A 142,055-nucleotide genomic window follows, 5' to 3' on the forward strand; every position below is an offset into this window, starting at 1 on the left:
CAGCTTTAAAAATTTCATATTACTTAGGCTTGTATCATTTTATCTATTGCTGTCATTTTCTGTCCTTGTTCTTTTGTGCAGCACTCTGGGCTGCATGCTTGAATGTATGAAAAGTGTTATATAATAAAAATACAAACCCCAGGACTTCAACACTGGAGACTGTGCACCACATCCTGAGTCCTGTTTGTGTTTTCTTTAAGGCAGCAAGTGCAGTTTAGTTAAAGTTACACAGCAGTCTCAGGTGAATGTTAATACAGGAAACACAATTTGCCTCAAGCTTTTGCTTTTTAATATTTAACCAAGACAACTGTTGTAAATTAGCAGTTTATTAACCAAACTTGTAGAAAACAAGGATTCATGTGGGGATTGACTATGTTTACATTACAAGCTAACCACAGCCGTCACAGTCTCAGTTGAGAAACCCAGCAGTATATATACTACACCACCACTCCAGAAACCTTAGCAAGCCCTCAAAACATCAACAACAACAACAACAACAAATAAACAACAGAGGTAACCTAGATACAAACCATGAACACAAAGATAGAACAAACAATCATTTTGATCAGATGAACCAAAGTGGGAGTGTCACTTTTACTAATGAGAAACGAGTGCCAAAATAAAGCTCAGCAGTTGTTAAATGATAATTTATGTTGACGTTAATGATGTCATTAATTTAATGGTTAAGCCGCTCCATTCTTGAAAGTGTAGCTCGAGGATGAGTGCATGTGATAGCTTGTCGAAGAAGTCAAACTTGGACAAAGCACTGACACTCTCACACTAATTAAAAAAAGGCACTTGAGGCTCATTCTTCTCTCAGTTTATGGATTTGTAAGAAAAGCGGAGGAGGCCGACGCTCACCGACCAGTCGACTCATCCTCAGGACAATCTGAGGAAGTGGACATGATGGTGTTGGACCGAAAACAAAAAAACAACACACATCTCCTTTTAAGGAGTCTTACCTCTTACTGCTGACTGAAACTCCCCTGGATCTCTCCTCCTTCTCTGTGTGTGTGTGTGTGTGTGTCAACAATCTGTGATGTCACACATGAAGAATTCCCCGCCGGCGAGACTGCCGGGAGGTTTTAGTTAATAAGTGACAATATGTGACAAGACTTACTGGCCTCTGCATACACACGCACACACACACCTATACACACACACACACACACACACACACACACACACACTGTCTCATTTCTGTTTTTCTGTCTCACACTGATGGAAACAGAGAATCATTTTACTGATGTAATGACTGATAGTGTATGTCATGCCCCGTTTGTCTCATAGACTGATACATGGTTATACAGTGTGTAGTATAAAACACACACACACACACACACACACACACACACACACACACACACACACACACACACACACACACAGAAGCTAAATTTGTAATTGGCAGCCCAAATAGTCACCTGACGCAAACAAGGTTTGAACACAACATGTAAGAGGTCCTGTATGGTGAATGGGTAGTTCTGCAAATTAGAGTCCCGACTAGGTGAGCAAGACCCCATCATTTTGCAGTGACACCCATTATCCCGCTTATTACCTGGCTACCAACTAAAGACATAAACCAGTTCACAAAAAATATATTCAAAGATGCTTTCATTGATTTAAAAGTGATTTGTTTATACAGCTAAAAAAATGATGATGCTTAGAGGTGCTCTCTGTAGCTCTGCTGTTACCTGGATTGCAGGACAGGATGTTGCTCCTCCTCTCCCTCTTAGAGATGGTTTGAACAAGCTGTGAAAACTCAAAATGTCAAAGCAACTAGATTTTTTAGTTTGGAGGCTAACTAGAAATTTCACATTTGAGCCAACTGATTAGTCTTTGTTGAGATAACTTATCATTCATATGTAGTCTAATTTGAAGTTTTGAGCTCTACATACTAAGAAGTGAAAGTTGTGCCAACTTATTGTTTGTTCAGAAAATGTCCCTTTGTTACTACACCTTACTGCACCATTTTCACACTTGCAAGGTAGCTAGCTAATGTTCGAGGCGGCTAACTATTGGTAATGACCATGCCTTATTAAACTAACTAACTAAACAAATTAAAGTTACATTAACCGGTAATCAACTCACCATCAATTGACCAACTGTTAAGCTAAAGTTTCAATACAATACTCAAACTAAATACTCACCTTTAGGGAGATAAAATCCACACAGGACAGGAGAGATGACGCCACATGTGTGAAATTGATAGTGTGGAAGTCCCCTGTAGATTTGAGTTGGAGACCCCGTTCTTTGCCTGAAGCATACTCAAATAATGTAGCCTAGTCTCAAACCCATTATTTCAAGTTTTGCCAACCTAGCTTATGAAATGAGACCAACTCTAGACAACAAACGTAATACAGGTAGTTGAGATAACCACTTTGATGTAGTAGTAGTAGTAGTAGTAGAACATTTTTTGTTTACTTAACCGAAAACTCATTTTCAGGCCAACAATTTTAAGATTTCATTTTTACAGTGCAGAGATAGAAAAGAAGGTTTTTGCCACGGTGTGAACAGGCAGAAGTGAAATGTGCTGGTCTCCTTTACACAGATGTAATCAATAGGACATGCATGATCAGGTTGTTTTTGCTATTGTGAATTAATTACTGTTTTTATGGGGTTTGACCAATCAGAATCAAGTACTTGTCACAGCCAGGTAATAATGGAAAAAATATGGCAAGGACTTCCACAAGCAGTTTCCCATCCACACATCCAACAGACAGGTGAACAAATGAAACTCCAGGTGAAGAATTGCATTGCTGGAGTTTTATTCGGTCACCTGATTGATTTAAAGCAACTCTGGAGATCAGCAGGGTTTTTTTTCATGCTTTCATGCTTGCTTTGTTTGAATTTCAGTTTTCTTTAAACTGCACCAATATAAGAACATTTGTGCATGTGATGACATCCGTAGAAGTGCACACTCAAGGAAAGCGTATCCTCACAGACTTGACGATGTGACAGTGGAGCAGCCCCAAACACCTGTGTGTGAGTCCATAAATCCGGAGTCTGGGATTGGGCATCAGTTGGAATTTCGACATGCCACAGGTGTACGTGTGTTACCGCCATACCCCTCCTCCTCTTAACCCTAACTCTCTCAGACATCTGACTCATCTGGATGACATCACCACAGTGAAGTCATAGTCCTGTACGGCTGGCAGTGGATTAAAACTGCAGTACGCCGCTGTCACACTGGTCTCAGAGAAGCTTAAGCCTGACCACACGGGGCAATGCTGTGTGTGTCAGGAGATTAAAAAGTGTGCCATGCTGCTGCTGCTGACGATGATGTCATGGTGTTTAGCCCTGCTTCTGACCCATATTGCATTGCATCCCTGCTTCTCTGCACTTCACACAGACCATGGGGTCTTCTTTTCTCTTAGATGGTACTAATATGTTTTTAAAAAACTATATTGATGAAAAAATATAGTTATATTAGGAGTTATACATCTTCAGAATGAACTGAGACTAATGGAAATTTCATGCTTTTACGCTTCTATAGCATTTAAAAGTGAGAGCAGCAACATCCTTTTGCAGAAACATTTATTCCATTTCACAATAATAACAATAAATAAATAATAATAAAGACTCCTTCTTCAGTTCTTGAATACATCTTCTGATGCACCTGAACACATCATCAGTGATGTAACCCGAGGTCATTGGTTTTTTTTCGGGTCTCTCAACATCAGACACCCTCGCCCATGCGACACAGCCTGTGTTCAGATGGCATTCACCTCTCCCCATGGTTCTGTTCTCTGGATCCAGAGCCATCTCGAGGCTTTCTCAGCTGCTTCAGTGGTGTTCTTGATGGCTCTGCTCCTTGATGTTCCTGTAATGCCCAGTGCACTTAGGACTTCCATCTTGCCTTCCAGCCCTGCGACCGACAGTCGATGACCAGGTGTCCATATTTGGTCCTCTTCCTTTTGTAGGCCTCCCCTAAGCGGTCCGCCCATTGCACTGTCAGCTCCATGATCATAGTGCTCTTGGTGCACTCTGAGACCAGGAGGATATCTGGTCCCAGGGTGGTGCTGAAGATGTGTTGGGGGAATCTCAACCGTTTCTCCAGGTCTACAGAGAGCTGCCTATCCTGTGCAGCTGCTGGCTTCTTGCGAGCTGCCCTGGGCTGCTCCCCTGCCTTAACAAAACTAAAACCTTCAAAAAGATATAGTTCAGAGGAAAGTCAACACCTAGTGAGAGAGAGTGAGACAAATATTTATTTTTCAGTCATTCATGGGACCTGTTCCTTTAAGAACTCAGTGTTACTGGAAATGCTCATTAGCTGCTATGGGAGGAAAATCCATCCTGTTTATGCACATTCCAAATAATACAGAGGTCATTCTGTGTCATCTTCCTGCAGGAAGCCAGATCTCAGGGTGGAAATGCCCCTCAGTTTTCTCATGAAAGACTGGACACGATGATGTTTTTTGGGAAATAAAAAAGGCAGCTGCAGACATGGTAACCTCATCAAATATTTATCGTTAGTTTCTCTTTTCTTCCATTAGGGAAACCCCACTGACGCTACATGGGCGTCATCATGGTGATGAGGGGTAACAACATAAAAGCACAACACAACATGGTTGATTGGACACACAAAAAGTACAGCCTTTCTGTGTTTTCATAATCACGTCTGCTTCTGTTTTTCTAGAGTCGCATGTCTTGTAAACACAACTTTGCCTCCTTCTGATGGTGAATTCAGTGAAACATCAAAGGGAAAGTAATGTTGTGGCTTATTGGGGCTTTTCTTTGAAGATACAGCCTGTGGTTGTCATCGTCATCATTATCATCACTTATTCAAATCCTCAGAAAGATGATAAAGGGAGAATCCTCATTTTCAACAGTACAAAGGACAAAACAGCAGACAGAGATATAATCCTTTAAAGGGAGGGGTGGTAATGGAGAAGGAAAACATGCATGAAATAAGGAGGATGCATTTTGGGGTGCAATCTCTAGCAATGCAATTATAGAGAGCAAATCTTTCTCTCTTTGTGTAGATTTACAAACCATGATACAACACCTGCTTATACTAAAAGAAAATCAGTCATGGTGATGCATCAGTCTTATTTCAAAAGGTCAAGAAGTGCCAGAAAAACTCTCAATAAAATTGTGAACCTCTTCTTTAAATCCATTTAATCTCTAATGCTGTATTTACACATAATAGTACTTAGTACTTAGTATTTATGTAGCACTTTTCAACACAGGCAACAAAGTGCTTCACAGTGGGCAATAAAAACAAGAAGAAGTGCAAAGCAAAATGGAGCTATAAAAGATAAAATTAAATAAAAACTAAAAAGCATGCAAGCTTATAAAACAGACCCTTAAAAACAGAGTTAAAATTAAATAAAATCACACAATAAAAGCTCTTCTGTAAAAAAAAATGTGTCTTGAGTAACGACATAAAACACGGGACTGATTCTGCAAGTCTGATCTGATCTGGCAGGTTGTTCCAGAGTGTAGGTGCCCTGACTGAAAACGCCCTGTCCCCTTTAGTTTTCAGTTGGGTCCTTGGAACAGATAACAGAGCACTGCAAGAGGATCTCAGACTGCGTTCAGGTTTGTAGGGGGATAAAAGCTCGGAGATATAGAGAGGGGCAAGTCCATGTAGTGCTTTAAAAGTAAGTAAAAGAATCTTAAAATCAATCCTAAAATCAACAGGCAGCCAGTGTAGATGAGCTGAAATGGGGGGTGATGTGGGCACATTTTTTAGTTCCTGTTAAAAGACGAGCTGCTGCATTTTGAACTAATTGGAGACGGTGGATTGATTTCTGACTGAGGCATGAGTACAAGGAATTACAGTAATCGAGACGGGAGGATATAAAAGGATGAATGAGTTTCATGTACTAGTCCTATTCATGGTGAAAACGCAAACCAACAAATTTGTAACCCTGACTTTCTCAGGACTTTTTCCTGCCAGTCAGGGTAAGCAGATGTGAAAATGCAGCAGGTCATTTTCAGGAAAGTTTACTGCAAGCAACTGGGCAGGGGAGATATTATTAGGGCCCGAGCACCGACAAGGTCGGCGAAGGCCCGCTTGTTCATAATATATATTGACTGATGTGCAATCTTCTGGCTCTTACATCCATCCATTCCAAGGTGTGATATTTACGCCCCTGATATGTCTTGTCTGCAATGTGGAGGTGTAATAGTCCGACAGCGTTGTTCTGCCTCTGCTCCTCCCTCAGAGGTAGTAACAGAGTCGATATGAGAGGAATATGTTGGTATGTGTGTATGTGCATGTCTTGTTTTTGTATGTGGTGTTTACAAGCAGTGCCTCTTGTACTGCCACAACGCTGCATTGTGATGTGAAATCACACTCTGGGACACCAATATTACACCGTTACAGGGTGTAATGTTTGAGTACAAAGGCGTAGTGAAAATGGAAGTGAGAGGCTTCTGTGCATGTAAAGAACCTGCTTCATACTGTTTCCTGCTCTCCTGCTTGTTCACTTACACAGTCTTTGTTGTGAATGCCTCCAATTACATGTAGCATTGATATATTGGCAAAAAAACACCAACTAATAAGATAGATAGTCTAACAGTGTCAGACTTTGCCTAGCCCACCATCTAGGACATGTTGTACCCATTACACTTACACTGCTGCAGTCTTGAGAACCCGCTGCCTTGCCTTGTCCAACAGGAGAAACTCTACAGTATGAGATTCATGTTTGAACACACAACTTTATAATATTAGGGTAGGACTACTGACATATTTAAGATCCTGTATGTCCAGGAGAGCTCATGTGTGAGGTGGTTTTACTCTCTCATTCAGGTGAGTTCATTCTTCAGTGTTTGTATTTGCTCACTTCAGCACGGCTCATGATGGAAATCAGGGTGTTTTTCCTGCTGGTTACAGAGGTCACATTTCTTACATCACTTAGTAACCATAGACGTCTGGACTCCATCCAAGATTTAACCATCTAAATTTAAGCTTCTCACCAGACCTGCACCATCAAATATTTAGTGAATGTGACCCAGAATAAATGAAGCGAAGCCTTTGAGCCAGATCAGGCCGACAGGGAGCTTGAGTAGGACGCTCATAAAACATGCTCTGCTCCTTACAACATACTGTACCTCTAATGTACCCTCTGCTTTTTAATTTACCCACTTTGTGCAACACTGCAGGAACTGTTTATCCGTCCTCTACAGCTACAGGAAGTCTACATCAAAACCCACCTGTAGGTGAAGAGTAGAAACATGTTGTCCTACATGGACTTTTCCACATATGACAGCCTAGCAAACTAGAATACAAATGGACTTTCTGAGGGCTTCTAAAAGCAAATATCTGTTGGATGCAGAAGTTTTAATCTTTGCAAGATTTTGAAAGAGAGATCAAAGCTTTTCATATTTCCATATCTTAGTCCAGTCTTGCTTTGTTCTTGCACAACTTAAACCAAGTGTAGTGAGAGGGCTCAGTAAGTACAGTGGCTGACAAGTGCAATTACACAGCACAAATTATTTTAGCACATTTCATCTTAATGTGTCTGGTCCAGATTTTATGGCATCTTTTTTTTGCAAGGCATTCCTATTGTTCTTCTTGTTTTGGAAAATAGCGTGTATATTTTTGATATGTGTTGTTTGAAAAGTTGTAACTTCTTTCTGTTTATGGAAATAGTTTGGGCTGTTGTAGCAGGAATGCACTTATTAGGAACTGCATATATATAATGTAAAAAGTCATGCACACTAAGTTAAAGCTCCACCTTGCATTTTTCTTCCAGTTATATTAGCTTTTCCTTGACCATTTTTTTTTTGTTTGGTTTAAAGCTCCTGTGAGGAACTTTGGGTTTGTGATGTTTTTGGCACCCCCTGAAGACAAACACCTTATCTCTCGGCTGATCTTACCCTGTAAGTGTGTAAGTATGTTTTTCTAATGAAAAAAACAAACATTCACATTCAAATGTACCACATATTGTGAATATTTCCTCCGGAAGATGTAGCATTGAGAAAAGCTGTTTCTGTGGCCTGCAGAAAAAAAAATGTCTCACACCAATCCAGTGGTGTTAGGTGCTCCAACTGCTACAGACATGCCATTGGCTACAACTACTACTATCCATCTCACCACTATCACCTCTCTCTCTTGTCATCTCCTCTATCCATCTTTCCAATCCCAACACGGTCTCAGCAGATGTGTGTCTAACATGAGTCTGGTCCTGCTGGAGGTTTCTGCCTGTTAAAGGAAGTTTGTCCTTGCCGCTGTAACTTTCTAAATGCTGCAAAGTGCTCTACTCATAGTGGATTAAGATGAGATCAGACTGAGTCCTGTCTGTAAGATGGGACTGGATCTTATCCTGTCTTGATGTTGGGTCTTTGTTAATAATATAACATAGAGTACGACCTAGATCTGCTTTTATAAAGAGTCTTGAGGTAACGTTTGTTGTGATTTGGTGCTATATAGATAAAGATTGATTGATTGGTGTGCTGTAAATTAACATCACAGAAGTAACCAATTCTGTCACTGATGGTCTTGTTTCCTTTAGTAGGTCATGTAGAGGCATCAGTGTTAGTTTCAGTCTGTTTCATAAACAGTTAATAAGTCCCACCTTTTATAACTTATACTACAACAACAACAACTTGTGAGAACTTCCATGTGTAAACAAAAAATGTGTGTGAGTGTAAATACAAGTTTTCCAAATGTAAATACTCAGCATTACATAATGTTTACCTTATGCAGTGCACACACACCTACAGTACAGTGTGTGTCTGCCGACTTACTATGTGCTGCCTTGATAAGAGATCCCTGATGACTCAGTGTGTGTATGTCTGAGAGTGTGGGCCGTGTGTGTCACCGTCTAAAGGTGTGCCCCCATGACTGATTTTACTCTCGCTCTTCGCTCTTACCCTCTTCTTTCCCTCCATGACCCCCCCCCCCCCCCCCCCCCATCTTCACTCCCTCTCCATGTCCCTTTCACCTCTCCACCCCTCCCTCCCTCCCTGTCACCGTCCTGGGCTCGAAAACAGTCGCCCCGTACGCACACACATTTCACTCTCACTCTATTTTTGATCACATTCCAACTCAGTGACTTCAGGCCAGAAAGGGGAAAGCTTGTGTGAGGGCATGTGTGTGTGCCCATGACGTCAGCTGTTTGTTTGTGCTCTGTGGTTGTGTCTGGGGCAGCAGCCTGGTAGATAAGCAGGGTGGGAGTGTGCGTCGTGTGTTAAAAGTAAAGACGAGGGAAATGCCAGACATGAGAGAGGGCATAAAATGGTCTGTTAAGTCGTTGGATTTTGGCCTGAGGAGGGATGAGCTTGTCAACTTTACAGAGTCTTCATTGTTGAGCGTCTGATGATTGAGTGTATCCCTGCTTCTGTGTGTCTCTCTCTCACTCTCCCTCGCCCCAGCCGGAGGAAACTGCTGCATAATGATAACAGACTGGAAGACAATGGGTTCAACTGGCGTAAATGCACACGCACAAACACACACAATACACACACACGCACTGTGTTGGTGAAGCTTTGGGGTCAGGGGTTCTGCCTGTGCTGCTGATAGTCTCCAGACTGCTGAAATTATTTATCAAATATGGAACAATCCGGACATACCAGACGCATTTTTGTGCTTTTCCCTTTTTTTTCTTTCCCAAAATGACCTGATGGAATAAGGAGGGATCCGTCTCCCTCCCCCTGCCTGGACCTTGTCTGCCTAGTGATAAGGTCAGATTAGGTTTATTTTGGGCAGCTTGCAATATTGCAAATAGTAGCACTAAAACCCTGAGGGTTTTCCTTAAAAGCATTTTGTTGTGTTTTTTTTGAGGGGATTTGGCCCCCAACAGACTGAGGGAACAATTATGAAACCTGGTCTTCTATTTCTGAGAGGTCTGACCTGAACTGGGTGCATAATGTACCGGTGATGTTGCTTTATATTGTCAATCAATCAATGAATATATAAAAAGTCTTTGGTAATCAATTGATGAGTAATAGTCTCTTCTGTATACCATAAATAAAGGAACATGAATACAGTCCCTCAATAAAATTAGAGGCGAACTTGCATGATCTATTAGATTACAGCTCCACCTGCAGCCAGATACTTATATTTCTTTGGCTCTAATACCAGACTTGTTGGGAAATAAGCGTTCCAAGGTTGACATGGACCAAGACAATGAAAACCCAAAGGAGGGCTTCATTTCAAAATTGCCTAAAAGTTCAAATTCACCTCATGCTTATTAGACAACAAACAATGTTTTGACGCTTAAGTTTAATGTCAGTGTTATTCTAGTGACTCCTTTTACATGCTGCACTATCAGTGGTGGACAGTAACAAAGTAAATTTACTTGAGTACAGCACTTAAGTACATTTTTTGAGTATCTGTACTTTACTTGAGTATTATTTCGGGGGAAACGTATTACTATTACTCCACTACATTCAGAAGACAATTATTGTACTTTGACTCCACTACATTTATATCAATGCTCTAGTGACTCACTACTTTTGCTTTAAAATCAGCTCATGAATTTCCTTCTCTTTTCTGAAATCTGATCCATGTGACAGTAACATGTGTTTGTGTAGTTCTGTTTGTCTCAGTGGTTTAGTCGTACCTGTATATTGTGTGTCTCCATGGTTGAACGTGGAGCAAACACAGAGCAAATTTCACTCAGATCAGGCAGTTCATTTAGAGGTGGTAATGATAGCTATAATTTTCCACCTGAGCTCCCATGGCCATATCTTCAGCGTGTGTTAGAGGTTTTTAAAATGAAGAATGATATGTATCGTTTGAAATGTTCTCCTTGTTTCCCACTCTGCCCAAACAAACAAACATTCACTGTCCAACCTGAGAAAACGTGTTGAGCTATAACATTTGTTTTATTCCAGATGAACATTTCAAACTAAGTTGTCTGTGCTTGGAGTAACTTAGTGTCTGTTTTTATTCCATCATGGTATAGTTTTAGCGATTTTAAGTAATGGTTTCTAGATAAACATAATGTAACAGAATGTACTCCTATGTATTCTTAACTGCATTAATGTATTGTGAAAATACAACGTTTTGAGATTTTTTAAGAAGTACTTTGAATACTTAAGTATTTTTAAAAGCAAGTACTCCAGTACTTTAACTCAAGTAATAATCTGACAGAGCAACTTTCACTTGTATTGGAGTAATATTTGACATGGAGTATCTATACTTTGACTTAAATAATGAAGACATGTACTTTTTCCACCACTGTGTACTAGATATCATGCACAAACAATGTTCGAAATCCATGACACTTCTCCTAGACATCTCACTGTTTGTTTTATTCAAGTTAATTTCTTTGAGCTGGTAGAAGCTTAAAGTCTCGCCTCTTTGTCTCTGTGTCTTCATGTGTTAAATGGACTTAATCTCTCACATGAGGCGAGTCTGATGTCTTAAAAAGTATTGTCCTTCAAATGGGCTATTTTAAAACACCACAGCAGTTTTTAGAAACACTTCTTTATATAACAAGCTATTTGCTGACCCGCTTTGGAGTTTGGGTTAAGAGTGTGGTCCATTTATTAAGGCTAGCTCTCATTCTTAATTTTCAGTAAGAGTCAAAAAGGAAATTAAGACACAACAAAATTTCCTGTGATCTTTAATTATTTTATTTTGACTTCATTTAACACATTAAATCCCAATTCAATAAAGCATAGAAACCTTTGCTAGTCTTACAGACCTGTTACTCTGACCAGGACATAATGATACACAGCCTGGTGGCTCCTCTCTGTGTCCACAGACCCGAACTACAGCTGAATAGAAGGAAGTTTCATGAAGGGGACTCATATCACCGCTAGAGGGCCCCCTGTGTTTTGTTATTGCCAGATGCTCCATGCCATGAGTTGGTAGGACGAGACCGGAAACAGTTTCAAAGTGGACAACATCATCACTACGGTCGTGTACATTCAATATATAAAAAAATAAAAGGGGAACCTCCGGGTATGACCCTTTTGAATACGTTTAGAGTCTTAAAGAGAAAAACAATATTTATTTCAGGGGCATAAGAACTTGTATATTATTTTATGTCCTCATACAATAATAGGTCCAAACGATGCTGCAGGGTTTTTATAGCCTTAAATAAAGGGAAAAGAAAAAAAAAACAATCACCAACATCCGACATCCTGCAGGGATATTAAAACTATGAATAATTGTATGGAAATCAGTAGTAGTGTTAATACTTGTAACAGTGGTAGTGATAAAATAGATGATAAAAAGAAAGAGCCAGAGGAGCAAGATGCAGATCAAAAATGATAAATAAATTTAAAGTGTAGGATGAATATTTGTAAATACATTTCACATGGACATACCAAAACTCATGTTTATGTCGCTATATGCAATAAATCAGATAAATACGATTATTACAAAAGTAGTAGTGTTATAGTGTTATTTAACTTATGTCCGTAGCAGTAGGTTTATATCCGGAAAAAAAGAATGAAGAATAATATTAAATAAATAGTAACTATATATATATATAAATATATTTATTTTTATTTTATTTTATTTTTTTATTTATTTATTTATTTAAGTGTTTCTTAATGATACAGGACGGCTGAGAGACATACCATACACAATATACAAAACAAAGTGAAAGACAGGGCAACAAGTGAACATTTCAGAGAGTGATGAAGGATATATAACTCGTACTTCCATTAATGATAATAATAAAGACAACAATCATCAGGAATTATTAATACAATCACATACAAAATTAAATAAATAAATAAATAAATAAGAAAGATAAAAGAATAAAAAAGGGGGGGAAACTAGTTCAGTGGGCAAGTAAGAAATTTAGTTAATATAAAGAGATATAATACTACAACTACTACTAATAGTAATAAGAGTAATATTAATAGTAATAAGAGTAATAATAATAATAATAATAATAATAATAATAGTAATTAGTTCGATTTAATAAAAAATAAAATAAATAAATAAACAAATAAATACAAATATTATAACTAAATACTAAATAATTATAGTAATGATAATAATAACGATACTAATCATCCAATAAATAGTAATTAAAGAAAAATAAGATTTTTGTGTTCTGAAAGGAGAACTTTATTTTGTAAAGCTCAACCGGAAGTCTCCGTCTTTGTTGTTGTTAGCTTGCTAGCGCTGCTGTCAAACCTCCGTACAGTCACAGCAGCCAGCGTCCGTCTGTCTCTCCAACTAATGCCACCAAGCGCCACACTTTACTTCTGTACGTCCATTAATAATTCAGCCTGTGTTTCTGTGGACTTTTATCAGAGTTAAAGGGAGTGTGAATGTGTCTGTAAAAGGAGCTCGTTGGTCGTGAGGAGCTGAAGAAGAGGATTTTCATTTCCTGACGGAGACTTTGACAGTTAACTGCCGGGCTGGTGGGTCGGAGCCTCTCAACATCACAAGGTAAATAAGTTCAGGATAACTAATTACAGTATTTCTCATTTTGTATATTTACATTTAAAAGGTTTTAATTAAAATAACAAGCTTTTGTGATTTTTAATGTGTGTATATCTTGCTTTAAGATGTTATTGTCAGTTGGTAACCCGCTGCGTTGATGGACTTCGTAAATGTAACGTAAACAGTCGAGTGATTACGATGACAGCCGAAGATAGCCGAGGAGTTCCGAACATGCCTGATAACATGAGCTGAACATTTTAATTAATATAGCTATAAGTTACCACAGGAAACAACTAAAGTGTGTCCCTTATGTGGTCTTTTATTCTGTTTCCTATGCTAGGTTAGTCTGTTGTGAAGTTTACTCGGATGAGTAAGTTAGTCAGGGGCGTTGCCAATTGTTTTTGACTGGGGTGGCCCAACCCGGGCACTGGCTTGTGTAAGGGTTTATGAAGTGTGAATAAATCTTCTATATTTACTCATTTTCTCCTTTAACTTCAACATAATACTTATATTAAAGTTCAACAAGATAAACCAGTTTACCAACATAAGTAAGAGCCCTGGAAACAAGCTAATTTACATATTACATATTAACCATAATAGTCCTAGTATGAGCCGTGATATGTTGTGTTCAAATGCTGTATTTAAAACAATAAATTTGTCAGCTTATAATGCAGTATTTTTCCTCCATACACCTTGTTGTGCATAGTTTGACTGTTGTTGAGAATTGTAAGTATAGTTAAGTGTAGTTAAATAAACAGAGTTTTAGTTTCTCTCTCATATACCTTAGTGCAGTGTTTTTCAACCTTTATTGAGCCAAGGCACATTTCATACATTTAAAAAAATCCTGAGTCACACCACCAACCAAAAGTTTTACAAAATGACACTTTTAGTCTCTCAATATATGAATCTATTTATCTGAGAGAGGGACTTCGGCTACTTCTTTAACTGTGTCAGGGCGAAGCATCTTATTTACAATAGCTTTTGCAGGTAGTATTAATGTCTCTGCCACAATGTGTCGCTTTTTTGATTTGGCTACGAGTTCAGCTACTAAGTAGCTAGCTGTGAGAGCTAGTAGTTTTTCTCATATAAGTTGCCTTTTCAACCACCCATATTACGCTTTTCATCTTGGTTAGAATTTTGTCCAGGGCCCAGTTTGGAGTTTTCATTTTTCCTTTTTGAATATTTATCCATCGCTGTTGTACGCCTACTTCTTGTCACATACACCTCTCGAGCGCATCATTAATTCTATTGTCTTAAATTAACAAGGTCATTAGTGTGCTTTATTGCCACCCAGTGGGTGGGTAGCGCACGTCAGTACATGGACAAGTATTTAATTAACTACACTACACTGCAGTCACAGACGCACTCCATGGCAAATTATTTGCAGTATATGAATAATACTTTTTTGAAATAATTAAGTGAAATTTGATAATGTCTCACGGCTAACCTGACGATCTGTCACGGCACACTAGTGTGCCACGGCACAGTGGTTGGAAATCACTGCCTTAGTGTATCCAGCAGTGACAGCCATGGGTCTTTCAGTGGCCTTGACATGTAAGGTTTAAAGCTAGGGTTGGTAGTCACGGAAGACTAGCATGAATTTGAATGTAGCATTTCCCCAGGACTCTGTCTGACTCTGTCAATATTTGAATACAAGACTCTGTTGTCTCATCAAAGATTATTATGAATCATACAGAAATAGTAGAAATATATTAAATAACAAGTTTTGGTTCGGTCTGTAATTTAGTTAATCTCCCTTTTCATTTTCTGGATTAAGTGATAGTCATAATGTCCAACCCAGAATCTCAAAGTCCAAGGCAGTGTTATGTTTCTGTCCGTCTATCTGTCTAATCTGTTTATTTATTTTTATTTATGTATGGATGGATGTTTTTACTTACTTACTTACTTACTAACTTATCAAGATCAGTCTTGTACAGCCAGGTGGAGTATTTCCTCTCTGACAGCCAAGCTGGGTCAAAACCTGAAATACGATGGTGACTGGACTTTTGCTGCTGGTCAGGGGCAGAGAGCAGGAGATCTACTCCAGCTGCTATTTGCAGGAGAGCGAGTGTTGCCATCCTCACAGAGATGGCCCTGAGAGTGTGCACGCACGTGTTTGTGTGTATGCGAGCGCACGTGTTTGTGTGTCTGTGTGCGCATCAGAGCAGAACTTTGCCATGTGCAATACAGAGAGCAGATGAGCATTGTAGACGCGCAACCATGTAGAGACAGAAATTACATCCTGTCATGTAAATAAGATAATTAACATTCGGATAGTCAGTCTGTTTAATAAAAGAACAAGGTATAGACCTGATCTATGAGAGAGGTAACTTTGAATTACTTCTGCTGTGATCTGGCGCTATATAGAAAATAAAATTCACTGAACTTCCAATGAGGGGCGGTTGCTGCTGTTGGGGAAACACTGAATAATATCATAGTCCCATTTTTTTCTTTGTAATTGATCCATTTTACCCAATAACACCAAGCTATGATATGGAAACACTTACATTAATTATTGTAAACAAATTCAATTAAATCAAAAGAAGGAGAGGAACAAACTAGAACACTGAAGAGAAAGTTATATTTAATATTTTAAGGGAATAATGGAGCAGAATTTAACAGCCTGAGATTCTCAGGCAGCTGAGCATCCTTTGACTTCAGCTTGATCATGTTCAATACGACAGCCCGACTGTAACTCACCTTATAAGGAACAGTGTAGAGAAAGAAATAAACAGACTGAGAGAATGAAGTGGCAGCATCTGGTTCACATTGATATAAACAGACCTTTTTTAGTAGCCGCTCAGTGAAGTGCCTGTAGTTTGTGTTTTCTCCCTCAACTTCACAAAGAGCTAGGAGTAATTGATGTAATGCCACACAGATGACTCATCTACTCTGTGTGTTTGAATCATGTTACACGGGCACGGCCCTAAAGTTAGCCACAGCGCTCACCCGTTTGCCAGTCTGAGTCCAGTCTGAGTCCAGGATGGATTTTCTACATTCCTGTCTTTGCATCATTCAACGTATTCCCTCTTTCTGCTTTCTCTCTCTCCATTTTTATTTTCCACTCATTACGAAGACTCTAACTGGAACCGTGGCCTGCCCATTGTGGTTTACACATTTTTCCTACTGTGGATTTACTACTATTTCTCACACATACCTCTCTCTCTCTTTCTCTCTTTGTGTTATTTCATCTCTTTGTCCACCCGTTATTCTTTCATCCTTGTTGTGCTGCTCTGTTTTATGTCTTTCTCTACCTCTCTAACTCCCCCGAGTGCCTCTTGTTCTGTTATTCACTCCCTGCTCTTGTCATTTCTCTCTCTTTGTCTGTGCTCCAGCAGTGTCAGTGGCCTGAACACTGGAGTGGTTACAGAGCCCCACCCTGCCCAGCCCTGAGCGCACACCAGCCCTTCATCACTCTCTGAATCCTTAGACTTTAAATCCAGAGCTCACAGATGATACATGTGTGTTTCTGTGTGTTTACATTCACCAGAGTGAGTCCAACTTGTTCCATGCAGAGCTGGCACACCCCAAAAACCTCCACTCTCATTTTTTGACACTCACTTATCTCCCCTGAATCCAGTGAGGAGATGTGAGGCACCAAATGGAGGACAGGCAGCTCACGGGTGATCAGGAGACAGCTTCACTCTCGTGTTTTGCCTCTAACTCACTTCCTGTGAGCAGCAGAGACGATACCTGGCACACTCAGTTTCATTTGGACTATACATCTTAGGCCGGATGAGTAACCAGCACAGGCATGAGGAAGTGAACCTGCAAGGAGGACTGAAGGCTGGTGATAGCTTTTCTTTAGACTAGTCAGTGGGTCAGAATTTGAATTTATGTTTAAATAACTTGGAAATGAGTGACTTCAGAACATCCCTAGTCCTGACTCTATTAGAGAGTTTCAGAGAGAAACTGGGAATACAGCACTAAATATGTGACTGGCTCCTGTAGCAAATGAGTCTGATTCTGACACTGAAAGAGTCTTGGCTTTGGCTTTTTTTACGTCACATCTTGCCTCAGAAGTAGGCATGGGAAGATCATGTTACTAAAGTTACTAACCATAGACCTTTCTGGAGTCCCTGTGCTCCCTTGTCTCGTAGGTTCCTGTGGATGTGCCAGACTCCAGCTGCTAAGACTTCCTCCATCCGTCTCACCACTATCATTTCTCTCAGTCTTCATCTCCCTCTATCCCTCTCTCCAACACGGTCTCAGCAGATGTGTGTCTAACATGAGTCTGGTCCTGCTGGAGGTTTCTGCCTGTTAAAGGAAGTTTGTCCTTGCTGCTGTAACTTGCTAAATGCTGCAAAGTGCTCTGCTCATGGTGGATTAAGATGAGATCAGACTGAGTCCTGTCTGTAAGATGGGACTGGATCTTATCCTGTCTTGATGTTGGGTCTTTGTTACTAATATAACATAGAGTACGGTCTAGACCTGCTCTGTTTGGAAAGAGTCTTGAGGTAACGTTTGTTGTGATTTGGCGCTATACAAATAGATAGCAATACAAGATAGATAAGTCCTCTGGTCTCTTTTAGCCTCTATTATCACTTAAGTAATCCTGGAACTGGCACATTATCAAAATACATGTGCTAAATCTTAATGTTGATCAATGTAGGCGCATTAATATGATATTTTTAGGCCCTTAATCTCTCCTCAAGAATCACAGCAAGTGTATGAGTGTGATTATATTTTTGGCAATTTGTGATTTCTTCATGGATAACAGCGCCTTCTGTGTCCAGGGACATTCTCCTATTTATTTGTCAGACCGCTCATGAGCACAGAAAGGAATCACATCTCATTTCTCAACATGCTTTCTCTTTACACTGTCATGAAAGACCTCTTAAAATCTGTAAAGGTCTATAAATATTCCAGGACAAAAAAGGGCTTTCTGAATGAGGAATATGAATGAGCAGTTAAAAACTGAGATCAAGAGGACAGAAGGAGGGAGGAGGGAGAAGGAAGGATGAGATCAAACCTTTGTGTAGTGTTTAAGATGGGAAAAAGGTTGAGGATGAGAGGGTGAAGTAAAGGACAGAAGAAGGGAAAAGGAGGATCAATAGCTTTAACCTCTGCTTCAATAAGGAGGGGGGTTGGTGTGTTCACGAGGGTAGAAGTGCTGAGCTAGTCTGAGCTGCGATGCCGCTCAAAGTGGAAGGGAGGATTTGAGGGATTTATCCGACAAACTGCTTCTTTCCCAACGCTCTTAGTTAAAGCCTGCTATGAAGACAGGAATGCTAATTGTGTGAAAAAAACTGGGCTTTTGTTGCTCAACAGAGATCCAGGCTGCTGTTGCTGTGGAGTCCAAATATTTATGACGCGTGTGTGGCTGGTTGTTTGTAGTTAAATGACAGGATCGGGGTGAAAACATGTGGTTTTTAAAAAGGACTAATTACAGTAATACTAGATTCTTGTATATTAGCTGAAGGTGATTCTTGTGAAAGGAGATCATGATACTTTTAGAATTGACGGTATTGAAAAGGCTCAAATGCAACCGTAAATACAAGAACTCATTAACATTAAACCTCTGGTGCTTGCAGACCATAGACTGTTTAAAATATGGACGTGGTATTCGTGATGTCAACAATTTGTTTCTGAAGCGCAGTTTTGAGGCCAGTCGGTGGCGGCGGCCATATTGCTGCTGTCAAACGAGTGTGACGTAAAGAGGCGGGTTTTGAGCCTCCTAGCCCACAGCTACAAAACTGGAAGACTCGTAATCTCAGTATCTTCAAAATTGCAGTGTTAGAAAAAAAGCAGCATGAAAACTAGGGCTGTCAAAATTGCTCCAAAATGACATTTGAATATTCGCTCTAAAAAAAAAACATAGGTTTGAACCATTCGAATATCTATATTTGCGCATTATGTCAATAACAGGTGGACAAACTAATACAAGGAGACATAACTACTTGTATATGTATTTTTATTTAAGATATAACATGCCTAAAACATACCTACACATTACAAAACAAGTAAATGACCTAATGGTCTATACCGTAACACTTTTAAGACCGTAGACCTCTCACTCGCTCGCCCCCCTCCCCTCTCTGTGCGTAATGCGCTGAGTGAGTGCTGGACAGTCTATGGTGCAGAACAAGACTTGTGCGAGCAATTACAGGTCCCCACTCTTGTCCCTAATATAGGCAGGCTTCATTCAGTGATTGAAGCAAATATTATTAACATTAATTGAAGTTAAAAACGAAAAAGTAGTCCACCTACATTCTTGGCGCTTGTATAAAAAAAAAGAGAGGAAAAACTGCATTTTATCCCAGTGTCACTGATTGTTGGGCTCTTTTAGTCCACTGTCAATGTAGGGTATTAGGCCTGACAGGTTATTTGCCAAAAATACAAGACAGTCCACATGTGAAGAGGACAGATCTCTTTTTATTCACTATATTCCCAACGGAGGAAAAGACACGGTCAGAGCGCACTGAGGATCCGGGGACGGAAAGATTTCTCTCTGCCGTCTGCTTCACGCTGTGCATGTGTGACTCCTGTGACCTGTCCCTGACCTGTCATGCAGTGCGCCCACTCGCAAAGCAGCCGCTGATGTGTTTTTTTCCACAGTCGAATATTAATTTTCACAATCGAATCTCTGTTTCTTTTAAATATTCGAATATATATTCGAATTTAGAATATTCGTTGACAGTCCTAATGTAAACACAGCTGAAAGGAGCGATACTGAAGCAAACGCAAAACCTAGCAGCTCAAAGCAGAGTGAAAACATGCTCGACCAGAAAGGCCACTAAGCTTTATTAGTTAAGATATTTTGGCAATTTACTAGACTACTGAATAACAGATATAAGCTAACAAACCGTCTAGTTCCTTCAACTTTCACTCAGGAGAAAAAATTCTGCCTTTAAAATGATGTTAAAGAATGATTTGATATTTATTGTGGAAATTATTGATATTGACTGATCAATCGTCATAACATGTTTTTCAATATCGCCCAGCTCTATTTCCAGGACAGTAAATTGGAAATGTTGTTGAATTACTTAAGTGAATTGTTAAAGCCTGCAGCTATTAACCCTGCTGTGTAGTCTCTGGGACGTAATAAGTCAGATCAAATGACATCCATTGAAGGTTCTTGTTTTTGACAGGCTCGGATTTTTATTTCAAACAACTTCAAAGAAAGAATCCCAAAAGACAAAGACCTTATTGTCAGAGAGTTCTCCTTTATTGAAATCAGGCGCAGTCATTACCTTGATCTCTGTGAAGCCAAAAGGGAGGAGTAACTAGCTTTGACAACATGGTCTGGTAGCATTGACGACAGGACAGCGATTTAAACACTGTTTTTGGTTCAGAGAAGAATCTTACCTTATCTTAATGGGTGTTTCTGTGGGAACATTTTCAAAATTGTTGTCTGAAAAACAAGCACTTAGGTTATCATAACTTTGCAGGACTCTGTTGCAGCCATTCAAGCCTGTTTCGCAGCAACTAGCCTGAACAATTTACTACAGGTTTCTAAAACTATCTGAACTTAATGATGACTATTAAACAAGAATTGAAGTCTTATATAATACACACTTTGTTTGAGGGTTTCACAGAAGGAAAGATGTTTAACTAAGCCGCAACCTCTGGTCTTAAAATATGAAGCTAATGTGGAAGTGTTATAGACTGCAGTTCAGTCCACTTGAGGCTGGCTGCAGAAACACCGGAAACCACACACACACCAATTCAAAAAAGACGATATTTGCAGCATTAATAAACATGTTTACAGCCTGGTTCAAAAAACAGTTTAGGTCTAAGTAGCTAATCTCTACTCTATCGGCACACACTGTGCAGGGCTAGGGATTGGCATTTCAAGTCGAAATACTATTCGATAATCATTCAAATAACCCCCCCCCGCACACACACATACAGACTAGTCCTATTAAGCAGCAGGATGAGGTGCTGCTAGTAGCGGGCGCTGTCAACATCTGTCTTGATCTTTATGTTGGTGTTTCTGTGATGTGGCGTGGCGTATGTGTTTGCTTTTTGCAGCCATGCTCAGTGTCTAGAAATACGTGTGTAGTATTGTGAATTTGGCAGCAGAAGAGTCCAGACACTGGTGGCGGTGGTTGATGAATTCTAGGAATTGAAGACTTTGCAGAGACCAGGTGGAGATGGGGAGGTGGAGGGGTGCGCACCATCAATGCAAGAAGGAACTAGCTTGAGAGAGAGACACATTTAAAAAGACAGCAGAAAGTTGATAGGCTGACGATAAGGGCGTGCCGCTGAGCTATTGGATGACAGCAGCCACTGATTAACCAATGACAGCTCCGGAGCATGCAGCTGGAAGCGGGTGAGCTACTGAACGAGGGAGAGGAGAGTTAAACAACTGCTGTGATTGCTTTTATAGTCTTCCTGTCTGAACTTTCACTAGAGCTACTTTAGTGTTGTATGTATGGATCCACAGCCTGCAACCATTTTGCCAAGACTTGCACCACCCAACTTCTCTGGTCACTTGAGTTGTGGAGTCTTTCAGCATTCAACAAGATGTATTCACTAAACAAAACACCAGTTTTCTTTAAATGCATGATAACACCCTGATGAGGGAGAGAAGCTGTTTATAGTGGCGCTGCTAGACCGGCTGGCCTCACGATGTATCCAGCGGAGCGGGTGCTTGCTTCTTAGAGTGCTGTCACCGAGGTGAAATACTGTAACACAACAAAATACACTCTCTGCATTTTACACTGATTGCACCAGCGCAACACACAGCCTACTTCTTCGATGACGAATACGCAGCTACATGCAAGACCTTCACACGAAACTGAGACAGTAAGAGCTCACTTGTGAAACGCTTGCAGCAGCAGCAAGGGAAAAAAGTGTTTCAGTGTTATTGTGTTGTCCTTGTCAACAGTAAACAGAGAGGGTCTGTGTGCAGGGAAGCAGACTGCTGTTGGCAAAGTCATGTGTAAAGTTTCTATATGATGACCTCTACTCTTCGTCTGGTGCTTTAATTGTTCGTGTGAAACATTCAACCACAGTCAGGAACATCACTCAACATACACGCACAGAACAAAAAGAGGATAGTTAAACTAAGGATCTTGTGGTCCTCCTCGCGATATTCAAATTCAGCTAAAATAAGCCTCCGCACACTTCATGGGGGTGGAGAGGTTTGTGTGTGCGTGCGCTGACTTCCTGTCTCTATCTGTTGGCCACAGCTTCCCTTTCTGCCGCTCTCTGCAGCTCTCTCAGTCACATTCGTTGCTCTGCGTCGCTGTCATCCTTTCCTCGGCTGCTGAAGGCTGATACAAAATGTTTCAAGGTTAGTTCTTCTTCGTCCTGATTTCTGTCTTCTGACGGAGGGGAGGTGGAGGAAACTGTAATATCACCAGACCAGATTACAAAGCAGAGTCTAAAGGTTTGTTTTGTATAATTAGAGACTTAGAGCTGGTGGTGTGTGTAAGCTAACATTGTTAACTTCTGTATCTGATGTTTTTGTGACCACTTAATGGTCGTGCTGTAACTTGAGCTGTAGAGCTCATTTGTGATTGTTTTTAAGCTCTTGCATGCTGTTGTCTTCCTCCTCTTCTGTTTTCGTGGATGTTTTATTCTTACAGAACAAATAACAAGCTGTTCTTTCATGCAGCTACAGGCTGTGGTTGGTGAATTGTTGGGATAATGATGAATAAACTCAATGGTGAATTGAAAAGATGAATATCTTGCTGACCTTCACTCTTATAGTGGTCAGTTTTTTTAAGACTGATTAATATGTTTACACTAGAGAGGATGTTCCAAATGATGTGACCTCTCTATAATGTAAAATGAATGAATGAAAGAATGAATGAATTAAGGGATGCACCACAATGGGTTTTTGCTGATGTCCGTATCTGGAAAAATACTCCAACACATTTAAATAATAATAATAATAATAATAATAATAATAATAATAATAATAATAATAATAATAATAATAATAAAATATACATTTTTTTTTTTATAATGGCACTTTTCAAAACCAGGTTTTAAAGTGCTTTACATGGGCAGCAAAATAAAACAAGCGTGTGATAAAATCACATAAGGCAAGATAAGATAAGATATTCCTTTCAGCACTGGGACCTCCTCTGGAGTGGGGAAAATTACATCCTACAGCAGCAAATAGATAGAATAGAATAGTGCAAACAATAAAGAGCATATCTAATAGTGCAGTGGTGGAAAATAAGTTTTTGGACACCCCATGTATTTGTGAAATATTGCATTGAGAATCACTCTTAGGTCTTCGAGTGCAATTTCCTTTAGTACAGTCACAGCCAGGTTTAATTATTTTTTGTTCAGTTTTGAACACATTATCTGTTATTTTTTTACTTTGATACCAACAATGTTGAGAACTGACCTATTATAAATGTCAAGAATTTGGTTTTGTTCTTTTTTCTTGTAAACAATAAACAAAAAAAATATTATTTGTATTTGTTTATGTCTGTCTGATGCTTGAAACACAAAACACTTTTTTCTACAAATATTTCATATAATATTTTATAACATTTTAAGGGTGTCCAAAAACTTTTTCCCACCACTGTAATTAAAAAATTATTAGCAATTAAAAAAGTAATTAGCATGTTCTAAGAACGCTGGCATATGCTGGCTAAATCGTCAAGGTGTGACAGGGCCATTAGATTAATAACAAAGCAGGTCACTTTAAGTAATTTTACAATATATTTACAAAACCAGTGATACAGTAAGAAATGTGCTCAGACTAGTAACATAGGTGATTTAAAATACGTACAGAACAAGGCAAGATTAAGAAATGAAACGTATTTTTAAAAGACATAAAATTCCCTTAAAACAACTAAAGGAATAATATCAGTTCAAATTATTATTATTATTAGTTTAAATTTAAACTCAAATAGAAAAAATAAAATAAGATAAAGTTCATGTAAAATCAGGAAAGTATGTTTGCAATAAAAGTATGTTTTAATAATGGCTTTAAAAGAGATCATGACTCAGCAGACCTGATCTCCTCAGACCCCCGATGCAAATCCTCTACCTGGGTTTGTTATAATTTGATTAGAACCCACAGTAAACCTCCGCCCGAAGATCTCAACGTACGCGTCGGCTCGTACTGTATTAACATGTCCGCTATGCAGCCCGAAGAAAATCCATAGAGAGCTTTGAAAGTAACCAGTAAAATCTTAAAATCAATTCTAAAACATACAGGGAGCATACAGTAAATATGCTTTTACCCTGTCACCAATACAGGTTGTTTTACAGCAACAATCCCACAGTCGTAATCATGTGTGAAAGCATTGTGGAAAAGCCGAGGGTGTAACATCTTTGACTTCACTGATTCTTCATCTTGCTCTAAGGGGTAAGGGGATTTTATTTCGCTCGTTGCCACGGGGAGCTGGCACAGCAAACAGCAAAGCTTGTGAGCTGTGGTTTAGGCGTTTAGACTAATCAGCTGCTCAGCAAGCACCCTGACCAATCAGGACTGCTCATCTCAAGATGCCAGTTACATAATGACTGTGATGGCTGCTCCTCTGCAAGTCAACCTGGCGGGTACTTTGATCAAACACGACCACAACACAGTGCAGCTCTACATGTATACCCTCTTAAGTATGCTGGATCAGCTCAGGTATGCTGCGTTTGCACTGTTCTGTCTGTCTGCAGGACTGTTGTGTGCTGCCTGTACTCTGAATGGGTCTGCATTGTGGTGTTCTAACAGGGCTCGTCTTTGTTCTTCAAGCTTGTGTGTTTAAATGCATCACTGTGTGTGTGTGTGTGTGTGTGTGTGTGTGTGTGTGTGTGTGTGTGTGTGTGTGTGTGTGTGTGTGTGTGTGTGTGTGTGAGTGTTTTGGTGTTTTGTTCCTGCTCTGTAACTCTGTGTGAGTGTTTGAGGAGCAGGATGGTTTCTGCAGATTAGTTGGATTACAGACTGTTGAGATTATCCGAGAGAGCATCTGTCAGCTGCTTTATTACTTCTAACTGCTCTCTGATCGCTACTTTTACTCCTGCTAATACATCTCTCACTGTTCTGATAACAACCTCTAACTACAGCTAGAACTACTCCGAAGTGTGTGTATGTTATTGCTACTGAACCTTATATGACTAATACAACAGCCTTTATGACTCCTGTTTTATGTTACCACTGATTGAGCCACCACAACTCTGAAAAGTACAGGAACCAGACTGTTGCTATTGTTCCTCCAATCGCTGTTGTAGAAGGGACTCAGCCCGCGGTCGAAACACAGACAACAATGGTGGCACAGGAACCTTTTAGTTCACGGTTAATTAGTTCTGGAACTCTTGGTCGAAATGCACCTTGAAGACTGATAATCGCGGTTACATCAATCTGACATTTTCACTTCTGGTATGGATACCAGAGATGAAGTCATAAGCTGTATGCCTTACTTTGTGGTAGACAATAAGTCAACATTAAGCTGAATTGAACATTACATACCCCTCCTTTAAATCTAAATGAATATAGAAAACATTGGTAGTTAATTAAAGAATGTATTGTATTATGTATGTTGTAACGGACCGTTGTGGTGAAGAGTGAGCTGAGCCGGAAGGCAAAGCTTCCAATTTACCAGTCCTTCTATGTTCAACCCCTCATGAGCTGTGGGTCTTGACTGAAAGAATAAGACCCTCTCTCTTCGGCTGTCCTATCAATAAGGGCGAAAATGCCCCCAGAAATATAATTTTAAAAAATAATTGAAAGTGTTTTTGTGCACATAAGAACAAATATGATTCACTTACTTACTTATGATCCTTAATCTGATTGTTTTACAGAAGTTGTGCTTGTCAAAAGTACAACATGTAGTTGCAGCCAGATGTTGAGCAGACTTATCTCTCATGGAATAATGGATTCTTCCTGATACATTAATGTAGCCTGTCATACACAGAAGAGGATGGTTTGCTCCATACCTTTCCAAAGTCATATACACAAACTCAGAGCTCCTTTCTGTAGACTCCACTCCATGAAACTGAAGCTGCAGTGTGTATTTGTGTCAATTCTCTCCATGTCTTATTGTTTTCACTCTGTGTCTTTCAGCCATGTCTCGTAGGAGTTCTCGCCTGGTGTCTGGCGGCTATTACAACTCAGATGAAGAATCTGACTCAAGTAGCGTGACAAACATTTCCTACCGGGAAAACCCTGTCAAGTACGTAACTCTAACTGAGTCTGTGTTTTCTTGTGACTGTATCTGATGTTATACTCAACTTTACTGATTTTCAAACAGTATTGTAAAGCAATCTTTGTCCTTTGTCCCATGTGTCTGCGTGTGTGGGTGTGCCGTCTGGTTTGTTATCTTCAGGGTTTTTAAGAAGAAGGTGGGGAACCGTAAGAGTGGTTCTCGTACCCCCACCAAATCCAAGAGCAATGCCAGAACTTCCACCCCTGAGCCGCTGGACACTGCAGGCCAGTATGACGGTAAAACACAATGAAATTCAATGATTCCCAGAAACACAGCAACATAACATCCTGCAGATACAAAGGTTAGATTAACAACAAGGCAGGTCACTTTAATCTCTACTTTAGTGAAGCAATTTTGTGCTTTAATGAAGAATTATGGTTTATGATAATGTTTCAGAAGTATCATAGAGTCCTCTTCACAGACTGGGGGGTCCCGAGACACAAATGGGGGGTCGTTAGACGTTTTTCTAAGTTATCTAAAAATAGTACATTTCCCCCATTCATGTAAAAAAAGTTTAGGGTTGGTGAACAGTTAATTATCAAAAGCATCAGTAGCAGTAGGTGAATTCATAAAGGCACAGGAAACACTGCCACATGCTCATATAGGTAGGCTGATTTTCTGCAGACCAGCTAAATGAAGCCACATTAAATCACTTTGAGGGACAGTGGGGGTCGCATTTCTTTGGCATTTGTATTTTGGGGGTCACAGGCTGAAAAGTTTGGGAAACTCTGGTCTAGTGGCTCCTCAGACGTATAGAGGTGGTTCAGTTTTGTACTGTAGAACCTTAAAGAAACCCCGACTGCTGTACAGGTCAAAACGGAAGCTCAGAGGGGATAGAGCTTTTTCTGTTGCTGCTCCTAAATTATGAAATGAGCTTCCCCTCCACATTAGACAAGCCTCCTCACTGTCCATTTTTAAAACTCGTCTTAAAACCCATTTTTATTCCTTGGCTTTCAATCCCACATGAGACTCTACTCCTGTTGTAGTATTTTATGGTTTGTTTTTATTTATTGTTTCTATTGTTTTTATTGCTTTTATTGTCTTATTATCCTGTTTGAATTATTTTATGCCTGCGTTGTTTGCCTATTTATGTACAGCACTCTGTTTCAGCTGTGGTCGTTTTTAGAGTGCTTTATAAATAAAGTTAAGTTGAGTTGAGAGTTGAGTAAAATGCATCTTATGTCTCTGACAACTAAAACAGCACCAGTGCTTGAAACCGGCATCACAGACAGTCATGCAGCCAAGTCAGAGAAGTGTATGGCCTTCTGACTTCCAACAAAACAACTTAAACATCAACAAATCAAATCAATGTGGTGTAAAAAAGACGGCTTTTTATATTTAGACCCAATCACCTAGTCTCCCTTGAATCTCCTGATCAGTGGTTAGATCATTTGACCTGTTTAATAACACAGGAACTTTTTTAATTCAATTTAGAGGGCTACGTAGGGAAATCAAGTCATGAATTTTCCAAAAGTAGTAGTAGTTATTTAAGTCATTGGTTAACTAGCCTAATAGATATTATATGAGTCTTTCATAAATCACACCATAAAAATGAAAAGGGAACAAAGTAGCCATCTTGAATAAGAAAATGAGTCATGCATGTTTTAAAAAAATGTTTTAGCTAATTGTTGTTCTCTATCTGCCCCTCCTCTCCTCCCCTCTCCCTCTCAGGCCTGACTCCTTCTCCCCTGAGCATCCAGACCCAGACAACCATGAGGACGGTCCCCTACATTCCCGCCGTGGCGACCCCTCGGCCTGCCCTGACCCCATCATCGTCTCGGAGTCAAACGCCAACACGTTCCCCGTCAGTACCTCCAGAGACCAGCTCCTACTCTGGGCTGTACAGCTCCAGCAGCAGAGCGGGATTACACCTCAGACCAAACCTCAAGGAGCTGAGTCAGAGCAGCGTGGACAGCTCAGGGTACTCGTCCTCTGAGGGGACGCACAGGAAGTCCTCAGCCACCACCACCACCACCACCACCACCACCAGCAGCAGGCTCCACAGTACCAGTGGAGCTCTCAGTGGAGCTCCCAGTGCTGGATACAGAAGCAGAATCAGCAGTGCCTTCTTAAGCCTGATGGGTGAGCACTTGAGTGTGTATGTGTGTGTTTGCATGTTTGTGTTCCTGCATGCTCATGTACTAATCTTGTGTTTCCTTTGTTTTGTGTAGACTCGTTCTCATTGACAGCCGCTGCAGTTCACTCTAAATTAACCCATCTTCAGACATCTTTAGGTACGGTGTGTCTTTTAAGTCTATATTTGAAAGTATGTGAACATTTCAGCTGGCTCATGCTTGTTTTTCTCACATTGTTGAGTGGATTTGCAGTCTGTGTTCACATGTCAACATACAGTTTATGCTCACATGCCTGTAGGTTTAAGTTTCACAGCTGATGCATGTGATCGAGCTCCAGCTTTTTAAAAATCCCTGCATATCCACTTCTCTTCTCATCCCTGCAGCTAATACGTCACTCAGCAGTAAGATGAAGAAGGCGTGTGGTCTACTTCTCCTCCTCCTCATCTTACTTTTATGTAAGTGACATAAACATTCAGCAGACTCAGTTCAGTGTGTGTTTGACTGAAGCAGATGGTGATCCACTTCAGAATTGGTTGACAATGTGTAATTTTGAAGGTTCTTTCATAAAGTGATTTGCTTGAGCGAAGCCTGGGCACTTTGGCGTATTCATAGCAGTGCATCATCGGTGCATACTGTTTGTAATTTGGTTGTTTTTGCTCCACTAAAATGTGGTATCTTAATTGGTATGAAACATCAAACATTAGTCAGGCCTGGGGCTGGGCGATAATTCGATAACGATAATATCCTGATATCATTTTTCTAACATAAATCAGGGTTAGTACAGGTGCTTTAAATCCTTGAAAATGCTTGCATTTTAATGTTGTGTTTTCAAGGTTTGAAAAATGCTTGCACTTTGGGTCTATGTGCTTTTAAATGCTTGAAAATGTAATCATATATATTTCACAATTAACATCAATCTGACTCAACAAATCGATTGAATGGAAAGAAATAAAAAAGTCATATTTAAAAAATAGTTGGCTGGAAGACGATAAATATAAACTATGGATAAGACGTGGAGTAAACCAACGCGTCATATGAACCACGTTAGTCCTACACGTTAATTAGCCTATTATTTGTTGATGCTAACCGCCTGTTTATGCTACATGCTAGGCATGTGTGATGTAGAAGCACTGTGCCATATAACGTGAAGGTGGTGTGATGATTCCCAGCAGCCGTACCGCTGTCACCCGCGGGGTGTTTGTAGCTCGGGTGGGTTATCGCATGACCGCGGTCTCATCTGAAAATACCGTGTCGTGCCTGAGCCGGCGTCCGCTGAGTGGGAGGCTCTCCCGCTGTATACGAAGACACGACACAGTGTTTCAGACTGAAGACACTGGACACTGAATTGTCACTGTTAGCATTGTCAAAAAATGATGGCTTCAAGAAATTTATCAGAGAATGAAACTTTCACTCAGGGGCAAAAATATGCCTTTAAATTTAAATGAAATAATGATTTCATATCTTCATTCATTCATTATCCAAATCGACTGATGTGAAAAATTGTATCGTGATATCATCTTTTTCAATATCGCCCAGCTCTAGTCCGGCCCTTTGAAATTTTGGTGCAAAGTTAGCCGTTATTGGTGCTTTCTTTAGGCATTAGCATCCATTCATCAAACCATGTGCTTTGTTTGAGTGTTTATAATGTGTTGTTAGATGCACGGAAACGCTGCAAATAAAAACATAAGTACAAGAAGCACTTTGCCATTTATCTGGCATGCCGAGGCATCAGTGTTGATGTGTAGGTTACCATGTCTCTAACCATAAAGAGCCCATTTCAGTGACATATGTAACCATAGTTTTGCAAAGCTATAAACAAAGCTGCTGTAAGAAAACCAAAGACTGCACCTACTCTGTGGAGGTATTCAGGGTTTTCCCCAGGAAGCTGGTGAGCAGAGGTGTGGAAGTCTGCCCCAAAATGTCTGTCTGACTCACGCAATGCTTTATCAACTCAGACTGAAACCCCCGTCTTGTGTGACAGAATGACTCACACTGAATGTCATTCATAAGACAGCTTTGCACGTCAGGGTCCTTGTTCATAGAAGTTTATGAAGGCAGGCGATGTTTACTTTGTGTTTCTCAGAGCTCTTCTGAAGGCATCATTCCTCCTGTTCTCTCCAGGTATTTGGCTCCTCCTCCCTCTGTTGACCTCTTTCATCTCCCGTATGACTGTCACAAAGACCCCATCACAAACCAAACCTCAGATTCAACCTGTTGTTCGTGCACCTCCTCCTCCTCTTCCTCAACCCAACATCATGCCTCCTGCACCAGTGGTGGTAGGGCAGGTCATCTTCATCCCCGTGGTTTGAGTGGGTGGGGGGGTTTAGGTAGAGATGTTTGGCACTGGAGGAGTGGGTTGTTAGAGTTCTGTGGGTTAATGCAGATGTTTCCTGTCATCACCAAATACTTAAACGTAACTACTGAAGACATCAGATTCTCCAAGTTGTGTAACATACAGAATTTATTTTGACATTCTGAAAAGTTGGACACGGACAATGTCATATTTTTTATCGTGTACACACTTTGACATGAATAGAAGGACATTATTAATAATCCTGACTTTATAAGAATAAGGCAGCAAGTACAAGTAATATGAAATAGGAGACAAGGAAATGTTCATCACAGTCAGCCATGTTAACAGGATGTCAAAAGATCACAAACAAGAAGAATGCATATATAAAATTATTCTTAAAGGGCCAAGTTGCATATATACTGTTAGCGAAATAATGATATTTGAAGGTGGTTAAAATAAAGTATAAAATGTTGCTTTATGTTTGTAACCCTGAGTTACTAAGAGTATTTTCTTCTATAGGATCCAGCCATTGTGTCTGCAGCTGTAGAAGTGAAGATGCAGCGTCTTATGGTGAGTCACAGATCAACTTCAACTTACAAGATCTTTTGACTTCTACAAGCTTCCCCTTCTTGAAATCTATGTTTAACAAAAATATAAAAGCAATAGAAAAGAGTCTACAAAACAGCTTTAGTGACTTCCATAAGTTCATGTGTCTGAATTGTCGCCTGTGTCTGTGTTTGCTGCAGCAAGAGCTTCAGGTGAAGCATCAGGATCTGCAGCTGAAACAGGAGCACCTTCTCTCCCAGGTACAGGACTTATTTCTGTTTCTTCTTTTTGTTTTTCCTCCTTCCTTTTTTTGTAAACACACTCGCTCTTTGAGTTGTTAAAAGTCCAGCCTCCTGAAGCCTGGATGTTCGCCAGACTAGGATCAACAACTGGGACAAAACTCCTCTTTGGTAGAGTGACATCTGGTGGTGACACGTGGACCTACAGGGAACAGAGGCAGGCAGTTTTTGTTACTGATCAGTACTCAAGAAGTGCTTGAATGGTGTGTTTTGAAAAATGAAATAGACATGAAAGTAACAATAATTTTATTAGCATAGCACTTCTCAATAGTAACAAAGTGCTTCACAAAAACAGTAAAAATAGACAATAAGGGACTGATTCTTTGGATTTGGATTTGGAAAATATTTATTGTCCCCAAGGGGCAATTTTGCTTTCAACAGTAGTCCCCACACTCATCATATACACACAAGCAATACATATAATAAACGAACACAAGTTCACACATTTAATTTAATTACATAACTTCGTAACTCCTGTGGATGACATCCTCTTTTCTGCATATGAGACCAAAGGTACCACAGTCCTATGTGGACCCTACAGCTTGTTTAAAAACCCAACAGCTGAGGGCACAGCTGATCTAAGATATCTGTTAGATCTCGCCCTCCTAGTATAAGTGAACCTCCTCCCTGTTGGCAAAAGTCTTAGCTGTGAGTAAAGGGGGTGGTGAGGGTCTTCAAGGATGGCCTTTGCCTTCTGAGTGACTCTCACTTGGTAAAGATGGCCAAGATCATTATGATTCTGTGAGTCTTATCTCCTCTGGCAGGCTGTTCCATAGTCGTGTGGCTCTGACAGTGAAGGCCCTGTCACCTTTAGTTTTCAGTCTAGACTTTGGAACAGCCAGCAGAACACTGCCAGAGGATCTCAGACTGCGTCCTGGTTCATGGGGGATAAAAGCGCAGATATATATGACGGGGCCAGCCCATGTTGTGCCTTAAACACGATTAAAAGTATCTTAAAATCAACCCTTAGAACAACAGGAAGCCAATGTACGTTAATACTTCTCAATAAAAGCTGCCACAAGCTTCCTGTCATCCATGCAGAGGTAACTTTAACTTTATTTAGGAAGAGCATCTGCGCTTTGAACGAGTGAATGAGTGACATCTGGGTTACTTCAGTATTTCGTATTAGTTATGTGGATTTCATCTTAACATCCTCAGCAATAACTTTCTGCAGAGCCTCCTTTGATCGACACTCACCTTGACTGCCCAGCATTTCTTGTCCAGTCTCTAGTGATGACCGACTCTTTAATGTCTCTCTCTCTCTCGCTCAGATGAAGGAGAGACTACAGCTGGACATGCAGGACTTGAAAGCCAAACTTGAGGTTGTGGACTCAAACAGTCGTCTGCATCTGGAGCAGGAGCTGGCCGGGTTGGGCAGGAAGATGGAGGGTTACCAGACAGACAGCAGCAACTCTGCTGCCGGTCTTAGCCTTAGGATCCACGCTTTAGAGGCCCAGAATGCCAAGGTAACATCAACAACACACACAGAACTGCTACTTAAGATGTGTTTTCTCCTACCAGACCTGTTTCCTTTGCAATGAGTGGCTAAAATGTGACCTCTCGTTTCTTGCAGCTGTCCCAGGAGTTGTCCTCCATCCAGCTGATGCCTCCTCCAGCCCCCTGCCCCGATGCAAGCTCCACTCCCGTCCAAAACCAGCTCACCCCAGAGCTCCAACTGGCCCTGGAGGCATGGTTCACAAACCGCATCAAGGTGGGTGGAGGGGTAGATAACTTTACAAACCAACAGCTGTAAAAATCTAATACTACTATCAACGTGTCTCAGTGTGTTTGTCTTTTTCCATATGTTGATTTGTGTGATTTGGAATGTGCTCACTCACATCATTGTCTGTGTGTAAATGTGAATCAGGAGCATGATGCGATCCGTCTCGGGGACAAAGCAGCTGCAGGCGCCTCAGAGTGTGGACGTCCCATGGCAGATAAAATGGCAGACTTTGCTCTGGAGACTCAAGGTTGGTAACGTGTTACTACAACTAGAATATCTTTACACTTTTATATCTGCACACGTAATCATTAGAGATTCATGAGTTTATTTAAACCCTTGCTTTACACTGTGTGGTTTTGTGCATCTGTGTGTGGGTGTGTGTGTGTCTGTGTGTGTGTGGGTGTGTGTGTGTTCAGGTGCCAGTGTGATCAGCACCAGGTGTTCAGAGACGTACCGTATCCGTTCAGCTTGTGTGACCCTGTTTGGTTTTCCTCTGTGGTACCCGTCTGAAAGCCCGCGCACCGTGATTCAGGTAAAAAACAATCATCTGTTTTGTTTTATTCCTGACTTTTCTTATTTATTTATTTAATTAATTAAAGGGACAGTGCATATTAATGAACATATCAGCTATGCATCCATGTAAATATGCCAGAGTTAGCCATAAGGCTAATTTTCATCCCTAGTCCCTGCAGCTCAAAACAGAGTTCATAACAAACACTAAAGATAACTAACAGATGGAAACAGCACATGATAGCATGACAATGAAAACAACAATAAATCACAAGAGCATATATAGGATATACAAAAGTGCGAGTTAGCACATTTAAGTGCCGTTTTTCTTCTTATCTTAATATTTTTAAAAGCAAACTCAAGACCGACCTTTTTGGAATCACTTTTAACTGAGTTTTATTTCACCTTACTTTATTTATTTATTTATTTTCTAGTTCAAGTTTTTGTCACTTTTTATTTATTTTATTTTATTTATTGATTGATTTTAAGTATAACTTCTTGTTTTCTTTTAATGGTTTAATATTTTAGTGTTTTATTATCTTAGAAATGTATTTTATTTTGGTGAGTTTCATTTCCTGTGTTGAGTTTTAACATCTTATTTTAACCTCCAGTGTTTCCTCATTAAGATATCATGAGAGCGCTTCCTCAGGTCGTTCAGAAACTTCCTTTTTATTTTTCATTTATTTATTTATTATACAGTTCAAATATTAGTCACTTTTTATTTTTATTTTTCATTTATTTATTTGATTTTCATTTTTATTATTAGTGTTGCATATATTGTGTTCTTAACCTTAGGATTGTGGGGTGGGTTTGGAGACGGGGCTGCAGTTGGGGTTGGGATTAGGATTGGGGGTGTTTTTTGTTTTCATTTTTATATACAGTATATCTTTTTTTTTAATGTATTTTATTTTAAGTTGTTTTTATGTACAGCACTTTGTGCTACAATGTCATAGTATGAAAAGCGCTTTATAAGTAAAGACTGATTGATCTCTGCTCTTTTCTCCTCTCTCTTCTGAAGACATCTGACCTCTTTTCTGCCTCTCTTCTGCCTCTCCTCTGCCTCTCCTCTGCCTCTCTTCTGCCTCTCCTCTGCCTCTCCTCTGCCTCTCTTCTGCCTCTCCTCTGCCTCTCTTCTGCCTCTCTTCTGCCTCTCCTCTGCCTCTCTTCTGCCTCTCCTCTGCTTCTCTTCTGCCTCTCTTCTGCCTCTCTTCTGCCTCTCCTCTGCCTCTCTTCTGCCTCTCCTCTGCCTCTCTTCTGCCTCTCCTCTGCCTCTCTTCTGCCTCTCTTCTGCCTCTCCTCTGCCTCTCCTCTGCCTCTCTTCTGCCTCTCCTCTGCCTCTTCTCTGCCTCTCTTCTGCCTCTCCTCTCCTCTGCCTCTCCTCTGCCTCTCCTCTGCCTCTCCTCTGCCTCTCCTCCTCTTCCTCTCCTCTGCCTCTCCTCTGCCTCTCCTCCTCTTCCTCTCCTCTGCCTCTCCTCCTCTTCCTCTCCTCTGCCTCTCCTCTGCCTCTCCTCTGCCTCTCCTCTGCCTCTCCTCTGCCTCTCCTCTGCCTCTCCTCTGCCTCTCCTCTGCCTTTCCTCTGCCTCTCCTCTGCCTCTCCTCTGCTCCTTCGTCTTTGTTCCTCTGTCTATGTTCAACACTCACAGCCGTGTTCCCTCCCTCTCTCACAGGGCTTCCCGGTGCTGCTCCCTGGGAAATGCTGGGCGTTTCACGGTGTCCAGGGGACTCTTGTGATCTCTCTGTCGCACCCCATCAAGATAACTCATGTGACTCTGGATCACCTGCCGCGCTACAACTCCCCTACCGGCCGCATCGACTCCGCCCCCAAAGACTTTGAAGTCTATGTGAGTGATCCAGAAACCCTGCACAGACCTTTAGCTGCTCTGCTCGAGACGTTTTCTGACACGTGATTCTTACTTTTACAGGGAATGAAAAATGACACAGAAGAAGGAACTCTGCTCGGGACTTTCACTTATGAGGAAGACGGTGAATCAACGCAGACGTTCAAGCTGCCCGTGAGTTCAAAATAACAAATATGAGAGCAACACTCCCCCTCTGATCTGTGTGATAGAAGGAAGGAATCTGAAATGTTGTTTGCTACTTTGTCTCTCCTGAACTCTTTTCCTTAACTCTTACATCCTCTCATCCCTTCATGCAGAACCCTGATGACGTTGTGTATCGCTGCATGGAGCTGCGTGTCCTCACTAACTGGGGTCATGTCGAATACACGTGTCTTTACCGCTTCCGTGTCCACGGACAGATCGCCTCCACATGAGACTCCAGATCCTCTGCAGTGAATTCAAACATATCTTGAAGCACATTTTCAACATGCTTCCCTTTCTAAGAAAACAAAATGAAGTTGTGGAATCAGGGTCAAATGCTACTGAAGAAAGTGTTCAGTGTGAGTACTGCCACTCCCTTTGCTTCAATGTAAGTGACAGTCAAAGAGTTTCTTGTTGCACTATAACGTCGGTGCACGCTTTGATGACTTTGTACAGAAAAGAATGTAAATGACGTTTTATTCAAACCAAATATCTACCTAGTCAAACCACCTTTGAGCGTAAGGTTCTGGAAACTTTATGTTCTGCATCATTTGAGAGTGCCATAGAGTAAGTGTTGTTGTTGCTGTTACTGAATGATATTGCTGTTTATCAGGGGTTTGTTTTCGTTGACGTAGAGCTCTGGGGTTTTATTTTGAGATTTAAAAAACAGCACTTCCAGGGTTGAAGTGAAATAAGAAGATATATAGAGTACAAGTCAAAAGTTTGGACACACCTTCTCATTCAATGTTTTTTTATTTATTTTAATTATTTTCAACATTGTAGATTAATAGCACCCTCTCCTTCACCTCCCATATCAACCACGTCACCCGGTCCGCCTACTTTCACCTCCGCAATATTAACCGTCTCTGTCCTTCACTCACTCCCCACTCCACTGCCATTCTTGTTCACAGCCTTGTCACCTCCAGTTTGGACTATTGCAACTCCCTTCTGTTTGGTCTTCCCCACAAAACCCTCCATAAACTTCAACTGGTTCAAAACTCAGTCGCCCGTATCATCACACGCGCCGCCTCCTTCCACCACATCACACCCATCCTGCAACAGCTCCACTGGCTCCCCATCACAGACCGGATCAACTACAAAATACCTCTCCTCACCTTCAAATCCATACACAACCTCGCCCCCTCCATATCTCTCTGACCTCCTCCATACTGCCACACTCGTCCGCACCCTCAGATCTTCCTCCTCCATCCACCTCACTGTCCCCCCTGCTCGCCTTGTTACCATGGGGAGCAGAGCCTTCAGCCGCTCTGCTCCCCAGCTCTGGAACTCTCTCCCACCTGACCTCCGCAACACTGACTCACTCCCACATTTTAAATCCAAACTCAAAACTCATCTGTTTAAACTGGCTTACTCCATCTGACCACAACTCCTCTGTCCATTCACTTAAAACTTTTTAAACTGTGTTTTATTTACTGTTAGTTATTTAAACTCTGTTTGTTTTTAATGTTGTAAGGTGACTTTGAGTGCCAAGAAAGGCGCCTATAAATAAAAAGCATTATTATTATTATTATTATTATTATTATTATTAATACTGAAGACATCAAAACTATGAAATAATCTGGTTTTGCCATAATCTGGATTACAACAGTAGTCAAATAGGGCGATCCATTGTGTACTAACCCTGCCTCTGAACAACACAACTGATGGTCTCAAACACATTAAGAAGGCAAGTCATTCTACAAATGAACTCTTGACAAGGCTCATGTTAAGACCTGAAACGCCTGCTAAAAACACCTTTAAAAACCTAAGCATAAATTGTACACAACCTCTGACAACCTGAAGATTTTCTGGGAAAAAATCTTGAGTTGTCAAATTTCACTAAAACCTTTCTATCTCAGCCTCTGGAGCAGATAGAAACATGAAATGAAAACCATTTGATAGTTTAGATTTTGGAACATCAATACTTTGCTCTTAGGTGCATTAACATTTTTTTAAAAAATCATCAAACAACAAAAATATAAAAAATATAAATTAAAATGATTACAAAATATTTTTTCCTGCAAGTGGCAGTGTAACAAAGTGACAAGTGGAACAATGCAACAGATAAATCAACAAAAATGAAACAACAAATGTTATGAACAGTTAATGTGGGCCATGTCAACACACTAAGTCAGCTGATGTCGCCGGACATGCTTGCCAAAGCACTCAATGTGGAGAGCCTCTTTGCGCTGCCTGCAGCCTAAGACGGTGGCAGTGGCACGAGCATCAGTGCCACTTCTTGAAATGACCTACACGTTGCATCCGGTCTTAAAGGGAAATACGCGTATACGTTGCATTCGGTCTAAATGGTTTAGAAACCATTCCAGGAGTCCACTTCATGAAGCAGACTGAGAGAATACCAAGAGTGTGCAAAGTTGTCATGAGGGAAAAGGGGGCTACTTTACAGAATCTAAAATATAAAACATATTCTGCATTGTTTAACACTTTTTTGTTAATTGAATAATTCCATATATATTGTTTCATAGTTTTGATGTCTTCAGTATTAATCTACAGTGTTTACAATAATTAAAATAAATACAAACCCTTGAATGAGAAGGTGTTTCCAAACTTTTGACTGGTAGTGCATATGATTCATATTATTTTATGATTCATTAAAATATAAGAATAAAGAACAAAATTACAATAATTTGAGATTAAGAAGACAATAATTTCTGGAATAATTTAAACTAAATTGACAAAAAAAAAAAAAGACACCCATTCCTCTATTATAGTTGTTTGTGACTTCCGTCCCCCGTGCTGATGGTGTGACTGACAGGATGTAACATCCTTTAAACAGTATGAAGAAATGATGAAGAGGGCAGAGTTAAAGTATTTTTTTAATCAGTGTTATTTCTTATTATTGAATTGCATTTAACATCATATTTATATGAAAGGTGAGAATCTTTGTAGGTGAGCTTGAACTTCTTCTCTTTGGAACTTGAATACTTGAAACCTTCTTTTTCTAATCTCCCTTAAAGACGTCATGTTGACTTCATGACGGCTGTGTTTCTACTTCTTTGTACATAGCAGCTTCATTTTGTACGAGCTACACAGCCAGGAAAAATAAATGTTATTTATTTGTACAACCTGCATTTGCATTTATAACTCGTTCATCAAGAGCTTGACAGATTTCTTTCAGTAAGCCTGTAAAAGCATGTAAAACCCCTCCAGTTTACCATGTAGCGTCTGTGGAGTTCAGATGACCTGACTGTTCATTCAAATGTTGTTTGGACTGCACACGACTGAACTGTGTACAATGTTTTCACTGTTTGTTTGTTGAACAGTCCATTGAGACAGGAGATGGTGGGGAGAGGATCAGATGCTTGTTTATGTTACAAAGTGCACCTGTGGTAAACCCAAGTCCAATCCATCAGGTCATGTTTATTTTCTCTATAACATATACAGAAGCAGTGGAGGTAGAGAAATGATGAGCTTGAAAGGTGTGGGGTTCAACATGTGTTAATAAAATAAGTGCAGGTTACATGAGTCTATAATCCCACATTGTATCTTTCATTGAAGCAGACTGTTTTTGTACTTGGGTACAGTCTTTACATTTTTACCTCTTATCATTTTGGTACCTCAGTCATCCATCATCATGATTAAATATTTACAGTGTTAAAAAATTCTCACGATTCATTCTGTAATAAGTTCAATTTAAACCTGATTGTCTTTTGAGACCCAGATGATGTCATATTGTTATAGTATTTATGAACTGTACACGGGGTGAATCATGTGAGAGCTGTTGAGCAGCCTGAACTTCAAGAACTTCTATCTGTCTGTGTTTTTGCTCGTTCCTCAAAACAGAAAGCAGACGGAGTCCTGCTGTTAGATTCTTACTGGGTTTAGGTCATACATGCAAAGCAGAGCTGATACATACATTATCTTAAAACAAATGTCATGATGTATCTTTTCATTTAACACAACGTTTTTTTTAAAAATGCAAGTTTTACTGCCATGGCTTACTGTTGTTTTATCAATCAGCAGGATGTTTCCTCACATTCTGCCTCATGTTTGTCTGATTTATCCAATAAAACATCCAACAAACATCTTTGTCTTTGCATTTGATGTTTTATAGAGTCTTATATTTTAAAATTGTCCTTGTTGGATTAGGATTTGGCCTAATGAATTAACTGTGCGCCCATGAAGTGGTTGGCCCGGGTTCAACTCCAGCCTGTGGGCTCCTTTCTCACATGTCATCTCCCCACTCTCTCCATGTTTCCAGCTCTATCCACTGTTCTCCCCTCTCTAATAAAAGGTGCAAACGCCCAAATATATATACACAGTTGTGCTCATAAGTCTACATACCCTGGCAGAATTTATGGTTTCTTGGGTAGTTTCTGTTGTCTTTATGATATAAAAAGAGTAAACACAGTTGTTTGATAAAAATTTAGCTTCACTCAACCACTAACCATGAGTGAAAAAAAGGTTTTCTGTTATCATTCATATTCTCTGGAAAATGGCCAAAAAAATCACAAATTTTGCCAGGGTATGTAAACTTATGAGCACAACTGTATATATAAAGTCCATGTTAAAATATTATTCTTAAAAAACATACTATTAGATATTGTGGGAAAAATACTATAAACCTGCAACATCTCTAAACTACATCAACCTAAAGGAAGGGAAAAAGGCTTATGGTAACCCGTCACAAGACCCTGAGAAACAGTTGAAAATCCTAAGAAACTTTTGGAAGATCATAAGACAGTATTGCAAGATCCTGAGAAGCTTTTGCAAGATGCAAATAGGTTTTTGCAAAATCCTTAGAAATTGTGATATTCTGAGAAACATTTGCTAGTTACAACATACTCTACCAGTCAAAAGTTTGGAAACACCTTCTAATTCAAGGGTTTGCATTTATTTTAATTATTTGAAACACTGTAGATTAATACTGAAGACATCAAAACTATGAAAGAACATATATGGAATTATTTAATTCACAAAAAAGTGTTAAACAAAGCAGAATATGTTTTATATTTTAGATTCTGTAAAGTAGCCCCCTTTTTCCTTCATGACAGCTTTGCACACTCTTGGTATTCTGTCAGTCTGCTTCATGAAGTGGTCTCCTGGAATGGTTTCTAATTAACATGAGCCTTGTCAAGAGTTCATTTGTAGAATGACTTGCCTTCTTAATGTGTTTGAGACCATCAGTTGTGTTGTTCAGAGGTAGGGTTAGTACACAATGGATCGCCCTATTTGACTACTTTTGTAATCCAGATTATGGCAAAACCAGATTATTTCATAGTTTTGATGTCTGCAGTATTAATCTCCAATGTTGAGAATAATTGAAATAAATAAAACCATTGAATGAGAAGGTGTGTACAAACTTTTGCAAGATTTTCCAAAAAATTGAGACCCTGAGAATCTTGCTATCAGTGTCCAGCTGATGAGTTTGTCACCAACTTCACCAACGCTTACCACTTTCAATGTTTCTCAGTGCCTCTGACCTCATGAAGTAATTCACCTGAGTGGTCTGTGAGATGTTTTTGAGGATCTTGCAAAAATTTCTTGGGATCAACCTACATTTTTCCCTTCTGTGTCCCTTCGACGCTGCGTAATTATTCAAGTCCAGCTGCCTTTAATTGGGTTGAGTTGCTTTCTATTATAGTTAGCTCACTAAGGATGATGACCACATTTGTTCTCTAGAATATTCAAGAAAGGAAAGTCAGATCAAAAGAGAAATGTCAAAGAATTTCAGGTTTAAATACAATGAAAACAGACCTTCACTAGAGGTCATTCCATCGTTTCCCCAAAGATATAAACCATTAAAATAACATAAGAACTAATACATTGCAATCCCTCCACTCAGCATAGTCCAGCTCCTTCCTTACATTCAGCTCTACACCTTATGATCGTTGCACTGCTGGGTTTATTGCCCCAGATGTTGCCTCAGCAGCTGAGCAGCAGTGACAGCTCATTGTTGGCAGTTGTTTGGTGCGGATGAGATAACTCAGTGGCTGAAGGAAAGAGCTCATGGACAGAGCTATGTAGGACACACACGTGAGGGCTGAATAGGGCTTGAAAGACTCTGGGCCAAACTCCCTGAGCAGGTACTCGATGACCGGGGGGATGTAGTGGATGTTGATCAGCACAAACGCAGTCAGCACTATCTTGAACGCCCTCTTCTTCACAGGATGGACCTCCTTCTTGCTGGGACCGGCTTGGTGGAGGGACTTGAGAATCAGGAAGCTGCAGGTTGATATGATCACAATGACACAGCTCAGGAGCACTAAGATGACTTTCCACTTGAAGGGAGACTTGAGTTTCACCAAAATACAAGATCCAACCGTTATTAGACTCTGCGTGATACACAAGGACAGTCGCAGTTTTGGATCCTTGAGCCGGAGGAAGACCAGCGGATGGCAGACCGCCATGTAGCAGTCCAGACTCAGCATGCAGAGCAACATCGGCCCTCCTGCTTGATTCAAACCCCAAGCCAGGAAGTTGCCAGCCTCCTGCGTGTTGACCCACAGTAAACGGATGTACTCGACGATGACCATGATGCAGAACAGAGTGTCAAAAACTGCCAGGTTGAGTGTGAAGATCTCTGAGGTGGAGCAGATACCAGGTTTCCTCAGTAGAAGGCGTATGACCAGGGCGTTTGCTGGTAGCCCCAGTGCTGGCACTGTGACTACTGTGGGCAGGAGGTACCAGATAAGTGGCCCTGCTGAGTGGCCTGAGAAAGGCTCATTAATGGTTGTTGTGTTATTTAAGTTTACCATCACTTTGGATCTCTGAGTTCAGTATCTGTGAAGAGAAAGTATACTTTCATTATGTACAACTTATGCAAAAGAAACAGTGGTCTTGTGTTACTCTTGCACTTTACCATGAGACTGCCCTGATTATCTGGGCCTCTGCCTCTTGTACTTGGGGCTGGCCAAGTCCCTGATAAATGTCCTGTTAACTGGCTAGTAATTCACATGGAAGCTGCAATCTGACTTAAGGTGGGATGAACACAAATTAAACACCTCATTGAGTAAATTTCAATATAACTTAAACATGACCACACCCAGTTGATTTTATGGACCCTGGGCTATGTAGCAGCCTTCCAAAGTGCTGCTTCAAAGCTTACTTTTATCAGTCAACATTTGAGTCCCCTAGTTTCAAATCAGCAACTTCTTTAATTATGTTTTCTGTGTTTTTTCACGTGTCTCAATTTTTTCTACATTCTTGCTTTGGTTTTTACATTGTGTTATGTATGGATTGTACAGCACTGTTTTCAGCCTCTGCTGTTTTTAAATGTGCTTTTTAAATAAATTTGACTTGACTAATAAACAAGTGACAATGATTCCAAATTACTGCAAAAATTCAGATTTGTAAAATCTTCAAGTGTCTATAATTTTTAGTTATCTAATCTAAACAACTCGAATTCAATTTATTTTTTTATTTTCTATTTAATTCAACTACAATTTTTCTATAATTTTCTCTTTTTTGCTCAACGGGCGTCTTGCAATTTAAATTTGCATAGAGATATGGATGATGCAATTTCAGGACGTGCACAATCAAATTGTCCTATTGACCTTGTAGATAGACTTGTTGCATCAAATGTTCAATTCCCTTAAGGTCTAAATATTCTTCAATGCTCCAGTACAAAAAAAATATTGTAAAAAAAAAAAAAAAAACAGCATAATTTTTTGGGCCACTTGGTGGCACTGCAACAAGCTTAATAATAATAATAAGACATTTTATTTAAAAGCGCCTTTCTTAACACTCAAGGTCACTTAACAGAGGGATGAAAAACAAACAAAATAAATAAAATAACACAATAAAAAAATAAAAAACAACAAGCAAAAGTAACACCAAGTTAAAATGCAGCAGTGAAATTATACGGAGAATGCAGATTGGAACAGATGGGTTTTGAGTCTTGATTTGAAGAGGGGTAGTGAGTCTATGTTTCGGATGTCTGGTGGGAGTGAGTTCCAGAGTTGGGGAGCAGAGCGACTGAAAGCTCTTCTCTCATTGGTTTGGCATTACATCTTTTCAAAGGTTATGAGTCAAATGTTGCCAGTTATCTCTGTGTTACTTTACACTGAGTCCAAAATAACCACACTATATCACATATTAATTGTACGTACATTGACTTAGTTATCCCAGGAGTCAGGGAACAAAATACCAAGGGTCCGGTCAACTTGTCCAAACAATGACCTCCTGTGTTTTTTGTCCTGAACCCTGATGGAGAACGTCACAGGGTCGAGGAAGGATGTAAAGAAGGAGTAAAAAAACATTTTTCTATTGATATAAAACAAACATTATGTAAAAGGTTAAAATTGTGATATAGATTCACTTACACAGAGCAGATTATTCTGGCTGGGTAAGGATTCAGGCGTTACGAATGTCAGCCTCGCTCCTCAAACTGTCCTTCTTCCTGTCTCAGTAATCTTTGACATCCCTCGGTCTCATTCTGGTGTTTTATATCAGCTTCATAAATGTTGACCAGTCTCCACAGACTTCCCTTTGCATACAGCATTAATCATACGCCAGGTGTTCTTTTGCACACTCAGTCCAGATTTGAAACATGATGCAAATATGCTCAAATGACGCGCATTCACCAAGTTTTTGTTATTGTTAGCGAAGTTCTGTTTTCATAGGTATGGGATAGTGTCTGTTGTTGAGCGTGTGGTTCTGCCCCAGAGTGTTTCTATAGTCAGAGCGTTCATGATGTCCAGACTTGAATCTTCTTCTGTTAAACACAATCAGAGCCTCTCCATAAAACTAGCCATTGAGTTTGTGAGTGTTTCAGTTCAGACAGCTTAAGGTCAGGTAAGGTGTCACAAAGTCACAAAGAATTCAACCCCACAGATCTATCATCATGAATTCTTAACATGTTATTTTCTGAACACCAAACTGTATCAGCGAAATAACCAAAATCATGATGATTGTTTTTTCAGGTCATTTCATACAGCCTGTGACGCAAAACTTATGCACCTCTGTAAGACTTGAGCTCATGCAAAAGAAGCCCTGAACTACAAGAGCAACCTTTTGAATTTCCCATGCATGCATGATTGGTGTAATGTATGGAGCAGGGTACTTTAATGGTGCAAGACTACTTTGAATTTGGCTGAGACGTTAAGTGATCCAGAAAATTATAAGCTGTTGCTTCTGACTGAGATGTGGATTATGAAGCATAAGAAGCCAAGTTTTCCCAGATAAAGGTTAGAACTTATGACTACTTACTGAGCTGTCAGGACGAAGGGGAGTGGGACACAAATGTGGACCATGGGGGTTCTGAAAGTTATTCCAAAGGAACTGACCAATGAAATCACAAGCAATCGAATGGATAGATAAGGAGGAAACTAAACCACTGCTGCCGAGCCACTGACTGGAAACCAAAGTATCTGGAAGACTCAGGAAAACTCTTCAACACAAACTCAGAGGCTACTAGGGACACCTCAAACGAGAGCTAAAAGACTGGAGTAAAGACCCGTCTGAATTCAAGAGACCAATTTTCAGGACAGGAGAAAAGGGGCAAATTATTGGAGCAGGTTTGTGATGCATGCAAGAGATCCACCCACTAACTCAGAGGAAGAGCTAATGAGTCAGCATAGAGCACTGGAGTCCAAGAGTTTATGTAAGCTTCCCACACCTGCTCCAAATCAGTGGCAATCAGACTCACACACACACACCTGACTCTGCTCTGCGATGATTCCTTCACTAAACTCAATGCCCCAAGCTCTCTTGACTTAATTGACATCACCTGGTAAGTGATTGAGGGCAGGAGGCTGTAAGAGCTGGTAATGGGACAGCACTTTGAGACTTCTCACGTGACCTGCATGATGTCATTTAGCTCACCTGAGCAGTGTTAGGAATTTTCTTTGCACAATTTTTATTTTCCTGAAATTCAAGGCGCTTAAGGGACTGACTGACTGCCATGTGATCTAGACTCTTACCATACAGACTGCCTAACCACAACATTTAAAACATATAAATAAGCTATATAACTACAAATATATAAATTATATTGTATCTACATATATGTGAAGATGAATAGATTAAGGCTGTTTTCTATATTTATACTTACAGGCATTGCAACTTTCATGCTTCTTTTTTACTGTCGCACTTTTTTTTTAATTTCCATGTTACAGTTTTCGTTTCCCCTGGGAATCCTGTGTTTCACGTCACAATGCTATGAACTCTGGGTAATTCCCTTATGCTAAGTCTGCAAAAAATGCCCACTTACGGAAAGGGGGCATAAAGGGCTCAAAAAGTCAGTGAGAGATCCCTCACACACTTGATGATTTGACAGTGGGACAGCCCTAAACCCTCACGGACTTAGCGGGAACGCCTATAAGTCAGTGAGTGCTTGAGGTTGGACATTGAGATTGGGCCTGTGGGTCAGCTACTATCTTGCCTTGACATTAGCTTGTTTGGCTGCTAGCTGATATGCAAGGGCCTCAACTTTCTTTATCTGAGCTTGTCATGATATTGGTTTCGTTTTTATAATAAATATCACATGAGTTCTTCCCACACAGCACTGATAACTGCCTGCACTTTGGGACTCATGGTAAAGAAAGGTGGTTGTAAATGTAGCTATGAGGGACCCTGATTTGTCTTTCATATACTTACATCTCTGTCGTTTAAGACCAGGAGTCTAATGGCAGAGTAGCTTTGAGTGAGACTGATTCAAAAGGGTTATTCAAATCAAAGCATCAGAGTGAGATAATCTCTGGTTTGACAGTCATTGGTTACAAAAATACTGGATCCTAAATGTATCATTAGCATGGTGAAATTCTTTATTTCACTCTATATGCCTGATTAACGCTCATATCTTTCATAACCTGCATCCTCATGCATTTTTTTAATCCAATACACCCTGCAGAGATAGCCTTGATGACATCACTGGCACCAACTGTCTCAGACTTGGTTGTTTCAGGAGGTTGATGATGATAAAAACTCACCATGTACTACATAACTCCTCGGTTATGTAACGGCACATCTTTTAAAAACATCACATTACTTATGTAAGTGGGTGTTTGTCGTGACTTTGCAATCTTCCTCCCCGTGTTTGGAGCACAGTTATTTTGGCTCTCCACAGTCGGGGAACATTAGTAACACCTTGCATTAGATTTCTCATTTCTGCTGAGCTTGCATCACCTGTTTACCGAGCGCGTACAGATGCATCTGTGAGAACAAATGTTCATTTGCAGTGCTGCTGCAGAAGAAAAGTAACCCACAGAGACAGACCTGGGATCAGGTTACACTTTTCATGGGGTTAAAAACAATCAGCAGGTCAGCAGCAGAGGCTGATTTCTTCACCATGCAGGAACATGTTTTTTACAAATGCCACTGTTTGTTTATTTGTACACTTTCTTGCAACAGAAAAATAAATGTAAAAAATTCTGCAAACAACACTAGTGTCCTCAGGCATGTTGTTCAACCATCAGGCAACAACAGATCCCCTTCCTTCACACTTAGACAACTCAAACACTGGGGAATACATCAAGGTGGCCATTAATTTTTTCACCTGCAGCTACTACATCTATGTTGAAGTTCACACATCTCCACCTTTAACAACCTGAACACACCCCTCTGTTCCTATCAGAACCATCCAATCACTGAAGACGTCTCAGCTATCCTTTCCCGATCACAGCTTGGGTTGGATGCCGATTGTTAACGCCACATTACCGTTCTCCAATCCACGACTGGTGTTAGTCCCTTTGGAGCATTTTTAAAAGCCACTGGCCTCACAGATGGAGAGCTACATAGAAGAGGTTTTGTGAAGCTTGAGGTGAGCAGAGACTGCATGACACTGGAGATTGTGTTAAGGTAAGAAGGGTTTTCCAATCTGGTCACCATGTTCTCCACTGTTTCATTCTTTGTGTTCTCTCTCTTTCTGTCGATCACCAAACTAACCCTCCTCTCTTTCTTTCTCATAGCTTTCCAGCAGTTCCTCTCCACGATGTCCAACACCACCCTGAGCCCTGCCTCCAGCCTCTTTGATAACTCCACCACAACCGGTGGCCCCCTCGGACCTCCACCTTGGTACCAGTATCCGGTCTGTGCCGTTGCCCCTTACGGCTTCATTTTCTACTTTGGGGTCAAGGTGTTCAACCTGGCCATCGGGACGCCGTGTAACATTCTGGTTATCTGGAAGATCGTCAGCAATAAGAGCGACGCGTCCACCTGTGACATCTTCATCTTCAACCTGGCCATCTTGGACGCCTACTTCTGTCTGATGACGCCGATAGAGATGACCAACCGGCTGCTGCTGGGTGACAGTCGCATTTGGTACGCTCAGAGGTTCGCGTACGGGATCAAGGATGTGGCTCCACTCTTTCTCGTGAGTTTTTGGATGTTATAACGTCAAGTAGAAAAATTGCCAGTTATTTCAAAGAGTTTGTTTCTAGCACAGAAAAGCCAAGGTGCTTCTGCATTTTCTGACATTCCCAGAATTAGTTTCTGAAGGTCCTTCTTAGCTAGCCAGGTAAGCTACCTCGAGTATCCAATCAATGTAAGGTTTTCATGATGTGCTTTTATGTGTATGGCTTTTATTTTGGTAAAACTCTCACAGCTTTTAAAGGAGATGCTTTCAAGTATCCTCTAGCGTAATACCTAATCACTGATATTCATTTCTAGGTTTGTATCTGCCTGGACCGCTACATGGCCGTGGTCCACCCTGTAGTGTTCAGCGGAATCAGAGATAATAAAATCCGGACGGGCATTTCAGTGGTGGTCTGGGGCCTCATCCTGGCGTACGGCTTCACCAAGTGCTTCCTCGGAGTCATGAGCGTCAACGAGGTCTTCAGCGGTGTCATTCTCTTCTCCTTCGCGGTCATGGTCTTCTGCAACATCTCGGTCATCTGGGTCCTCAGGCGCTCCGTGGCAGGAAAGGAGGAGATGCACCCGGTGAAGAAGAAGGCCTTGAAGATGGTGCTGATCATCCTCGGCATCATCGTGTCCAACTACCTCCCGCCTGTGGCTCTCATGCCGTTCGTGCCGTACTACACGTTCGTGCAGTTCCGCTGCCAGATCAGCATCAGCGTGTTCTCCATCATGGATCTGAGCTGCAGCATGGAGCCGCTCCTCTACATCACGAAAATGGAGCGTGTGGGCGGAGGGTGCTGTGGAGGGAGTGTGACTAAGAAGTCTCAGGATGTCAAGGTGTGATCAAGCCTGATATTTAAAACTTACTTTACTTTCTATGGATGTTTTTCTAATTCTTACCTTGTATAACTAAATAAACACAATAACTGCAAATGAACTTTGAATTAAAATAACGTCTGCTCTTTTGTCTGTTGTTTTATTGATACAAATGTAGAAGTAAAAATCTAATAAGCTTTATATAATTTAATATGTTTAAAATGTTATACAGCTCTAGAAACAGCTAACAGGTCTGCTAGCAAGAGGGCTACCTCATAATCGAGCTAGCAGTTAGCTCTCTCTGAAAATAAAAGAATATACTGTATATGAAACTTTTTTACTTGTAATCTTTAGTTGAAAAAAACAATCCCATAATTGTATAAATGTTGTTGAGCTTATAAAGTTAGCACTTGCTATTATTAGTCACAACCATAGACTCTATGGAACGGGGTTCCCAAAGTGTGGGTCAGGACCCCCTGGGGGTTCACGAGACACAAATGAAGGGTCATGAGATGTCTCCCAGAATGTCTTTTTTTAAAGTTATCTAAAAATAGTAAATTTTACCCATTATAGTAAAAAAAGATATCAACAAAAATAGTAGCTAAACTTGAAATAAAACCTTGAAAATAGAAAATGTAATGAGTTTTCTGCCTTTCTTTGTTGCCAGATGACTCCTAAGTTTAGGGTTAGTGAACAGTTAATTATCAAAAGCATCAGTAGCAGCAGGTTAATTCATAACAGCACAGGAAACAGACACATGCTCATATAGGTAGAGTCATTTTCTGCAGACCAGCTAAATGAAGCCACATTAAATCACTTTGAGGGACAGTGGGGGTTGCAAGTCTTTGGCACCTATATTTTTGGGGTCGCAAGCTGAAAATTTTGGGAACCCCTGGACTACTGGCTAGTCTAGATTGAGGAAAGCTAGAGTCCAAGAAATGTCCCTCAGGTTGGCATGTATTGCCTTACATTAACACAGACTTAACAAATGTTTTGAAATAAAAGAATACAAATTTAAACATGATTAAAAATGTGATTATGAGTGATTAACCATGATTTCACTAGAAGATTTAGGTGCAAAATAATTAAGACAAGTAAACTGTTGTGAAAAGGAAAACCTAGTTCTATTTGTGCCTAGAAACTACAGAAAACATAACACAGGGTAATAAAGAGACAAAGTTAAGCATCAAATGACTTTTAATGTATCAAAATGCACACAGAACATTCTTAAAGATAAAAAGATAAATACTGCTCCTGATTTAAAGACTTGATCTCTATATTTACAAAGGTATCGTGATGTAAAGTTAAAATATAAAAACACTAAGGTGCATGACTGTCGGTCAGCTGTCATTGTTTTTTTACAGTAGAGCTGAATCTGGAAGATTTGGGAACTGTTGTAGCAGGTGTCACAAAATTATTGTGCTGTCCCACTCCCATGAGTGACAAACCCAAAGTTCACACAGAAATCCTGCAGTTTAAGAGTTAAAAAAAAATCCTATAGGTATCTTCACCTTCAGTAAAAACTGAGGTAGACTAAATCTGCAGATTTATTTTTCATGATTGATTGTTTGTTTTTGTTTGTTTTAAAAGGTTTTCCACTTGATTCAAGTGACGCAAGCAGCAGGTTAATTCATAACAGCACCGGAAACACAGACACATGCTCATATAGGTAGTCATTTTCTCCAGACTAGCTAAATGAAGCCACATCAAATCACTTTGAGGGACAGTGGGGGTCATGAGCTGAGAAGTTTGGCAACCCCTGGTACAGAACATGGACATGCCCTCAGTGACGGCTCCTATTGGTTTCTGAAACAGAGATTTAAAGCCGGTGATGTCACGTTGGAAAAATGGTGGAACGACCAAGCGGCAACCTCCAGTTCCAAAATATGAAGCCCATGGAGAAGTGTTATAAGCTGCAGTTCATCGAGAATCCACTTGAGGCTGGCTGCAGAAACACCAGAAACCACATACACACATTCAAAAAAGACTATCTTTGCAGCAGAAATAAACATGTTTACAGCCTGGTTCAAAAAACACTAGGGGAGCCTCAGAAAATTGGATGGAAGGGAAAATAATAGAATCAATTTTTTTTTTTTTTTCAACATGTTTGTTAATAATTTCCTATGTTAAACAAATGTAATAGTTATTGAAAAGTGAATAAAAGTAAGAAAATACTTTCTAAATGTTGATGTTTCTCTATATATTTTGAAGCATTGACTGTGGGTTTGCAAAGCGGGTCCTCGGCCAGAAGCTATTGCTGTTTGGGGGGCCTTGGTATAGTAAAGTTTGGGAACCCCTGGGCTAGGAGGCTCAAACTCCACTCTTTACCTCACACTAAGTTTGGTTGACTTCAACATTTCTAATATGGCTCCTGCCGATGACTGGCTTCAAAACAGCGTTTAGGAACAGATGGGTGACGTCACGGATACTACGTCCATTTATAGTCCATGTTTTGTTCATGTAACTCGACTGTAAACAACCAGAATGACTCACAGAGGACATGAATGAGGAAGCTCAGACTTTATTTGGTTGATTGGTTATTGTTGCACTTTTGAATCACATTCAACTCAATCGCATTTCATTATTACAGCTTGCCAAACTCCAAAGTAAACATTACATTTGAACATCCATGTATGGCTGAATGTACAACACTTTTCAAAACAACTCATTTTGGTCACTGTTCAATAAGAAGTTCAGCATCTATGACAGCTGCTGTTAGAAGTCCTCCTGGCTCACACACAGGCCTGTTTGTGTCTCCTTTACCGTCAGCCTGGAGCAGAAACCGGTTTACAGAGCACAGATCGAGCACTTACCGACTCATTCGTAGAACCTCCTAATTAGGAATCCACTTTGGGACCAATTAGCAGCAGCAGTGTAATGAGATGCAGATTATTTAAGTGGTTAACTGACTAAACATAACAGGGTAATTAATAAAGGAACACAAACAGGCTGTTTAATGATCACATTACAGCAACTGGTGTTTGTTTCAGAGGGAATCAGAACGGACGGATGTAAAGCTCAGAGATTGAAACAGTTACAATGATTTATATATTAAAATAGAGACCAGTTCATCACTTTAAAATCATATGATGTCACTTTTGTCTGTGCTCTGATGTCCTCAGACTGGATGTCTGGTATTTTGAGTTATAAATAAAGGTTCATTCAAATGTTCATCATTTATAGCTAAACACAAAGAAGTGTTCATAAGTAACAGAACTCAGTGCAGATAAGTGTTCAAAGGAAGGATGTTTGTTGATTGCAGTCAATATTGATTTTTTAAAAAGATGCATTCATTGTTGAATTAAAAAAAGAAATACTGAGTCCTATTTTGAACGCTTTAAAAGTATAAAAGTGCACAAAATAGCTTGTATTTTCTACAATTTGAGGAAATTGGAAATACAATATCCTGAAAAACAATGATCTGTATATTGATTAAAATTGTATTTACATTAATTGTTAATCACTCAAAATAAACAGACAAATTAGAGTTGGTCTTATTTTCAGAATTTTATTTGATTATTTATTGTTTTAATATATTTCTTTTTTTTTCATTTATTATTCTAATGTTCCTAATTTATCATTTTTCTAATATTATGTGATGTCAGAATGATTCCTGTGTTTATGCCATGTGGTTTCAGAGACCTTGATAAATCTTCAAACCTGCATTGGATCCTGTGTTTAACTTCCACCCATCAGTTGTTGAAGGTGTTCATCCTCACCTTCATCTTCACAAGCGGTTGTTAGTACATGCCTACACACTTCCTGTTGTTTCTTCAGTTCTTTCACAGCGTAAAGGTCTCATTAACTTCAGGTATGAGCATTAAGTCTGAGTGATTTTGACGTGTAGTTCCTTCAGACTTTCTTGGCTGGCTTCAGGTCCATCCTCTGAGCTCACATATCCCGGATAAGTGGCGTAAAACTGAGGAGATGCTGGTCTAGTTGAGTCCTCTGTGCCTGATGATGGAGGTAGAAGCAGTGGTATCAACTTGGCGTGGGCGTAGTCAATCTCAAAACCCTCAAAAATAAGCCCAACCCCCCAGGCACCTAAACTTTCCTCTAGAAGCTTTGCCACCTTCAGGGCTGCCAGCACCAGCTCCTCATAGTCCTCTTTGTCTAGTCTGAATATATCAGATGTCAAAGGTCGACGCGGGACCAGCACGGTAAAACCAGGAGAATTTGGGAAAGGAGTGAGAAAGGCCACGTGCCTCTCATCCTCCCACACTCTCCACTGCTGCTGCTCCCCACGGACGATCCGTGAGAACAAACCCGGGTGAGCCGGGTCGTCCCCGAGGAACGTGAGGTCATGTGGGGCGTCAGGGACGGGGAGCTGGGATCGGATTTTGGTTTGAATGTCTGTCAAGCTGGAGTCACTCCGCCTGGGAGCTGTCCTAGAGGTGCAGTATCCAGGGTCGTGGGTGTTGTGCTCTTCTTCTCCTGCCAGGTGAGGGCGCCACTCTGCATCAAGACCATGTAAAGGGAGGACACAGATCTGAGGGAATGACAAGAAATGTTGATTTAGTGGAAGAAAATGACTGAAAACTTCAATTTCCTCAAGCTTCAATTTGTTTCACAGCCAGGAAAAAATCCTTTAGGTACAAAATACAAAGAATAAATAAATACCACAGTACATCAAGTGACAACAGGACTTCACAATGCTGTTAAAACCAGAATCAGTCTTCACTAAAGGACAATTTAAAATCTCACGCTTCATTTTTATTCCCCCCAGGAAGAATATAATAGTTCACAGTGCCTCCACTCGGCTTTCAGGGCACATTTGCTGTCAGTACTCATGGGATTGTAGTCACAAATACCCGATGTAGTAATTGCCTTTACCTGGGCCGGTCTGTCTCTGCGGGGTCTGCTGACCAGCGCACACCTCCGGACAGCCAGCTTATCACACAGCAGCTCTGAAACAGCTCTCGCCCCCAACAGCCAGGACGAGAACTCCTGCTTCTCCAGGTGGAAGATGCTGCCTCCCAGGCTGCCAGGGGAGCTGTGTTCCAGGATAACAGACCCCGGGGTCCAGGGCTGTGGATGGAGGTAGGCTACCAGACCCTCTGACTCCCAGATGACATGACGGGGAAGAGTGGAGGACATTCTGTGGAGTAAGGAGGGACAGCAGAAGGGAAACAGAAGTGAGTGTTTTTACTCGTTCATTTCTTTTCTTTAGTACTTCAAACTTGGTGGGCATTTAGTGTACAAACATGAATAAATACACACTGGACGGACTACACAGTGAAAGAATCACTCCATAATAACTTAGGATTTTTCTGTATTTTAAAGATATGTCTTCTTTTATTGGCATGAAGGTGTTTTTTAATCAAACAACCATTAAACCCTGCTCATTATGGGAAAAACTGAGTATTCATATTTATTCTACTTTTTACTGTTTATAATTATATTCCAGATTGACCACAAATTATTAAAAAAAACAAATATTTTTTAAAATAAATTATAAACTATGATCAATTACATACTAAATCATAAAGATTAGCCGAAAAGATTTAAAATAAATAACTACATTTGGCCTGAAAATCAAGTCAAACTCAGAATAATCACCTTTTACTTGGTTGAGAGTATTTTATAGTGACGCTACTTTGACACAGGTGAAAATATAAACATATTTTTTTCACTATTTCAACATTTTACATTATAAAAATGAAGAATAACCTTAAAATCTCTCAAGATCTCAGGCAAGCTGCTTCAGCATCTTCTTTTAAATCACAGCTGAATACGTATTTTTATCAAAAGGCCTTCTTGTAATATTGTTTTATCCAAGATGCTACATTTATTTTTAAACTACTTTTATAATTGGTTTTCTTTTATTCACTCATTGTTTTTATTTTAACTTTCTTCAGTTAAACAAAGAAAAAACTGAAATGATTGTTTTTGGAGCCAATGAAGAAAGGTTAAAGGTTACTGCTCAGCTCCAATCTGCACAGATGAAATGTTCAAACCAAGCCAGAAACCTTGGTGTAGTCTTAGACTCAGACCTTAATTTCAGCAGCCACATTAAGAAAATTACAAAGTCAGCCTACTATCACCTTAAGAATATATCAAGGATTAAAGGACTTATGTCTCAGCAGGATGCAGAAAAACTCCTCCATGCATTTATCTTTAGCAGACTAGACTACTGTAACGGGGTCTTTACAGGACTCCCTAAAAAGTCAGACGGCTGCAGCTCATACAGAATGCTGCTGCTCGAGTCCTAACAAGGACCAAGAAAGTAGACCACATCACTCCAGTTCTTAGATCTCTACACTGGCTTCCTGTCTGTCAGAGAATAGACTTTAAAATCCTGCTGATGGTTTATAAAGCACTGAATGGTTTAGGCCCAAAATACATTGCTGATCTGCTGCTACTGTATGAACCACCTCGACCTCTGAGGTCATCAGGTACTGGTCTGCTTTCAGTCTCTAGAGTCAGAACGAAACATGGTGAAGCAGCGTTCAGTCATTATGCACCACATATCTGGAACACACTCCCTGAAAGCTGCAGGTCCACTCCAACTCTCACCTCTTTTAAATCAAAGATTAAGACTTTTTTATTTGCCACTGCCTTCCTATCTTAGATTATTTTAACTCACTTTAAATTAAAATTTGAATGTAAATTTCCTTTTCTTTTCTGTTTTATTATGTGTCATTTTAATTGTGTTCTTTTATGCCTGTCTGAATGTTTCCAATGCTTTTAATGTTTTAATGTAAAGGACATTGAGTTGCCCTCGTGTATGAAATGCGCCTTGCCTTGCCTTATTTATTTTTACTGATTTACAATGTTTTATTGTTTTAATTGTTTTTAGTAGTTTCTCTTAAATGCTTTTATTCACTCTTTATTATTACTCTTAAATTGTCTTGCTAGCTGTGAAAAATATATGAAGTTAAAATCATTGTTAAATCCAAATGCTAAATATAGACTAATGAACAGACTTCATTTAAGGTTTAGAGAGTTAGATAGCTTTATTTATTTTTTTTACAGCATGTGTCTGAAGAAATGAGCTGTCAAATTCTCATTCTGCTCACATGACACTAACTCACTGACAGTGTAATGATGACACTAACAGAAGGGGAACTTGATAGTTGATAGCCAGGAGAGTGTCTGAACTTTAATACTTCACACATAAAGCTGACCTACCTTCTTCTAATGAACCGTGTAAACAGCATAAAGTAACGTGGGACTTAAAACAGACCTGTCCCCTGCTCCTCTCGGCTCGTAGTTTAAAGTGGAGTAATAAACACAAACAGAGATAACAGTGCAGAGAGTAGTTCCTCTTCTCCACATCCGTCAGATCAAACAGAAAAGAGACTTTTAAAGGAACTTTGAGCTCAAAGCACAAAACTCTTTCCTCCCTCTTTCAGTCATTCTACCAGTTTCTTCTTCCTTGTCGGAGTCATTCTCGTTTGGCAAACCATCTTAAAGGCACAATAGCACCCCCTGCTGGACGGGAGGAAAAAATAATTCCTCAGCTGTATGTGATAGAGCAGTGGTTCTCAAAGTGCGGTCCTAGGACCCCTGGGGGTCCGGGAACCATAGTGTGGGGGTCCGTGAAATAATTATAATACATTTCTAATAAATTATAAAATTATGCTGTGTCATTTGAAACAGCATATATACAGATGAGGACCATTTGCGCCAATGGGGTGCTATTGTGCGTTTATAAAGCACTGAATGGTTTAGGCCCAAAATACATTGCTGATCTGCTACTACTTTATGAACCACCTCGACCTCTGAGGTCATCAGGTACTGGTCTGCTTTCAGTTCCTAGAGTCAGAACGAAACATGGTGAAGCAGCGTTTAGTCATTATGCACCATATATCTGGAACACACTCCCTGAAAGCTGTAGGTCTGCTCCAACTCTCACCTCTTTTAAATCAAAGACTAAGACTTTTTTATTTGCCACTGCCTTCCTATCTTAGATTATTTTAACCCACTTTAAATTAAAATTTTAATGTAATTTTTAATATATTTCTAATTTTCCTTTTCTTTTCTGTTTTATCATATTTGTCATTTTAATTGTGTTCTTTTATGCCTGTCTGAATGTCTCCAATGCTTTTAATGTTTTAATGTAAAGCACATTGAGTTGCCCTTGTGTATGAAATGCGCTATACAAATAAAGCTGCCTTGCCTTGCCTTGCCTTGCCAATGAAACCAGCATATTGTGCCCATTACTCCCACCCTATAGTTACATGAGGGCCAATAGAAACTGATATGATTGGGACACATCAATCTGTCACGTATCACTCATTCACACTTCACTCCATCACAACTGTTACTGCTACTACTTAGCTTGGCTTACTAGCATGCGAGCATGGATACGTTTTCAATACAATTAGTTCCAAGGGCATCTAAGAGTGCAAATGGTGGTAAACATATGCTTAATCTATGTTACAATTATGAGGGGGTCCATGGAAAATGTTCTCACCTGTAAGGGGTCCCTGGCCCCAAAAAGTTTGAGAACCCCTGTGATGGAGGAAATATAAAATATTTTTTTGTCAGCTTTCACTTTTATAAAGATAACGGTGAACAAAGTCGGTATGTTTTTTGATTTTTAGTAGTTTGACGTTTGTATTTTATTATTGTGCCTGTCAAACATATAGTCTTACAAGACACCATGAATTCACGCGGTCCAGGGTCAGAACGCACAGCCCCATCATTCATTGTAAAGAAACTGAGGAAGAAAATTGTAACAGAAATGAATAAAAATGAAAATAAAAATGCACACTACTTAAAAAGACTATCCTGTCTTCATGTCCAGGCTTTTGAGACACAATTAGCTAGTTTATAGTCTATGGTTTAAACACATCAGGATTAAACAACCATTCTAGTTTCAGCCTTTTTACAGGCAATATATTGAAACAATGTATGTTTCACCTCATTCCATTAATTGATACATGTTTGATCTGAAACCATTTAATCTAATAAATAACCAATTTTTATGTTGAGGTTTTCTTACATTTTTCAAACCAAATGAAACACCTGAACAAACTAACAAACTTTATGGGGAAACCTTTTAGACTACTTGAACAAAAACGGATCAGTTTGTTCTGAAACTAAATTATATTTAACTTTGTACAATACCAAACAAAAAGTAAAACAGGAAACAATTAAAAGCTTGGTAGCAGATTCAGGGAGGTCACCAGAAATTCTGAGCCCCATCATTTGGTGCCTGACTACTATAGCCCAAGTCAACCCTTCACAATTGGCCTATATAACCAAACTTCCATTAAGCTTGTGACCCATTACAATCAATGTGGGATCAATAACCACAAGAGGCATCTGTAGTCGTGCCTGCTTTTACAAACACCAGAGATTTTAAAGATCTAGCATATACTAGGTACAGAAAAGTAGTCTTTTTCAGTTGCATTAAAATAAACAGACTGCTTCATGGCCCCTCCTTCCTAAAGTTGTCTACCACGCATTTTTGAAAGTCATCTAAACACACGATACTCTCCACATGTGAGCAAATACAGTCTGCTGCAGTTTCAATTAAAAAAATAAGAATGAATAAAAATGCGTATATGAGCCTCTCTAGTATTTGACCAGGTTTTAAGCAGTTCCCAGATACAGTCAGTTGTTTGTAAAATTCAAGTCCACTGACTCCTCATGAACTAACAGAGAGGAACATGTCCTCTGGTTTGTCTCAGGGTCACTCTGACCTGCAGTTTAGAGTCATATGACCCTCTGACACAGCTCTCCCATGATGTCCTGTGACTTTCAGACAAAAGGTTATGACTCTTTTAGAACCAGAACTCACTTCTGATAGGCTTTTGACTGTTTTGAGTCTTATCCAAGAAATACTGACAATAATGGCACACCCCAGATTTGGATTTCACCGAGTGATTGCAGTTTGAAGAAGTGACTGCAGAGGGCTCCATAGCTCTACAGACACACAGGGGGACCTGCTCACTGGTGGAATTATGGTTGAGAAACTATTTAAACTTCATTCCTGTAATGCAACCTTTTGACTCATACTTTGACTTCCACACATTCTGTTATTATCAGTTTTTCAGGTATTCGATTTCGACGGACTGTAACACTCTTATCTCTGTTTTTTTTCTCAGAAGTCTTACTCACTTCCTCTTTCGGCAGAAGGTCAAATATACCGGTAGTCCTAACCATGTTCCCCACTGTCACCGCCTATTTCTCAGTTACTATACTACTATCAGATATGAGTCACTACACAAACACACACTCTTACTTTTATACCCTCACTGGAAAAGTGCATTCCCTTGCTTCAAATCATATCCTGCTCCACTGACTTCATTCACACTGGAATTCCTAAATGTAAGCTTAATGTCAGTCTGACCTTAAACTTTAATAACAAACTTTGAACAAACACTCAAACAGCAGTTATGGGGAAGTGAGGACAAGTGAGGCGTCACCCCTTTGCAAATATTTCCTCCTTCTTAAAACACACACTGGTCCTCACTAATATAGACAGACTTGATCAAACACACAAACAGTGAAACCTTGTCACTTCCCCCTCTTGCCCATAATCAACCAGATGAAAGTATCTTTAAAATGCTGGGTTCAAAAAAAGGAAGAGAGATTTCATTCACATATATTGTGATAGAAAGAATTGAGGTTGTGTTTTTACTCCTCCTTATTAAAGGTGAAGGTCTGCCATGTGTTCTCTGCGTTGGAAACTCAAACTTTGCTTCCATTCAAATACTTCTTTACTTCTTTTTTTTTTGTTTTAATGAGCTTCATTCTTTCCATTCATGACAACAGAAATCTAATGTCCCTTGGTTTGCATGCACTCTCACATGACAGACAGCGGGGCACAGTGAGTGAACGTGTCGTCCCACTTTCTGGGAGTAAATCTGTCTTCCTAATCTGCAGCCCATGACCTCAGTAATGAGCTCAGCTGCTCAGAGATCCTCCACAGAGCGTCTCAGCTGAAGAGCAGCCCGATGATTCACTCAGCCAGAGAGGGGAGAGGGTCACTCTGGGTGAAAAGTAGGAGGGGAATACAGAAATATCCAAATAACTTTCTCAGGTTCACTTTCAACAGTTCAGTATGCAAAGTATTTGGTGTTAACATCTGCTTACTGTCATTGCATTTACTTTCAACTGGAAACAGGGGAGAGGAGTCGGTTTAAAACTATTTTGGAGACATTCTGGGGACTTTCTTTTCAAGTGTATGTTTGGGATAATGTGCAGAATCTCAACAGGGTGAGACATGACCCTCTGCTACGTGTCGGGGTCTTGTCTCATCCTGAGGGAATTCTATTTTACATTACCACCGGCTACTACCCAGCCACCCACTACGAGAAAGCTGACTCTGAGCAGTGATGATTTTACTGATTTAAAGTGATTTATGCATACGGCTAAAAAGAATAGACCCTGAGTTTTGAGGGTTAGTAGCACTTCTATGACAACGGCTGTCTTACCAGACGACTTAAAGTTTGAATTAACAATAAACTTAACATTTTCTGTCACAGTAAAGTCTTAACATCTCTATTAGCATACTTCACAGATGCAGAAAACAACAGCAGCACCTGTTTCCGCTCCTCTTCCTCGTGACTTTTCTGCTGGCATTGTCTTCTAACTCACCCAGTCCTGTAACTCTGCCAAAGCTCACACTTTTTGGTTGCATTGAGCGTTTTCTTCAATTTGTTCGACGTCTATTTCACACAGCTCTTTGTGTGTTCTAATATCCTCTCTAATTTCTGCACTGTTTTTCTACTTCTCGTGTTCTTCCCTCTGCTGCTGACCGGTCAGCCACTAACCACCAATCTAAAGTTAAAAGTCCAAATGAATTGAGAGTAATATTAAAAATGTCCTCAATGTTGTTTAGTGAGCGAACAGGATGTCACTTTTTTTGTCAGATTGTCAACAGTAAGAGGTGAAGTCATGAAGAGCACACTGGATGTGCCGGAACTCCTTTCTGTGGATTGATTTGACATGTGGGGCATTCAATCAGATGGGGCACAATGTTGTAAAGAACACCATATAACCTTTGGAAGCATTCAAGTGATGTAGACAATCTTTTGTACAGACTCTGAACTATTGCTGACAGTCACACTCAATTACTGTATATTGATTTAACCTAAAACATGATCTGTAATCCAAAATCAAATAAAGCCATTTCAGAGGTAACTGTTTTCTTGTATAATATTCTCCCTCTCTATTTTGCACTCTCTCTCTCTTTGTGCTGTTCACCTAAAGGCAAACATAACCAAACACATCATTTTTAACCAGCACCCACAGTGTTGTGATATCCTGGAGAATATCATGAGTTGAGATAAAGGCAGCGCTGATAGTGGTGCTCTTGCATTTCAATGCACATATTTCTCTTGGTCAGAGTCTAGATAAGTTGTTTGTTGTGTCGGTTTGCCACTGATGTAAGAAATATAAGTTTAGGAACACTTAAAGTTACAATTTTGAAAAAGAAAATACCAAAAACGTTCTCCAATACAAAACAAGTCACTCAAAAAAGCCACAGCCCAACAGAAAGATGAATGTCTTAAGATGGATAAATGATCATGCTTCATCAGTTTCTTGCTTTTTCTAACGGGTAGTAGTGCAGAAAGGGAGGGATGGAAATTAAGGATGTTATGTAACAAACTATTCTGCGGTCTTCGAGCCCAGATGTTACACAAACTGAAGGAGGAGATTCATGAAACCGAGAAAAAGCCCCTGAATCATTTGTATACGGCCACAGAGGACAAGTAAGAGTTAACACATGCCATGCCTGTGTCTCTGTTTGACTCCAGCTAACAGCTTGCACACCAACCACGTTAAAGGTCTGTTTAACGCCTGCACCACATGCACTTAATGAGAGTGTGTGGCTTTACTGGGTCATGTTGACAAATGGCAGGAGGAGCTGTGATGTTCAAAAGCCTGCTGACGTGGACGTGCTCCCGTGACCCAGTCGTCTCCTGTTCCTCAACACAGACAGCGTGTCCAGAGTGGAGCACTTTCTGCACTTTCTGCACCTCTTTGTACTCCTTCCCCATTTTCACAATTCATCTGTTTTAATTCCCCTGCAATGAATTAAAAGTAGTAAAAATTAACCATGTTTTCAGAACAATCAAACTAAAATCTGATCATTTTCTGGAAAAATACAACAATGCAACACTTTTTTGGAGAAGCTCCTGAATATCATCTTAAACTAAAGACTGTTCAAAACATGGACGTGGTCTCAGATTGGATTATGAAGCAGAGATTTGAAGCCTATCAATGGCAGTATCGGAAATGTTGTCTCAGCCTAACTTTCAGTCAACCTGGCAAAGGGCCAAAAAAGGCGGAGTTGAGGTGGCTCATTATCCTCCTCAATAACAGCTACTGTGTGCCCACATTTTAGTACCAGCCTGTAAACAGGTTTATATTTGCTGTAATGGGCTCTTTGGAATGGGCGTGTATGTGACTTCAGGGGTTTTTGCAGCCAGTCTCAAGTGGACACTTGAGGAACTGCAGTTTTTTTTTTTCAGATATATTTTTTTGGCCTTTTTGCCTTTATTTGAAAGGACAGCTTAAGAGAGACAGGAAATGTGGGGAGTAGAGAGCAGGGGAAGACATGCAGGAAATGGTCAACCAGCCGGGAATCGGACCGGCGACCCCTGCGGAGAGGACTGTAGCCTCTGTATGTGGGGCGCTTAGACCGCTAGGCCACCAGCGCCCCGAACTTCAGTTTTTTAGCAGTTCCACACTTGCTTCATCTCTCAGGATCAGAATGGTTTAAGACCACTTGTCTTAAACCGCTTCCACTCGCGTACTCCACTCCTGAAAACGTCACAGAAGTCAGTCTGTTTAACACTAAGACACAAACGTAACATTTAGTAACACCATCACTAACATTGGGTATATTTTACTCGATGTAATATACCTGTTAAAAAATACTTCACATCAAAATATACCATAGTACAACAATAGATTGCAAGTTGAAGTACTCCTCTTGTATTTCCCAGTATAAAACATCTCATAATAATTAATGATTAATGATTTTTTATTAAAAAGTAATGGAGCTGGGAACTTGTTCTTTGGGCCACCCATTCCTAGGACACGTGAGCCTTATCAAATGAAGGCACAGTCTCACTGCATCACTGATAACTGTGAGAGAGATAAACAAAGAATTTACTCTCAGTCACTAACGTCGGGTGAAAATCACCCGAACATGTGCCTGCTGAAAAATACAAGGTTGGTAGAAGGGAAACAGGCCTACCTTGGGTGAGATCAAAGAGCAGCCTGAAGCTACCCAGGGACTCATTCAACTCAGACAGCAGCAACATAATGAAAATCACAAATCACATGGGTGAAAATCACCCGACATTAGTGCTCTAGGGTTAACCGGACTTAGCTGTCAGCCGTCAGGATAAGAAAAAAGTGAGCTGATGAACATCCAACCTTCTCCCCACAACTTCAGTTGCTTGACTTGGGTTTCTACTATTTGGTTTATGTTGCATAAAAGTCCTCTTACAAGTTGTAGTACATCAGAACTATTGTACAGTTGTGATACTCTATCAGACACATTTACTCTCCCTTTGTGGGGATTGTTGTGTGAATAGTTATTGTGGAATCATTCTGGATTTAAATGTCCTGAAGTTGTTTTGAAATCGCCTTGGATCTCACGTGTTTCAGGGGTGTAAGTTCAAGACCCACCAATTCTAGAGAACCGATGCTGTCGTTGGAGTCAACTTCTCAGCAAAGCTGAGGAACGTGTACACCTGCACATTTTTAGAGCTTTTAAATCACCTGCCTTATTTCTTCTTTGTGTTTTGAGAACATTGTAACCTCAGAGACGCTCCTTTCTTTGACATCACTAAATACACTTAAATAACTGCCCTGAAGGAAACACACGAACACTTACATAATCCCTGTCTTGTGGAGTGTGTTATTGATATGTTTTGTAAAGCCTGTAAGCCTCTCTTTGTGTATTCTTCATTTGCATGTAAGCATTGTGACTTTACACGAGAGAGAACAGATCTCAATGACTAAAGGAAACATGAAAGGTACAAACTGCTCTGTGTGATAGCATTCTAATGTTAGCAAATAAGCATCACATACTAAGTACAGCTTAGACTGATAATAAGATTAGCTAAGCAGCTACGTTGAGTAAACCGTATTAGCCAATGAAACGTCGGACCTGATGGCTTTGGAAAAAACACATCTGGGGTGACATTTCCAGTCCGGATCAGTGATGAGGTCTGATGGATGATAAACCAGACAGCCTGACAATTGCATCCCAATAAAACCAGACTGTAAATGTGCAAACATTTAACTATTTTATTTAGATTATGATGTAGTCCCTTTCTAACTTTATCTTTCAGAAAGTAGCTGGCAGGTTTAATTTGTTGGTCTTGAGACAACTTTTTGACACTTTAGCAGCTAAAAAATGTGTTAGTTTAAAATAATCTACTGCCATGAAGGAGTGTGTATTTATCAGAGACACAATTTCAGCACACAAACAAAATCACAGAATGGTAAAATATGAGAATACTTGGCTTGAGCAATCCCAGCTGTCATTGGGCGAGAGGCCAAGTACAGGTGGACAGGTCATCAGCCTATCACGGGGGCTAACATGTAGAGACAACAACCACTCACACCAATGGGCAATCAACAAGTCCCCAATCAACCTGACGTCGTGTTTTGGGTTTGTGGGAAAAGCTGGAACCTGCCCAGGCGGGATTTGAACCAATAACCTTCTTGCTGTGATGCAAAATGATCTCCAAAGTGCAGCCCTATTTACAAACCAGGATAAACTAATCCATCCATTAATGCATTATCATGACATTCTGGATTGCGGGGGCTGGAGCGTATCCCACCTGAGGATTGGGTGGAAGGCAGGGTACAACCTGGACAGGTCGCCAACATATCACAGGGCAAAACTGGAAAGACAGACAACCATTCACGCATACACTCATACCTACTGGCAGTTTTGTTTGAGTCCCCAATCAACCTGACGACAAGCTTTTGGATCCTTGGAGGCAGCTGGCACCTGTCAGGATTCAAACCAATAACCTTCCTGTGATGAAAAAATATCTCCAAAGTGCAGCCCTATTTACAAACCAGGATAAACTAACCCATCCATTCATCCATTACCATAAAGTTCTCGATCGCGGGGGCTTGAGTCTATCCCAGCTGACATTGGGCGGAAGGCAAGGTTGCCAACAGGGCAAAACTGGAGAGACAGACAACCATTCATGCACACACTCACACCTACTGGCAGCTTTTTTGAGTCCCCAATCAACCTGACGTCATGTTTTGGGATTGTGGGAGGAAGCTGGCACCTGCTCAGCCAGGACTTGAACTAATAACCTCCTCCTGTGATGAGAAATGTTCTCCAAAGTGCAGCCATATTTACAAACAATGATAAACTTACCCATCCATTCATGCATTATCATGACCGCTTATCCCGTTGTGGATCACAGGGCCTGGAGCCTGTCCCACCTGACATTGTGTCGAAGGCAAGCTACGACTTGGACAGGTCGCCAACATATCACAGGGCAAACATGGAGAGAGAGACAACCATTCATGCACACACTTACACCTACTGGCAATTTTTTTTAGTCCCCAATCAACCTGAAGACATGTTTTTGGATTGTGGGAGGAAGCTGGTAACTGCTCAGCCAGGACTTGAACTAATAACCTCCTCCTGTGATGAGAAATGATCTCCAAAGTGCAGCCATATTTACAAACAATGATAAACTTACCCATCCATTCATGCATTATCATGACCGCTTATCCCGTTGTGGATCACAGGGGCTGGAGCCTGTCCCACCTGACATTGTGTCGAAGGCAAGCTACGACTTGGACAGGTCGCCAACATATCACAGGGCAAACATGGAGAGAGAGACAACCACTCACGCACACACTAACACCTACTGGCAATTCTTTTGAGTCCCCAATCAACCTGAAGACATGTTTTTGGATCATTGGAGGCAGCTGGCACCTGCTCAGCCAGGACTTGAACTAATAACCTCTTCCTGTGATGAGAAATGATCTCCAAAGTGTAGCCCTAGTTACAAACCAGGATAAACTAATCAAAATAATCTTTCCTTTCCGATGTATAAATAAAATATTAACACTTCAACATCTTCCAGTTGACGTCATGATGTAAAAGCACAGCGGTATCAGCAGGTGGAGTTCTCACACTTTGATCCGACACGTGTTCAACATGTCTGAGAGTTAAATTGAGCCAGGAATAGACCTGTGAACAGTGCAGGCCCGGAGTATCTGAATGTGTCAGATCGCTTGGCTACCACTGACATACAGTAGACCAACTATAAACGGCCTCGCAGCCTTACTAGGTTTCAGACCTTGGTGAGCCAAATGCTGTTAGTCATGTAACCTAATGTAACTTAGATAAAGCTAAGGATAGACTCAACAGCGGTTATACCTCCATACAGTCTGGATTTGAGCTCAGGAGAGAAAATCAATTTGTACCCTCGATGACGCTTTGCTGCAGGCAATAGGTCTAAAAAGATGTTACTTTTAAAGGAAGGAAGAGGAACTATAGGAGGGCTTCAGGCTGTAAACTTTGTAGTTGCTGGTTAGTTAGAGAACACCCAGAGAAGATGACTGCAACAAATGCACAAGCCCTGTAATCAAAACTGCCTTCATGAAGGGTTGATTTTGTATATTTGGTTGCAAAGAGAATTTCTAAATAGTTTTGTACTCAAAAGTAAAATTGATGTCCTGACTCACTGCTCGTTGCTTTCTCCTGGATTGAGATAATAAACAAGATCTCTTAAACTAAAAGTGTGTTGTGTAATTCAGAGTCCTGAAAGACTCTTCGCGACAGCAGTAGTTCTGCCAGCAGACAGCAGATAATCGATCTCATAGCTTTTGGATTTGCAAAGACAGCACAAGGTCCTTTCCACTTGACATTTCATGGTCTCTAAACGATGAATGCATCCATCCCTGAGGCCATCATAAAGACTCACGAAGTCTCTTCTTTGAAACGCCTTCACTACAAAGCAGCCTCTTCGTCATGAAAGTCTCTTAAACTGAAACCCAGAATCTGTCCTAACACCGTGCGTGTCAAAATATGTGAGAAAACCTTGAAGAGCCGCACAGCTCTGAATGACTGAACTGGATGAAACCGCCGTGATCTTAATTACTCCTTACCGCAGAGGAATGTGACAAGACGAGAATAATCTGTGCTGTTTAGCTGGGAGCTACTACACCCATGATCTCCTCATGTGGTCAGAAGGAAGGAGTTTCTCTCTGAATCACAGACTAGATACTCTTTAATTCTTTTACTCAGCTTATTGCTTCAAAGTCAATCTGTCGAACCACCTTGAGAAGTCCATGTGTGAGGCATGTTTGAGGTTCCTTTACAGTAACAAGACTCCACATGCATGTAAGCCTCAGTTTACCCCCGAGTCTTAAGGTCACGTCTTGTGCGAGGAGGAATCTGATACTTGAAACATATTTTTGTGGCACAACTGACAAACCTGTCAAACCTGTCATCCCCAACACCTTTCCGTAGGTTGGCTTTTTGCAATGTGAAGCACACAAACTTTTGGTACTTCTTCTTCTTCTGTGTAAAAATGTACAAACAATACATCAAAACGTACAGGCCTGTCAAAAAGTGTCCTAAAAGTCATCCAAGAGAAACACACGTGACAGTATTTTCACAAAAAAACATAAGTATGTGAAACATTCCTCCTCAGAAACTCATATAAAATTGACTTAACAGCTCAACCCCAGTCATCTTTATGACCATACAGATTCAACATGCATCATCATAGAAATGGTGCCTTCATATGGGGTCTTGTTTACCGTGTTCACAAGAAATGGACGTATGAACGCCCCCCCCCTCATGGTATTCAAAACATCATAAGTCAAAAGTTTCTGAAAGCATTGTGTTCACCAGTTGTGACGTGTCTGATCACGTCCACAGAAATGGTTGAGCCTAGAGACTCCAGTTTGATGCAAATACATGAAGTTATTCTGTAACTGATCGGGTCTGTAGTAAGAGGAGAGAAATCATATGGTTATAAATAATGGACGTGGTATCCATGACGTCACCCATCTGTTTCTGAAGCTCTGTTTTAAAGCCAGTCATCAGCGGGAGCCATATTGGAAATGCTGAACTCAAGCTAACTACTGTCGAGCTAGTGTGAGGTAAAGAGGCGGGCTTTTAGCCTCCTAGCCAATCAAGTCAGCTGTGCCTCTAATTATGGAAAACTCAAAATCTTAATATCTTTGAAATTGGTAAATGGTAAATAGACTTGTACTTATATAGCGCTTTTCTAGTCTGTCTGACTACTCAAAGTGCTTTTACACTACTCGTCACGTTCACCCATTCATACCCATTCACCCACTGATGGTAGAGGCTGCTATGTAGTGAGGGACCATCAGTGTTAGTTGATCTCATTTGTTCACATTCACACACCTCTGAACAACAGAGGGAGCAATTCGGGTTTCAGTGTCTTGCTCAAGGACACTTCGGCATGTGACAGGAGCTGGGATCGAACCGCCAACCTTCTGATTGATAGACGACCGACTCTACACTGAGCCCAACCCCACCCCCAAATTGCAGCGTTATGAAAAATTCAATCCCCCCATACAGTGTGTGCCGATCGAGAAATGAGCTATCCAGACTACACTCGTTTTTTGTACCAGGCTGTAAACATGTTTTTTTCTGCTGTAAAGATCGGCATTTTTGAATTGGTGTGTATGTGGTTTCCGGTACTTTTGGAGCCAGCCTCAAGCGGACACTTGAGAAACTGCAGTTTTTAACACTTCTGCATTGGCTTCAATTCTCGAGGCCGGAGGTTTCTACTTGCGTTAGCCACGTACAGAACCAAGAGGAGTTTGTTGTTCTTCTGCACGACATTTTAGCACATATAAAAAAATGTTAATATTAGCATTCCCACTCATAAAGCAAGGACAACGATCAAACTTTTGGCCTTCATGTAGCCATTGCTAGTAACGATGTTACCACTTGAACGCCAAGCCACTCATTCACACGACTGCAGCAAAAGATCAGAAACTTGCTGTTGATTTCGGGACAACTTTAGACAGTTTAAGATTTCGCATGAGTGTCTATTGCACATGGATGTGGAGGACTAGGATCAGTGATGTCGTTGACAGAGTGGAGAGCAGCTTCAAAAGAAGCAACACAAATGTTCACTTTTCCCACACTTAAGTTCACCCTCAGGACAACTGCAGATTCCATGAGGAGGTGGACACACTCAATTCAGAGTTAAGAATATCTGGCACGCAGTGATAGTTATCTGGTTGTGTTTTCAAACACACCATGAAACTATTCTGACTTTAAGACAACCGTACGACTCTGAATCTTGTGAACACGCTGTGAGCTGAGCCAAAGACGTCAGTGAGCACGAAGCTGACTGAAAATATCTCCTGTTGCCAAATCGTATCTAATATCAGTTCCACCTAATAGACTGTTGAGTTACATCTTAATTACATAATTAGCTGATGATATAATAATGATCGTTTTCATTGTTTTGGGTATAAATCAAACCCTCAGGTGAAGGAGGAACACAGAGTTCTGGCTTTAAAAAAACAAACAAAACCTAACTAGTACGTGCAGGATAATGATGTCTATTTCATCTATGAAGCAACTTAAAACAAAACAAGCTCTGCACTAAGGTGCTTCACAAGAACAGATATAGGCTGTACACATGTCGGTATACAAAGATATAATATACTGAGGAAATTTCATGGAGAGTGACACAAAATTCAAACAGAAACATGTTAAACACAATTTAAAGTGAGGGAGTAACAGTAGGTCTGTTTCTTTAAATTCTTAACATAGTTAGCCCCTCTAATGACCTCCAGGATGATATTCCAGAGCTTAAAAAGTATCCATTATCAGAAATAAATGATCACTTCCTGATAATGGACGCCTCACTGGGCATTATACCCTACATCTATGATATTTTAAAGTGTTATATCGCAACAGCAACATTCTCAGACAAGTTTTGCTATGAGTGATAGTATGATTGCTCTCCTTTGTTTGAGTATCATCAGATCATATTTAACAAGTGGATGACAAAGACCAGGACTCATGTCAATTAGAGAGCAAACCTTACACTCATAATCTTCACTAGAAGCTCAGTTGTAGCCCACATCAGAGTCATAATAAAGCCGCCTGTATTATCTGTTCCCCTCTCCTTCAGCTCCTCTTATCTCTGTCCTCTCAGGAGGGCAAGGCCTTACTACTGAGGAATCTGCCTGGGGAGCTGTGTGAGTGTGCCTGTGTGTGTTTTACTGCCAAGACTAAATTTACACAGCTGCTTGACAGTAGTCAGCTCATTGAGCTGAGTCAGAGACACACACACACACACATACGCACACACACTGGATCACTTTCAGAGATACTACACAGGCTTATCTTTACTCCAACATACCCGTGTTGAACAATAACCAGGATGCACCTACAGCAGAAATGCGCTTGAGTATTTACACTGAACACCTTCAGTTTGTGGATAAGACAAAAAAACGAAGAGTCATGTTGAGCTTTTGGAGACACTGATCATCTTTTCACCACTCTCACATTTTAATCCCTGACAATGATCAAAGAGATCTTAATTTCAGTGCTAATCTTACACAGACTAGGACTTACAAATGAGACTAGAGTATACTGGCTCAGTCACTTATGAAACCAGCTGAACCGGCTGCATCCGAATGTAGCGGGGCTCTCAAAACACGGCTGACACACACATCTGTGGCACTCAAGGTTTGGGTTAAAGAGACATCTGTTGCTGAGCTCCCCCTTGTTGTGTATCCTTCCGCCCCCATCCTCTCTAACACCCACCTGTAAAGTGTGAGACAGCGTTTGAGTGTTGTCTGGTTTCACATTTACAAGGCCCTTCCCAGAAAACATTGGCCCAGGTGTTTCTCTTCTTTCTTGCCTTTCATTTCCTGATAGAAAGCGGAAGAGGGACAGACATGGGACTTCACTTCACGTCTGAGTGTTTGAGCTCATCTGCAGTTAAATCAGTGGAAACTGTACAGAATGAAACAAGACCTTAGATTCCTTTACTGATTTAAACCCCCTAATTTAGACACACATGTAAGAATAAATAAGGTATGAAACTGCCCCAGAATTAAACATAAAACCCTCTAAATCTCGACTAAAAGTAAACTCAAGACCGACCTTTTTAGTCTCACTTTTAACTGAGTTTTATTCTTAAAACAGTTTTATTTCACCTTATTTTATTTATGTATTTATGTATTTATGTATTTATTTATTTATTTATCCATTATCTAGTTCAAATTTTAGTCACTTTTTATTTTTATTTATTCATTTATTTATTATCTAGTTCAAATTTTAGTCATTTTTTATTTATTTTATTTTATTTTATTTATTTATTTATTATCTAGTTCAAATTGTAGTCACTTTTTATTTATTTTATTTGTTTATTTTAAGTATAGTATCTTATTTTCTTTTAATGGTTTAATATTTTAGTGTTTTATTATCTTAGAAATGTATTTTATTTTGGTAATTTTAATTTCCTGTGTTGAGTTTTAACATCTTATGTTTCCTCCAGTGTTTCCTCAATAAGATATCATGAGGGTGTTTCCTCAGTTCGTTCAGCAACTTCTTTTATTTTTTATTTATTTAATTTATTTTCATTGTTATTATTATCTTAACCTTAGTATTGTGGGGTGGGTTTGGAGTCAGGGCTGGGGTCTTTTTATTTTTATTTTTATTTTTATATACACTGCGTGCACAATAATTAGGTAGGTTGCATTTTTGTGAATATTTTAAAAACTATATCAAACAGTCGTTTTAAAATTTGGCAAGAGGTCAGATAGTGAATATATTTCTTCAACTGTGTGGTTAAAATGATGCTTTTCAAATTACGTTGGCTGTATTTTTAAATAAATGCAGAATCTGCAGAAATGAGCGTGCCAAATTATTATGCAGGTTGGTGATAAGAGCATATAACTTGTGAAAATTAAAAACTAGGCACCATTTTAAAAGTTCTGTTAATTGAAAAAAATTATATTTACTACAACTGTATTCAAACTTCAAGAAAACAACAGTTTTCTTTACATTTGTATACAAAATAAAACTGTTAATGTCTTTAAAACATTTCAAATCTAAAGTGTTTCCCAAATGTCCAATATAACCTCCTTTTCTTTCAGTGAGGGTCAGAGGTCACTGGTAAACTGATTTAGTGAGGTTTCTGATGACTTCTCTGCTGTACCTTGTTGAGCTGTATTTCTTGCCATTACTGTAAATTATCTTCTTCAGTATTGACCACAAGTTCTCAGTCAGGTTGAGATCGCCTCATGAACTGGATCGCCTCATGAACTGGCCTGCCTGCTCACCTGATTTCAACCCGACTGAGAACTTGTGGTCAATACTGAAGAAGATAATTTACAGTAATGGAAAGAAATACAGCTCAAACAAGCATCTTTGGAAAGCCATACAAGGTACAGCTCACAGTGTCAATGACATTTGTGTTACAATGTCATTGTATGAAAAGTTCTTTATAAATAAAGTCTGATTGATTGATTGATTCATTGCAGCGTCTTACTACCTAACTTTTAACATCTCAAGACTCCCAGGTTTGCTTTGGTCTATGTAGGTCAACCCTGAGAGTTCACGCCCTTCAGCTGGCCCCAGTAAGCCAGCCTAATGTCACTACTGTTTAATCACATCAAACAAAGCCGAGGAAGACAGAGGCTGTATCACTGGAGCGAAGAGAACATGTAAATCCTAGTACAGTAAAACCGAGCAGGCTGAAACCAGCACACCAGCATGTCCTTGAAATGGAGCCCTGTCATCTGTTTCCCTTTAAACAGCTGTTGTATTATTGTGTGTGTGTTCCTGGTACAATAACGTGCTCAAGTTTGACCAACCCAAGTCATTGTTTTCACTATCATCTGGGGCTGGCCTACTGACCGTCTGAAGGGTCAGAAGAAAGCATGGAGAATTATTATTATGCAGCACAGACCTGGAAAAACCTCCTGAGAAAAAGTCAGAGTTCTGACTTTTTCTCAGAATTCTGAATTTAAAGTCAGAATTCAGACTTTGTTCACAGATTTGTGACTTTAATTTCAGAATTCTGACTTAATAAAGGACAGTAAGACTCTGCAAGTTATGGACTTCAGAACAGTGAAGGGGGGCTGATTATTTCTAATAATCCCTCCTAATTTAAATGAATAATAAGACCCAATACTATTTACTATGTACGTTAAGTTCCATAAGTACAGAGAGAGGGAGAGAGAAGAGAGAGTGAAGATCAAACATAACTGGCCGCATAAAATGTTAATGTTTGAAGTGTTTACAGTATGTTTTGTGTATGTTCTGGTTTTTGTTTTTAACTCTGTAAAGCACTTTGAATTGCTCTTTCATGAATGGTGCTTCATAAATAAACTTGCCTTGCCTGTCATATTTTAAATTTGGGCCTATTTTTCTCTGCCACTGAACCTACTGTACACAATTGAGCATAGACATTTTTTTTGTATCATTATGAAGATTATTCATTTTCAATTTGGGTCCATTCATATTAATCTTTTCAAAATATAAGCTACTAAATTAGATTTATCCAACCCAGATCTAGACCATATTTTTCAGGACAACCTTATATTTCACTGTGCTGCATTTAAAGTACCAGTTTTACATTTGTTATGTCTGATAATGGATGAAAATACTAACGTTTTTAAAAAAACATCTGGAAATGTGGGTCATTTTTTTACTGTGAACTCAGACAAAACATCAGGAAGTTTTGTTTTGTTAGAAAGCTGGTGAATAAGACAATATTTACACTTGATCATATATCAAGACGATACACGTTTTAAGCTTCAGATTCAAGTGCTTGCTAATTTTTTTTGTATTGGTCTAAGTTGCAATTTATATTTTAGGCAGACTTAGCCTAATGGTTAAGTTGCACGCCCATGTAGCAGGCCTCTTTCCTGCATGTTATTCCCCTACTCTCTCCCAGTTTCCTACAATGTCCACCGTCCTCTCCTCTATAAATAAAAGGTGTAAAAAGCCCCAAAAGTATAACTTAAAACAAACTACATTTAAAAGTCTGTGAAACTACTTTTATTTAATGCCATTTGTTAGTAAAGAATAAGATAACTTGTAGTTTTGAGAGTTTCCAGTTCTGACATGGCTCCAAACATGAGTTCCAACATTGTTTTCACAAGTAAAAAGGACACGAGTCACTTGATTACTGATAGACATTTATTAGAAAAAGAAAGAAGAGCATTGTTTTTACAAGCCAAACAGCTGCACTACAAGACTCTGAGCAACTAGATCAACTATCAGGTGTACCCAGCATTAAATAACGAAAGCCACATTTGGCAAGCGAAGGAGAAAACTATATACACAAAAACATCCATGTTGTGTTGACAGTGTAACATCGAGAATTCATAAATAGGCTGAGGCCCCTTTCTGGACTGGAAGCTGTTAAGAGGAAGGTTGAAATGGGGTGACGGTGGGTAACGTCAAGGTAGAAGTGGTGTCTCACTCTATGAACACGGGAGTTATTTCACTGAAACTGAGCGGGGACTGGTCTGGCATGATGCTGGGAGTGTCTTCAAAAAGGAATTGGGTCTACAACACTACCAGAGATTACAGTGACTCATGATTAGCATGCCTAGTCTACAAGGTAAATACACACCCTGCCGCTCTTTCAAACGGGGAGTGTATCCTGGGGATCTAACAGGGGGACTGAGAGACAAGCATGTACAGATGCTTCACCTGACTACCCCCCAGCCCCCTGCTCTACACTAATAATCTCAACTTTCAGAGGCTCTCCTCTTCATCCAGCTGTTCCCTCTTCACGGCGGCCTGCTTCATGCATCGGCTCTTGCATTCCTCTCCTCTCCTAAATCATACTTGCAAGTGTTTAGAGCAGAAACACAACCACCTCACGACTGTTTGCCTTACACACACAAACTGGTTACTGAGCTGCCGAGCTGGTCTTTCCACGTCGGTGCTTACGGACTTCCTCCATCAGATCTTTCAGGTACTGGATCTCTCGGCTGATGGACTCCGCCTTCTCCTTCAACTCGTGGTTCCTCTTCTCCAGATCGTCCATCTCGGAGCCGAGCAGCTCCTGCTCCGACCTCTTCTTTTGTCGGTAGCGGGTGGCAGCTGTCTTGTTCTGCTCCATCTTCTTCAGCTTCTTCTCCACTACTTTAGGAGCACCGGATACGGACTTGACTTTTGCTGAGGGAGAGGGGGTGGCGTTGGGCTCTGGTTTGGTGTAAGGTTTGGTCCTGGAGGAACCAGCAGATGGAGAGGGGGTTGGAGGAGGGGAGGGGAGGCGAGAAGGCGAGCCGTCGCCAGACTCGATGCCAGAGTCGCTGTCGCAGTCGCTCGATGGCGGTGAGGTCTTTATGGACTGGTCGGGGAGAGCCAAGAGGGTGGGCTCTTCTTCGTTGGTGAGCACCACCACGATGTGGCCGGTGGTGGGGAGGGACAGCACGATGGGGCTGCTGGTCTGAATGCTCCCGCTGGGATCTGGAATGATGGTGGCTGTGATGGATGTTGCTGTTTTCTCAGCATCAAGGACATCCACTTCACTTCCCAGCTCCAGTGTGCAGACTGGAGAGGAGGGTGGAGGAGGAGAGGGGACCGGGGAGGGAGGCTCAGACTTCATAACAACCTCCTGTTCAGGAAACAACTCCATCTTGCTGGCCTCAGCTGCCTCAGGGAGAGGGAGCTCAAGAGGAAGAGCGGGGGTGCTGGGCAGCGAGAGCTCCAGCCCCAGGTTGTTTGAGTCAGAGTTGGTGGTCGTGTTGAAGGACTCTAGATCCAAATCCATGTGGGAGTCGAGGGAGGCCAGGAGATCCTCGGGGGAGCTGGGGGACTCATCGGATGAGCAGGAGCCAATTAGAGACTCCAAATCAAATTCGCTCAGGTCGATTTTTTCCGACATCCAGTCCATGCCTGCGAAGGAGTCATCTGTTGACAGAGATTAATTTGATTGTTAATATTCAACCAGGGACTATTTTAAGACAGAACTTCCTGGTTTGGCAGGCTCAAGAACCAAACATGTAATCTCTATGTTGTGAAATTTCTTTGAAGTGTGTAAACACTTTAATTGTCCCTCAAGAACAGGATCCTTTGACATTTAACACATGCGAAAAGAGACAGAGCGACACAGAAACTAAAGATATAACACAAAAGGTTTGACGTCATTGTAATGTGATACACTGAACAAAACTAGTTTGAGCCAGTCTCAGCACCACACCACACCTGAAAGCTGCTCACCAAGCCAGCTCTTAGTTGCCCAACCCTCCCACTAATTACTTGTTCATGTCTTTGATTTTCAGTCCGTGTGTGTGTGTGGTGGCTTGCAAAAGATAACAGACTTCACTCCCCCTGTTCAGACTTCAGGAGAATAACTGAGTACGTTTAAATGTTACAATCCTGGACAAGCCTGCGAGGGAACCTAGAGTACCCCTCTGCCCTTCTATGAGGAGGGGAAAATCCTTCCTAGATTTTATTTTAAACGCTCGGACTCCTTCACTCTCACCTTTGACATCGTCTGCTCCAATATGGGCATCGAGCAGGTCGCTGGCACCCAGCCAGGGGAGGGACAGTGAGTCCACTCCGGCCTTGGTTCCCGGGAAGGAGGAATGGGAGAGAGTGAAAGGAAGAGGAGAGGCAGGAGGGGATGCAGAAGAGAGTGGTGAGGACAAGGTCTGATAGGGAGACAGGGAAGATGCGTAGGAGGAGAAAGACAGAGGGGGCGAAGCTGGCGCCTTCCCCTCTAGAGAGGAGGAGGGAGAAAGAGCTTCTTCTTCATCCTGGTCCAGAAGGGGCCCCATGGGGTCAGCCATCAGAAACGAGGGCCCTGTGGAGAAGGATGCTGAGTTTGAGTGTGACATTAAACACAACACTTGTTTTTAAATATCTCTGATGTCTGTTTTGCCATTTGATGACAAAACATCTAGCCAGGGGAATTACAATTTGAGTTTTTACTTCCTGTACTATGTGAAAATGTCAGATCTGATATCTGCTCTAGCTTATCATCCTTCTGACTGCTCTGTTTGAAGTGGTGCTTTGGGAACATGAGTCATCGTCACATCACAAACCTAAGCACAGGGCCTCCACGTCCTCCAAGGCGAGCTGGGAGAGTGTCATGGCTGCTGCTGGTCAGTTGTAGCCGTGAGAGAGTGAATAAAGACAACGACAAGTCTGATGTGAGCAAGTCGAGCGGGTCTGTTGTGCTGTCGACGGCAGCAAAGCTGAGGGTGGTTGCCGAGAGAGACCTGAGGAAGGAGAAGCACATGGAAGAGATTGTTTTAGTGAGGAAATTGGGAATACATTTAAATTGTGTGCTCAGGAAGTAAATGCAAAAAAAATTGAATGTTTAAATGATGCTTCATGACTGAGCACATTTAAATGGGCCAATTTTAAGTGTATTAAAAAGGGAAACTCTACATAGTGTTTACACCTGCTGCAAAAAGTATACATTTCCTGACTAATTACCTTCATGGTGCTAATATTGAGACTTTTAATTGTAAACTAAAAACTTATTTATTCAGTCTGGCTTATATGTACAGTTTAACAATTCTATTACTTTGCTTTTACTGTAATATTGATTTAAATGTTGCTTTACTATTTTAGTAATTTTAACTGTTATCTTATTCTATTTTTATTTATTTATTCATTTTATTTATTTACTAATTCACCCTTTTTAAATCTATTTATTTTAACCATTTGTATTCTTAATTTTGATGCTTTCATTTATTTTAATTACACATACTTTATTGTTGGTGTGCATTAGTCTCCATTTTATTTTAATATTCATTTTTATTATTATTTTCCCCTTATATGTCTTGCCATTGTTTTATTTCTGCTTCTTTCTTGTTTTTCAATCGCTGTAAAGCTCTTTGTGTTGCATTTGATTTGTCTGAAAGTTTTTTTATAAATAAAGCTTGATTGATTGAATGCAGCTTCCCTGTCGGCTCGTGCTTTAGGTCGTTAAGGCGGTTACAACAGGGGGAGGGGGAAGCTAATTTTGGCTAATCCTTCCACTGAAGCGTCAGAGCTCCGCCCTCCACCGGGGGATAACATTTCCTAATTTGGTCATGCTTTGCTCGGTGGCTCCGCCCACAACGGTGACTCACGGCCGAGCTGTGGGCGGGGCAACCGCCATTTTCACAACACCAGTGCCATCTGTACAACGGCTGAGTGGAGAAGACACTGCGCGCCATTTTGGACGTGCCACGTTGTCTATGTTTGACAAACATAAACATATAGGACGTGGAGATTTTTTAACAGTATTTATGTCGTTTTAATTCACATAAAAATATACCTGAAAACTCGTCACTGTTAAATAAGTGAACCGTGTGTACGCCCTGTAACAGCAGGACAGCTGGGACTACTTGTTCTGACAGTCTGTAATTTGACACTCATGTAGAAATGCACATTAATCATAATTAAGTAGTTCTTACATGAAGGCATACAACTCCAGGCCCATGACTGCACTCAACAAGTGTGTGATGAATACACGCTGACAAGTAAAGTTGCCATTATCAACTCAAGGAAGCCAAAAAAATACTTACGCCATTTTGCCAGAAATAGCCAGTGCTTCGCCTTGCACTGCCGGGTTTTTGCCGCTGCAAATGTAGCCGCGCACGCCTTTAAACTGCCATGTTAAGGCGGGAGAGCGTCCTGCTAGAATCAATGATGTCACTTTGTGTAAACGGGAACGAAGGACAGGCTGACAGAGAAGCTCTCGAGCGTATATATAGGACGAGGCACGGCCGTGTGCCATTCCTCCGCGGTATCACTCCGCCGTGGGCGTCTGTCTGTTGTCAGTGTGAGGTGTGAACATGAATAGCAGCGCTTGTGAGAGTGAGGGGAGTTTCCTTTGAATTTCCAAGTAACATCGAATAAAGTTCTCTTTAACTGGGCGGCTGTAGAAGCGTAGAGCTGGAAACGCATCAATGGTATTACTACGCCCCAGAACTCTCTGTGATTGGTTGGATGCATAAAAGAGAACTGAAAAAGTAGATCCATATGAAGCACAACCAACGCACGAGTGCCTCCCTACGGCAAATGTAGGTCAAATGCAGAATGTAAACATTGAGGGAAGGCAGAGTTTCCTGGCTTTCATTTAAAGCTAAAGACTGGAGGAGAAACATCATAATTTTAACATAAAGCACAAAAAACATTACATAACACATAGAGACACATATCACTTGAACTTTTTATGGATTTACATCTGTAGTTTATCTTACATTCTTTTTTTTATATATATATATATATATAATATAATTTGATTTTATTGAGTGTGCAGGTCCAAATACATCAGTACATCCTGTGACTCAAATAATTAGTCATCTTGATTCCAAAGAATAAAAAAATAAAATAAAAACAAAAACAAAACAAAACAAAGAAATCAAATTTCATTTCATAGATCCCGTGTTGTTCATTCACATTACAGTTACATTAATGAGATCTCACAGTTCTCACATTGTCTTTTCAATGCAAGCTTCATGAATGCATTTATCTTTATTTAAGGAAGATTTTACCCCTATCAAGACAATTAAACTAGCAACCAACTTTAGCAGTAGGGTGGAAACTTAAAATGTGTTTTTTTAATCACTTACTGAACCTTTCATCACTTATTCTTCCTTACTTCTCTAAATTTACACTTCAATCTCCACTGCCTTTTGCACCATATAAGGAGAGTCTTGTGAATTCATTGCAGCTTTTGGTTAAACTCATTGAACTCAGTAACTGGGGTGAGAGATGGAATGCCCCCTGGTGGTTAACTGCATGCTTTGCAGCCTTCCGTCTTTTTAAGTTTAAGGAAATACTCATTGCTAAAGATCATAATTAGTACTCCTGTCATATTTTAGTATTGTATTGTTCTGTCTCTAAGTTTCTCTGTATGTCCTCTGTCTTTTTTATTTATTTATTTATTGTCATGCACCTGTGTTGCCTCTTCGTCCAGGTCGTTATTGTAAATGAGAATTGGTTCTCAATTGACTTACCTGGTAAAATGAATAAAGAAACTACAATATATCCAGAACTCTGCCGCCCGCCTGCTCACTCACACCCCCCCCCTGTCCTCCAAAACTTCCACTGGCTCCCTATTAAACAGCGAATACATTTTAAAATCCTCCTCCTCACCACAAAGGCCCCCATAACCAGGCCCCCTACCTCATCGACCAGCTCCACCACCACACCCCCTCCAGTAACCTCCAATCCTCCAACGCCCACCTCCTCTCCCTACCACCTGACACCAAGCACTGAACATGGGGGGATAGAGCTTTCTCTGTCGCTGCCTCCACCCCCTGGAACACCTTACCACTAAACATTCGAAACTGCCCCAACCTGTCCACCTTCAAAATAATACATTTATTTTATGCGTTTCATTCATGTTTTTATTAATCTGTTGTTTTATATGATGTTTTTATCCTCTGTGCAGCTTCTCTGAGTATTCAGAAAAGTGCTTGATAAATAAAATGTAATATTATTATTATATTATTTGCAGATTCATCTGTTATGGAAATGTTCAGTCGTTGTAGCTGGAATACGACTGGAATATCAAGATAGGAACTGTTTTGAAGGAGAGCAGATGAAAAAAAACCAGAAAGAATACAGAATTTCAGTAATACAAACTGACATGTCATATATATTTTAGAAAATATGGTATTTTTTTATTGTGAGTGGGTTTTTCCAACAAAGCTCATGCACTCTACATTTAGAAGGTGTGAAAATGAAGTGAGTCAAATAAGATCTTAGATGACATTGTGGCTCTGCCTTGATGAAAAAATGTGCAGCTCATCAGAACATCGATTCTTTTAATAAGCTACAGTTGACTTTAGTTAATGACTGGTGAGTGAAGGCATCAACATATCCCATGGAAATAAGCAGATCACATTTTCCTGAGATGCAAGGTGTATAGCTCATGTAAACGCATCCCAGCAGAGTTGTCTTCTTCCATTGCTGAGACATGTGAAGTGAATCCAACCTCCAGAACATATTCTGGCCCAGGAATCAAATATAGTCATGGAAACACAGCTGTGGTGTCTCTGTCGTGTCTGCAGTGTCTCTTTGTTTTGGTGCGCTTCATTATTTCTTCTCCACAGTCCTACCAAAGTATTCCTTCTGGAACTGCTGAAACTCCTCCTCTGTGAACATAGACTCTGTCTCCTTGGTTTTCTTGGCCGGTGGCTCGGGGCGATTCCTGGACTGTCTTCCTGTATTGTGGTTCAGGATCTACATGGAGAGAGAGAGGGTTAAATTTACTTCATAAAAGGTAAAAGGAAGCAAAAGCATACACATTTTAGAAGTAGAATGATTTGAAATGATTGACTGACATTGACCACAAACAATGCTTCTTTTAACACACTTATAAATTGTAATACATCAGAAATGTCAGACTTGTAAGATCCTTTATTATATGCTGTATACATCAATCTGATATGTATGGAAACTTCTTGAAAGGCATTGTGTTGCTCGTAAAAGTATAGTCAAAGGAGATCCATCACTACTGATAAAAGATGTGCAGTAAGAGAGCACTTCCTCCCTTCTTACCTTCAACGTGTCAGAGTCTGTCGCTTTGCAGCTGGTTTCCATGAAGTACTTGAGGTTAGCACTCATCTGGCTTTTCCGCTGCTTCTTCCTGAACTCATCTATGATTAAAACAACAGAGGAAGAGTTAGTTCAGACTTCAGAGCAAGATGGTTAAACAAGTGTACTTTAGTAGAGTAGGATACACATGTACAGTGTGTAAAAGTTTAAACACCCCTGTTAAAATGCCAGGTTTTGTGATGTAAAAAAATGAGACCAAGATAAATCATGTCAGCACTTTTTCCACCTGTAATGTGACCTATAACATGAACAATTCAATTGAAGAAAAAAATAATCTTTTAGGGGGAAGAATACAAAAAAAAAATAGTAATAATAATAATGTGGTTGCAAAAGTGTACACACCCTCTTATAACTAGGGATGTGGCTGTGTTCAGAATTAACCAATCACATTCAAACTCATGACAAATAGTACCCAGTGTATACACCTTTCATAATTTAAAGTGACTTTGATTAATCCCAATAAAGATCAGCTGTTTTAGGAGGATTTCCCTGACATTTGTAATGTCGAAAGGTGAAAAATCTCACTCCAGACAGACAACCCTGTTTAAGGATACATACATAATACAACTTAGCTGCATCTTGCTGTAATGAAACCTGGATTACTCATTGACATGTATCTAGATGTGTGCTGTAACTGACCCACTGCAGACTTGATCCTCTTGTCTTTGACTGTAGCTTTGCTCTTGCCGGGTCCCAGGCGCCCCTGCAGCCGTTTGACCTGCTTGGTGACCCCCTGTCGCTTGGTGCTCACCAGCTCCATGACTGATGCCGAGCTGGGAGTCTGCTGCTGCTGCTGCTTCTTCGTCTTTTTCCCTTTACTGGCATCTGGAGTGAAAACACACACTTAAGATTGGGGGGAACAGTTATAACAAAATTAGGATTAATTGAGGTTTTAAATCAGCAACACTGGTCCGGGATGAGAGAGGATTCTGATGTCCAGTGCTAATGTAGCTTACTTCAGTTTAAGCTAGCAGCTACACCAACCTTTAATGTCTTCACTGAGCAGCTCCAGTCCTCTTCTGATCAACGACGCAGACATCACGAGTCAATACAGTCGGGTTCTGTCAAAATTCACAGATATTAGCGCTGAGATATGAGCAGCAACGTGCGACTCTATCAACATCCGGTTTGATGCTCTTGTGCAGCACGTTAAAGCAACCGGCTAGAAAATAGTCAAACACGATTTTAGTTCCATCTTTGCAAACGCTTACACTTTATTACTCTCTTACATCTACCTTTACTAAAACTACTACAAATAATAACAATGATGATAATAATAATCACAATAATAATAAAAATAACAATAATAATAATAATAATAATAATAATAATAATAATAATAATATTCTTAAAGCAATTGCTTTATGATCTAATTAAATTATATTAAATATTATATTATTTAAAAAAGTGTTTTAACTACACAAATTATATACACAAAAAAAACCCTAATGAAATGTTTAACATTTGTTGAATGACCTCATGCATTATGTTTATTAATAATAATAATAATAATAATAATAATAATAATAATAATAATAATAATAATAATAACAATAATATTAATAATAATAATAATAATAATAATAATAATAATACATTTGATTTAAAAACGCCTTTCTCAACACTCAAGGTCACTTTACAGAAAGATTAAAACACAATTAATACAACAACGTGATAAAATAAATAAAAAACATCAAGCAGAGTAACACCAAGTTTAAATGAAGCAGAGAAATTAGATAATATATGTATGTATTCCCCAACTTTATTAAACAATAACCTATGCCAATGTCAGGGGCGTCGTAGTGGGGGAAAAGTGGGACTGACTACCTAGGGCCCAAGTGAGAAGGGGGGCCCTTAATGGGCCTGAAATAAAATGTGTTTTCTACTACGCTTTTCTTTTGTAACTAAAATTGTTTGAATAAATAAACAAACATTCAGAATTCCTTTCTGGAAAAAAAGGAGGAGTCTCTTCCTGTCGACTAGATTGATCGCACCTGCCTAAAGTGGGGAATTGGCATATTTTCACAGCATCAAGTGTGGCTGAATCTGACTGAAAGTAAACTGTTTTATTAGACTTCATGAGGTTAGGTTATACCAAATAATGCCCCCTTTTATGTTATTCAACAAGTCACTTGGCTTCAAATAATCTTGTTTAAAGGGGTGGACAGTCTAAAGGTCAATATTGTGCAGTTACATTTGGAGAAATTGTAAAAAATATATATATATATATTGATATGTTGCTTAGATTTGAGTCAGTTAACCAGGATAGTTTAAAGCATATATTTTTGTTTAATGCAAATAAACCAGTATTATAGCAGCAATGTTATATTTTGTAGGGTTGGCTGTGGTGATTGGGCCCACTGAGATATCTTTTCAGGGCACATTGCAGACATGTACTTATCATATTGGACAACTAGTATGACATACCTACAGGTAAATTAATGTAAAATAGATACAATGAAATGCAATGTTTGTATAAGAAGAATAAGGCTATGTTTATTTCTAAAATTATAAATATATATATTTCACTAAGTAATGCACTGATTGTTTTTAATGCTGCTTGTTATAATTGCCTTGTGACGCGTCACCCCCTCCTTTCACTTCCAGCTGTTGTACAGTGAACTGGGGGCGTGTTTGTTGTTGCTCTCTCTCTCTCCACAGTGGATACATTTCTCCATAGTCTACCACCATCAACCTTTGTCACAGCATAAGTTAAGTAAACTGTGTAGCCTGTCTACCTCGAACCATGGCGCTTCAGTCGAGAGCTGTGCTCACCTCCAAATGGCTCTCGGAGTCTATAAAGGTTCAGGGGAAAATGCGCGTCTTGGACACTTCTTGGTATTTGCCAAAATTGCGGCGCAACGCCAAAAGCGAGTTTAAGAAGAGGCACATTCCTGGCGCAGCTTTCTTTGACATTGACCAGTGTTGTGATAAAACCTCTCCCCTGGACCACATGCTGCCCTCCGAGAAGATTTTTGCAGACTACGTTGGGAACTTGGGGATAGAGAGCGACACGCACGTCGTGGTGTATGACGCCAGCGACTTCGGCGCGTTCTCTGCGCCCCGCGTGTGGTGGATGTTCCGGGTATTCGGGCACAGCTCGGTGTCGTTGCTCAACGGGGGGCTCAAGAACTGGGAACTAGAGGGTCGAGCTGTGAGTGACCAGTACACGAGACCAGCACCGACCGAGTTCAAAGCATCCTTAAACCGCTCCTGGATAAAGACCTATGAGGATATGCTGGACAACCTGCACACGAGAAAGTTCCAGGTGGTGGACGCAAGGCCTGCAGGCAGGTTCAAAGGACTGGACCCTGAGCCCAGAGACAGTAAGTCTGCAACAGAGTTTGCGTGATGATGACACTTTTCTTTGAAGGTCTTGTGTAAATTTGAGAAAAAAGAAAAGACAGAAAAGAGAGGAAAATGAGAGCAGAAGCTTGAGGGCTTTTATTAGTTTGTGCACCCATATAAAAAAAATGAAATTGATGGAGCTCAAAGGTAAACAAAGTTACATTCACAAGTCTATAAGAACACATTTTACATTTTAAACCTTAGTCTCTGATAAAAACAAAAACAACTAGCACATCTTGTCCCCCAAAAACACAGCAGGAGTTTTATTTGTAAAGAGAGATTTGTAAAGCCTTATTGATGCATTCATTGAGCACCATATTTTAGAGTGTCACTGATCAGATACTGACCATTCATTGACCTGGTTATATGAGATATCATGGAGGATTTACTAGACAGTCAGTCACAGATAACAAAGGAAGAAAGAAGAACTAGGTCAACTGTAGTAATTCAAATCTTGATCCATAAGGCATCTGGACTTGGTATTTAGTAGTAAGTTGTAAATGCAGAGGATGCTAGTTGTGTCATTCTGTTTCAGTTTTTATTGTAAGTAAACATGACAGCAGCTGAATTCCTGGAGTCACCGACCAATAAACAGCAAGAAGACAGTTTAAAGGAATATCATGATGTCGTTGAGAATATTTGATGTTGTGGCACATGCTGCAAAATGAAAGTGAAATGTGATGTGCAATCAAACGACTGTGCACCTTACTACTGAAACAAACCTCCTGATACCACAATAGTGCAACTTTAGGAACATGTAGTTTTATAAACACTAATGAATACACTTTTGCATTTTTTTGAAACATCATATTTGCTGAAGACAACTCAAACTGATACTAGAATAAGTGTTCAATATCCAGACCGACTGAACACAAATGAGTAATCATACATTAAAGTCTCTGTGTTGTGGCTTTTGTACACTGTACCTGTGCACAGCACTTAGTGGCCCCCTACTCTGATCTCAGATTCATCCTCTCAGGGCGTTGTTCTGCTTATTCTACATCTCTGCTTCCCTAGTACCAGATGGATCCCTTTGCAAAAAATATGTTTTCCAACTTTGTTTCCCTTTTAAGAGTTAGTTACAGGCTAATGGATCTGGATGTTAAATCTGCAGGCAAAGGATAGGACTTGTGGCACAGGAAGTGTTATGTTTTGTAGTCTTAACAGTTCTGATCACTCAGGTTTGTAAGGTAAGCTGTACACCTGTATGTCTGTTGGCTGCACTGCAGGCCCAGACATTATGGACGCTGCACACCGATGCTAAATCATCATCACACCACAATCGGACATACAGTTGTTGTTATCAAAACCAAAGTCAAAGATATTAAAGACTTGTCTTCTCTGTATTGAAGCTGACACACTGGGCCTTCACTGTGCTGCTGTGGCAGAAACATATATACAGTATATTTTTCAATCGACTTAAAGTATTGAAGCAGAAAATCAGACCCAACTAGAATGAATATTACATTCCTGACTACTTCATACCTTTTGCAACTCTAGTTCCTTTTTAGGGGCCGTTCAAAAGCACAGACGCAGCAAAATCCCTTAAAATCTTACACAGGACTTTCACCAGATCCTTGTCTCCGATCAGCTGTGGTTCAGCTCCGGAGCAGGATCGCCGGACAGCTGGAATCATGTGACCGAGGTTCCATATTGCCCTCTGAAACCTCTGACCTGATGACTCCAGGCCTGGCTCCGCTCATCATGACGTTCTTTTTCATAGTTAAGTTAAAAACGATCTGGTGATAACACAGTGTTTTATTCTGAAAATCAACCGGATGTTTTAATTTAGTTTTGATGCCTGACTTCCTGTCCCGCTTCATCTGCTCTGTTGAGTTTGATGCGTATCTGATCCATTGCGTTTTGACCTGCCGGATCAGAAACAGAGCCAATGCAATGGAGCGGATCCAGTGGAAGTTAACACATTGACTAGAATAGAAACAGATCCGGTGCTGTGACAGATCGGACACAGACCGGACACGGATCTGGTGGAATTTGGCCGTTATTGAAATGCAAAAACTGTTGTTGGACATAACAGGCCTAAAAAGTAGCTGATTTATATTACAAAATTATGAAATCAACTTTTATATTCTGTAAACAAACCCAGCTTTAAGCATAGTAAAGACATGCATTTAGAAAACCATTGTTATCATGGTCTGCTGAGTCCACGTCTGCTGAGTCCACATCTTCCTCGTACGTCAGCTCATTTTAGAGTTTACCCTGAACAAACACACCGACAGGCTGAGCTCAAATCAGTGAACAACTCAAACAGCAACACAGAGCAGGTCTACAGGACGTGCTCGCATTACCATGGATCTAATTATCAGTCACTGACCCATATGCTTAGACAGACAGACAGACTTCAGACAGTAGCAGTGAAAGGTCGTGGACATTGTCCTCCTCTATAGATTTGCAAATCTTTACAATCAGCATTGTGAATACTGTGATGCCACTCCCATCGTACGTGCCTTATCATATTCCACACACACTTTAACACACCCAAACCTTCATAAGTCCTGTACACACACACACAGACAATGAAACACATGTAGGAAGCTCTGTTGTTCAGTCAAAGTGTCCAACCAAAGGTGAAACTCCATTTGTGACTGAACTCTCAGTAAAGTACTTTAACCTTCAGCAGATTGCAGAGTTCAATATGCTGAGTAGCTCATAGCATGCTGCAGCTGTAATGATGAAACACTTCTTGAGCCCAGTGACCTCTGACCCTGTCTGGTGTTTGCAGCTGCGAGCTGTGTTTTCATCATGAGTTTGCTGTCCGAGCAAACAGAGACAATCTAGGGGAAAGAAAACCAAACAGCATTTCAATCACACTGGTTTGGGTGGAGGTGCAACATCATTGGACTTTTCCCTCTTCCGACATGCCTGCGTTTTTTTCTGTCCTCATATGCACACATCTGGACAAACATTCAACACATGTGGTTGACTTGTGTGACGGCTACAGTCAATCTCAGTGCCCAGGCTTTCAGGGCTTCTTGTGCAGAGCTTTAAAAGCTATATTTTATTTTCTATACAGCGCAGAAGTAATTCAAGGTTACCTCTCTTATAGATCAGGTCTATACCTTGTTCTTTTATTAAACAGACTAAATATCCTTCTGTTCTCTATATGGTTGCGTGTCTACAAGCCATGCTCGTCTGCTCTCTGCATGGCAGAGTTCCGCCCAGATGTGCACACAGACACACAAACACGTGCGCGCACACACACACACACACACACACACACACACACACACACACACACACACACACACACGGACGAGTACACTCCGTACAGCAGACTGAGGAGGGAAAAAAATGTCTCAAACACCATAAGAAAAGCAGAGAGAAATCTCTGCTCTCAGCTCTATCTCTGTGAGGATGGCAACACTCGCTCTCCTGCGAGTAGCAGCCTGCTCCGGGTCTAAGTGCAGAAAAGAGCTCTGACCCTGACCAGCAGCAAAAGTCCAGTCACCATCATATTTCAGGTTTTGACCTAGCTTGGTTGTCAGAGGGGAAATACTCCACCTGGCTGTGCAAGACTGATATTGGTAAGTTAGTTAGTAAGTAAGTAAGTAAGTAAGTAAGTCAGTCAGTCAGTCAGTCAGTCAGTCAGTCAGTCAGTCAGTCAGTCAGTCAGTCAGTCAGTCAGTCAGTCAAGCAGTAAGTAGGTAAGTAAGTAAGTAAGAAAGTAAGAAAGTAAGTCAGGAAGTAAGTAAGTAAGTTAGTAAGTAAGTAAGTTAGTAAGTAAATAAGTAGGTAAGTAAGTAAGTAAGAAAGTAAGTCAGGAAGTAAGTAAGTAAGAAAGAAAGAAAGAAAGAAAGAAAGAAAGAAAGTAAGTAAGTAAGTAAGTAAGTAAGTAAGTAAGTAAGTAAGTAAGTAAGTAAGTAAGTAAGTAAGTAAGTAAGTAAGTAAGTAAGTTAGTAAGTAAGTAAGTTAGTAAGTAAATAAGTAAGTAAGTTAGTAAGAAAGTAAGTAAGTAAGTAAGTAAGTAAGTAAGTAAGTAAGTAAGTAAGTAAGTATGCACGTACCTCAGTCAGTCAGGCAGTAAGTCAGTAAGTAAGTAAGTCAGTAAGTCAGTCAGTAAGTAAGTCAGTCAGGCAGTAAGTAAGTCAGTCAGGCAGTAAGTAAGAAAGTAAGTCAGGAAGTAAGTAAGTAACTATGTACGTACGTGCGACAGTCAGTCAGGCAGTAAGTAAGTAAGTAAGTAAGAAAGTAAGAAAGAAAGTAAGTCAGGCAGTAAGTAGGTAAGTAAGAAAGAAAGTAAGTCAGTAAATCAGGCAGTAAGTAAGTAAGAAAGTAAGAAAGTAAGAAAGAAAGAAAGTAAGTCAGGCAGTAAGTAAGAAAGAAAGTAAGTAAGTAAGTAAGAAAGAAAGAAAGAAAGTAAGTCAGGCAGTAAGTCAGTAAGTCAGGCAGTAAGTAAGTAAGTAAGGCAGTAAGTAAGTCAGTCAGTCAGTCAGTCAGAATGTAAGTAAGTGAAAACATACATACATACATAATAATAAATAAATAAACAGATTAGACAGACTGACAGATAGATAGAAGAAACATGACAAGAAACACCATGACTCCTTCAAGTGTGTTTGTGGAAAAGTCTGTCTGCACAACTTTGCCCCACCATTACGCTGCAGTACATTTTGCAAGTGTAACAGAGCTGTGACAGTCCTATCTCAAACATGCAATGTAAAAGGGACTGACATGTTCATTCTGATTCTTGTTACGCTGCCCTCAAGTGGTAAATCAGTCAATTACTGCACTGTAAGTAAGTGCAAATATGTTAAATCAGTTCCTCTGAAAGTTTTAAGAAATCAAGCAAATTTGTATCCCTCTGTCTCAGGGTTATTTTATTGTGCTGGTACATACCTCACTCTCATTCTCTCCCCTCTCTGACAGACACAGAGCCAGGCCACATCCCCGGCTCCATCAGCATCCCCTTCAACTCCTTCTTGTCCCCATCCAGTCACTTCCTGCCTAAAGATCAACTCGAAGCTCTGTTTGCCCGAGCTGGCGTGGACCTCAGCCGTCCTCTGTGTGTCCTGTGTGGCTCGGCCGTGACTGCGTGCCATGTGGCGCTGGCGGCCCATGAATGCGGGCACCCTGGGGTGTCGGTGTACGATGGAGGGTGGTCCGAGTGGTACACCCGCGCTGTGCCGGAGAACGTCATATCTGAAGGAAGAGGGAAACATTTGTGATGGGTGCAGGATTGGAAGGAGGTGTGGTGGATGGGATTAAACCATTGACGGTGTATAACGATGGATGGTGCATCTAAAGAAAAGTGATGCCAAAACCTAGCTGCAATGGCCTCTGACATCTTGTGCACTCTGAACCAAACTCTTTGCAGTAGGGGTCAGCTGGTGGAGCTGCTGGTATTGACATCCTGCCTCTTCTGCTGACCAAAACACATGTTTAACCTCAACAAAGATCCCTCAGGTTGGCACATTCCTCAGCACAACAGCTTCTTGTGTCCATCTGAAGAAGACATTTCTCCTCTGCCCTGCTAGTCCACTGAAGGAACCACATTCGTCAACAGAGCTGTCAATCATGGTGTTGTCTCCCATTTGTTGCATTATATAGGGCTCATTAGGGCTAACCATGTTTTGGAAAAAAAATCATTGATGTGTATTTTGATTTTTAAAGTTTAACCCACCTGTCCTGCTCTTTATTTTCTGGCTTCACTTTTTGGGCGCTGCCACACAGTCCATCTTTTGGTTCAAACTGGATCAGACTGGTACTGAGCGACTCATAATTTGATCTGTGCTAAGTTTTAGAGGAATGGTAAACATATTGGAAACTGCTTATTTGCTTTCTTGGCAAAAGTGATATGAGAGGCTCAATACCACTCTTACCCCCAATTTACACAGGATGCGCCAGGTTGCGTTACGGCTACGCAGTGATTGCTCCGTCCAATGGCTTGCGCCCTGCTACACAGGACGTGTGTTTGGAGCGTAGCGCCACCTCAGAGCAGCTGGGTCCAGCATAGAGAGAACTACATACAAACAACAGATCACAGAGCCTTTCTGTGGTTGAATTTCTGCTCATTTGGAGAGTATTCCATTACTTTAGTGCTTTAATCATCACTAAGTAAGCTGCATAATTATAAAGGGTTTTTTTCGCAGGTTTTGGATGAGTTTAATATGAATAATTCTGCTCCACTTTGTTGCCCTGTTACCTTCTGACACAGTTATCATCTTAAAGTCCTGTTGTAGTCGACCTGGATCACTGATATGTAGCTGTTTGTAGCTTGCATCAGTCTGTATATGGTGCTTTATTTTGAAATTGGCGGATGTTGCATGCAATCCTCGTGCCTGACTTCCTGTCCAGGTCGTGCTTTTCTGTGTAGATTGACGAATGCTGGGATACTGAATGAATTGAAGTGAGTTGACTCATTTGGATCAGTATTTTCCTTACAAGGTAGAGCTGTAGTCCAACCAAGCCGTACCTTGCTGCCTCTTTAATTATCTCATAGAAGTAAGGGTGGTGTTGATTTAGTGAGCTCTCCGATGATCACATTTTCCAAAGATGTTAAAGTTTTCCTTTAACACTAAAAAGCCAATCCAGAGGTACAGTCATGATTAAAGAGCATTTATTTTTGACCCGAACTCATCACTAGATAACTTGATTGAGGTGCCAGTATTTTGTGAACACTAAACTTGACTTTTAATCAAGTCGAGCTGAAACCAGAACATGTTTGTTTACATGTGTACTACCTTTGTTGAAATAAAATGGAGCTGTGAATCACACTGAGTCAGGAGTTTTGGAAATCTCAGGGTCATTTCAGATCATGAAATAGTCCATATATATATATAATGATGTAGGTCTACAATTAGAGGAGCTTTAAGACTGTTGACCTGAGGGCAGAGTCTGGTTTAACTGGCTGCAGGGAAAAGTGAACTTTGAGTTTGACTTTTGGACTCTGTGAGATGATATTCACAATGCTGATTAGACAGTCACACATGCATAGGTGCACACATGCACATAAAAACAATTGACTACATCTGATCCGCAGCCACACAAATTCAAACAAATACTTTAAATTGAAAAGAAAAAGAGACACATTTTCGTGTCTTTTTATGTTTGCTGATTTGTTTGTGTCAGTCTCGTCACTTTTGATCACAAGATTTCAATCAGTCAATCAAGCTTTATTTATATAGCAGCGTTCATACAAGTCAAATGCAACCCAAAGTGCTTTACAGTGATTGAAAACAAGAAATAAGCAGAAATAAAATAATGGCAAGACATATTTTTTAAAAAATGTAAAAAAGAGAGACTAATAGAGACTAATGCACACCAACAACAATAAAATATGTCTTATTAATGATTATTCAATTAATAAAATTAAGCCTAAAAATTAATTAATGAATAAATCAATTAAAATAAAATAAGATAAGCAGTTAAAATTAGTAAAATAATAAAGCAACATTTAAATAAATATAACAGTAAAAAGTAAGTAACAAAATTGTTAAACCCTACATAAAAGCCAGACAAAATAAATACCCTTTTTAGTTTACATTTAAAAGTCCCAATATCTCTTATCAGATTTGATTCCCCAATTTTTCAAACAGCTGTTGAAATGTCCTTTTGGTTTCTTCAAACTTTGGTAACCTTTTCTTTTTTTTAACTTCCAATCTACAATCTTTATAGCTTCCCACCTCTTAAATTTCCTTTAACGTCCTCTCTTGTGGTCGTGGTGAAAATTCAAAACGTGCAGCCTTGGGCGCTTGTTTGGCTCAGCGGTTTAAGTAAGGCCCACGTGTACAGAGCCTTCAGTCCTCATTGCAGAGGTTCCCTGATCTGACTAACAGCTTTAACTCTTTTGCTGCATGTCTCGCTCGCCCTCTACTCCTCACATTTTCTGTCTCTCCTCAGCTGTCCCGTCCAATCAAGGGAAAAATGCCTCAAAAAATAACTTAAATTGAAAACATGGAATATGACACCTTCAAAATAAATATTGTGTTTTAAAATGAGAAGAAAAGTAGTGTTACACTGCATCAAATCATAAGAGGAAAACACACCTGACTGGTACATGATCACTCATGTTTTTTTTACATGTGCTTTGAGGAAAAGAAACTTGTAGATTTATCAAAGAAGAGAAGCGTATTTAGATAGATAGATAGATCTTTATTTGTCCTTAATAAGGAGATTTGTTGACACCGTCTGTCCAGGAATACATGTATGAACACAATAAACAATAAACATCCACCCAGCCTCACAACAGTGGTGCACCTCATCCCACATATATACACACCGGACACATATGAACACACAGGACACATATAAAACACACCGAACACATATGAACACACCGGACACATTACAATGGCATTCTATTTAGCAGTGCAATGGCCGATGGGACAAAGCTTCTGCCAAACCGGGCTCGCCTACAGTAAGGGGATCTGTATCTGCAACCAGCTGGGAGTAGTGTGAAGACTGAGTAGAGGGGGTGTTGGGGGTCCAGTGTTATAGTCCGTGCTCTGCGTATGATGGCTCTGTTGTTGAGGTCAGACAGGTTGGGTGTGGGGAGGCGGATGATTTTGGTGGCAGTGTTTGTGGTGCGTGTGAGTTTGTTTTTGTAGGAGACAGTTAGCATGTTGGAGTAGTAGGGGGAACAGTGGAGGAGAATGGGTTGGATGATGCTTTGGTACAGTAACAGTAGAAGGTGGGGGGGCGACAGAAAGTGTATTTGCTTATCATGGAGGTGCAGAGCAGGACAAAACAGCAGCAAGAAAACAGAGAGGATACGTCCGCTCAAGTTTGTTCTATCACAACATTTCTATCTGGTTGTCTTCAGGATAGAGACAAAGACCAGCAGGTGGAAATGCTTTGATTCTAAAACCTTCTTTAGGCTGTAAGTGTGCACACTTGACATCTTTTTGTCTTTACAGCAGATGTATCAAATAATCTTATAGAGTTATGTTACTTTATTATCTTTTCTAACAGGGCCTTGGGAATTAGAGAGAATTTGAACACCACCTGAGATAAAAAAAAAAAAAAAGGAAGTGAAGATAAACATTTTAGTGAGGTCATTCAGAACAAAAGCTCTTTTTGAAGGATTTTGAAGAAATGACAACATAAGTGGTCAGCCTGCTTCTTCATTCCCTGGAGTAACCATCCTGTCATGTCCTGGCCGTAACCGTTCTACGTTTATCTGATTCCAGCTTAGTTGACCACAGCAGGCGAGTATTCTCAGATAATGCTCAGATAAAAAAGCCACCACACGCTGCCTGCCCAACAGCAAACAGAAGGCAGATACAGTAACGCTTGTGACTATCTGGTGAGCACAGTGGAGGTCAAAACTGAGGGTATGGCCACGGTGCCTGAGACATAGAGGGGCAAGAAGATATGTCTCTTCTTTACTGATTTGCCATGTTTGAGAAGTGAAAACTTCAATGAGGCTTTTAAAGAGATGTATTTTGAACTGAACTGCTTATTGTTCATATTAGGCAGCTTACAGAAAGGGAAAAGGTTAAAACATGGATTTGGCATTAATGCGTTCAATCAAGGTTTTGTCTCTTATTTTTAAAGAAACCTTTATTGAAGGCATTGGATAACATTACATATATTTTAGTGTATAATTAAACATATTACAATGCATTTAAGACAATAAAATAAATTACAAAGCTTTATCAGACATGACGTCATAATTCTTAATGATATAATGATACATAAAAAAGATAGAAAAATATATTAATAAGCAGTGAAATAAGATATATATTGATTCTTCAAAATAAATCTGTTTAATCACTAACAGCTCACTGACCTGTTACTGTCTATTCTTCAAAATAAAGGTACTTCCTGTCAACATAAGAAGGATAACTGAATCATTTACATTAGAGTGCTTTTCACATTAATTGTTGTAAACTATGTAAATAGTGACACTTCTTTAGAAGTCATTAAACTAAGTAACATGTAAACACAGTATTTGTTAGCTCTTTAACCCTCCTGTTATGTTGCGGGTCAATTTGACCCATTTTAAAGTTTAAAAATCTAAAGAAAAATGTTAAAAGTATTTTTTCGGGGTGAAACTTATTCTGCTTGGCTTAATTAGCCCAATCAACATATAGAATAATTTATCAACATCACTTCATAAAAAAAAAAAAAAAAAAATTAACAAAAATTTAAGAAATGCAAAATTATTGTAATTATATTTAGGGCTTTCCAATGTACATTAAAAACAGTTAAAACATTAATTAAAGTAAATTCTGCTCATTGAACCATGATCTGTGAGAATTAAAAAACACCATTGCACTAAAGATTGATTTCAATGGTTAGTTTTTGAGTTAATAATGAGATTAAAAAAATGTTTATTGGGATTTTTTGGGTTCTGACACATTTGGATCATTTAATATGCCCCGGGTCAAATTGACCCAGGAACATTTTTGCTGTCCCTAAGAAACGAACATAACAGGAGGGTCAACAAAACAATTAACACCAGCCATTAAGTCTTAAGTGTCTTTTTTATCAACTTAATTCTTAAAAATATAGACATCAATGTTTTTTTTTCTTCAATGTAAGAAAGAATGACCGTCTTTGTTTTTAGATCTTCATTAAATTCAGACAATCAGTAAAGAATGCTCCGACTAGAGCTTTACTGTTTGCAATATAGTCTTTTAATTTGAAACCACACAAAAAATAAAGATAAAAAAAGTTTAATTTTGTATTTTAGACTTTAAAAAGAGATCTTGTTCACTCATAAGCAGTGGTAAGGGTGGAAGTTGTAAAGATCTACCAGTAGGGGGCAGAAAATCTCCACATCACTTCTCACTCACAGTTGTGAGGTGAACTCACAAACTCAACACTAGCTTATTACAGAAGTTTTAGTCTCTTTAGAATATGATTAGTAAAATTGCTGATTTTTATGTCAGGGATTTTTTTTTAAATGTAATTTATTGTTGAAAGTCTTTTTGTCACAAATCTGCTCTCCTTCTGTCAGTGTGAATTATTCCCAAACAAAACTTTAGAGAACATGAATGACTGCACTGGTGAAAAATGCACCCATAGTTCTGTATAACAGAATATGTTAATAACTATGAAGTGCAAAGGTGGAATATCCCAAACATCTAAACATTTCTGACTGTATGACAACTATCATGTCCGTTATGTTATGTTGGTAGACACACTGAAAACTGTAAAGTGATTAGAGGAAGTGAAAACAAGCTGCTTTAAAAAACAACAACACAGTTTGACACCTTAGAGTTTCACTCACACATACAAACTCAAACTCATCTCTTTAGACTGGCTTACTCCATCTGACCACAACTCCATTGTCCATTCTTTTAAAACTTTTGAATCTGTATTTTATTATTGTTGTTTACTCAAACTCTGTGTTTGTTTTAATGATGCAAGGTGACCTTGAGTGTCAAAAAAGGCACCTATAAATAAAATGCATTATTATTATAGGTCAAAAGTACAACAAAACTTGCAGGAACTAAACACTGTTCGAGATCTCGATCCAAACAAACCACAGCTGACCTAACTGCTCTGCTGCCTTCTCCCTCCTGCTCTCTAAGCTGCAGCTCAAGGACCACACAATCAACAGGATGCAATTATGTATAGATTTTATTGGAACAGCTATTCTGAATTTGACGTTGAACCCAAGCGGCAACCTCCATTCTCAAAATATGAAAGTGTTATAAACTGCAATTCATCAAGAATCCACTTGAGGCTGGCTGCAGAAACACCGGAAACCACATAGACACCAATTCAAAAAAGACGATCTTTGCAGCATTAATAAACATGTTAACAGCCTGGTACAAAAAACACATAGCTATTGGCTAGGAGGCTCAAAGCCCGCCTCTTTACGTCACACTGTGATTGGTTGAGTTCAGCATTTCCAATATGGCTCCCGCTGATGATTGGCTTCAAAACAGCGCTCAGGAAAATGTGTGACCTCATGGATACTACGTCCATTACTTATACAGTCTATGGTTGAACCCCCCTTTAGGGCCCTATGAAAATAATAGAGAGAAAAAAAAGGGGAGGAGAGGGAGTTGTGTCCTGTTGAGAATGAAGGGGGAGGAGAGGGATGGGTTTGAATTTATAAGAATACCAGAGGAGACACCGGTGAGATGTGGTCCTGCCCCGGATATGTTGCTGTACAGCATCACGACTTGATTAGCAAGCAGGTTCAGGTGTGCTCATTTGGTTGATTCCAAGGTGGAGAGCAGGAGAGGGAGGAAGAGGGAAACAGGAGAAACAAGTACACTACAACCCAAACAAAGACACTATTGCACACAACAATGGCGAACATGAAGATCACAAGGGCGGTCACGCACTGTTGCTGAATAACAAAGTCACCATGCCGCAGGAAAAGAGATGTGAGAGTCGTTCCCACCAGGGAAGTTTCATTAGTTTATGTTGGTTGCTTTGATATCTCTGTGAGAAGTGATACCAGATGGCTGTCCCTTTTTTTAACAACGTTGTGAAATGAATGATTGTGTGCCAAAAAGATTCACTGGGCAAACATTAAAGAGACAGGCAGAACAACTTAATAAGGGTGGGGCTACCAGTCTGCGCCTAATCAGTAATCAGTATGATGGCAACAGGTGTGGGCAAAACAACAAAGTAGAAAGACAACCCTTTAACTAATTGTAAGAATAACAAACAAAAAAGAAGACAAGCAATCAAACATACTGTAAATCAAACTATTTGAATGAACAAAAACAGAAGTTGAATTACTGTAATCACTGATTCAAGGATTCTCCTCCTCCTCTCCTCATCCATGTTGTCTTTACGGTCCTCTGAAAACCTCTGATCTGATGATACAATCTGGTGACAACACAGAGTGTTTCATTATGAAAATTAACTTCATTTTGTTTTGGTGCCTGACTTCCTGTCCCGCTCCATCTGCTCTGTTGAGTTTGATGCGTCGTGCTCAGGCATCCGGCAACAATAGAAGTCTTGCGTATCGAGACATAGCCGGAATGCAACGGAGCGGATCCAGTGGAAGTTAACCCATTGACTAGAACAGAAACCCATCAGATCTGGTGCTGTGACTGATTAGAGATCTGGTGGAATTTGGCCGTTAGCATTCACAAAGGAACTTTTTGTCCTCAAAGGCCAGCGTTGCTTCTGGAATATCACCAGCGTGAGGGGTGAGCCAGGGAGCAATTCTATCTGCAATCTTACTCCTAGATATTGCTTAATAGTCTCATTTCTACACACTGAAGTACAGACACTGTGGGTTCCACTGAATGAAGCCTTAGTTTTGATGCTATAAAAAGTCCCTTACTTAGCTTTCCCTCCAAAAATAACTCAACAGGACCACTCAATACAAGTTTAAGCTGTTTACTAAAATCAAAAATAAAACAAATACAGACAGGTGTCCATTTTCCATGTTTTTATCCACAAATCCCTAGAGGTGACACATCATGCAAAATCGACTTTTTAATGGTTATCTACCTGAAATATGTGTCCCTGGCATGTCTACAAACCCCCCAAAAATAAAAAAAAATCCATTCTGCCCCTGTTCTGATTTCTCCACCTTTCTGTAAATGTGTGCTGAAACCAGCCGTTTCAGTTTTCAGTGTTTTTCATTCGTCACAATGACATCCGGTCTGTAACGGAAGTCAGAGCTCGGAGCTTGTTCTGCCCATAGACTGTGTAGTGGCCATTTGTCATAAAAAACTCAAAGAATAATTAAAGTATCAAACTCAAACTTTAACTAAACTTAATCAAAGGGTCACTGATGCACCGTGGGGATGTGATGTACGCAGGCAAAATAAGTCTAATGTCCATGCAGAAGTTCAGCGGTTCTCAATGGTTTATTTTGATGGAAGCAAGCAAACAAAAAGGAACAAAGAAAATCACAGCTCCTGCTGCCTCTCTTGTGCTGGTAAAAAACCATAGGCCCACCCAGGTGCATGCCGGCCTTCTGCCACCTACCTACCTAAATAACCTCAGGTGCCCACAGTTCGTGATTACCAAACAAACAAAAACAAACTAAAGAAATAATAAATATACAAAAAATCTAAATATACTAAACAAGTGACTAACAAAAATATAACCCCAAAAATCTAACTGAGTTATAAAAAGAAAAGTTTTAGATAAATCTAACAACTAATACTACTTATTAATTCCACACTAAATAAACAACTAAATACAAAAAAATAAACAAATAGCTCCAACAGACTGTATAAAATACAACTCAACCCCTCCTCCGTTTTTCATTCCCTGCACACATGTGTGCTAACAAGGAGCTTAGGAGGGAGGCATGCTAGTTGTAGGCTGTCTTAATAAACACAAAGGTCGGTTTTACTCCCCACGTCTGCAGATTTGAAGATCTAGAGGATAATTTTTATTTTTCATGGAAAAGTGCTAGCGCTAGTTAGCATAGCCACATAGCTACATGTTCGTAGCTGTGTACCAAGACACACGTCAACATACTGACAAATAAAACAACAAGAAACACTAAATCTGTGACCAATCGTTCAGAAAGGTCCTGCTGCAGGCGCCTCTCCATCAGGATCAGATTCTGGATCAGATTCAGAGGGTTGAAGTAACGCGGGTCTGTGAGCAGCCGTGTATATTCAGCCAACATGTAAACATTAGATCAACGTGCTGGACAGCCAAGGCCACATCCACTTCCTGAGGGGGCGTGGTCAGAGAGTAAACGTAGTGTTCTGAGCAGGGCTGACAAAGAGGGTTTTTCAGGCATGCCAAAATCTGATTTCAAAGTGTTTTTTTGAGCATAAACTTTAAAGACATGTTTGGGGACCTCTTAGACCAATATGTTTTGATGGAAAAAGCGTGATATGTCACCTTTAAAGAAACTAAAAGAGAGTGAGGGAGAAAGAGCGGTCAACTCTCTCCTTGCCTAACTGCCACCTCATTAATTCAAAATCTAATTTCCTATGGAGATCAATGGACCTTAACAAGGGGGCGGAGTTGCAGCATGCATGACTCAGCCACCCTTAACACATGGCATTCTATGTCACAAATCCAAAAACCGTTTTAATATTATAGAAACTACTTAAAGCATAACAAACATTAACCTTTTACCATCTTTTTATACATGTTTATATTTATCTTACTCCTTTTAAATGAACCATCTATATATTGCATTTGGCCTTCTACAGATACTTTTAGGGGACATGCATTATGTCAGCCTTATTTATTCTGCTTTCCCATGAAACCAAGCTAAATTTCTGTCTTGGTGGTCTGGTCTAGATCACCAGAAAATGACCCTGTTAAAATAAATACCCTTTGTCTTAAACTGAGGAGTCCTTTCAATCAAACCTTCTTTAGTTTACCACCGGCTGCTCACTTCCTTGAGTGCCGTCTTCTGGGTAAAATACTGTAACACGTTGAAATTGCTCTCTCTTCTTTTCTATGTGTTTTGGTTGTATTGGTATGAAGTTCCCAATCCCAGCTCACTTTTCAGATGTATACACCACATTTTACAGCACATGTAAGAGAAAGTCCAGACAATGTCAAGACTTTGGTGATTGTTTGATGTCTATATAAGAAGATGATGAGAATCTACAGTCCATGCCCAGTGCAAATATGCATCCTAGAGTAACATGGATTCAGCGCATCATTTCTCCAGATTTATCAGAAAGGCTCACACACAAAGATTTGGTCCCTCTGCGACGCCACACTCCTCATGGTAGTTGTAAGCCGATTCACACAGATACGCAGGGGCTGGACAAATCATCAGCATATGGAAACCTTGGAATGAACACAGACTGAGTCAGCAGTCAGTCAGCCAACCAAAGTTGATCTTTGGATTTTCATGGCCAAAGTGTTGCAGAATTTAAAACTTTTGTTGGACTGTACAAAGATGCAGAAGCAGAAGCAGAAGCTACACGCATGGGAAACACAGAGAAGGAAGTTCTTGGACCACTTGTCAAACTCAAACTGCTGACCCTAATATAAGCTTTGGCTGAACTTTGCAAGTTTGCACTGCAAGAGGACCGAGGATTGAACTCTGGAGGACATATGATGGTAAAGAAAAGCTTCATGGTCAGAGGTAGTTTTTCAGATACCTATAGATTATACATAACACATATAACTTGTCTGTTTTTCTTCAGTTTTAAGGTGTTTTTTGTGATGGAATTCAGCAACAAACTGGACACTGGACACAGAAGACTCAGGAGACTCGGATGGCTTACGTTGAAATAGTTTATGTAGAACTTGATCAAGGAGAACTAACATAACAGTACACAGGCAGGAGAGTGCAGTGCAATGCCAAGTCAGTTCTGACAGTCAAATCCTCAGGCACGGTATTTATTCCCTCCGAAGATGACGCTAAAGTTAGATAACTTCTGGAGACAGTAAGTCGGCCATGAAACATAGATAAAGACGGGAGCAGGGGGAGAGACCTTGACTACTACCCTGACACTATCTCGCCCGTAACAGATGACATAGGAATCAAGTTATTCTACTTGACATTGAGACTGAAAGAATAGAATAGTTAAACATTCTTACATACGCATATATAAGATTATGAAAATTCCACGACATTTTTAGCAAACTTTCTGTCACTCTTTTTGCAGAGCTATGATAATCTGAGCTATCTTTAATTTTAAACTGGCTTAAAAAAATGTTCTTTCGCAGTTCATGTCTGGTACAGATTCAAAGGGGGATCAATCTTCTCATCTAAAGCTCAGTAAAACAAACAAAGTATACAAAAACCCCTCACTGCTGTCACTCATCTAATATGACATCAGCACAATAAGGGTTAAAATATATCGCCCACAGTTCATAGTTTCTGCTTTGCCTGACAACCAAATTTGAAAGACTCTGAAAAGAGATTTCCACCGCTCCCTGCACACTTCTCAAAAATCGTAGCATAGCTCTTACGTGAGGGAAACCACACTAAGCGGTTTCATTTTTATCTCTTTCCTCTAAACTTGAGTGCAGTCAGGGAAGGGAAACAAGTTATCAGCATGCTCAGAATGAGTGTAGACATTGAGAGCACTGTGAACTCACACTGAATGACAGCCACGAAGGGAGGGAGGACAGACAGACGGACAGACACTGGACCGGTAAGTTCTTTGTAACTTAACTCTGATCTGGTTTTCTGATAGTAGGTCAAACTTCTTTTTTTTTCAGTGTAATGAATGACTCAGTTTAAGAGGAAACTATGCCAGAAGATGTGGTGATAGATATAAAGTGTGGCGTGTATCTTCATGATGACGTGATATTTTTTGGGCTTTACAAAGAAGACAACAGTAGTGACGATATAATGACCAAACACAATCTCTGAGAATTTGGGATTTCAACATTTCTTTTGATATTGGAGTACTGTCGTGTATAATGAGGTCTGTTGGCTACTCTGATCCCAGGGCTGTCTTGCTAGCTTACTTAGAGTGGCCTCTCATGATCCAGAATGATCTGCTAATCTAATATATCAGAGGCTGGGAACCTGTAGTGTTGGAGAGGTCTTTGGTCCCATGTATGTCCATGTAATTATTTTTGCTAAAGCTCCTCTTTGAAACTTTCGGCATGTGTTGATTTTGGCACCCCCTGTGGACAAACTGGTACCTCTTACCTCTTTGCTGATTTTGTTCTGTGTAAGTTTCATTTTTTGACAAAAACAACCTAACCTTTCTTTCCTCTAACAGTCAAATGTGTTAGTCACTGTGGATATCTGCTGTGGTAGAAAGTAAGATGAGGCTGTTTCTTTAACTAGCTGTGACTCATTGTGTTTGACGCCTACCCACTCCGCAGTAACTTACCGGCATGAAATTACAGACATTGTCAATCTTGGTGGTCTTGTTTGCTTTTGTGGGTGATAAAGAGGCAACACAGCAGATTTAATTTGTGTCATAGCAAGTTAAAAAAGTCCTTCCAGGGGCTTTGCAGGGTGCAAACATCTTCTAACACTCTTTCAAATCAAGAGTTTCACCAAACACTGATGAAGGTTTGGCTTCAAAACCTGCTCACGCTGTTTGTATCAAAGCAGACATGTAACGACACACACATAATGTCATCCTGCTCTGTGTGCACTTTGAATTTTACACCAGAAAGGTTTGGATGTTTAGAAAAGAAGTGAAAAAGGTGTGAGAGGAATGAAGTATTCGTGGGTGGGAAGGTGAGAGGAGGTGAAGAGAGACTGAAAATAGCAGTCAGTGTGGGGGAGTAGGGAGAGAAAGAGAGAGAGAGAGAGAGAGAGAGAGAGAGAGAGAGAGAGAGAGAGAGAGAGAGAGACCAAGATCACTTTTAAGTGTTTGGTGACTAGTTTAAAATGTTCTGTTAAAAGAGACTACAGCAATAATGTTAACAAGCAAACTAATTGTAATCATATGTGGCCAAACCACAGAAAAGTTGTTCGGACACCAGGGATGGTACAATTCATGACTGTTGGTACCAAATTTCAAGGCAATCGATCTAGTATAAGTGGAATAACTTGACCAGCCCCACACTCTTAGTCAGCTGATGCGTAAATCGCTCTTTTCTCTCTTCACGCCACCCTTAAGAAAATATCACTCACTGATTGGACGCTGCAGTGGCTCAGACTTCTCTGAAACTAAACAACTCCTGAGTTTAATAATAGGGAAAAGACAGACCTTAAAACAGTCACCAAGGGTGTCCTGAAACAGACCTTAAAACAGTCACTAAGGGTGCCCTGAGACAGACCTTAAAACAGTCACTAAGGGTGCCCTGAGACAGACCTTAAAACAGTCACTAAGGGTGCCCTGAGACAGACCTTAAAACAGTCACTAAGGGTGCCCTGTGACAGACCTTAAAACAGTCACTAAGGGTTCCCTGTGACAGACCTCAAAACAGTCACTAAGGGTGCCCTGTGACAGACCTTAACACAGTCTCTAAGGGTGCCCTGAGATAGACCTTAAAACAGTCTCTAAGGGTGCCCTGTGACAGACCTTAACACAGTCTCTAAGGGTGCCCTGAGATAGACCTTAAAACAGTCTCTAAGGGTGCCCTGTGACAGACCTTAACACAGTCTCTAAGGGTGCCCTGAAACAGACCTTAAAACAGTCTCTAAGGGTGCCCTGTGACAGACCTTAACACAGTCTCTAAGGGTGCCCTGAGATAGACCTTAAAACAGTCTCTATGGGTGCCCTGTGACAGACCTTAACACAGTCTCTAAGGGTGCCCTGAGATAGACCTTAACACAGTCTCTAAGGGTGCCCTGTGACAGACCTTAACACAGTCTCTAAGGGTGCCCTGAAACAGACCTCAAAACAGTCTCTAAGGGTGCCCTGTGACAGACCTTAACACAGTCTCTAAGGGTGCCCTGAGATAGACCTTAAAACAGTCACTAAGGGTGCCCTGAAACAGACCTTAAAACAGTCACTAAGGGTGCCCTGAAACAGACCTTAAAACAGTCACTAAGGGTGCCCTGAAACAGACCTTAAAACAGTCACTAAGGGTGCCCTGAAACAGACCTTAAAACAGTCACTAAGGGTGTCCTGAAACAGACCTTAAAACAGTCTCTTAGGGTGTACTGAGACAGACCTTAAAACAGTCACTAAGGGTGCCCTGTGACAGACCTCAAAACAGTCCCTAAGGGTGCCCTGAAACAGACCTTAAAACAGTCACTAAGGGTGCCCTGTGACAGACCTTAAAACAGTCACTAAGGGTGCCCTGTGACAGACCTCAAAACAGTCACTAAGGGTGCCCTGAAACAGACCTTAAAACAGTCTCTAAGGGTGCCCTGTGACAGACCTCAAAACAGTCCCTAAGGGTGCCCTGTGACAGACCTTAAAACAGTCACTAAGGGTGCCCTGTGACAGACCTCAAAACAGTCACTAAGGGTGCCCTGAGACAGACCATAAAACAGTCACTAAGGGTGCCCTGTGACAGACCTTAAAACAGTCACTAAGGGTGCCCTGTGACAGACCTCAAAACAGTCACTAAGGGTGCCCTGAAACAGACCTTAAAACAGTCTCTAAGGGTGCCCTGTGTCAGACCTCAAAACAGTCACTAAGGGTGCCCTGTGACAGACCTTAAAACAGTCACCAAGGGTGCCCTGTGACAGACCTCAAAACAGTCACTAAGGGTGCCCTGAAACAGACCTTAAAACAGTCTCTAAGGGTGCCCTGTGACAGACCTCAAAACAGTCACTAAGGGTGCCATGTGACAGACCTTAAAACAGTCTCTAAGGGTGCCCTGAAACAGACCTTAAAACAGTCACTAAGGGTCCCCTGAGACAGACCTCAAAACAGTCTCTAAGGGTGCCCTGAAACAGACCTCAAAACAGTCACTAAGGGTGCCCTGAAACAAGCCTTATGTTGGTATGTGATGAGCTGAGATTAAAAAGTGTTTGAACACAAAATACTGAACATAAAAGCAAAATCATGAATTCTATACAACAGAGGATGGATTATGTTATATCTGTTTGTTTCTGTCAGATTAACTATCTAATGAAATGGAGTAATAGAATCTCCTATCATAGATATTTAAATAGTCATTTACAGTGACATCAGTGAGGTTCTGATTTGTGCTTCTTGATCTGCCCTCTTGCCCACATTGTCATATCTAGTCATTTAAGTTTTCAGGCTAGTTTTACTTTGAGGGATCATGAGTACTGACTGTACTGAGCAGTGTACTGAGGTAATTGGTCATTTTCTAAAGGGAGTTGAGTGACTCCACATGCTTGTATATTGTGTAAAACTAGCCATATTAGGTCAGTATTGCTTAAACATGTGTATCCAACGTGAGAGAAGAAGAACCAGCTTGCTCGCTGTTGAATGAGGTCTCTTATTGGAAACAAAAACGCTTTCTGGGAAGACAAGGAAGTGGTTTGCGTGTAGCTGTAGTTTGTGGTTTCCTTTAAGCAGAAAAGGGAAATAGAGAGAGAGAGGAAAGAGAGAGAGAGTGTCAGCGCTTTTCATTTCAGTTTTAGAGAGGTTTGGGGGAAATCCAAATGTCAGAAGTTAACAGATATAAACGAAGAGTATATCTGAGATAGACGTTAGACAGAGAAACCGTCTGGTAGATTGTGTCTGACAAAGACAGACTCGAGCTGTTGATGTGATTAGAAGTGAGGTTTTTTCCCAGTATCTGTCTCAGAGTCATTCAGTCTTAAGTGTTAGAGGTACTTGATCAGTACTGACCTTCAGCCGGGGAAGTTGCTGGACTGTACAGTGTGACTTTGAATGTCATCATTAATCTCATGACATCAGACATGAGTGGTCAGACCTGGAGAGGGCTGAGATCAGCTGCATTGGTCATGATAGTCATCAAGTAGGACATAACTCACCTCTAAAATAAGACACAAAGTGACAACTAAGCACTGAATATGTCTTATCACAGTTCAATTTAGAATAGGGGAGTTTTACACATCATATCTAACCGAAAACAGCCTTTAGATCCAGATTACACATACTGCCCTTTACCATAGAGCTGTCATTAGACATTACGTTAAAGCTGCTGTTGAGTAATGTTGCGGCAACACTGTCCAGACTATGGGGGTGTGGCTGTCGAGCTACAGGTGAGCGGACCTTCCTGGTCACGTGACCAATCTATAAATGAGACGGTAACGCTGTGGGCTTGATTAGCTCAGGCAGACACCTGCTAGAGAGGCGAGAAGAAAGAGACGCCGTTGTCAGAAGCCGTAGAAAGACATTCTTGCAAAGCTTCCCCTTTTTCCCGTTGAGTTTTGTCGTGTGTTATATATGTTAACTTAAGTATGAACTGTCATCCGAAACCCTGAGGGGTAATGAGAGGGAAGCAGCGTGAGCTGGTCCCGGAGCCGTGAATGGTGTCCTGGAAAGAAGTCGGCACAGGTAGGGTCCGCATTTCCATTTGCCTTTTGCTCGACAGCCACCTGATGCCTTCTTTAGTATGGCAATGGCAGCCAACGCTTGGATGCCCTAGACCGAGCTCGTGCCAGGGTTGTGTTGCCGTGACAGTACCGATGGGCATTATGACCTTTTCTCCAAACCCAGCAGAAAAAAAGTAATGCTTTTCACACCGTTTCTACCAACAGCAGCTTTAAACAGACTCCCTTGGAATTTAGGAACACAAGTTCCCAAAGCTAGGGGACTGAGGGCTCAAGGGTTGATAAAACAAGATCTTTTATTTGTCACATGCTCGTACATATAGTGTCACCACTATCATTTTTCTCTCTTTTCATATCCCTCTATCCAATTCCGTCTCAGCATATGTCTGTCTAACATGAGTCTGGTTCTGCTCGAGGTTTCTGCCTGTTAAAGGAAGTTGGTCCTTGCCACTGTAACTTGCTCCAAAATGTAACTACCTGTAGAATCAACGCAGAATGCAAGCCCTGTGACTGGTCCACTTGGCGGCATTGTGTTTCCTGCATTTACAGCACTCCCGGGATCCCAGACATCGGCCGTGTATTTCATCTCTTCCTCTCTATTCTTCCCTGTAATCATGCCTGTATGATAAACAGCAACATGTATCAGCTGTAGATTAACATAACACGCTTTGAAGTATAAGAGGTATAATCAGCCTTTAAGACTCAACTTATGCAGAGCTGGTGCAACAGGCCACTGGTTGTTAACCTGGCAGCACTGTGATAGGCTTTAACTCCTCCTGCATGCATCTGTTCATCACTGTCTCTGATTCAATCAACTACCATTGTGTCATCTGCAAATTTCTCAGTGATATTGGAGCTGTTCTACAGTTTAGTTTATTGGTTTAATTGACAGGGGCCATGCACAATACAGCTGCTGAGCCAGAGTTAGCTATTAAGCTCATTTAAAGGAAGAGGGAAGAACAGGAGGACACAGCCCTGTAGGGCTCTGGTACTAAGGATGTAGGACCATTTTCTCCAGATCCAAGCACAAAGGAAGCTATTTGGCCCTAAGCTCAAGGCAAGACTTTTACTTCCTATATGACTCAAGTTCCAAGAAACACTCAATGTTATTCTTAGATTACAAGATGAACATGGGTTTAAACATTTTGACCCCTGGAAACAGGAGTTACTACATATAAAGCGGACTCTATGGTACACCGTGACTTAAAAAGAACCAATCAGTTCAGGCCTCTTTCTTCACTTTTTTAAACAAGTGAGAAGTTATTTATTTTCAGCACATGGAAACAGCAATTAAAAAAAGGACTGGTTGAATAGGTCAACTCCCTTATTACCGCCTACGTTGGCTTCCTCTGAAACGTAACGTTTTCAGACTTATCAATGAACGGGTAATGATAACAAGAACATGAAGTTATCTGATCACCGCCGTCTAAAGAGAAGTAACCTCAGCTTACAGGAAGTGCACCTGTCAGAATAATGGAACATTTAGATTCTCAGAAATAACAGCTCTGACCTTTTAGATAAACCACACTAACAGGTGACCCAGCTTCAGCAAGAACTTGTGCATTCCCCTTAACACAGAGATATTAAAATAGAGAAAAAGAACAAAGATTACTTACACTACCAGTCAAAAGTTTAGAAACACCTTCTCATACAAGGGTTTGTATTTATTCTATGTATTTAAAACACTGTAGATTAATACCATAGACATCAAACTATGAAAGAACATATATGGAATTATTTTAAAGTGTTAAACAAAGCAGAAGATGTTTTATATTTTAGATTCTGTAAAGTAGCCCCCTTTTTCCTTCATGACAGCTTTGTTCACTCTTGGTATTCTGTCAGTCTGCTTCATGAAGTGGTCTCCTGGAATGGTTTGTAATTAACATGAGCCTTGTCAAGAGTTCATTTGTAGAATGACTTGCCTTCTTAATGTGTTTGAGACCATCAGTTGTGTTGTTCAGAGGTAGGGTTAGTACACAATGAATAGCCCTGTTTGACCACTGTTGTAGTCCAGATTATGGCAAAACCAGATTATTTCATAGTTTTGATGTCTTCAGTATTAATCTACAATGTTGAAAATAATTAAAATAAATAAAAAAACATTGAATGAGAAGGTGTGTCCAAACTTTTGACCGGTAGTGTATATTGTCTGCAGAGTGGAGAAATTGAAAGTTTATAAAATAGATGTTTGGTGCAAAATTTGAAAAAATACAAAATTGATTTTGATTTTAAGAGTGAAAGTTACTTTTTTTTTTTTTTGTCGGCAGTGGATCATTTTTTGTATTTGTCCTATTTCCACTTACCTCAGAGACCGACACCCCTCTCTTTCTCACACACACACACACACACACATCCTGTTTTGGAAATACTTCTGTGTGGTTAAGATGAACCCCCCCCCCCCCCCCCCCCCCCCCAAAAAAAACACCTGTACTAAAATATGGATTGGTTGCCAATCACAAAATGTAGAATAAAAGAGAAGAAACATTACATCTGATATTTTGCACAGTATTATGTTTGTAAATACACCCCTTTCTGGGGGTTCGGACTGCCTGCAGGGAGGTAAAGGGGAGTAAAGAGTTAAGCTGTGCAGTGGATAAAGCACCAACAGTGAAGCAGTCTACATCCACCATTGCACAGGTACTGTGTTGGATTATTTTTCCTCTTGAAACCATCTAACAGCTTCAGATCATATAAAAACAGGGGGAGGAAACCACTAAAGTGTTATCAGCAACACCCCTAAAAAAAAAGAGTGGGAGTGGATTCAAACTGAACAAAGCAATTAAGTTATTGATCTAAGATTACATTTCCTAGTTTCCTCTTTAAGAAGACGTCTTGGTTGGCTACTTCCTTTAAGATGACACGTAATTAATGTGATGTTCTTCCTCAGGACTTCAGTTGAAATGAATTCAGCGCTTTGAGGCACATCCTGAGCAGCTAGACCAACAGGTAAGACCCTAAAGTTTATATTTCATACACTCATTTCTAAGATCATGTATTTCAGACATATCACAGGTGTTATATCATCAGTGGTGGACAGTAACACAGTAAATTTACTTGAGTACTGTACTTAAGCACATTTTTTGAGTATCTGTACTTTACTTGAGTATTACTTTTTGATGATACTTATTACTTTTACTCCACTACATTTAAAGACACTTATTGTACTTTTTACTTCACTACATTTCTATCAATGCTCTAGTTACTCACTACTTTTGCTTTGAAGTCAGCTCATGAATTTCCTTCTCTTTTCTGAAATCTGATCCCTAAGACAGTAACATGTGTTTGTGTAGTTCTGTTTGTCTCAGTGGTTTAGTCATACTTGTATATCGTGCTTCTCCACGGTTGAACATGGAGCAAACACAGAGCAGTTCATTCAGAGGTAGTAATGATGGCTATAATTCTCCACCTGAGCACCCATTGTCATATCTTCAGCGTGTGTTAGAGGTTTTTGAAATGCAGAATGATATGTATCATTTGAAATGTTCTCCCTGTTTCTCACTCTGCCCAAACATTCAAACATTCACTGTCCAACCTGAGAGAGCGTGTTGAGCTATTTAATGTTTGTTTTATTCCAGATGAACATTTCAAACTAAGTTGTCTGTGCTTGGAGTAACTTAATGTCTGTTTTTATTCCATGGTATAGTTTTCTAGCTAACATAATGTAACATAATGTACTCCTATGTATTCTTGACTGCACTTATGCTTTGTGAAAATACAAAGTTTTGAGATATTTTAAGAAGTACTTTGAATACTAAAGTATTTTTAAAAGCAAGTACTTCAGTAGTTTAACTCAGGTAATTATTTGACAGAGCAACTTTCACTTGTATTGGAGTAATATTTGACTTGGAGTATCTATACTTTGACTTAAGTCATGAAGCTGTGTACTTTGTCCACCACTGCATGTCATGGACTGTCAGCAGGACCCAGTAGTTTTAAGAGTAATGTAAGCAGATTAAATGAATTACATTGGATTGAATCTGAGAATGAGTCTTTAAGAGAGAAACATTATACCAGGTCATGTAATCTACCTTTTTTTTTTCTTAATCTGGGTTATTTTTCAGCTTGTATTGTACAAAACTTTGGACAACTTTGACCCATTAAGTCAGGGTTATTTTGATCCCATCAGTGGGTTTGACTCAGGCAAGAGTTCAGAAACATAACGCTGTGTTGTTTTTAGATCTAATAACACATTTTGACACTGCAGACATATTTTACCACAACTTTCGCTGGAACTGCTGAATTAAAAAATGAAAGAACATGTCGCCAGAAAACATCTGCCTTAGTGAGGGATCATTAATAGTGAGCAGGTGGTTTTCTCGCCTTGGGAGTCTTTTATGAATAGCCGTATGTTTCCATCTTCACAGGATGAGAAGAAGACGGAAACAGTGAATTCCAAGACCAATGAAAACCTGACCCATGCTGAGTCGCTGCTCGCTGCTTTGAAAAGCAAATATCTCGAATAAAGAAAAGAAGACTGATGACACAATAAATGGAGAGGAATAAGAGAACCCCTTTGCTGTTTTTTTTTCTTCCAATTCTTCACGTCTGCACCATCAGAATGGTGCAGGGATGTGACAGTCAGCCAGGACAAAGTAAGTCCCTCAACTAACGCTGTTTTATGTCTGTCTGGCAAAACTGATCTCTAGATCTGTTACACAAGACCAATACAACATCAAAGCTCTGAAATGACAAGCTTTCATTGATTCAGTATCATCACCTTCATTTTCCACAGCTCTCTACTGCCACAGTGACTACAACCGGACCGTCACTTGTGAGTGGAACTCCACATATGAGGACAATCATGAGTGCATACTTAATGGCAAGGGGTAAGGACTGCAGACACAAAGTCACATCTGGACAGAGTGGTTTTTAGAGTGGATGAAAATATTATCTGTAGTGTGCTGAAAGAACATTAAGAGGTCAGAAAAATGAAACATGTATTAAGAATGCACAAATCTGAGAGAAAACTTCAGCCTTGGGTTTCTCTACAATAGCAGTGCGTGATTTTAACATTGCTTTCATAACATGGCAAAAGAAAATGCATGCATAGATAAAATGTGCTTGTAAAAAATGAAAATAACATCATGTGCTAACCTTTTTAGTGCAGCAACAATGATCACATATTACATTTACCAGTATAGAATAATGCAACTGCATCAGATCTCAACAAACCGTTAACATTGAATTAACTGCAGTCTGTATTTTTGGGGGAGGGGAAACTCCCTGAGGGAAAAAAAGGTTGAAGCTTTCTCAAAGCATGACGATTGTGCAGTGTGCAGTTTCTGTGCAGCAGTGCAGCTCTCTATAGTACAATCCGTTTTCACCACTGAAATCCTTTTTGGTGATTGAGCTGTTGTATCGTTGATAGTTATGATGCACAGACCCACTGCACACAACCAATTTGCCTAGACTCACTAGCCTGAGTCTTATAAATCAAACTGACACTCAACAAGGTTTATATATTTTATTGTGTACTGCTGCTTTCTGTTTTTAAGTTTGTTTTGGGGGGTTTTAATGTCTTTATTGAGAGGACAGGACAGTGTTTAGAGTCCTAAACTGGGAGGGAGAGTGGTGAGTGGAATGCAGCATTCAAACTGGAGCTGCATGCTTTGAGTACTTTGATAAATGGGCTGTATTAATACTGTGCTTACTTTAGTCTTCTGACCACTACTGCACATGTCTCATTCATTCATTCATTCATTCATTCATTCATTCATTCACACCACATTTTGTACACTGATGGCAGAGGCTTCTATGTAAAATGCCCATCAGTACTAATCCCATTCACACACTGTTTGCCCAGCGACTGGAGGCAGTCTAGGGTCAATAGTCTTGCCAGTATGTTGACAGGGAGACCTGGATTGGGATCAAACCCCCAACCTTCTGATTAAGAAGCAACCTCTTCTAACACTGAGTCACAACTGCCCCTAATAGAACAATAGGGGCGCTGGTGGCCTAGCGGTCTAAGCGCCCCACATACAGAGGCTACAGTCCTCGTCGCAGGGGTCACCGGTTCGATTCCTGACCGGTTGGCCCTTTTCTGCATGTCTTCCCCCACTCTCTACTCCCCATGTTTCCTGTCTCTCTTCAGCTGTCCTATGGAATAAATGCATAATAAAGCCCCAAAAAAATAACTTTAACCAAAAAAATATATATAATAAAAAAATACAACAATGATCCATAACCTCTAGAAATAGGACACATGGTTGAACCCAATGGCCGAACCAGCTTCCTATCACAGGTTTCTTGTAATGCTAACGAGCTGCTTACATAACACAATGCATGAGGGCTAATTTTCAATTAGTTACTGCTCATGTCAGTGATGAAGCTTTAGCTAGGTTATGGCACCATCCTCTGGGTAAAATACCCCTCTGCACATTTTATACTGGTGTACTGGGCCCATTGGAAAATTGGACACAACCAATTAATATGGATTTCAGGCATTAAAAGTGAGTAATGTGTTTAAGGGTATCTGAGCACGGAGTGCAAAGTTATAGATAGTTGTCTTATATTTTGTCTCTTGAAACATCAGCCTTAGAGGTAACACCCATTGACGGACCTGGCCAGCATAGACTGCTTAGGCTGAATTGAAATGAGACAGCTTGTTCTACGGTGGACTTACTGTTTACATCTGTTCCCACCCTTACCCTCTTGTCGCTTTTGTCCCTTAGCATTCTCTAAAGCTTCACTGAAAGTAGCGAACCCCATTTTCTAACTCTTGTATCACCAGCTGTTTGAGTTTAAACCAATAACTCACATTTAAAACTGTGGCCCAATCTCAATGTCCACACTCACTGACTTTGAGGCACGTTCTTGCTAAGTCCATGAGGTCTTATAGGGCTGTCCCGCTGTCAAATCATAAAGTGTGTGAGGGATCTCTCACTGACTTTCTGAGCCCTTTATGTCCCCTTTCCGTAAGTGGGCATTTTTGCAGACTTAGCAAAAAGGAATTACCCATAGTTCATAGCATTGTGATGTTACATGAAATTAAAAAAAGTGTGATGGTAAACAAGAAGCATGAAAGTTGCAATTAAATTTACAGGTAAAAAAAGTTTGCCTGTAGGTATAAATATGGAAAACAGCCTTAATCTATTCATCTTCACATATATGTGGATACAGTAGCCTATAATTTATATAAAATTGTTATATAACCTATTTATAAGTTTTAAATCGGGTGGTTGAGCAGTCTGTATCGTAAGAGCCTGGATCACATGACAATGAGTCCCTTAAGCGCCTTGAATTTGAGGAAAGTAAAACTTGTGCAATAAACATTACTAAAGCCGCTAAGGTAAGCTTCATGACTTCATACAGTTCACGTGAGAAGTCTCAAAGTGCTGTCCCATTCCAGTTCTACAGTTTGAGCCCTTACAGCCTCTTGCCCTCAATCACTTTCCAGGTGACGTCAATTGAGTTAAGAAGGGCTCAGGGCTCAGGGCTCAGGGCTCAGGGCTCAGGGCTCAGGGCTCAGGGCTCAGGGCTCAGGGCTCAGGGCTCAGGGCTCAGGGCTCAGGGCTCAGGGCTCAGGGCTCAGGGAGGACATTGGGCCTCATTCACTAACAGTGCGTACGCACGAATACGCGCTTAAACTGTGCGTACGCACGTTTGAAGCACATACCTGGGATTCATCAATATATTCTTACTTGAATTTGTTCTTACACTACAAACAAAAATAGAACTTCTTCAGACCATGCGTACGCACAAATGATGACAACCAACTTTCTCAGAAAATGTAAACACATACTCTTTTAACTAAATGCATGACATACTTAAACTACTTTCAGTAAAAGAAAAAAGCCAGATGACTGTCATATAGCCATCTGGCAAAAAGAATGGCAGAAAACTCACACATTTTCTACTTTCAAGCTTTTATTTCAAGGTGAGCTACTTTTTTTGTTGATATTTTTTTATTATAATGGGTTGAATTTACTATTTTAGACAACTTAAAAAACAAAATTCTGGAAGACATCTCACGACCCCCCATTTGTGTCTCGCAGCTCTCAGAAACAAATGGCTAGTAGGTGAGCATATTTTTTTTGTTTTATTTAGATTAAGTCTCTAACCTTTTTTTCTTAACCTGAGCCCCGGTGTGAACCTCAGGAGACACAGCTTTAACAGCCTCAGTGAGAAACCCAGGCTTCATTGTTTTTGTCATGGTGACTCCTCCTGTCACGCTTCGGTGTTGGTTTTCTTGCCTCAACCTCCACAACAATCACCTCTATTTCTGCCGAGGTTAAATACAGCGTCTTGATGCACCGAACAGATGTACTTATATGGATGAATTGGGGCCTGTCAATTTAGAATTATTCTGACTCACTAATATACGCAAGGTGGTGAGAAAAAAATTAGCAGGCCCATTGAGATCGGGCCCATATTTCTCTGCCGCTTAAGTGTCTGCCATCTCATTTGAATTGGGGCACAATGAATCATGGGATATGTTGGGCCACAAAGGATACACCCAATGCATCCTTCGTGATGCAAGCCTTCTATATGGGGCTGCCCTCAACACACTGCTGTGGCGCTACTGATCTTGAACTGCAGCCTTTGAAAGATGCAGCTCCTGATTCGGGACACAGCTATCGATTTAAAAAAACAAAACCCTGGGAGTTGTTTTGGAACTTGGACCAGCGTGGCTCCTTACTTTGTTAAAGCAACATGGTGGGGCTGTTTGACGCTAACACATGATATGATTGGTAAACATACCATAAAATCGAGTTGTTGGCTGAATAGTCTCTGTTAGCCAATCCAGCTGTTTTGGTCCGTGTTGGTAGAGTATCTGATATCATTGCTGGATAAGTGCATCCCTAACTCATTTGAACCATTTTTCAGAGAATACACTGAAAACAAATCCTGCAAACTGAAGCCTGTTGACGTCTCTAGACCAACGCTACAAAAGTGCTCCATGGTCTTTGGTACTTGGGATGAAATTGTGAGTAAGAAGTTATTTAACTCAACCCATTTGTTAAACTTCCTCACCTACTTATTTAATGAAGTGTTGTCAAAACCCAACCTCAAAATTTGATCTTGTTTCATCAACCATGGATGTTAAATCTTATTTTATGTCTTCTCAGTTCCAAAAATCCCATACTATTACCATTAATCTGATTTGTGACTGTGTGCGAATTCCTGTTACCACCATTTACTTCTGGCCATCAAAACTAAGTGAGTACAATGAATTATGTAGCCTATTACAGGAATGTGACTAACCTTGTGAAGTGTTCATGGTGACCTGAAACAAACTCTCTGTGTGTGTGTGTGTGTGTGTGTGTGTGTGTGTGTGTGTGTGTGTGTGTGTGTGTGTGTGTGTGTGTGTGTGTGTGTGTGTGATATTGCAGTAAAGCTGGATCCTCCACAAAAGCCAGAAATTAATTTGACTAATGTGTCAGTCGTTCCTGCCGGCGCCAAGAAGCGAAATAAAATCAAAATGTACAGATTTGAGATCCAGTGGAAACATGAGAAAGAGACATGGAGGGTGTGTATGCATATTTTGTGACTCTGTTTGTACGTGAATGCATCATATGATGAACAATGAGATCAAAACTGGTATCACCAAAGCAAACGGTGACAAAATCAAATTTTCTGTATTCACAAAAGTCGCAGCTCTGCTAAAAATTTTAAGAAAACTTCTAGAAATGTTAAGAGGTAATATTGATTTTATTTTTTCAAGTTTTCACAGACCATAAGTGAGAGGAAATCATGAAAAATCACCAGAGGAAACATTTGATTAACACATTTTTAGTCACCACCACTTTTTCCAGAAAAGAATAGATACATAGAGAAAAGATCAACAGAAACTCTCTAATGGAGCTCTGTTGTTTGTTCTGAATAACCATGAGGGCTTCCATTGTTCTGTGTGATTCCAGAGATTCCATCAAAGGGTAAAGTTACATTCATTAATATGAGCATGTCTAAAATCAACTCTTTTTCCTTTTTCAGAATGATCGTAGCAAAGTACAAATTATTAACAAGAGTTGTGAATGGAACTGCACGGCCCAGCTGTTCAGTGATGCGCTGATGCAAGGCGAGAGATATGAGGCACGAGTTCGAGTGCAGGCTGTTATGGATGAATTGAAATTCAAGTGTGTTGGGAGCGACTGGAGCCCTACTACATCATGGGTGTCACGCATTGGAAGACCACCAAAAGGTTGTAAAAACCAAACACATCTTTAGAGCTCCTGTGAGAAGTTTTTAGCTGCTTATGAAACAGACATAAATTAATAATGAACCTGAGCTACAAAAGCAAACAATCAACCTAAGGCCTATTTAAAAGAAAAAAAAACATTTAATGTCCAGTTCCTCAAAGAAGCTTTAAAGGTGACATATTATGCAGAATCGACTTTTTAATGGTTCTCCACCTGGAATATGTGTCCCTGGCATGTCTACAAACCCCCCGAAAAAATGAAAAAAATCCATTCTGCCCCTGTTCTGATTTCTCCACCTTTCTGTAAATGTGTGCTGAAACGAGCCGTTTCAGTTTTCAGTGTTTTTCATACGTCACAACGACATCTGGTCTGTAATGGAAGTCAGAGCTCGGAGCTTGTTCAACCCATAGACTGTATAAAATACAACTCAACCCCTCCTCCGTTTTTCATTCCCTGCACACATGTGTGCTAACAAGGAGCTTAGGAGGGAGGCATGCTAGTTGTAGGCTGTCTTAATAAACACAAAGGTCGGTTTTATTTATTTATTTCTTTAACCAGGTAAGAGACTCATTGAGATTTAAAACCTCTTTTTCAAGAGTGACCTGGCCAAGACGGCAGCATAAAATAGGTTACAACACACAAGCACACAAAACAACAAAAAATAGAATACAGTCACAGTTTCACATGGTTACATGATTACACAGTGCAATCACAGGATCCAATGGAGCTTGTTTCTCTGTCTTTTATGAGTGACTTGAATTCCCCCAGAGTTACAAGATGTGTCAGTTTCAAGTCCTTCTGCACATTATTCCAGGTAAATGGGGGTGAAAATTTAAAAGCCTTTTTGCCCAGTTCAGTTCTGACTCTCGGGACCTGCAACTGTATGATGTCCTGAGAGCGCAGGCCATATCGGCTGCGGTTTTACTCCCCACGTCTGCAGATTTGAAGATCTAGTGGATGATTATTATTTTTTCATGGAAAAGTGCTTGCGCTAGTTAGCATAGCCAAATAGCTACATGTTCGTAGCTGTGTACCAAGACACACGTCGACATACTGACAAATAAAACAACAAGAAACACTAAATCTGTGACCAATGGTTCAGAAAGGTCCTGCTGCAGGCACCTCTCTGTCAGGATCGGATTCTGGATCAGATTCAGAGGGTTGAAGTAACGCGGGTCTGTGAGCAGCCGTGTATATTCAGCCAACATGTAAACATTAGATCAACGTGCTGGACAGCTGAGGCCACATCCACTTCCTGAGGGGGCGTGGTCAGAGAGCTCATTCTCATTTAAAGGCACAGACACAGAAAACAGCCTGTTCTGAGCAGGGCTGAAAAAGAGGGGTTTACAGGCATGCAAAAATCTGATTTCAAAGTGTTTTATTAGCAATAAACTTTAAAGACATGTTTCTGGGGCCTCTTAGACCAATATATGTTGATGAAAAAGAGCATTATATGTCACCTTTAAAGAAAACATGGAAATACTTTTGTTTGCTTCTTTGGGGTTTTGTATTTGTTTGAAATTTTCATCTTTCCATGTTTTCACCACAGAACTGGCCCATGCATATCTTTTTGGCACTTCAAATGTTTTAAATGATGAAAAAAAACTCTCAAAAAATTTAAATGAAGTTCAAACTTTCCTGTCTTGAGTCTTACTCTTTCTAGGATTGTGTTCACTGTTAAAAGCGTTAAACTTGGTGGGGTAATGGCTTGAACATTAGGGATACAACCCACATTTGTTCACAGTGGAGTTAGTGTACCTTCTAATCTTCCTAATGTACCATGATGTGTCTCAGTGTTTCTAGATGAACCTTGGATTATCTCCATCACTGTCACATGTGCGGTAGTGCTGGCTCTGATCATGGCAGTCATAACTTTGAAGCGTAACAAAACCGTCTGGTGAGCATTCTTTTGTGTCACACGTGAAATATCAGATTGATGACTGAATATCTTCATTTTGTCAGCTTTACTTAAACCTTCTGTCATTTCATCTTTTAGGATTTTCCTGATAACGAAAATCAAAGGTCAACCCATACCAAACCCGGCAAAGTCCTTCCTGAAGGATGTTAATTTCCAAGTGAGTTCATCTTTCTCTTTCTCTCTGCTCAAAATGAGTTTCATAACAAGGTCTAACCTGGTTTACAGTTAAATTTAATGATTGTAACTTTTGCAGTATGTGCTGTATTTGATGCCTGTTGCAAACCAAATTGCCCCTTGGCGACAAAGATTATCCAAATCCAAGCAAATGAGTGATGTCATTGAGACGAGGCTGATAAACAGTCTATGCTTTTTCAGACCGTACGTTTCATAGCTTAATAACCTTGAGGGAACTACTGATTCATTTTCTTCTTATTTCTAACCTGTTAATCTTTCAAACTCCTCTTCTCATTCGCCTGTCATTGTTTTTTTCATCAGAGTTATCTGAGCTCTAGGCTCACAAACCTCTTCACACCACTGGAAATCACCTCCATAGAGATTGTCTCCCCTGTGAAGCTTGTCCCTTTCAAGCCGGAGGCAGAACTGCTAGAGAAGATGAAGAGCAAAAGCAGTTACGATTCCTCCAATTCCGGCTTCTCCAACCCCAGCTATGCCCATCTCGGTTCTGCTCCACCTGTTACTGTCTCTTTGCTCACTGCAGGAAATCTGGATCCCTGTGCAGCTGATACACCTTACGGACCTGTTTGTAGTCAAAGTGAGGATAAAGATGCAGGACAGGAGAGGGAGGAAGTTAGAGAAAAAGACGTGAAGATCCTGAAACTGCTCTCCAACGGCTGCAACAAAGGCAATCCTCCACTGGTCATTTCTGACTATGAGAGGGTGGAGAAGGTCCAGCTGGAGCGCTCCAGGCTTCAGAGTCTAGATTCAGGTGTGTGTAGCGGTGAGGAGCCCAGTCAGGAGAGCCTGGAGGCAGACAGCATCAATGTGACTGAGAGCCACGATGAAATAAATGAGGAGAGAGAGGCCGGGAAAGAAACAGAAGGAGTTTTTCAGAAGCTGTTTGGAGGGAATGTTGATATTTCCGGAAAAGGCTCCATCCAGGTTTGTTACGATTATGAGCGAGTCCAAAAGCTGCAGCCTGACAGCCCTGAGCTCCAGAGCCTGGACGTTAACAATGAGATCGAGGAGCATTTTGGTCACCAGGAGAGCCTGGAGGACACTGACAAGTCCTCTGAATCAACAAACCTCCTTCCTCCTCCATGCTCCTTTTCATCAGTCACAGCCATGTCTTCAAATCTCAACGGACCAGCTTTTAGACCAGCACCACATTGTAACATACTTGCTCTAATGACTACCAGGTGGTCTTTGGAGGCTTCGGGTGACGGATACATGCCAAAACAGGTAGAGAGCTAATAAATGTTTGCCCGTGAGGCACCGCGGGTGAAGAAGTCTGTCACTGAACGAGCTACTTAGTGTTGTTATGGTCTCCTGGAGGGGGTGTGACGTGTTGTCCATCAGAGAAGATAGCTTTGCTATCATCCTCCTGTCAGCCACCACCTCCACAGGGTCCAGCGGGCAGCCCAGGACAGAGCTGGCCCTCTTCACCAGTCTGTTCAGCTTCTTCCTGTCAGCAGCAGAGATGCTGCTTCCCCAGCAGACCACTCCAAAGAAGATGGCTGATGCCACCACAGAGTCAAAGAAGGACTTCAGAAGAGCCCCCTCCACACCAAAAGACCTGAGTCTCCTGAGCAGAAAGAGTCTGCTTTGTCCCTTCTTGTAGAGTGTAGTGTGTCTGTAACCTCTCCCCTCCCCTTTCTGCTCAGTGTGGACACGTGATTGGTCAAGACGCCACCACATGTCTCGACCATAGACTTTATATTTAATGGAGAGCGTCGCTCCGCCTTTTCCTATTGTATGGTTTTGAAGCCAAAGTATCCCGTTCCAGAAAGCTGATATCTTGCAAATTTTCTGCAGCCAGAGTCTGCGCAGTAAGGAATTTCTGTGTTTCCATGGTAATAAGCTCCACCCTACAGCGTAGCGTCCCGAGGTCCTACGGAGTTTACCTGTACAGCAGCTGTCAATCAAAGCAAACCCGGATGTAAAACCCCGTTTTTTTAACCTCTGATAACTAACGAAAAAGAAACTTTTCAGAAAGAGGAAAAGATCCTGTCGTTCACTTCAAAGAGCTGGCTCTTAAAGCAGGATCGTTCGTGACCGACACATCACTACCCTTTTGACCATTGAATGTACTTTCTTTAATCATTGTCTTTTGACAGCGTGTTTACATTTTAAGTTAGTTGTTTTTGTAATGTTGTTTTATTGCAGGGTTTGGTATTGCAGTGTTGCCAGAGTAATATATTTAGATTTGAATAATCTCAGTACAAACATTCAGGGTTCATATGTTACATGTTTATCCAAATGTGTAACTTGACTGTTAATGTATTGGAATTTACAAAACCTGTTTTTGTGGATGTCTTTTGGTTTGATCATATGCAGAATCAAGATTATCTGATGAGGAAACCTGTGTATCTCTAGTGAGATCTTTTACAGATATCAGTGTTAAACTAGGGTTGCCAACTTTCTCACTACTAAATAAGGGACAGGTGCACGGTGCCATGGTGGTGTGAGCATGAAGCACGAATTCAGCGTATATTCATACTCTGATTCAACTGGAAATGCAGAAAGTGTGTATACTCCCTTTAATCCTTACTGTATCATTATGTAACCTCATATGAATAAACCTCCAAGAAAACACAATTTGGCTCTTTACATCAAAAAACAGGCAAAAGAAAAATGTAATGCAATATACAGGACTATTGAGGTCCCATATGAAACAAACCAGTTTAGCCCAATATATGGGATGAAAAATGACCCAATACCAGATTCATAGAATTCCACCCCATTAATTTGACTGTTAATTCTGTTCATACACATCTTCAATCTGAGCCTGCAAGCCACAGATTGCTGTACTAGGCATTCTGCAAATACAGAGAATATTTTGTGCTCCAAAAGCAAAACAAGTCATCTCCTTCAACTTTATATTAAATTCTTTTTGTGCTAATAAGGGACAGTTGGAAGCCCAAGTGTAAACACACATGGATTGTGCTTCATTGTTTTATTTTGTAATCTCCCAGCATGTATGAGCCCTGAAGGGCAAACAAACATAATGAAACCACTTCCTACCTCATAAAATTCAGAAAGAAGAAAAGAAATCTCATTTAAACTTTCTTGGCATTATCAAAATCTTGCCTCCTTGGCAGCTGATATGCAAGGCAGCTAAACGACACGCTTCAGACTGTTAGCATGTCAAATGTATCATGTAAAGTGTAAGATGACTGAATGGACAAACAAGTCAAAAGTGCACCAATATTAAAGCAAACACCATGGCTGTTCACATGAACTTCCAGGCAGATAATCCATGAGTCGGGGGGGAGGAGCTAAGAGAAAATGTATTATGAGTGTAGGAGACAGGGTTTTTTTTTTTTTTTTAGATTTCTATCTGCAGGAAGGTGACATGCTTAAAGGCAGCTCTGGATTCAGCATTTCAAAAAATGTGGGGCAACAAAACCAGCATCAGATGGAATACAAACACTCAGCACCCCAGAAAACGTCACATCTGGTTCTTGCTGAAGGGGAAAACAAACGACTAGCCAAGGGCCAGAGATCTGCCCAACAAACGCTTCAAACATTTAAGTCTGTAGTCAGCACTTCAGTAACTTTAATGTTACATTCCCCTTATCCAAAGGTGTTAGACTGTTTCAAGAGTACCAAAAATGCAGGTTAACTGTCAAGTGCTACTTTTGATTGCTTGTGTGATGTTTTATAGATGTAGTTTCCTGTTTTATTTTGTAGTTCATGATCCCTGTGTGTCTGGTGTTGTTATACTTCCTGCCCTTGTGTGTTTCCCTCCACTTAGATTGCCCTCATTAGATTCACCTGTGTCCGGTGCTCACACCTGTTGCTCGTTACCTTGTGTGTATGTAGTCTCCCAGTGATTTCTTGTGTTCTCTGTGTTTTATCTTTTAGACATTTTGGATTAAGTTGTTGGACTAAGTGAGTTTTGTTTGTATCCGTTGCCTTTTGTTCTTTAATCCTTACATTTCTTACTATTATACACATGGGTCCTCCTCCTCATTTTTCCCAATATGTCATTACCAACATAGCACATCTTTTGAGGCTGCTCTGTCTGTGAATCCCAGCCTGATAAAGCACATTACCAATAATGGTTATAATAATCAGGTGCTAGTTTAATTCATCATATCTATACTAGGTGTTATATTGCATCATGTAGAGTGATTCGGTAGCAAAGTTAGCAAAAGTTATTTGAGAATGAGTTCATGGACAAGAATCTGATCATGTTCTGTTCGCATGATTGCAGGCTGGAAGAGTAATAATGATAATTTAATTTTGGAGCACTTTTCAAAAACCGGGTAACTAAGTGCTTTACATGGGCAGCAAAATAAAACAAGCAGGTCATAAAATCACAAAAGGTAAAATAAATAAATAAAATGCATTTTTTTATATGTTTTAATTTTTTTTAATTTTTTTATTGTTAGTAATATATTTTTTAAATTTTATTTATTTTTACTTAAAAATAAATTATATAAAAGAAAGGATTCATGCATACATCTGTAAATACTGTAAATATTTCCCTTAATTCTAATCCTTTTGCTCTATTGTCTCTGCTAATTCCAAATAAAAAGATTGATAGAAATGATATTTGAAGCAGTTTTTGCAAAGTTCTTTAATTTCTGTGATGATGACTGATGTTTAACACAACAGCAATGTTGTATCCATGATGTTAAAATAATTACAGTATTTTTCAAAAGTGTTGTCATTCCCAATAAAATAATTAAAGACCAGGAATTGTTTTGTCACTTATTACAAAGTTATCAAAGTTGAATTTATTCTATTGTAACAGATGCAGCAACATTTAATACGACAGACTGATAATGATGTTAAGGTAGGTTGAACCATAATCAGATGAAATGACGAAACATTAAAAAACAGTTTTATAATTAAAGAAATCAACAAAGACATGAGAGTCACCCTCAGTTTATGAATCACTGTCTCCATGAGGCTTTCTCTCTGTGCTGTAGATTCCCCTTTGTGTCCCATTGGGGCTTTATGTTTGCGTGGAAAGTCAAATAAGAACGTAGCCTCACCCTACTTCATTCCCACTGGACTTACCTGTGCAGGTGCACAGCTAGAGGGAGCATCACTGTTGCTTGGCAATGACTGGAGACATAGGTGTGCCTGGCTGCAGCTCCTTTTAGAAGAGAGGGATCTCTGCAACATGTTTGATCTGCTGAAATGTTACGACTTATGACTTCTCAGATGGACTTCTTAGTTTTAATGACAGCACAGGGATATCTCATTCTTCTTTTAAGCCATGTGTAGATATAAACCAGCTTTGGAAAGTATTGATTGCCTTTTTTTTTTTTCTTCACCTTTGGACTAACAAACAAAGAGGGAGCCATTCCTCAGCTGTCAGAGCAACATGTCTGGTCATATGCTCGCCAGAAATGCTAAATAAAATCTCCAACATTGGTAAAAATTCAAACATCAACGAGCCACCGTGGAGAGTGAGATGATTTCTCAAGGAACAACAGAGGTGGAGTGACGCGATGGCGCTTGGACACGGCTCTAGCAAATCTATTTCATGTGACCAGGGGGTCACTCCTGCTTCTGTGAATGATGGGGTCAGTAACACACTGCGTTACTTCATTTACTAACACTTATTTATCAATTTGCTTAATTTATTGCATGTATAACTTGAGGACTTGTTAAAGCAGAGAAGCCATAAAGTCCATATGTGGCAAATGGAGGGTCTTGTTTTGGTTGTGGATGTTGTCCCCTCCCAAATCTGCACAAACTAAGATGTTATCTTAAACGGTATTAAAAATAAATAAGCACGAGAAGAGTGCCTCTGTCTGAAAGGCTTCAGCTGGAGGATTATGGGTGCAGAAGTAAAGTGTCTGGTTTGCTGGGATTTTTTTTCTTCTTCCACTTCTTAACCTCATGTGTTTACAGTGGTTGGGCCTACAGTTGAAACCAGAAGTTTACATACACTGTATAAAAAGATACATAATCTTTTTTTTCTCCCACTGTCTGACATCAAATCAGACTAAACGTTTCTTGCTTCCGGTCTGTTAGGATTACCAAAATTATTTCTATTTGCTAAATGTCAGAATAATGAGAGAGATAATTTATTAGAGATTTTAATATTATTTTCTTCCAAGCCAAAAGTTTACATACATTTCCCTAGTATTTGGTTGCATTGCCTTTAAACTGTATGACTTGGGTCAAATGTTTTGGGTAACCTTCTATAAGCCTCTTACAATAGTTAGCTGGAGTTTTGTCCCATTCCTCCTTACAGAACGGGTGTAACTGAATCAGGTTTGTAGGCCGTCTTGCTCGCACATGCCTTTTCAGATCTGCCCACAAATTTTCTATGGGATTGAGATCAGGGCTTTGTGATGGCGACTCCAAAATATTGACTTTGTTGTCCTTAAGCCACTTTGTTACTAATGTGGCAGTATGCTTAGGGTCATTGTCCATTTGAAAGACCCATTTGCACCCAAGCGTTAACTTCCTGGCTGATGTCTTGAGATGTTGCTTCAATATTTTCACATAATGTTCTTTCTACATGATGCCATCTATTTTATGAAGAGCACCAGTCCCTCCTGCAGCAAAACACCCCCACAACATGATGCTGTCACCCCAATACTTCACAGTTTGGATGGTGTTCTCAGGCTTGCAAGCTTCCCCCTTTTTCCTCCAAATGTAACGATGGTCATTATGGCCGAACAGTTCAATTTTCGTTTCATCAGACCACAGGACATGTCTCCAAAAATGAAGGTCTTTGTCCCTGTGTGCATTTGCAAACTGTAATCTGGCCTTTTTATGTTGCTTTCTGAGTAATGGCTTCTTCCTTGCTGAGTGGCCTTTCAGCCCATGTCGGTGCAGGACTCGTTTGACTGTGGACAATGACACTTTCTCACCAGCTTCAGCCAGCATCTTCCCATGGTCTTCTGCTTTTGTTCTGGGGTTGATAAACACATTTTGCACCAATAAAAGTTCATCTCTGGGACACAGGAGCAGTCTCCTTCCTGGGCGGTATGATGCCTGGACATTCCCATGGTGTTTATACTTGTGTATAATTGTTTGCACAGATGGATGTGGCACCTTCAGGCATCTGGAAATTGTACCCCGGGCGGAACCAGAGTTGTGGAGGTCGACAATTCTCTTCCTGATATCTTGGCTGATTTCTTTTGATTTTCCCATGATGTCTCACGGGGAAGCAGTGTGTTTGAGTTGTGCCAATAAAATACATCCACAAGTTTGCCTCCCGTTAACTCAATTGTTGTCAATAAACCTATCAAATGCTTCCAAAGCCATCATCATCATCATCATCTGGGCTTTCCCAAATTGTTTAAAGGCACAGTAATCTTAATGTATGTAACAAACTTTTGACTTTGAAGAGAGTAATACTAAAACCTCCAATAAATTATCTCTCTCAATATACTGACATTTAGCAAATATAACTAATTTTGTTGATCCTAACTGACCTAAAACAAGAAACATTAAGTCTGATTTGATGTCAGACAGTGAGAAAAAAAGATGATGTGTCTTTTTATAGAGTGTATGTAAACTTCTGGTTTCAACTGTAACTTCTGTAAATTACCCACCATGCCCTCTGTAAAGTGGAGTATAACTGTAATGTCCCAGTGGGGCAATTGTCCACACAGATATTACACAAACAATACACCACACACAACACAGCACAAGATTCACACACTGTCACAGTGTTACCGATTGTAGCCAACTCTGTATCTGTTCATGCTGCACCTGAAGACCGAACCTTCTCCCTGATGGAAGCAGCTAAAACTCCTCATGTAAAGGATGCTGGGGGTCCTGAACTATGACTTTTGTCGCAGAGATGGCTCTACCTTCATATATGTGCTAAATGTCAATAAGACAAATCTTAAAGCACTGCCTGATGGTTTCTATAAGATTTGACTTGTTTTTGTTTTTTTTCTTTTAAAAGCCCCACAGGGAAACTCCAGAGACAAACCAAACCATCTAACCACACTGTAAACCAGATCAAGTTGAAATAACTCAGAATGTTTGTCTTAACTGATTACATAAGAGTTTTGAAGTAGCTGAAACCCATTTTTTGAGTATAATTGAAGAGGGGAAAGAAACATGTATAAGTGATGAAAATTGGAACATGTATATTGTTAACTGGTTATTTACAGCTGAGGAAAAAAACAAACATCCAACCATCCTGTTGTTAAACCTGGTCCTCAAAGTCTAGGATTGTTGTGTTCCTGAAGAGCTTTCACCCTCTTTGCAAAAACAAATCAAAGTTATTTGTTTTTAACCCTTAAAGTCAAAGTTTTGCTTGTTCTACAAAGATAGGAGCTGATGGACAAGAAGTGGCTTCACCGACCAGGATAACACGGTGCTGCAAGTGTCTTCTGGCCCTCCTCATCATCATCCTCATAGCGGCAGGAGTAATACTGACCTGGTACTTCCTGGGTAAGGTGATTCAAGGTTTCTCTATCAAAAATGTTAAGTTGAGCTTGAGACATGTCAGATAGCAATGAAGGCAAGCTAGTGAATATGTTCCCCTGCTTAGACTGAGATAATGAATCCGCTAATAGTTTTGCACAGCTATTCATGCTCCCCTGAAGATAACTTAAGGTGCATTTCAACTAAGAGTTCCAGGGTCTTTTAGCCCCCAGAACTACTTTACCCTGAACTAACAGGTTCCTATGCCCCCATTGTTGTCTGCGTTCCGACCGCGGGCTGAAGTCCCAGGTAGATTGTGCTGATCCGGCCAGTGATGTATGGAGAAAAAAAAGTAAATGCACTACACCACCAGACCAGTAGAGGGCAGTAAAATAAAGCCGAATGCCATTCATCACAGATGGCACCATAGAAGCAGACGGACAGGCAGGTATCATTTTGAGCAACACAACAGTTAGCCTGTTAGCACGAAGAGACTCAGCTGGCGCTGTTTTAGATGGTGCTATATTTCATCACAGATAGATTCACTGAATCAACACGTGAGAGGAGATAAGCGCGAGTAGCAAAGACGTTTCAACACGGCTTTAAAATCCTTATTAACTCAAAAGCCGTGGCAGAGATCGACCAGTGTTGTGGTTTAAACCGCAACCCTGTTAACTGGAGACTCTCAGCCAGATGCATCCCTCATAAACGTCTTTAGACTATAATTAAATATCTGATGAGGATATTTTGACATTTAAATAAAAAATGAACTAGTTTGCATTCCCAGGAACTCCCTCTGTGTTTCAACAGCGGTGTAAACTCCACAAACACTGACACATTCAGCTGAAGGTCTCCAGTTTACAGGGTCACTTTTAAAACCGTAACACTGGGAGAGACGCATTCACGGTGGGCTGAGAGAAGACTACTGTTACAAGCTGCTAAATCAAGAGAATCACAGCTTCTTGTTTTGAAAAGTACACACACATACAAAAAATATAGAACAAATAAAAACTAATGAAAGAAAGAGAAATCAAGAGAATCACAGATGTGTGTGATGTTATTGTGGGCGGGCGGAATAAAAACACTGTGGTTAATCCACCAATCAGACACGTTCAGCATTGCAGGCCCTGCCCCCCGAAAGTCTTGGGACCTTTGAAAAGTACTACCCCCCAAGCAGTAGGGGTGGTGAAAAAAATCGATTATTGATTAATCGTGATTATGTTATGGACGAGTATGAATCGATTATTACATTTTCAAAAATAGATTATTTTTTGCATTATTTTATTTTGTAAAAATGTTATCCCGCGGTCAATGGTAGTTAAACATCATACGTCCGGCATACGCCTGCCATAATTTGTAGGTAAGTTATGCAGACGTTGACAAACGTTCACACACGGAGAGCTTTGTGTCTGCATGTGTGTGTGTGTGTGTGTGTGTGTGTGTGTGTGTGTGTGTGTGTGTGTGTGTGTGTGTGTGTGTGTGAAGCCTTGGAGCCAGAGGTACGCTAGACTTTTTCGTTGTGTCTTTTGCCTGCAGGGTCATAAAAGTCCCGTCATAATCTATTTTTACCCGTCACTTTAATCTTTAAAATGATGATTAATGACATGTTCAAAAGCATTTCATTTTCATTCATTTGTAATTAATATTCAGTCCGAACAAGCTGAACAGAGAATCCACACCGTGCCATCACACATCACACATGTAACCTTTTCTCCGCTGACTGTGGCCCCAGTAGCTACATATGAACAATGAAATTAAACGATTGCACTTAAAATAGGAACAGTTCACCTGCTGTGGCCTGAACGCACACTCTCACACCTTCCTAGGGGTCCGCGTGGACTTGAATTGCGTGCCCGCTTGTGCGTAATCAAACGTCTCAGGTGGTATGGCTGCAGGGGGTACTGTCATGAGGTTTTGGACTTTTGCCTCGGACAGACAACTTCTCATGGCTTGATGTTGTTTTAGAGGCTGAATCTGCGCTCTGCTGCCACACTGGAGATTGGAATTACAAGCGCCACTTTAGCCAAAGTTTTGAAATCAGGGAACATTTCTCCACGTTAGTGATCGGAAGTCGGCAAGACTCTGACCGAGGGTTTTTCTGATCCCGCAAGCACTCGCTTCAGCGGGAGGAAATCCTGCAGCAACTCTTCAAAGCGCTGTCAGCACCCCGGATTGCGAGATGCATTGAGTATGGTGTCCAAGTCAGAGATGATGCTCAGATGGGAATCTTTTTTTGATTGATTTGGTTACCTCCGCGATATATACTCTGTGCGTAAAGTTGAAAATGTCTGCACGTTTGCATGTGTGAATGTGACGCAGCAGAACCTGCCGTCTTGTGAGGCCTCGTTGAATGTGTCATTTCTGTGTTCTACAGTATATAAGCTACAGTAAGTTGGTTCTACCTCTAAAGGAAATAAGCCTTCCATTTAATTGTTGTTGTAATGAGAGTGCAAAGAATCTGGTCATTCTAGACCACTGATAGTTGTTTAGTAAAGTTTGATCAGTCACAACACAATGTGTTGTGTCATTTCTGTGTTCTACAGTATATAAAAGGTGCAAGGTGTTACACAGCTGTGAACACACACAGTTCCAAAGCTGTATTTTTGTTCTACAGAAAAAAACTCCAAGTGTGGACATTTGTTTCAAGTTAGAAACAAATAATTCTGAAGTTACAACTACACTACACATGAAGTGCTTTAAGTTGTTACTCAATAAAAGAGAAGTAATTCAGCAACTGACTCTTATTTCTTAATGGTGCAATAATTTTGGGTTACTGTCAAACAGAAAATCAATAATTGTGATCGAGAAACGTTAATAATCAAAAATCGGTTGGTAATCGAATCGGGAGCTCAATAATCGGAATCGAATCGGGAAATCGGACCGATTAACCACCCCTACCAAGCAGGGGCTTTTCAGGTGGGGGGGATTAACTACCCCTGAACTAAATTTAGACCCTGGTTCCTCTGGTCGAAACGCACGTAGTTCAGAAGTAAAGTCCCTAGTTCCAGGGTAAAGTTCCTCCGGTTGAAAAACGCCTTTATAGACCTTAGTGCTCCCCTGACTTATCTTCTGGTAGCCTAATAGACACATTTGACTGAAATATCTAAACTTTCTAAACTGTTGAATTTTTCTTTTGTTGCATCCGTTAAGTCATTTCAAAAGCCAGGAGTTTGCATCGTTGGGGCACAACTGTTTTGACTGACGCAGGCATACTGTAGCTGTTTGCCACAGCTCCGCCTCTTTGACAGTATCTACGTTGACAGAAAATTGAGTTGAGTCAGTATGTGACAACGGTTTAAAAACACCTCTAAAGAAACCAGTGGGTGATGCTATAGTGATGACGTTCATGTTTTAGTCAAAGAGCTTTTATTGTGCAGGAGTGACTTGGTGTGAGTGCTGGGTTTGGAAGAGCTTATAGTTTACAGTCTAACCAGGCTCCATTAAAAAAACTGTCACTTTTACACTCATCAACATCCCTTCCTCTGTGACAGAATACAGGGTTTGGGTGTTGGAGCCTCGTGTCCAGCAGCAGTACACGGCCTACCTGTCCATCCTCAACAGGAACTTCTCTGCTGATCTGTCGTCACACAGCAGCGCTGCATTCAAGAGAGAGGCCAAGGGACTACAGAAAATGGTGTGCAAGAATTCATCTGGTGCTTATGTTTTCAGGCCTGGGCTGTTTAGTTTAGGTTTTTGCTATTGTAGCAGGGTTGGTATGAATTGAATAAACAAAACGGCAACGCCACCTAGGGGAATTTCACCTCCAGGAAATTCTAAATAACAAAAAGGTCACTCAGGTTTGTAGTATACCACAGGGCCAGAGACGGTTTTGGACTGGACTGCCATGCAAGCCCTCTGCACCTGTCACAATCATAGAGAGGAGTTAAACACAGGCCATGGAGTGCTCATTCAGTGCAGAGACAATGTGATAGAAAATAAAACTCAAAATAAAAACCAAAGAAACCAAAATCACAAATGAAAAACAAATTAACAAACGCAAAACGCTTAAATTTGAAGTAGTGCCAAAGAAATCAAATTACTAAAGGTTAGGACTCTTAAGGTCGGCAGTGGGTTACATAAGGTCCCGCTTGTCAATCCAGGACCAGCACTAGCACTAGTTCAGGCCAACTTCTTATGCAGTGCAAAACTTATTTTGAAATGCCAAACTTCAAAAGCACGGAGAGCCAAAACCTCCAAACAGAGAGCCAAAACAGCAGTTGGAGGGATAGCGGGACACGACAACCAGGGCCTCACACTGCAGCGCAGCCTCGGAGCGTCAGACAGGGGGCCACAAAGGCCACCTCTCAAACACGAGGAAACACATGGTCATACCTAGACAAGTCTCCAGCCGAGTGAACCGCCGTCATTGCTCCAGCAATCAGCCGAGCTGCCTTGAGGTAGCGTGCGCCACAACAGCTTAACCACGCCAAGTGATAGCCTCTGCCACGCCAAACAATTTCCATGCCAAACCAGGCTGCAGCCACCTGGCAGGTGAATGGGACGGAAGGAGAGCAAGAGTGAGACCCAGCCACACACACTTGTATATAACAGTGTGCTCGGCACCGCCCAGTTATCCTGCACAACTTAAAGCAGGCACAGTGCCATGTAGTGGCAGGGAGGGAGAGTCAACTCAACACACGATGAAGTTAAACTACCTGACATAAAAGCTCCTTTATTTTGCCTGAAAACAGGTCAGTAAGACTAAGCATCTTTGCAGATTGATAACAATCAACTCCTGAGGCAGTCCAAATCTTGACTCTAAAAAAAGACCAGACTGGAATTCAAGGGGAAAACATGAATGTTGACTGACTGGATGTCCAATGACGCTTGCATGCATTGTCTGTTTAAGTTATCTAAGAGGCAAACAGGTGATATTGTCTTTTTTCTTTTCTTTCAGATAGAGAAGATAATTAAAGCTTCAAGTCTGTCCCGATACTTCAACTACACCACTGTGTTCGCCTTCGGGTACGTAGATCAACTTGTATCTCTATGGGAATAATCCTGATAAAAATTAAAGCCTGAGCTGCATGTGTGAACGCAACTGGCAATATTATTGATTCTGATTACACCCAAACCTTTTGAGTGCCAGCCCCTTGGTAACACTTCTGCAAAAGTTGGGGTGAACAGATTTGTGAGCTCAGAAGGTAAAAGTCAGGAAAATTCACTGCAAGCGAGTGGGTGGGGTTGACGGGGTTAATGTCATGCAAACAGTGTGTTTTCATGCATGTAAAGAAGCTACTTCACACTCTTCTCTGCTCACCAGCATGCGCTTTGATGTAATGAATACATCTGTTTACATGTATCATTGATAGAGATTGTCATCATCATGTTGGACTCCAGCTATAGATATGCTGTAAACATTACATAGTGACTACTGTGGTGTCCTTTCAACATCATGCCACCCAAGGCCAAACTCACACACATAACCACCACACCAAACCTCACAGACTTAAACAACAGGGCTATCATACGCATGGCAACCTCAATAGAGCAGGACATCACACATCCACTAAACACCCACCTCATCCCACTCCCCCCAGGACGCAGGTACAGAGCACAGAGGTGTAGAAGGGCCCGCCTCGGCAAGAGCCTGATCCCTGCTGTTATAGCGAGCCTGAACAAAAGGCCTTGCTGAATTACACAACTCTGTCTGAGTGTTGATGTCTTGGTGGACAGATGGTTGAGCCTATAGTGCATATTCTATGTTTGTCTATGTTTGTGGAAATGCAGAAAGTTGCTGTGGAAAAGAATTTCCCCAAGGGGACAATAAAGTCTAAAGTCTTACAGGGAACTACATGCAATAAGGAACATGCATGAATCCGCAGGTTTAGAAGTTTTTAGGGGTACAAACATAGAGAAGGTAAACACAAACTTTAATCTCAAATTGCAAATAACAGCAAAACTCTAATACCAAGGATGAACACCCTCCTCAGAAACAAATAAGCAATAGTGCAATAAGACATAAGACATGCAGACGAATGGACCACTGGACACTAGCTGCCTGTTCCCTCTTGCTCTTGCAGCAAAACTTACTTCTGCTCGTCAGTAAAGTAGATGAAGCGATGAAAAGGTATACGTCAAAGATTACTGTGACATCACTTCGTCAGTGTGGTTACAGATAAATCACATCTTTAACCACTGAGTGCATTTTGGTCACGGCTGTCTGCTGCAGGGAGGGGAGTGTCGTGGCTCACTTCTGGATAATGATGTCAGTGCCAGGCAGCCATGTTGGAAGGGTCACACTGGAGAAGGTTACTGACTGCCTGCAGAGCGGCCTGAGGTGGTGCTCAGGGTCAACGGAGGAGGTCATGTCCAGCTGTGATGGATACCTCCTCCACCTCCCCTCGATGTTTGTCAGCGGTGAGAGCAAGAGAGGGAGAATGTGTGTTTGTGTGCAAGACAGAAATTTAAGATCTGTAAAAAAAAAAAAAAAAGGGGACAACTTAGCAATATGAGTTTGTTTTTTCTTATTTGCTTTCATTTTTTTCTGCTTTTGTTTCCTGCTCCTCACAGAAACCGACCCCAGAGTTGTAGAGCTCCTAAAAGCCACATTTGGTATCACACTTTATTTCCTTTTGCTTGGTCATAATTTCTCACGTTTACTTTTTAATCTTGATTAAAATGTGATTTGCATGCAGCAGATTACATTTTACACTAGACAAATATTGAATGCACGAAAGCATCTGCAGAAATAAGAGCGCTTGTTTCAATCAACATGTTCACGGTTGTTCCATTACGGGATTGCAGATGAGAAAATCACATCTATGGTGAAAAATAATCAAAAATAAATTATTTTGTTTCAAAGCCCTGTGCTTAAATCAGAAATCTGCTCCAAAATTGTTTCAGTTAATCAGAAAGAGCCAGTATTCCAGGCGCAAAATGATGAAGCTATTTCAGTCAGCGCTCTGAGGTTGGGTAAGACCCAAACGCAGAAGTTATCAGACAGATTACAGCAATCCAATGCATTATTGTTCATTTAAAAAGGTACAGGCAGGCAGCGAGGTAGGCAAACCTGGAACAAGAAACAAGAACACAAAGTCCCAGTATGAAGAATCACTGAAAATAAGATTACAAAGTAAAACAGAGCTGAAGCTCAAGGCAACGGGTGCAAACTTTCAACTAGACAAAGGAAATGATTAGAAAACAGGAGAGTGGCTGAAAAGAGGCCTTCACTGGAAAAAATGGCCCTCCAAAAACGAGATAAAAAACTTATTTGAAGGTGCTTTTAACTCGAAATAAGCAAAAAAATCTGCCAATAGAACAAGTGAAAATTTGCTTGGTAAGATTTCTTAAAATGAGACGTACTGTTTAGAAAACTGTGATCTTAAAATTAGCAGGGAAAACTTATTCTAATCAATATTTTATCAATATTTTAAAGTTTAGTGTCTCAGAATAAGCCAGGAATGCTAAAAAAAAAAAAAAAGATTTCTGGACTAGAAATTTTATGTCAACTTCTTCATTTGAGATATATTCACCTTAATTTGAGTTGTATTATAGCTGCCCTATTCTAGGTTTAAGACCTTCTTGTACTTGAAATAAGATGACAAAGTTTAATTTGAGCATTTTGAGATATAATGTCTTCTCATAGTGAGCTGGATATACTAATATTCAGTCATGTTGTTTTTTAGGATAAGCCAGCTATGCTCTAAAGGAGGTGTTTCATTGTGTGCATGTAGTTTGAGGATGAATATTTTTATCTGATTTAGAAGAAACAGTGCCTGAAAACTGAAACCCACCCTTAAAAAAAAAAGTACTTTTCTTTCTTTCTTTTATCAATGGAGCCGTTTTCTGATAGATTCTCCAATAAAATGCATTTACTTAAATCAAGTGAAGGGTTTGTCTTAAATCAATATTATTCAATAACAAAGAAGATCTCAGCTTGAAAAATGTCTGAAATGTAAAAAATAAACCTTGTTTCTTCTAAATTACAACTCAAAACAAGATCATTTCAAGATTGTTTGACTTAACAAGATATTTAAGATGTCTTAAAACAAGTCCCTCTATCTTGCTCAAATGTTACTTGTTAAGTAAATTTATCTCAAATCAAGTTGGAGAAGACATTTTGACTAAAAATGAGACAATTTCACTTGGTAAAATTTTGAGTTTTTGCAGTGTGAGGAGTAGATGTAAACATGAGGGGTTGATTTACAGTCTGAAGTTTTAGCATTCATAATGATAAGCTGATAACATCTTGGCTATGAAAATAACAATGTACCAGTCACAAAAATGCATTATGTAGCATGCTAATGATGCACTTTTTACTCCTTGTGTACGGTGTTCAAAATAACCTCACTTTATCACTGTACACTCATCAAATATAGAAACTTAAAAGCTTTACATATCTGCTTGATGCGCAGATGCTAAATTATAATTTGAAAGTCAGGCTAACATGACCCTGCATTGTGATTCAGTCTATAAATACCTCCAAGTGTCTTCACATTAAATCAATAAAATACTATCTAATGAATCTGATAGAATTGACTACAACCCAAGTAAGACTATTTCAACTCCCTAAGCGTAACACTGTGCCATCCTTTTCCCAAGACTGTTATCGCTACCAGAAGGTGGTGTCCAGCAGTCCTGTGGCTCTCCGTGGCCCTGACACGCAGCGGTCCTCCTGCCTGTGGCACCTCCAGGCTGCTCCCGGCTCCCAGCTGGAGCTCCACATGGAGTGGCTGCTGCCGGAGTGCCGGGACAGGCTGGTGGTGTACAACTCCCTGACCCCCAGCGACACACAGCTCATCACCTCGTGAGTGTAATCCAGTTAGATAGATGTATTCATTTGCAGTTGAGCCATTTGATTGCCCAAATACAGATTTTCTATCCACTGTCAGGCCTTCCTTTATTTGGTTCAGGCACTAAATATGAACTACTTTTCTTCCTCCGGCCTCCTAGTGTGTATGGCTGCAGCAGGCATGAGCGTGTGGTGCGTGTCCTGTCTTCAGGAGAGTGGTTGGCAGTTGTTTGGAAACAAGGTCTGTACAACTATAAGGACCCCTTCTCGCTGTCTGCACAGGCCTGGGACCACCAGGGTAAGACCACCTGAACACACAGGCCTTTCAATACTTTGATGAATACTCTTAGACCCCGACTGAAGGAATGAAAAACACGCCACAACTGGTCCAAGTTAACCACACAAAAACACATCTTAAACAGTGAAATGCAAAACACAATCCCAGGCTTAGAATCAGCAGAATGTGCCGTCCCCACATTTCGTCACATATGAGCAAAGTTTACATCAAACTCTGCTCTGTTCCTTTCAATCTGAGAAAAAGAGTAATAAAACAATATCTACAGTATGTGGATAAGCGATTACAGTCTCTGCTTCGTGTTTTTGGTAAACTTGCAGAGCCACAGCCTGAAACGAAGAAAATAAATGTACACACATGGCTCCAATCAGCACTGCCAACATCAAGCATAACAAAATATGACATTTTCATCAGCAAAACCAAATTTAAGTGTCCATATTCACACGTTTGGCCATGTGCTGATGCTGGCACTGGAGTTTAATTGTCTCTTGCCTTGTCAAGTGCCCCTTATTGAGTCATTGAGGCTTTGCCATGTCCACACAGCTGTTCTATGAGAGTTCAAAAATATGAATAAAAACACTATTATCATTGTTCTGACAGGCTACAGAGCTGAGAATCTTGTGACTTAACGTGCTGTGAAAAATCAAGCGGAAACACCAGAAACCACATACACACCCAAACAAAGAAGACGACCTTTACAGCAGAAATAAACATGTTTACAGCCTGGTTCAAAAACAGTTTGGGTCTGAATAGCTTATTTCTCTATCCGCACGCACTGTACGGGGGGTGTTTTTTTTGTGTGAAGGTATTAAACTTACAAGTTTTGCCCATTTAAGGACATGGCTGACTTGACTGAAGGGCGGGACCCTGCAGCTGGTAGCGAAAAGGCTGCCTGCCTCTTTACCTCTCACTAGCTTGACAGAAGTTAGGTTCAGCATATCCAATATGGCTCCCGCCGGCGATCGGCTTTAAAACAGGGCTTCAGGAACAGATGGGTGACATCACAGAAATAGATTTAGTTAATGACATTACTCTGCCAATAATACAGCCAGTAAAGCTGATTTATTGGTGCTTGCAACCTGCTCTTGTCATGTTGCACCCATAGACTGTATAAATAATGGACGTAGTATCCGTGAAGTCCTGAGCTCTGTTTGAAGCCAATTGTTGACGGGAGCCATATTGGTAATGCTGAACTCAACCAAACTTAGTGTGAGGTAAAGAGGTGGGGTTTGAGCATCCTAGCCAACAGCTATGTGTTCCAACCTGTCAATCAAGTCAGTCATGTCCTTGTTTGGGCAAAACTAGTAATCTTAATATCTTCTGAACTGTCGCGTTAGACAAAAATTCAACCCCTGTACAGTGTGTGCTGTTTTGGAACCAGGCTGTAAACATGTTTATTAATGCTGCAAAGATCGCCTCTTTGAATTGGTGTGTATGTGGTTTCTGGTGTTTCTGCAGCCAGCCTCAAGTGGATGCTCGATAAATTGCAGTTTATTACACTTCCGCATGGGCTTCATAGTTTGAGGCCGCTTGGTTGCACCAAACTCTTGTTTTCGTAGCGGGTAGGTGTTTGTCAAGCAGTGGATCCTGCAGTCTTTATAAAGATTTTCATTCTCTCAGGTCCTGATCTCTGGTGTTATTTAGATAAAGTATTTTCATGAAGCAGACTGTATTTGTTGAAGTACCTCTAGCATTATGTTCCCCTTCACAGACTGTAACTCCACCATAGAGCTGAGGTCCGTCTCAGGGGTCCAGGGGACACTGAGGACACCTTTCTTCCCCAGCTACTACCCCCCTGACACCAACTGTACCTGGAGCTTCAATGTAAGACAGACATTCATCATCAAACGCTGTTGTAATTGGGGTTTTGACCAATCAGAATCAAGTATTTAACACAGCCAGTTATCAAAGTGTTGTCAGAGATGTAGAGACGATAGATGGTTGGAGTCCTGAGGTACACTGTGCTTTATTAAAGACTTTCAAAAACCCTTCTAACCAGTTAGATATAGTGAACACAAAGGCTAGCATTCAACCACTTGGCTAATATTACTGCATTGTGTTTATTGGTCAAGGCAGTGGGCTGTCTGGTCCTGCTGGAGGTTTCTGCCTGTTAAAAGGAAGTTTGTCCTTGCCACTGTAACTTGCTAAATGCTGCAAAGTGCTCTGCTCATGGTGGATTAAGATGAGATCAGACTGAGTCCTGTCTGTAAGATGGGACTGGATCTTATCCTGTCTTGATGTTGGGTCTTTGTTAATAATAGAACATAGAGTACGGTCTAGACCTGCTTTGTTTGGAAAGAGTCTTGGGATAACATTCATTGTTATTTGGTGCTATATATAAAGATTGATGATTAAATAGTTCATATTATGTAACATTATCAAATGGTGATGTATGCAGGGGTATGGTTGAAAGCATCTTTTCTTATGGTAGTTCTTAAGTTATCAAACTTTTTTCTTCCCTTGAAATATTCCCCAAAGCTCCTCCAGATTTTCACTGTTGAGTTTAAGTTATGAATCATTTGAAAAGTAATGATATGGTTACATTACACAGAGGGGTAGGAAATACAGAAATGTAGCTTCCAACCCTGAGCATGGGTGTTTAGGTATTTAATACTGCCCTCTATGATTTCAGATGCCGAGTACAGGTTTGGGTTTGTCTCTGGAATTTGAAGGCTACGAGCTGAGCAGAGCCGCGTACAACCAGGCCTGTACGCAGGGTCAGTGGATCATCCAGAACCGCAGGTAATCTGTTATGGATTGTCACCAGGACTGGACCCAAAAGCAGAACTCAGGCAAGATGGATTGTGAAAATACAAGTCTTTTATTGGAGTTCACTCTGTGGTAATGGCGCCGTTAGTACAGAGCGGAGCAGTCCCTCTCTCCGGCGTACTCACACGGGGTAACTGGAGCTCAGGCAAAGGCAGGCAGGTTCAGCAGCAGACAGGGAAGCGATCAGCACGAGAGCGGGAAGCATGCACGGCAATCTCTGAAGCAAGATGGAAACACACAAGGACGTCAGCTAAACACACACAAAGAAAAGCAAAACATAAATGCTTGAGGAGCCACGGACTCAGAATACCACTGAAAACTGAGGTACGATCTGGCGATGAGTAGGAGGAAATCCAGAGGCTTTATAGGAGAGGGTTGATTAGTGAATGGATTCACCTGGTGCTGCCTGTTGATTGGAAAACCTGCCCACATTCACCCACAAGAAACAAACAAAGGGAAGAGACACAGGAGGAGGAGTAACAGACAGGGAAATGACAAAACACAAACACAAAGAGGGAGAGGGGAGGGCTGCCGTGATAAGGATCATGACATAATCTGTACTACAATGAGTCCAGCCAGTCTGTCAGAAGTAAGCGGCAACCTCTGGTCTTTGAAGCCAATGCGGAAGTGTTAAAAGCTGCAGTTCATCGAGGATCCACTTGAGGCTGGCTCTGAAAGTACCAGAAACCACATACACACAAATTCCAAAAAGCCGATCTTTACAGCAGAAATAAACATGTTTACAGCCTGGTACAAAAAAAGAGTTTAATCTGGATAGCTCATTTCTCGATCAGCTCACACTGTGAGGGGGGTGAATTTTTTTCTAACTCAGCAATTTCGAAGATATTAAGATTACAAGTCTTCCAATAAGAGGCACAGCTGACTTGACTGACAGGCGGGAACACTGTAGCTGTTGGCTAGGAGGCTCAAAGCTCGCCTCTTTACGTCACAATTGCTCGACAGCAGTTATGTTGAGTTCAACATTTCCAATATGGCTGCCGCTGCCGCCACCTATTGGCCTCAAAACAGCACTTCAAAAACAGAAGGGTGACGTCACGGATACTACGTCCATTATTTATACAGTCTATGGTCAGAAGTGAGGGTGTCAGAGTAAGCTGCCTTCTGAATGGAAATACAAGTGAAGAGAAAATCACGTTTTTATCTGCACCATCAAAGACAGATATCTGCACTCCAAAACCTCAACTCTTATATTGATGTGACACGTCCAGATGTCTTGATTTGATTCTTGAAACAAGATGTAATCCTTATGCCTTTGCATTGACAGCCATTTTTACTGAATACAATCAATGAAGTCCCTTTAGCTTGTAATGTCTGGAATTAAGATTTATATCTTAACTTGGCAGGATGCGGCTTAGATGACGTGTAATGAGGTATTATGACTACACATTAGACAAAAACACTTGGTAAGATTTGGGTTTTTTTGTGGAGTGAGAGGACACACCAACACCAGCTCCTCATAGTTTACCTCCAGGGGCTAGAAAGCTGAAAACAAGTCAGATTTAGGAACAATTTCACTAAAACAATAAATAAGAATAGCTTTTTACAGACTGAGGCTTAAACTGTCCTCAGTAACCAAACCATTCAACCATCTTTTTGCAAAACAGCTGAAGCTTCCAGATCAAACAATATGAGTAAGTTTTAAAACAAGAAAAATTCGGTCACGTTTGGTCACGTACAAGACTTTGTGGAGCCATACTCCTCTGTTTGGAGCGTAAGTGTCAGACAGAGACCTAGAGATAAGCACTAAACAGCAAACCACATGCAAGTGGCAGTAATAAAGAGATAACATATTGATTACTTGACAGGATACAGATGCAACACCGACAAGCTGGCAGACCAGAACATATATGCAGCTTGGTGAAGTAATGTCTATTTAAAACTGACACCTGTTTGTGGTTTGATGTGGGAGGAAGTATCGATGAGTGCGTCTAAAAGTTTCCAGGCAGTGACGTGCATCACTTTATAAAAGTGTCTCTGTACGATAATCTGCTCAAACTGACCAGATTAAGACAAAAGTGTCTCTATAATGACATGATGGAGAGATTGTTGTCTCCATGACAAAATATTCCTTCAACAACAGGGGGCAGCAGCGCCTCATATGAGAGCACTGTAAGATTTCCACTCTAACATCTAATGTGAGGCCATGTTTTCACTTAAGAGGCATACTCTGTGTAGTAAAGGTCTCTTTGTAATAGGAGACGTGTATTCAAGTGCTCCACTGTAGCTTAAACCACTCTTCTCAAACTTGGAGTGTCCCTCAGAGTCTCCCTGCAGGGCCTCACGCACCTGTAACTCTCACTGAGCTCAGTGTCTCCGTCCCTCTCTCAGGATGTGCGGTATCAGGAGCCTGCAGCCGTACAGCGAACGCCTCTTCCTGCTCTCAATGACAGCTACTGTTTCCATGACATCAGAGGTGTCAATCACGGGGCCGGGCCTCCAGCTGCACTACAGCGTCTTCAACCTGTCAGATCGTAAGGAGAGTCAGACAAGACATTTGGATAATTAGCTGTTAATAAATTTAAATAACTAAAACAAATAAGATGATTGTTGAAGTTAATGTGTGTGTGTGTGTGTGTGTGTGTGTGTGTGTGTGTGTGTGTGTGTGTGTGTGTGTGTGTGTGTGTGTGTGTGTGTGTGTGTGTGTGTGTGTGTTACAGCTTGCCCAGGTCAGTTTCTGTGCACTGTTAATGGCCTGTGTGTTCCTCTCTGTGATGGGATCAAAGACTGTCCCAACGGCCTTGATGAGAGGAACTGTGGTAAATACTTCATCTTTATTCTAAATGAACCGCTCAGTACTTATTGTACAGTGCTCAAAAACTGGAACTTGTTGCATCAGATCAGAGAGACAATGAAAGTGGGGAAGTTTGATGCTTTCAGCTGTTGTCAAAATACATAAAATGACATTACTTGGGTGCAATAAAATTTGAAAAAAGGTCCACATGGCCAAAGAAAAGGCTCATAATACGAGGTAAGGTCACAGAGTAAATCAACACAAATACAACACTTTGCATGTGTGTTAGAGCCATAGAGTCATTTGAATGTATGTGCCTTTAATTGTCATGCTGCAGGTAATTAGTGCTGCTAAATGGGAGCAACTGAGCATGTGCGCTGGAATGTGTGCTTTAATCTGAGCA

At 40.4% G+C, this 142,055-nt stretch overlaps 9 protein-coding genes across 20 annotated transcripts in view; 5 read left to right on the plus strand and 4 right to left on the minus strand.

The window, feature by feature from the left end:
- The first annotated feature begins 13,024 nt into the window (after positions 1-13,024).
- On the plus strand, positions 13,025-38,294 carry LOC117815729 (SUN domain-containing protein 1-like). 3 transcript variants are annotated; one of them, XM_034687617.1, is made up of 16 exons: positions 13,025-13,315; positions 26,277-26,385; positions 26,539-26,654; positions 28,090-28,500; positions 28,590-28,652; positions 28,877-28,948; positions 30,615-30,769; positions 31,306-31,356; positions 31,533-31,592; positions 32,903-33,097; positions 33,205-33,342; positions 33,499-33,601; positions 33,771-33,886; positions 35,532-35,705; positions 35,787-35,876; positions 36,020-38,294. In XM_034687617.1, the coding sequence occupies exons 2-16, from the start codon at positions 26,279-26,281 to the stop codon at positions 36,134-36,136; spliced, it is 1,968 nt and encodes a 655-aa protein (XP_034543508.1). In that variant the 5' UTR covers positions 13,025-13,315; positions 26,277-26,278; the 3' UTR covers positions 36,137-38,294. The 3 variants fall into 3 exon arrangements, with proteins under 3 accessions (XP_034543508.1, XP_034543507.1, XP_034543506.1); XM_034687616.1 differs by having other exon boundaries at positions 13,045-13,315; positions 30,615-30,778; positions 36,020-36,700; XM_034687615.1 differs by lacking the exon at positions 13,025-13,315 and adding an exon at positions 22,479-22,550.
- A 3,065-nt stretch (positions 38,295-41,359) lies between these two features.
- LOC117815754 (allatostatin-A receptor-like) lies at positions 41,360-45,427 on the minus strand. Of its 3 annotated transcripts, XM_034687656.1 has the most exons (3): positions 44,189-45,427; positions 43,976-44,069; positions 41,360-42,647 (listed from the first exon to the last, which is right to left on the minus strand). In XM_034687656.1, the coding sequence occupies exon 3, from the start codon at positions 42,620-42,622 to the stop codon at positions 41,747-41,749; it is 876 nt and encodes a 291-aa protein (XP_034543547.1). In that variant the 5' UTR covers positions 42,623-42,647; positions 43,976-44,069; positions 44,189-45,427; the 3' UTR covers positions 41,360-41,746. The 3 variants fall into 3 exon arrangements, with proteins under 3 accessions (XP_034543547.1, XP_034543549.1, XP_034543548.1); XM_034687658.1 differs by lacking the exon at positions 43,976-44,069 and having other exon boundaries at positions 45,075-45,427; XM_034687657.1 differs by lacking the exon at positions 43,976-44,069.
- Positions 44,973-49,126, plus strand: LOC117815751 (G-protein coupled receptor 4-like). Of its 7 annotated transcripts, none has more exons than XM_034687649.1 (4): positions 44,973-45,052; positions 47,440-47,663; positions 47,774-48,177; positions 48,474-49,126. In XM_034687649.1, exons 3-4 carry the CDS (start codon positions 47,797-47,799, stop codon positions 49,002-49,004), a joined length of 912 nt encoding a protein of 303 aa, XP_034543540.1. In that variant the 5' UTR covers positions 44,973-45,052; positions 47,440-47,663; positions 47,774-47,796; the 3' UTR covers positions 49,005-49,126. The 7 variants fall into 7 exon arrangements, with proteins under 7 accessions (XP_034543540.1, XP_034543539.1, XP_034543542.1 ...); XM_034687648.1 differs by lacking the exon at positions 44,973-45,052 and adding an exon at positions 45,226-45,382; XM_034687651.1 differs by lacking the exon at positions 44,973-45,052 and adding an exon at positions 45,577-45,597.
- A 2,352-nt stretch (positions 49,127-51,478) lies between these two features.
- Positions 51,479-56,388, minus strand: LOC117815749. Of its 2 annotated transcripts, none has more exons than XM_034687642.1 (3): positions 56,164-56,388; positions 53,811-54,075; positions 51,479-53,466 (listed from the first exon to the last, which is right to left on the minus strand). In XM_034687642.1, the coding sequence occupies exons 1-3, from the start codon at positions 56,253-56,255 to the stop codon at positions 52,798-52,800; spliced, it is 1,026 nt and encodes a 341-aa protein (XP_034543533.1). In that variant the 5' UTR covers positions 56,256-56,388; the 3' UTR covers positions 51,479-52,797. The 2 variants fall into 2 exon arrangements, with proteins under 2 accessions (XP_034543533.1, XP_034543534.1); XM_034687643.1 differs by having other exon boundaries at positions 56,109-56,305.
- Positions 56,389-74,079: 17,691 nt separating this feature from the next.
- Positions 74,080-78,780, minus strand: atf4a (activating transcription factor 4a). Its single transcript, XM_034687636.1, has 4 exons — positions 78,438-78,780; positions 76,962-77,138; positions 76,400-76,720; positions 74,080-75,825 (listed from the first exon to the last, which is right to left on the minus strand). Exons 2-4 carry the CDS (start codon positions 77,008-77,010, stop codon positions 74,819-74,821), a joined length of 1,377 nt encoding a protein of 458 aa, XP_034543527.1. The 5' UTR covers positions 77,011-77,138; positions 78,438-78,780; the 3' UTR covers positions 74,080-74,818.
- Positions 78,781-80,517: 1,737 nt separating this feature from the next.
- On the minus strand, positions 80,518-82,641 carry rps19bp1 (ribosomal protein S19 binding protein 1). Its single transcript, XM_034687661.1, has 4 exons — positions 82,465-82,641; positions 82,120-82,305; positions 81,424-81,521; positions 80,518-81,105 (listed from the first exon to the last, which is right to left on the minus strand). The coding sequence occupies exons 1-4, from the start codon at positions 82,517-82,519 to the stop codon at positions 80,959-80,961; spliced, it is 486 nt and encodes a 161-aa protein (XP_034543552.1). The 5' UTR covers positions 82,520-82,641; the 3' UTR covers positions 80,518-80,958.
- A 1,478-nt stretch (positions 82,642-84,119) lies between these two features.
- zgc:162544 (3-mercaptopyruvate sulfurtransferase) lies at positions 84,120-91,560 on the plus strand. Its single transcript, XM_034687655.1, has 2 exons — positions 84,120-84,806; positions 89,716-91,560. Exons 1-2 carry the CDS (start codon positions 84,227-84,229, stop codon positions 90,012-90,014), a joined length of 879 nt encoding a protein of 292 aa, XP_034543546.1. The 5' UTR covers positions 84,120-84,226; the 3' UTR covers positions 90,015-91,560.
- A 9,955-nt stretch (positions 91,561-101,515) lies between these two features.
- LOC117815733 lies at positions 101,516-120,092 on the plus strand. The gene is made up of 11 exons (XM_034687622.1): positions 101,516-101,807; positions 109,398-109,456; positions 110,875-111,102; positions 111,243-111,336; positions 115,337-115,436; positions 115,579-115,669; positions 115,843-115,979; positions 116,444-116,651; positions 118,444-118,546; positions 118,646-118,724; positions 119,063-120,092. Exons 3-11 carry the CDS (start codon positions 111,000-111,002, stop codon positions 119,996-119,998), a joined length of 1,851 nt encoding a protein of 616 aa, XP_034543513.1. The 5' UTR covers positions 101,516-101,807; positions 109,398-109,456; positions 110,875-110,999; the 3' UTR covers positions 119,999-120,092.
- A 4,112-nt stretch (positions 120,093-124,204) lies between these two features.
- The window catches only part of LOC117815726 (transmembrane protease serine 6), a 25,280-nt gene continuing 7,429 nt past the window's right edge, over positions 124,205-142,055 (plus strand). Inside the window, exons 1-12 of the mRNA XM_034687611.1 lie at positions 124,205-124,287; positions 127,006-127,129; positions 130,594-130,736; positions 132,000-132,067; positions 133,275-133,462; positions 133,616-133,657; positions 135,647-135,851; positions 135,998-136,134; positions 137,843-137,955; positions 138,764-138,873; positions 141,250-141,392; positions 141,579-141,677. Coding sequence (XP_034543502.1) covers positions 124,213-124,287; positions 127,006-127,129; positions 130,594-130,736; positions 132,000-132,067; positions 133,275-133,462; positions 133,616-133,657; positions 135,647-135,851; positions 135,998-136,134; positions 137,843-137,955; positions 138,764-138,873; positions 141,250-141,392; positions 141,579-141,677 — 1,447 coding nt within the window. The 5' untranslated portion in view covers positions 124,205-124,212. The remainder of the gene's footprint in view (positions 124,288-127,005; positions 127,130-130,593; positions 130,737-131,999; positions 132,068-133,274; positions 133,463-133,615; positions 133,658-135,646; positions 135,852-135,997; positions 136,135-137,842; positions 137,956-138,763; positions 138,874-141,249; positions 141,393-141,578; positions 141,678-142,055) is intronic.

The sequence above is a fragment of the Notolabrus celidotus genome, chromosome 7 (assembly GCF_009762535.1).
Source record: "Notolabrus celidotus isolate fNotCel1 chromosome 7, fNotCel1.pri, whole genome shotgun sequence".
NCBI lineage: Eukaryota > Metazoa > Chordata > Actinopteri > Labriformes > Labridae > Notolabrus > Notolabrus celidotus.

What these genes read in the sequence shown, in the direction of transcription:
- LOC117815751 (XM_034687649.1), top strand. Translation starts at nt 47,797, where the DNA reads ATGTCCAACACCACCCTGAGCCCTGCCTCCAGCCTCTTTGATAACTCC. An exon ending in ATGTGGCTCCACTCTTTCTC is followed by an intron (nt 48,178 to 48,473) that starts GTGAGTTTTTGG and finishes ATTCATTTCTAG; the next exon opens with GTTTGTATCTGCCTGGACCG.
- LOC117815729 (XM_034687615.1), top strand. An exon ending in TGCCTTCTTAAGCCTGATGG is followed by an intron (nt 28,501 to 28,589) that starts GTGAGCACTTGA and finishes TGTTTTGTGTAG; the next exon opens with ACTCGTTCTCATTGACAGCC. An exon ending in AGGAGCACCTTCTCTCCCAG is followed by an intron (nt 31,593 to 32,902) that starts GTACAGGACTTA and finishes TCTCTCGCTCAG; the next exon opens with ATGAAGGAGAGACTACAGCT.
- atf4a (XM_034687636.1), bottom strand. Translation starts at nt 77,010, where the DNA reads ATGACACTCTCCCAGCTCGCCTTGGAGGACGTGGAGGCCCTGTGCTTA. An exon ending in CGTGGAGGCCCTGTGCTTAG is followed by an intron (nt 76,721 to 76,961) that starts GTTTGTGATGTG and finishes CCTTCTCCACAG; the next exon opens with GGCCCTCGTTTCTGATGGCT. An exon ending in TGGAGCAGACGATGTCAAAG is followed by an intron (nt 75,826 to 76,399) that starts GTGAGAGTGAAG and finishes CTCTGTCAACAG; the next exon opens with ATGACTCCTTCGCAGGCATG.
- rps19bp1 (XM_034687661.1), bottom strand. Translation starts at nt 82,519, where the DNA reads ATGTCTGCGTCGTTGATCAGAAGAGGACTGGAGCTGCTCAGTGAAGAC. An exon ending in GCTCAGTGAAGACATTAAAG is followed by an intron (nt 82,306 to 82,464) that starts GTTGGTGTAGCT and finishes TTTTCACTCCAG; the next exon opens with ATGCCAGTAAAGGGAAAAAG. An exon ending in GAGGATCAAGTCTGCAGTGG is followed by an intron (nt 81,522 to 82,119) that starts GTCAGTTACAGC and finishes TTTTAATCATAG; the next exon opens with ATGAGTTCAGGAAGAAGCAG.
- zgc:162544 (XM_034687655.1), top strand. Translation starts at nt 84,227, where the DNA reads ATGGCGCTTCAGTCGAGAGCTGTGCTCACCTCCAAATGGCTCTCGGAG. An exon ending in GGACCCTGAGCCCAGAGACA is followed by an intron (nt 84,807 to 89,715) that starts GTAAGTCTGCAA and finishes CCTCTCTGACAG; the next exon opens with ACACAGAGCCAGGCCACATC.
- LOC117815733 (XM_034687622.1), top strand. Translation starts at nt 111,000, where the DNA reads ATGGAGAGGAATAAGAGAACCCCTTTGCTGTTTTTTTTTCTTCCAATT. An exon ending in TGCATACTTAATGGCAAGGG is followed by an intron (nt 111,337 to 115,336) that starts GTAAGGACTGCA and finishes ACCATTTTTCAG; the next exon opens with AGAATACACTGAAAACAAAT. An exon ending in AAGCGTAACAAAACCGTCTG is followed by an intron (nt 118,547 to 118,645) that starts GTGAGCATTCTT and finishes TTCATCTTTTAG; the next exon opens with GATTTTCCTGATAACGAAAA.
- LOC117815754 (XM_034687658.1), bottom strand. Translation starts at nt 42,622, where the DNA reads ATGGTAAACTTAAATAACACAACAACCATTAATGAGCCTTTCTCAGGC.
- LOC117815749 (XM_034687642.1), bottom strand. Translation starts at nt 56,255, where the DNA reads ATGTGGAGAAGAGGAACTACTCTCTGCACTGTTATCTCTGTTTGTGTT. An exon ending in CCGAGAGGAGCAGGGGACAG is followed by an intron (nt 54,076 to 56,163) that starts GTCTGTTTTAAG and finishes CTTACTCCACAG; the next exon opens with AATGTCCTCCACTCTTCCCC. An exon ending in GCAGAGACAGACCGGCCCAG is followed by an intron (nt 53,467 to 53,810) that starts GTAAAGGCAATT and finishes TCATTCCCTCAG; the next exon opens with ATCTGTGTCCTCCCTTTACA.